The following is a 144,179-nucleotide window of genomic DNA, read 5'->3' as shown; positions in this document are numbered from 1 at the left end:
TGGCTGTCATAAGAAGACTTAGAGTGCTCCCCACTGTGCTACATAATGATGATTATGAAGATAATGCTTCTGCTACTGAAATGGAAAATGGTTGATGGGTTCTTTAAAGTCATTTAGATGGCTACCTCATATCTTCTGCGCATCTACTTCAATTTCTATAACCACAAGAAAAATCAGAATTTACCCTAATCGCTTTGTAAACCTATGGAACACAGCCATATAAGATCAGGACATTCAAAAATTGGAAAACAACCACTAGCAAGAGATAAATGAGTATGGCTTTTTTGAGGGCTGCTTTTGACTATGAAAACAGATGGAGTTGAAGTGTGTGCATGCCTGTGAAATCAGTGGTGAATTTTCACTCAGGGTTCAAATCTCATATAGAATCATCCCTAAACCCTCATCACAAAACATTTATCTTATTAATTCCAGCCCAACACGTGACAAGAAGCTACTGCAACTTCATCTCAACTGTTTTACAAATAGTTCTGATTACATAGTAGTTGCCATGTGTTGTAAATTAATTAGAAAACCACTATGCATTAAACTTGAGAATACTGAAGTTATGAATCAGTTTTCATGCCATAAGTAGTCACTTTTTCTTGCTTAAAGATTGTGCCTTTTGAAACATCAGTGCTTTGGTATCTGAAAAATGGATAAACTTCCATTTACATAAAGCAGATAACATTAGAGCAGAAGTTTATGTCTCTGAAGAAATTACATGTATAAGGGACTTCTGTTTTAGTAACCCATTCCAGGGTTTACAAACCTCCTATCAGTTAGGAACCAAGCCACATCATCACAGACTTCGAATTTCAATCCATGATGTAAGTATATAAAATGGCAAATAACCTTGCTGCACCCAAGCACCTGCTGATCTGTAAATGCTGGCTGCTGTGCTAGATGTTAGCTTAGCTACCTGACTGCATTAACTTGCAATCATAATTCTCCCTTCAGCTCAGCCTTTTTATATAATCATATTTGGGAATGACTTGAGAGCTCTAACAAGTGTAGCATTTCATGGAGGTGAACTAACCAGGAAATCTGTTTGCCATAGCAAATCAAGGTACCTTAAATGAGTTCTGCATTCTGATCTCAGAAATAAGGTAAAAAATGCCATTATATTCCAGAAATATACACAGTAGAATAAAAAAGAAAGCTTTTTAAGAAACTAATCAGTAGCAATTTGTCAAATACATTGAAGCATAAAGCCACTTTCAATCTAAATGTATTTACATTACAGACTGGTTCATGAACTCTATCTACAAATGCCCTCTGCAGAGAAGTGAGTTCAATTCAAATATGACTTTTGAAAACATTATCTCCTTAATATTTTTTAATAAAAATAATAAACATTTATTTGATGTTAGATGGATATTTAAATACAAAACAGGCATAAACTAAAATCAGCCAGTACAGCTATAATTTAATAATAAACTGCTTTTAAAATAAAAGTTTAAAATAAACTGCTGTTCAGAATAGACTCTTCTAGCCATAATTGCATAAGAACATTTTTATTCCCTGAAACATCTAATACAAAAAAGATCTGAGTCTAAAGATACAGAATACAATGTCCTTGTGTGAATTTTTAGCAGGACTTAGGAAATTAATTCTGCAACTTTATTATTGTTAATGGGAGTTATTCAGCCAAATCTTCACACACGAGTTTCAATTAATATGTACTCCTTGTGTGGTTTTTTTTTCTGCAGAATATCTGAAATTAATTTCCATAAACAAGTTTCCAGCAATTATTTAATACACTAGATTTGATTCTGATTCCAATAATGTCCCTTGATTCATTCCAATATAAGTCTGAGTGCACAGCAACATTAAAAGAAGTCAAGTCCCCAGCTGAATACTTCAAATTAAATACTCACTCTGGTGTAATTTGAATAACTTCAGCTCAAACATACACCAATATAAACAAAATCAGAATTGTACCTATAGTGGAATTTCTACAAACCAACTTATTCCTTAGTTTGTCCACTGTTACATTTCCAGATCTGTAATTTTTCATCTGTAATCTATAAACATTTCATCTCCTTGCTCTATTCGCAACTGCTTAATGTTGAAATTTAGTTTTGGTGGGGAATATTCTAGCCAGATCTTCTAACGTCTCTTTCAAATTTGAGACTCCATTACTACTTCACTGAGAATATACACTGATATGAAAGAAGTGAGTAAAATTGCTCTCTGTTTATCCTATCTTTAACCTCACTTGAAAGGAACGAGTAATCCAGTATATTTCTCTACTGATCCAGTTCTTCACTGCATTTTGAAAGAGTCTCTTGCATTTAAGGAACTCTTTTATAAACTAAAAGGAAAGAAGGTGGCCCATGAAATGTGGAAAAAGGGCCTGCCCACCTCAGAAGTGTATTGGAATGTTGTCAGATCCTGTAGGGATGCAATGAGGAAGGCTAAGGTCTTCTTGGAATTAAACCTTGCAAAGGAGATAAAGGATAAAAACAAAGGTTTTTTTGAAGTATGTCAACAGTAAAAGGAAGACTAGGGAGAATGGAGGTCTGCTACTAAATGAGAGGGGTGTTCTGGTAACAGGGGGTGCTGAGAAGGAAGAGATAAGCAATGCCTTCTCTGCTTCAGTCTTTAATGCTAAGACTAGCCCTCAGGAATCCCAGACTGGAGATAGAGAGTTAGGAGAAAGGAAGACTTCCCTTTGTGTCATGGTTTTATGATTTTTGGTCATCAGTATTCCACACCATAACATCATGTAATGCACTGGGGGTGGGGTTTGATATCTGCCGAATGTTCGTCCGTCGGAGAAGAACTACATTTCCCCAGGAGGCTTTGCGGTCAGCAAGGGGATATAACTCCATGCAAGGTCACCTGAGCCTTCTTCTTCGCCTGCTCTTCGCTGTCTGCGCTTCGCTATCTGCGCTTCGCCGCCTGCGTTTCGCCATCTGCACTTCGCCGTCTGTACTTCAGTCACTCAACTGGACTGCACTTCTCACCCCAGGATTGTGGTGAGGTCTATACAATTCAAACAGGCTCTCTCTCTCTCTCTCTCTCTTTGTAGTTTACTAATACTATATTTAGTAAAATCATTTGTTCCACCTCAGATCAGTGCTGTTGTTTTTTTTTCAAGTATTTTGGGGTCCCCTGCTTCCCCTTTCCCAGAGGCGCGGATCCGCAGATCCCTCCGCCCTGCTGGTCACGGAACTGGGCCGGACCAGCCCATAAGCCGTTGACACTTTGGTTGAGCAGGATATGGTCAGAGTGCATCAAGCCAAAATCACTGCACACAAATCCATAGCCCAGTTGGAATGCATACACAGCTGGCTGAGGTGATTGTTGAACCACTCTCTATCATCTTTGAAAGGTCTTGGCAAATGGGAGAGATGCCTGAAGACTCAAGGATAGCCAGTGTCACTTCAGTCTTCAAAAAGAGCAAGAAGGATCTGGGAAATTGCAGGCCAGTCAGCCTCACCTCTGACTCTGGAAAGGCAGAGAAACAACTTGTCCTGGATCTCATCTCCTTACAATTGGAAGAGAAGCTTATCAGGATTCACCAAGGGGACATCATTCTTGACCAACCTGATGGCTTTCTATGGTGTCATCACTGGCTTGGTAGATTGAGGTAAAGCAGTAAATGTTGTGTACCTTGACTTCAGCAAGGCATCTGACACCATTTCCCACAACATCCTTGTTATGAAACTTACAAATTGTGGGATAGATGATTGGATGGTGAGGTAGAGAGAGAACTGGGTGACTGGAAGAGCTCAGAGAGTTGTCATCAGTGGCAGAGAATCTGGTTGTAGGCCTGTAACTAGTGGTGTTCTCTGGGGGTGGATGGGATAAAGTGCACTGTCAGCAAGTTTGCTGATGATACAAAGCTGGGAGGATTGACTGACACACCTGAAGGCTGTGCTGTAATTCAACAAGACCTGGACAGGCTGGAGAGTTGGACAGGGAGGAGCATTGCAAGGTTTAACAGGAGGAAGTGCAGAGTCTTGCACCTGGGGAGGAATAACACTATGCATCTGAGTTTAGCAGCAGAGCTTAGCAGATAATGTGGTGGAGAGGAGCTCTGCAGAGAAAGACCTGGTGGACAGCAGGTTGTCCATCAGCCAGCAGTGTGCCTTTGTGGCCAAGAAGATCAATGGTGTCTTGGGTGCATTAAAAAGAACATGGCCAGCAGGTTGAGAGTGGTGATCCTCCCCACCTATTCTGTCCTGGTGAGTCCACGTTTAGACTACTGTGTCCAGTTCTGAGCTCCCCAGTTCAAAACAGACAGGGATCTTCTGGAAAGAGCCCAGCAGAGAGTCAGGAAGATGGTTAAGGGCCTGGAACACTTCTCATATGAGAAAAGACTGAGTAACCTGGGTCTGTTTAATCTGGAGAAGAGAAGACTGAGAAAAGATGCAATTAGCGTTTATAAATACATAAAGTGAGGTGAGAGGCAAGTGGATGATCAGTGACGTGTAGCAATAAGACAAGGAGTAACAGCCTAATACCTGTATATAGGAAGTTCCATATTGACATGCCAAAGAACATCTTTACAATAAACATCTTTACTTTGCGCTTAGTTTCAGACAAAGCCAATCAATGACTTGAATAGTTTTGTCCTAGTTTCTGCAATGCTGTCATAAAAGTCTCCTGTCTGCAGTACCATTTGCCACAATATCAATCCTGCTAAATTTGGTTTGTGCGCATTGGGTGATGGCAGGAGCAAGCCAGTTTGCACAGATGAGGGGGTGCTGACAATATGCTGGTCTGCTATTTCTGCTGGAAGCTTCTACTCCTCCTCACTGGTACTGAAAAGACATCCTCAGGCACGAAGGCACTAGCTCAAGCTTCGGTATTTATGTAATGAATCCCACATAGGCTGGCCAAAGGTGATTTTAAAAAATCTATTTAAAATACCTGAGAGGATTTTTTTGTTCTAACAATATCATTAACAAGACAGCATTTGTTGTTGTGGCTGTTGTTCTAATATTAACAATTCGTACTACAGAAGGCAAGTTTATAATGCGAGTCTGGGGAAAAAAGCTCAAACAAGCTCAGAACTGTGTGAAGCTAGAAGTGGTTGTACTGCTGAGAAAACCTTGAAAGGAATATTGTTAAGCCTGTGTGGTCCTGCATTTGCTCTAGTAAATCCTGTCTACCTCAAGCATCTCTGTGGAACCACCTTCGTATCTCTGCAGCCACAGCCCTGCTTGTTTGAAACCCTAAATCAGCCATGTATTATGAGAGCTCGCTCCATTTCCGTACCTCTAAACCTAGCTTATACATCCTCTTATCTAGTCTCATTTGCTATCGAAAGCTTAATAATGTCCTATCTTAAGCTAAGAACTAGGAGACATGAGAAAGGACAGCAGAGTACAAAGTGCAGTAATTATGACTTTATGCAACTGTCCTGAAAAATAAAAATGCAGTAATATGTAGCAGAGAGCAGATAAAATTGAGTCGTCAGTCTTTGCAGTTCTGGAAGGAGGCAAGATGCTGATGCTACCTGAAACTACATAGAGTGGTTTGCATTTCAGCCACAGTGAGAGTATAACAACCTGTGTCTGGATCTGCTCTTGTAAGTAAAATTAAGTGCTTGCAAAAAATATTTTGAACTCCATTTTTTTTTCTGATTTGAAATATCATCAGCATTTTTTTCTGTGTTGAATCTAACTTCAATAAGGAATTTTTTTATTTTTTTTATTTATTTTTTTTTTTTTTTATGATAAAGGTATTGAGACACTGGCACAGGTTGCCCAGACAAGTGGTGGATGCTCCAACCCTGGAGACATCCGAGGTCAGGGAGACAGTCTCTGAGCGACATGATTGAACTGTAGGTGTCCCTGCTCATTGCAGAGGGATTGGGCTGTGTGATCATTAAAGGTCCCTTCCAACTCAAACAACTCTATGACTCCATGATTCTATGAATAAAAAGTATTCTATATAATGATAGGTAAATAATAATTTTTTTAAAAAAAGAAACATTCCAATGCCAAAAGTCTGTATGCCAAACAAATCTTTGAGTAATCTTTTAGAAGAAATCTATCTCTGCTAATTCACAAATTGACAACTTAATATGCCTTCAAGTCTAGATTATTTATAAAAATATTTAAGAGAATTGGCCCTAAAATAGAGGCCTAAAGAGCCCCATGAATGACTGACCATCAATCTGATGTAGCCCCACTTACTAAAACCCTTTGAGTCTGTCCCATCAGCAGACTGTTCACCTGCTGTATTATGCTTTTTTTCTATCCATATGCTGGACATTTTGTTCAAAAGGATATTGTAAGAAACACTATTAAAAGCTTTGCTGAAATCCATGTTACATCAATTGGCTTTCCTTGATCAACTAGTTGTTAACCTTGCCATAAACAGAAATCAATTGTTAAATAGCACTTTCCCTTCCTGTGCTGGCGATGGCCAGTGTCTGTGTTGTTTCTCAGTTGTTTTTCCGTAACTCATAGCATTATCTTCTCTGTAATATTTCTGGACACCAAAGTGATTCTGACAGTCTTGTAACTACCAGTTACTACCAGTCTTTATTTTTGCCCTTCTTGAAAATTGGGATAACATTTGCCATCTTCCAGTTGACTGGAACCTCTCCAGATTTCTAAGACCACTGAAAAATTACTCATTGAGGTCTTGAAAGGATACTTGCGGGTTCTATGAATACCCTGGGATGAATCTCACCAAGCCTTACAGAGCTTACATGCATCCAGCTAGAACAGCAAATCCTGCACAAGCTTGGGGTTCAATAAAAGGTTATCATTCCTTCAGTCATGCTCCCCAAACTCAGGGCTACAGGGGTCCCAGAGTCGATCAATGACCTTGACAACAGAGACAAAGAAGTTTGCAGTACTAAGCTATAACTTCAAACTTGCCCAATGAACAGTAATTCATGCAGAAATATGACAGAGAATTTAAGATAATTTTGCTGACACCAACTTCTCCTAAAAATATCTTATATTGGAATAGCAACATATACAGAAAATGCTCTTTATTACAAAACGACTGTAAGTTATTAGTCTATAAAAAGTTTCATTTTTCCTACAATAGAAAATGAAAGTAGGAACAGATTTGTTCAGGCATCTGCTAGCAATGGAAAACACATTTTGTCTTTGGCCAAATGTCTGAAATAATGTTTATATTCTGGAATTGTTTATCTATGTTATATTCCCCTCATTTTTTGTTTTGTAGATTTCACACTGTAGTCAAAACAGTGTTATTAACACGACTAACTTTTTGTGTTCCTTAATAAGGAAACCTATGGTTTCAAATTAAAAAGCATCACCAGAATTAACATTTGCATAGTCATTGTAGAGGAGTGATTAGACTAATCAAAATTCTTTGATTAAAGAATGTTTCCCAAGTGTCTGTTCCTGAAAATTACTATGCAACCACTACAGCTTAAGATGCCATAATTGAAGGCATTCAAACAGATGTTTTTTTATACATTTACAGTTTATTTATTTATTTTTTCATTTTACATCCGTTTAGATGTAGCTGATAGCAGTATATGATTTTGGATATAGTAATATAGAAAATACTGTGGAACATGCAGTAAGATCACAGGTGCTAACAACTAAAAACTTTAGTTCAATTTTCTTAGCACAATTTCATTTCATTCTTCCGTTTCAAACTGAAAAGCGTGACACCACAGGTTTATTGCACACTAGTGAATACAAAAGCTGAAAAAATATCCTAAGTAGAAAAAAACAACAGATATGAACAAGCACAGCAGCAATTATTCTAAAAAGTACTCACTCTTTAATAACACATCCTTCCTATGGTGTTGTGTGAATGTATCCAATTTTTTGATAGATTTGTCCTTGACTTTGTGAGATAAGGTTATGTACTGCTTTACAAGTTACCTTCATAAAAATGTTTTGATTCAAGCAAAGTATCTGCAGCCTTTTCTATTTAAGAACTCAACTACACTGACTAAAATCTTAACTAAGCTAATTTACAAAGAATTGTTACTGATCTCTTTTTCTTTTATTTAAACATACAAAAACAGACAAACAAAAAAACATTTGGAAAAGGAAGTCCACAGCATAAAGAGGTATGAAGGAGGGAGAGAGCTCACCTGGTGCACTTGTGCTAGTGCTGAGAGACCAAGGGTCAGTTCCTCTGTTCCTTTCCCTGGGTTTCAGCCTTCATCTCCGAGCCAGCAGGAGCCCACCATCTGTGGGCTGTGCTGGAATGAGGACCATCTCTAACTTAACAGCTGAACTTGTTACATTTTTTTCTGAAGCCAGTTGTCTGGTCAGGAAAATAAAGAACCTGATCCTACACCTGTAAGAGGAGAGTGTAAATTTCAGTGCCCACTCTAAAGACTTCGAATATATTTTAAATAAAATACATCAACAGACTTCAGAGCAAAGATCACAGCCATTCCCTGGTTTATTCTTATTTACAGTCCCAAGCAAACATACAGGCTGGGCAGAGAATGGCTTGAGAGCAGATCTGAGAAGAAGGATTTGAGGGTGGGTAAAAGATTCAGAATGAGGCAGCAATGTGCATTTGCAGCCCAGAAGGCCAACTATATCCTGGAATGCATCAAAAGAAGCGTGACCAGCAGCTCAAGGGAGAAGGTTCTGCTGTTCTACTCTGCTCTTGCAAGACCCCACCGGGAGTACTGCTTCCAGTTCTGGATACCTCAACACAAGAAGGACATGGAGCTGTTGGTGTGGGTCCAGAGGAAGGCCATGAAGATGATGAGAGGGCTCGAGCACCAACCCTATGAGGACAGGCTGGGAGAGATGGGGCTGTTCAGCCTGGAAAAGATAAGTCTCCAAAAGGACTTTATAGCAGCAGCAGCCTTCCCATACCTGAAGGGGGCCTACAGGACAGCTGAGGAGGGACTTTTTATAAGGACATGTCATGGCAGGATGAGAGGAAATGATTTTAAACTGGAAGAGGGTAGATTTAGACAAGATATTAGGAAGAAATTCTTTACTGTGAAGGTGGTGAGACACTGGAACAAGTTGCCCAGTAAGGTTGCAGATTCCCCCTCCCTGGAAGGATTCAGGCCAGTCTGGATGGGTCTGTGAGCAATCTGATCTAGTGGAAGGTGTCCCTGCCTATAGCAGGGGGGTTGGAACTAGGTGGTCTTAAATGTCCTTTCCACCCCAAACCATTCTATGATTCTATGAGTCTTCGACTCTATGATTCTTTCTTGGTATTGGGAAATGTGGATAAAAGAAGACAATTAACACCTCTAGTATTGAAACCACTTGGAAATGGTCTGAAGGATAAATACTCTTTTTTGTTCTCTGGTACATTTTGAACAATGCTACATTGGGCATACTAAGCACATAGATACTATGTTGGTTTTTCCAAACATGGGGTAGCAAATTCATTTCTAGTTGCAATTTGTGGATAAATGGTTTAAAGAAGGCAGACACCATGCTACTCAGCCATTGAGAAGGCATAAGAGCATTGAGAAATGGAAAGATCAGAGTAAAATATTGCCTCGCCTGTTTTTCTGGTAAAAGCTATGTCAGATTTTGAACCATGCATACTTAAATGTGGAGACATGCACTACACACATACTAGCAACTTGCCCGACATCAGACTACCTACTCAAAGCTGACCAACTTCCAAGATCAGTGTATCCAAGATCACTGCATGTTTTTACCAGAGTAAGGTTTAATAGCGGCTATAATACAGAACTTAATTGCTTCCTACTTAATTGAAACCTGTAATATGCTGATATATATATGCCAGATAATAGCATTCCCTTTACAGTATTAAGAAAATGTGTACATCACACAATCTCACCTTTTTCTTTCACTCACAATGTTTGAATTATTTATGTAAACAGCAATTTGAAGGATGATTAAATAAAACCATCTGGAAGAAGCTCTGCATAAATCTTAGTATATTTTTGCAGTCACGGTTGTATCCCAGTTAAATATATATAAACCATAAACAAAGTTTATGTAAGAAGACACACAAAGAAATAAAAGCATTTTCCTTCTTAATTAACTTAGATAAAAATAACATAACACCTTTATGCTCTGTCTTTTAGAATGGTGTATGAGTTCACTTCTACATGGGCCAAATGTAATCAGCATTAATAGCATCTGCTTACTTCCATTCATAGCATGGTAGCAACAGCAATGCTGTTCTGGCAGGAATGGGAAATCACTGAAATTGCTGCATCTGTGATAAAAACTGTTGAGTTGGTGATTTGGTACTTTGTCAGGAACAAGTGCTTATCTGGCTGATCTAGTTCCTGGGAATGAGTGCTGCATTACGTGTTTGGAGGAAAGGGAAGTAAAAAAATCAAAATGGGATCCATCTGCAGGGTTTTATTTTTGTATTCAAGAACAACAGAAATGCCTGGCTTTAAAAACATCACAAGTAAAGTGGCTAGGAGCAAGAAAGCGATATCTAATGTTCTTTAGAAAAAAAAAAATAAATTCAATCTAACACCTACCAGGTTTTTTTTCACCCCACTATAAATCTGTATTCACTGGCACAGCTAGCAAAAAATAAAAAGGGAGAAAAGTGACCTGTGCATAAAAATCTCTTTTACTCTAGGTTAATACAATGTTTACAGTTCTCATATGTGCTTTTGTCATTGTTCCAAGGAAATGTTATACCTAAAAGAAAATCCTTTGAGACATATGCAGACAATTTTTTACTTAGTGTTACTAGCTTGTTTTGTGTTTAAAATACTAATGTTTGTCATTGACTGAGACTGAAAAATTAAAATCTTTTAGCATGAAATTTAATTTCATGCATTACTTAATAAACATTAAAAATGATAAGTAATATCTTTACTCAAAAGAACAATACCACCACAGAGGTTACAAGACATTAGCAGGACTTGAAAAATTGAGATACTCATATCGCTTTTATTACATATCCTGGAATTAGTTAGCTTCCTGACTTTTACACTGCTTGGTATGAATCCTGATGATAGAAGTAAAACCAATAAAACAGAGGATGTAAGATTTCTTATGTCCTGTGTTTTACAGCCTCTTGGTAAGGAGATTTAATTCTTGTACTTCCCCCAGTATAAGACAAGCACCTGCTTTGTTAGCTATCAATTATTGATAATAAAACAGAAAAGTTTAATATGTTTAATTCTTAACTTACAAGACTGATTGTACTTTCTTACATTAGTTCCATGCTACAAACAGATCACCTCAGCTATCCTGGGATATTCCTAATCCCAAACCTGCAATTATTTTTGAGAAATTGCCACTCCGAAAGTGTTGCGTGTAAGACTTCCATTGACTTCAGTGGAGCCACCGCTTCACAAACTGAAGCGTTAATTTCACAAAAAATTAACAGTATCAAATTCCACAAGAGGTGAACTGAAGTCAGAAACAACTTCAAAATCTAAGAACAGGAAACAGATCATGATTCACAGATTTCTCACATATTTCAGAAACAAACAACAACACAAAATCCTTCAAATAAAATATACCAAGAGACTGCACAATAATAATAAAAAAAATAGAAAGAAAATTTGTTACTCAGTATAGTCAACTTAATTTGTTTGAATTCATAAAATTGACATGAAATTAGCGCTCCATGTAGTTAAAGTGGTTGACATTCCCTGTTTGTGGCAGCTGATGTTTTTATTTTTTTGTTTTTGCATTTTGTTTTGAAAATGAAGTGTGGATTTAGGGATTTAGTCAATAACATTTAGATAGGATTAAATGCATTTTTAGAAATACCTGAAAAATTGGTATCTTCTATTTTTCCAAGACTGCTTTACACCTTGTTTTCTCTATTACTCCTTATACTGCCTTACTCCATATACTCCATTACATATCCTTTCTATGCACCTTTCAGCTAATTAAGCAGCACCTATTTTTCTCTCCTGGGCAATTGCTAATTCAGGTTCTCATGGAGAACTAAAATGTTTTAGAATTGGATGTTCTGTAGGCTAGATGTGCAAACTGAATTGTACACATCAAAATGAAAGCTTCAGACATGTCTGCAGCAAGTAATTTGTGGGTACAGAAAAAAAAAAAAAAAAACACACACAAAAAAAAAAATAGCATTTCCAACAGCCCCCTACTTTCTTTCCTCTGGTTCTATGATTCATCTTTCTCTTCCTCTTCAACATATGTTGATGTCTCATGGTGCTACATGAAGGACATGTCCCACTTATCATCAGTACAAAAAAGGGATTTAGCAGTTATTTGAGCTTAACTGAGAAGCTAAGTAGTGCCTTTAAAATTAAATAGTTCCCTGTGTTAGTATATGACCACCCTGATGTATCTATACATGTACGTGCACAAATATTTTCTCACTGATGCACTGAAATCCCCTGAGGGCAACAGACATGTCAGCTTAGCATTCACTTGCGAGATGGTCTTTTTAAACCTGCCCTCTGCATCACTGTGTTGCAATTATTACAGCAATGGTGGTCTAACAATTTGTCTTTTCCAGTGCCACAAAGTCTATATGACAAATAAAATCACTGTGCAACTTCAGCATAAGATTATAAGTGAAGTGAGAAATGCAGACAGGGTTGGCATTCTTCAGTTTTAACTACACATAGAGTTATTGTTTCCTACAAGTGTATTCAGTTTAGAAAAATGGGGGAAGACAAAAGGCAGCAGATATTTACCTTCTCCTCCAGATAATCTGAATGGTTTTAATGGTTTTAATAGCTTTATGTCAGGATCAGGGAATCCAGTCTCTGGGCTCTGCAATAAGGTCAGCTTTGCCATTGCTCAGGTGCATTTTTCAGATAAGATCACAATCCTAACAACATAAGGTAACAGCAGTAAGACATGGGGAAGGATGAGCAAAGATGACTGTCCTGATACACATTTTGTGTAAAGCAGGATGCTATCATTCTTAAGGAACTTTAAGCCCATTTCTCTAAAACAGCATCTGACCAAACTACAGTACTTCCCATTCCCACGGCATTGTTCTTATGCAGTCTTTTTGGCTGCTACTTTGTTTGTACATCTGCCTTTCAGACTTTCACACAATCTAGGACGTATAAGCTGTTCAATATAATAAGTCAGTAACTACTAATGGCTTCCTGAGAAGGTTTTGGCATAAATTTAGTGAAAGGCATAATTTAGCAAGCAGACTTAGCAAGCAGCAGATAAAACAATTAGAATAAAGATCTTTTGGGAAAGAAGTGGCTGACAGCACACCCGCCGTGAAGGATGACTTTGTAATTTAGCAAACAGACTTTGTAAGTGGCAGATACAACAATTAACAGAAAAATCTTTTGTGAGTGAAATAACTCATCAAATATACACAGGGAAGGTGCATTTGCATGAAAATGATGTGTGGGTTTCCACTGAAAAGCAATTTACTTTTTTTCTGCCTTTTTTCCCCCTCTCTATATCAGAAGGATTTGTGCTGGAAGAGTGATGAAAAACAGAGTACTTCATAAAGGCTTAAAGGGACTGTGGATCTATTTGGAGGATCAACCTAAAAAATTCTTGCATTAGAACTCAGATCATTCCGTGTATCAAGTACCCTACCTTTTTCTTCTTCTTCTTTTTTTTTTTTTTAATCAAGCTTTCTTTTTTTATTATTGCTATGCTTTATTGCTTTATTTTAACAAGACGTATGCAGCCAAATGTTAACTGAAATATTTCACTGTATTATTCACTAATTATTTGGAGCAATATGACGTGCTGCAATTTTTGTTTCTCTGTGTGAAGGAAGGGGAAGTCACCAGATCTACTACACAGACTTTGATCTCAGGTAATCATTTATTTGCATGGTAGTACAAGTATATATAGAGCAGTAACATGTTGACCAAAAAAAAAGAAAAATTTAGTCCTGGAAAAACTTATGATCTTGGTTAACCATTTGAAAATGTATTTGCCCCTTCAAGCATAACAAAATTTGTGAAAGATAGAAAACAGCTAATGTCACAACTCACTAAGCAGGGAGTGTCTCCTTGCAGTTATCCCCTGCAATCACTAAAAAGCCTCTGGGGAAGAAAAGTAAATTTGGTTTTCTGAAGAAGACAGCAATGTCTGTATTTATCTTTTGTAGTAGTGAGGCCACAGAGCTGGCCCAGGTGAAGACTCACTGCTCAGCTGCAACCTAATTTACCACACTGCATCAAGGATTTTCAGATAGTCTCAGCTATTTCAACAAACTCTTGTCGTAGGTTTCACCTGGTTTGAGAAAAAGGGGGATCTGGAGACAGACTCTGCAAATGGCCGCCTATGTGCGCCATTACAAATAGGAAGTGGTAACACAGGAGTGTTTATCTTTATGTACAATTCCTTGATATGCATCACTATAGCTGTGATCTCTTTCACTGCAGCAACTAGCAAACAAGGAGCTATAGTAAAATAGTAGAAATTACATCCCTATCTCCCCTCCTACCTTTAGTGATTCACAGTTCTTTTTGTTTATATAACTGTCAGCTTGCACTGCAGCACGTATTGCTAAAGGCAATTCATTCTGAATGGTACTAAAGATATGTCCAAGTTACCTGTCAAATATTTATATATAGTATGTACTTCTCCCCTAGAAACAACTCATCACTCTATTTCAATAGAAATTTTTATCTCATCGATTGGTTCAACAAAAGATCTTCTAATCAATGATGTTTCAGAATGTCACTCAGGATTCTGTTGGGCAGTTCTTCTCACAGGACTAGCAGTACACCCTTTGTCTTCAGGGAACACATTTAAAATATTTAAAAACAGACTTGCAACTTTGGATAGATCAGGCCTAACAGCTCAATTCTCACCAAAGACAATTCCTTATAGGGCATATACCCAGGAGTCAAAAACTCTGATTTGAGACAGATCTGCTGCAACTTTCATCATGAACACAATATTTATTCCCATTTTATTTCCACCCCCAATACATCACTGTTTCAAGAGTGTACGTACACCTAGCAGTGCTACTTCCATCTCTCACAAAGATGTGAGGCAACACATCCATGTAAATGCAAGATAAATTTTCTTCACAGTGCCATTAATTTTAACTAACAGAGGTAGCTAGCTACCTGGTGACGGTCTGCTTTATTAATTATTTGTTTTATTTTAACGAGGAACAACTGATTCATCTTTTCCACAGCTGCTCTAGCAAAAGAAATAAGAAATTTTGCCAAGAGATATAATCTTAGGATGCTCTCAAGGGAGGATGGTAATGCCTGAATTTTATCAAAATATAAGGAATGTGTAAATTTAATATAGCTGGATTTTTTGAGTTCTCATGTACAAAGAGAAACTTTAACTGGTAGAGAAGAGGCAGCAGTTTTTGTTCAAAAGGAGAACTAATGCAACAGCTTTTTTTAATCAGTAAATAGGAATTACAAATGCCTGTGTCATTTTAAGCTACAATTATTTTGATTACAACTAAAATGAACAGCTGGAGGATGTCTCACTGAAGATGAGCACTTGCGACTTTCTTTTGTGGCTGCCTACAGTTAATAAGGGATGCCACTATCACTGCAGGGATGATGGCATCAACTGAGTGGTTTACAGCCAGAAGGCAGCTTCCAGAGCACTATCTGGATAGGTGCTGAGCCAGTGCTCACTGCAGTCACAAACCACATGCCATGAGACCCAGGTAAGTGTTCTCCGTTGGTCACTTTGTACCACTTTAGTCAAGCAAGTGCATTTACCTCACTTACATAACATGGTTTGGCAGCCTATGTGTGTTTCTTCATCAAATCATGTGTGGAAATTTTACAGTCTGGCCTGGCTCCTCCTTGTAGGACAACTCTACTGCAAGACACCTCCAGCATCCATATCTCTATGATGTGATTCTATCTCCAAGTTCAAATAAGCTTTTCTCCTTTGTCAGTAGTGGAGAGATTCCCTCTCATAGTCTCTACTTCAATACCTAGGAATACTTGTGATAAGAAGTGCTGTGCTTTTCTAGTCATTAACTTCATTTTCCAAAAAACAGGCTTCTGTGACCAAGCTGTTCATTCAAACACCAATGCTCTTCACTTTACTCCTTGATTTTAATTTCAGAGCGCATCCCAAAATTTAAGACTAAGTACTAACAAATACGAACCATTCAGTAGAGATGAAAAACTTACTGCTTTTAAATAAATCAAATAATTATTATCAATTATAATACCTAACCTAGGACTCCCCCAGAAATCACAAAAATTGCTAATATTTCTTTTAAATTTAGGTCCAGAATATGAAGATTGGATTTTGATGAATTTTGGGATATGGAATTAACTTCTATGGGAAACCACTGTTAGCCTCCATTGTAAGATTTCCAATATTTTGTACTTCAGTGGGAAGTCCAGTCTAGACAATGAGTGTCTGAAATTTTCCTCACAAGGAAGGAAGGGTTGATAAGTAAAATATATCATTTTCTTACATATTTTAGCTGTTTCTATGCTGTCACAATGTAGACATAAATGACCATGTGCTAACTTTAAATAAGAATGACTTTAAAATGGAACCTACTCTAATGTCCCCCCTTCGTTCTTTCATTCAAAAGCATGTCAGCTGTTAACAAATAATATGCTCATTATGATTTTCACCATCTTGGGCTCTTTCCCAGTAAGTAGTAATATGTTTAGTGGTAATAATCCTTGACATGCTTGAATTGTGATAATGTACTTCAGCAAGAGCCTGGGTGATACCTCCCCTGAGGGGCCCCACTGACAAAAAGCATCAGCAGTCACTTTGCAGACTGCTTAATTGTAGCCATGCAAGTTCCCAAGCTGTTTTGGAAATGGAAGGCCATGTCCAATCAAGAATTGCTAACTAAAATTTAGAAAAAATATCACATTTATAAAAGTGTGAAAGGCTCTAACAGAAAGTGCATACTCTTATCTTCACAAATTAAAAAGAAAAATTACATTTGTCTTTGTTTCAGCTGGGATGGAATTATTTTCTTCAGAGTGTCTGATATGATGCTATTTGGATCCAGGAATAGAACAATGTTGATAACACACTCATGCTTAGTTGCTGAGTCAAGGCCATTTGCAACGAAGTGCCCCAGGAGCTGGGAGGAGACAGAATCAGAACAGCTGACTTAAAGTGACCAAGGGACCATATGACATCAAGGGGGAAGGAGCTTTGAAGCAAGTGGGAGTTCATCTTGCTCTTCCTTGCTGCTCAGGGCCCTAGTTGGGCATCAGTCTGGGGGTGGTGGAAAATTTCTTGTGCATCACTTCTTATATACATTTATATATATATTCATATATACTCATAACTATTATCCCTTTCCTTTTCTCTATTATAGTAAATAATTTTATCTCAACCAATGGGTTCTACTTTTTTTTTTTTCCTGATTCTCTTCCCCATCCCACTGGGAGTGGGAGGAGTGAGCAAACAACTGTATGGTACTCAGCCACCTGCTGGGTTAAACCACAACATTTCCTGCAATCACCAGTTCACATATAATATGAACTGAAATTGAATCGTAATGTAACTCAAGACAGTGCAGAAGGTATTGTAAAATAACAGCTGTATCAGTAATTGTTTTCTTTTTTCCTAAGGACTTGCTGAAGTAAACAGTAAAGTTTGCTACCATAATGTTCCAAATGGATGGGATCAGAAATGGGGAACGGGGGGGGGAGGGAGGGGGAAGGCAGGAGGAGCAGGCAGGTTTTGCAAAGGCAAATAGTTTTTCCAAGTGGTTCCAATGAAATCCATAGAAGAGATTCATACTCCTTCCTCCTCCTCCTGCCTCACAGAAACTTGGATAACTTTTGCTTTTCTGAATTTCCAGAATCTGATCAAATAAATGAATTTGGAAAACTGAATAACTTCATTTTTATAAATTTGAAAATTTTGATGTAATCTCTCTACAAGACATAATTCTAGATATTTTCCTATTTCCTCAATGCATGGACATTCAAAAGTATTTTGAAAAAAGTGTAAACAACTTTTCAACTAAACATAAGCTTTTATAAAGATGGAACTTAGATGCTTACAACTGCAGTGTATATATCTCAGTGAGTTTACGTCTAGAGAAAATTCATGCATTCTCAGCACTGATCTAAAATTTAGACCATTAAAATGGAACTCAAATATTATACTTTCATTTCCATCTTTGTTAAAAATGTGCATTAATAGAAAATAACACATTAATTTGTGCATCAGTCTTGATTCTCTCCCAATAAATAATAATATATTCAATTGTAACAATACAATGAGTTTTAAGAAATTTGCAATTCAGCATTATGAGAAATTTTATAGAGTTCATCCTAATAACTATCCAAAAGCAGTCTTGTTTTTTTGGTTGGTTTTTGTTATTGCTGTAGTTGATTTGCTAAGCTCAGTTATGATTTGAGAGAGATCTTTTTATTAGCCACATAACAGAGGAAAAAAAAGCTGTTCTTCCTTACTCCTTCATGTACACTCTAGAAAGTTTTACTACAAGTGCCAAGAGATCTGTAGGAGACTCATTCGTAAATAATGGTGCCTGATTAGGTTATCAAACAAAGAAAATAAAGCAAGGAACAAAAGATTAAAATTGTACTTAGTAGTTCTAGGACTTAGTCATATATAATAAACTGCTGGAAGTCTGAAATAACAGCAGTGGCTGAAATTACCTACAAAGTCAACTAATAACAAAACAAAACAGTGACACTTCCTTTTTTTCATTCCCCCAAAAAGTCATGTTTAATTTTTGTATGCTACAAAGGCCTGTGAAATGATGACTTAGAAACATTTTGAGACTTCATTTTGTAGTAATAGAGAGATTTTAGTGCAAAACAGATGACAAATATTCAAGAAAGCAATTTAAAACCTGGTAAGGCAAATTACTGAAAGCCAACAAACAATGGAACAAAGCCATTTCAGGAAGACTATAAAGAAGCCAAAGTAAAAATTACTATAAAAATAGAAGGCAAAAAATATTACACAAAGCAGCAGTGAAATCATTGCGCAGCAAAACTGGACACAAAAGTTTTCAAAGAAGGGGTCTCCAGCAGCTACAAGACACAAAATGAAAATATGAGTGTGTGTGCTGAAGGTAGAATCTAGTGTTCCCAGCTTAAGCACATTTATTTCAGTGAAGCCAATTAAAGTGAAGCAAAATTGTTCAAGTATTTCATGTTGTGTAATAGCCAATGGGAGGCAGCTTCAGGAGAACATGATCTTTGTCTAGACACTTGTAAAACATTTTTCTGCTAATTACAGAGGGAATTAAACGTGTTTAATTTAGCATATTATGTAGGAAAAATCTGTATCCCAAAGATTATAGGAGCTCATTTTGGGTTAAATCTCACTCAGATCAATGTTAAAAATAGGCTGCTCAGAAACCTCTGAAAGTGCTGAACAGATGCTGGAAGCAAATCTTTAATGCATGTGAACATACAGATCCTGACCAGATAGATTCTAAGACAAGCATGGGTATGGAATTGTAAAATTGCTTGATTTGGAAGGGATCCTTACAGGTCACCTAATCCAACCCCTGCAGTGAATAGAGGCATGTACAACTACATCCGGTGGCACAGAGCCCTATCTAGCTTGACCTTGGATGTCTCCAAGGATGGGACATCCACCACCTCTCTGAGCAACCTGCTCCAGTGCTAACTTTATCGTAAAAAAACTTGTTTATATCCAATCTTTTTCTCTTCTCTTTTAGTTGGAAAGCATTTCTCCTTTATCCTTTCACAACAGATCATGATGAAGAGTCTGTCCCTTTCTTTCTAGTAGCCCCACGTTAGATACTGAAAGGCCATTATCATGTCACCCAGGAGCCTTCTTTTTTCCAGGCTGAACAGCCCCAGTTCTCTCAGACTGTCTTTGTGGGGGAGGTGTTCCATTCCATGGATCATTTCTGTGGCTCTCTGGACATGGTCCAACAGGCCCACATTTCTTCTGTACTGAGGACTCCACATCTGTACACTACTCCAGATGAGGTCTCACCAGTGTAGAGTAGAGGGGCAGAATCATCTGCCTCTACCTGCTGGCCATGCTTCTTTTGATGCAGCCTAGGATATGGTTGGTTTTCTGGGCTGTGAGGGCACACTGCTGGTTTATGTCCAGCTTGCCATCCACCAGTGCTCCCAGGTTCCTCAGCAAGGCTGTGCTGATATCCTTTAATCCCCAAAGCATATATTGTTATGACCTAGGTGCAAGACCTTGCACTTGGATTTGTTGAACCTCATAAGGTTCACCTGGGCCCACTGCTTGAGCCTGTCTAGGTCTCTCTGGATGGTATCCCATCCCTTGGGTGCGTCAGCTGCACCAGACAGTCATTCGCACACCTAGAATAATAGAATGACTTAGGTTGGAGGGGACATTAAAGATCATCTAATTCCACCCTTCCTGCCAGGGGCAGGGTTGCCAACCACTAAATCAGTCTACCCAGAGCCCCATACAACCTGACTTTGAGAGCCTCCACTAATGGGGCACCCATAACTTCTCTGGGAAACCTGTTCCACTGCCTCATAACCACCTGAGTAAAAAAATTTTTTCCTAATATCTAGTCTAAATCTCCACTTTTAGTTTAAAGACTTTCCTTCTTTCCCTGTCACTATCAGAACATGTAAAGCGAGGATAGTCACCAGCAGGATCCAGCAGCGGTCCCGTTGCACGGTGTTTGAAGGTCCCGGGCAGACACAGCAGAAGATGGAGAGCAGCAGCGTGGCCGGCCTTCGGCAGCAGGCAGGTAGATGAGGAAGTCGAGGAGCCAATTCTTGAAGCAGCAACAGCGGTCAGGCAGCAGGCTCAGGAGAGTTCGACAGTATGCAGGAATCACCTCAATCTTCCGGAATCCCTCTTCTTCTTCATGAGGAATCTGTTGTCAGAAACCATGGTTTTCAGTTCCTCTTTTATCCTCCTTGTTCTCCTGCCTATGTGACAAGGATGGGCCTTGAACAAGAGTCATTGAGTACCCCCTGAGATGGCCATCATCCGGAGATAGGTCCACACAAAGGAGCACTTCACAGCTATTTAGCTGCAGCTCATCTCGCTCTCCTTGCCCCTGGCCTTGCCCATCTGCGTCCCCCAGACAAAAGATCTCACAACCTTTGCCCAGGACTTGCCTGGATTTGTTCATCTGTGTCCTTCAGACAAAGGATTTCACAGTCCTTGCTCGGGACTTGAACAAGTCCATGTGTGTCCCCAGCCAGCTTTGAGACACAGACGTTAACAGAATAATATCTTACAATGGGAGTCACACTGGCAAGCCTCCAATCTTCTGAGACCTTTCTGGTTGCATAGAAATGCTGGCAGATGATGGAAAGTGGTTTGGCTGTCACCTTTGCCAGCTCCTTCAGCACTGTCAGGTGGATCTCATCTGGCCCCATGGACTTGTGACAGTCCAGGTAGAGTAGTAGGTCTCTAACTGTTCGCACCTGAATCATGGCATGTTTATTCTGCTCCCCATCCAAGACTACCAGGTGAGAGGGTAGAGTATCCTAAGGATGACTGGTTTGACTTTTAAAGACAGATGTAAAGAGGCACTGACAATCTCAGCCTTTCATGAGGGCAAGAGCCACCTGGAACTGAAATTAATTGACAAGCTTGTAGTTTAGCGTTTCTGAAAGCCAGCTTTTATTCTGTGAGTTATTTATCCATGAATTCAATGTTAAAAAAAATAAATCAAGGTGCAGAGGTGCCAATATGTTTCAATCAATTTCAGTGCGAAAAATCAACTGTTGATGCCCAGTGATGCAACTGACAGGTTTCAACTATGTACATAGTGGGGGAGGTTAACTGAATAATTCACTGTGCTCGTAAACAGTAGAGTAATAGAAAGTGAAGTGTTTACATTATCACAATCACTGCATTTTTCCTTGCATGGTGAGCTGACAAGCTACTTACTTTTCATTTTTAGTGTCTGACAGTAGCCCACCAACAACAATACAAGAAAGTATGTAGGTCGCTCTGAAAGTAATGTCTCCTATTTATCTTCATGAATACTAAAACAGATACAAAGAACACAGCAACACTATTTGATAGAGCAAATTCTCAACTACAAAACTCCATTTTTCAAGATAGTCACAACGATTAGCTATGCATTTCACCAGCGATGACCCAGAGTCTGCATTCTGCACTGATGAAATAATAACCCTAAAGCATTATAGTTTTATTCTATAGCCCACAGCAAATAAACAAAGCATAAGTCCTTCTACATCACAGTCATATAAATACATTCATAAATTTTAAACGACTAAGCATCTCTGAAAACCTATATATATAAAATAATGTATTGGCATGTAAAAAGTATTTCAGGCATTGGTCACTTTTGAAATGGATAATTAGAATCCAGTTTTGCTTGGACACATGAAAGTATCACCTCATTTATTTTTAATCTCCTCACACAGAATATGAAACAAAAAATGACAACTACATACAAAACAGAAGATTCTTTTAAACAGATTAATTTATATGCAATGTGTCAGCTTAATGGAATTCATGAACTTGGAAGTAGATATAGCTGGCAAATTTATTCCTTCTCTTTAAAAATTGTAAACTCTTTGCAACTATAAATAATGTATTTGAAACAAATGAATCATTGTTTTCAAGATTAGCATTCATTGTGGTCTGCAGAAGAACAAAAGACATATGAACATTCAGAAACAACAGATATGATTCTTCTGCTTATACATGCATCCCCTAAATGTGAATAAGTTTAGCACAGTAATTTTCTAGGTTTTATTGCAGACAGCAGAGCAGCTGTGACTTCACTGCTTCAGTTTAGTTTTAATTGAATGTGCAGTTTGGAATATGTTAAAAATGATCCACATGACATTTTAAAATATCTTGTATATGAAACTGGTGAAAATCCATCAGACTTCAAAGTAAAAAGACGATATGCACAACATAAACAGATGACACTACTGATCACAGTTGCTCTCTCCTCTGCAACTCTCTCCAGAACTTCATGTATCGAAAAGCATGAAACTATTGTAAATGCAGGGAAAAAAAGTAGCACTTCACTTTTACTATGAAAAATAAGACTTGGAAATGTATCCATTCAAAACTTAGCAAATTCCATTCCTAAGAGCTTTCCTTGGAGGGAGGAGACAACTATGAAAAAAGTTTCATAACCAAACCAAAACCCCACATATTTTTTTAAAACTCACACTAGGCATTCTTTTAGGATAAAATACATTTTCTAAACACTAAACCTCCTCCAGTCTCCACATGGCCTATAACAAACAGTACTTCTTAATGCCAAGTCTTTTTTTTTTTTTTTTGTCTTTTTTTTTTTTTTTTTTTTTTTTTTTTTTTTTTTTTCATTTACAAGGCAGAAAATCACAGACCTTTTCAATTGACTAGAACTCTGTATTTCCTTTTCAGTAACATTCAATAGTATATTGGCTTATGTGTGTACATACCAGAAAGCAAATACATGTTTCCATTCCTTACGAAGTATGCCTACGTACAGATACTTTTATTCAGTTTCTTACAGCTCAGTTTTCTGTTTTGATGGTTATGTATTTCCTTTGTGATGTTCACTCCAATTTTTGAAGAACATTAAATAATAACCTGCTGATAATCTACTGTTGACACAAAATTATTAAAAATGACACTATGTTGTTCTGGTGCTTTTTACATTATTTATTCTATTCATATCACTTTTTTTTTTTTTTTTTTTTTTTTTTTTTTTCTGAAGCTACTATTTCCATTGTACACCAACCAAGAAGTTGTAACATTGCAGTCCTCAGAACCAACAGTCCTACATTATTTGAAAACAATAATCATAGCACATTAAAAATAGAAACTATCACTAACCATTTGAACATGTTAAGTCAAACAGAATTTTATTGCACTGGAAAACAAAATTTATTTTCTAAATGCATCTCACTTCCCAAGCCCTATCTGGTAAGTTGCAACTTCAATATATTAATGGGACTAAATGGAAATTCCTTACATTCACTATCAAGTTGGCTTTTAAACCAAAAGTCTGTAGCCGTAACTAGTAAGACTGCAGCCTTAAGATTCTGTAGGCTGGATCAATGGGCCAAGACCAGTTTTATGAGTTTCAAGAAGACCAAGTGCTGGATCCTACACTTCAGTCGCAACATCCCCATGCAACTCTACAGGCTTGGCTCAGAGTTGCTAGAAGGCTGTGCAGAGGAAAAGGGTTTGCTGGTATTAGTCAACAGCCGGACGAACATGAGCCAAAAGTGTCCCCAGGTGGCAACGAAGGCAAGTTTCATGTTGGCTTGTAACAGAAATAATGCGATCAGCAGGAGCAGGGAGGTAATCATCCCCTTGCACTTGTCACCGCTAAGGCTGCACCTCAAGTATTTTGTTTTGGGCCCCTCACTACAAGAAAGACATATTCAGAAAGAGTGGTGAGACAGTGGCATAGGCTGCCCAGAGAGGCAGTGGAGTCACCCTCCTTGAAGGTGTTCAAGAGCCATGTGGCACTGAGGGATGTGGTCAGTGGGCATGTGGGGATGGGCTGATGATTGGACTAGGTGATCTTAGAGGTCTTTTCTATAACCCTAATGATTCTATGAAAATATGTGAAAGGGTATATCCCAGGAGATATATGTGTTTTGGACTTCACACAAATGTTTTGATAAAGTATTGTATGGGAACTGCTGAGTCATAGCCTGAACCTCTGATTGATCACCTGAGGTGAGCCATGAGTCAGCCAGAGGAGCACAGGTGAAGGCAATTCACCTGTGCTGCCAAAAGGGATGGAGCCTGGCTCCACCTCTCCTAGACCTATTTAAGAGCTGGCTATCAGCAAGAAAGGATCTCTTCTGGAGATTGTTTCTATTAGTGTTTTGCTGGGTGAGCCCAGCATAAGGGTAAGCCTTCCATTTATTCTCTTTTGTTATCGTAATCTACTTTGCCTAACTCTCTTGTTTATTTTGTGATTATAACAGCCTAATATTCTTTGATTATACAAGTATTCATACTGTAGCTGCTTCTTTTAAGTGAATCTGTTTAGATGCTAAGAGATAAATAGAAATCCATTAGATGTTCTGCACTAAACTGAATGCAGCTTTAAATAATATATGCTCTTCTTAGATCAGCCTGCAGAAGTTGGGGGGGGGGACAACTTTACGTATTTTTATTTCTTTTGTCAGAGAACCTCTTCCAGATACTCAGGACTTCTTCAGGAAACTGCCAATTAGAACAGCTGCTGTTTTAATGTGCATTTAACCTGATAAGCAAAACTAAGTATCAACTAAAAAAAAAAAAAAAAGTTGCTTTAATTCTCCCTATTTTTTAAATAATTATAGTTTAACTTTTCTATATGTTAAAAAGAAAAGCACCAAAACTACAGTTTTACTTCAGAGTCTTAAAAAAAATAAAATAAAATAAAATCACTATTTCTCCTAAGAGGCAATCTAATATATCCGGCCTCTGTCATGTAATTGCAATATGCCATACAGCTGATTCTTGCATTAACTAGGAGCAGTGGAACTGCACCAGCAGCTGATGCAACTAAAAGTGTGCATGTTTCAAAAACTTCTTCCTTCAGCATCTTACATTCAATGTACTTGTGCAAAATCATCAGAACACAAAACCAAACAAACATGTGAAACCAGTCTCAGAAAACCTCTATTATGCCCAAATCAGTCTAATAAACTGTCCAAGTACTTATCCATTTTTCATATTTTGCCATGCATAAATCTGTCTCCAGAATTCTACCAAGAATTCTCCGTTTGTTTGTTTGTTTGTTTGAAATACAATTCTGTAAGAGTTACTCAGGGTAAATGGTGAAGCCCATCTTTGAACCCATACGTATGTGGCTGAGAGGCAACAGAAAACAGTTATCAGAGCATCTGCCATGTAGCCTGTTTCTGTACATGCATGACAAGTGATATTAGAGATATTTGCCTCTGTATGCTTTGCATTCCTTATTTCCATTGCCATGTTCCAAAAAGACAATCTGATTCTGAACATTTGTTGTTTATTAAAGTAAAAATGAAAGACAAGACATAAACACAATATAGCATCTCCTATGTTATCCTACAAAATAAGGCTAACTCTTTATTTTAGCTTTATTTTAGAGATCTTAAGGTACAAATATTTCACAGATGGTGTAACTTTCAGAAGTGTTTCTCTCAGCTGTGAAACGAGATGTTTCTGGAAGAAATAATTCTTCTCTGCCTAAAAACTGTTCCAGCAAGGCCTGGAAAAAAATCTGCCTCTGGTTTGGTGAGAGACACACGGAGCCTTTAAGAGCAAGACAGAGAAAGCTTCAGTGCTTTTAAGAATGAGATTGAGCTGCTCTCACCCTACATAACATTTAGCTCAGGGAAGTTACAGATGGAAACAGTGAGTACGTTCTGAAATGATTCCACAAAGATAATGTTTACCTAGACTAGCAAGCTTTGCTATGCTGTGTGCTGGTCCAGTTGCTCAGCCTCAATCAAGAGCAGTGCAATTGTTGTTCTGTGCATCTGTAGCTTCTTATGGCACCAAGTCTCAGAAACCCCAGCAAACCACTCCCCACTCTGGAAGCCACCAGCAAACATACATATGTGATGATCCAGCCTCAGTCTCACTGCTGGCAACGAGGTTTAGATGACAACACACTGCAGCTATATAAGCCTCATCTACAGTGTGGTCTCCAACAGCATCACTGGTAACAGAAGTAATCACACAAGAAAACTGGCCAAGAAAGGAGACTGTAAATCAGCATTAATCTTCAGCATGATGAAGCAGATAATACAGCAGAGAAAGTATTCATTATACAAACAAAAAAATTCTGTAAGAAAAAGGCATTATGCTACTGTATGGGAACTGCTGAGTCATGGCCTGAACCTCTGATTGATCACCTGAGGCGAGGCATGAGTCAGCCAGAGGAGCACAGGTGAAGGCAATAGACCTATTTAAGAGCTGGCTACCAGTGGTGAAGGATCTCTTCTGGAGATTGCCTCTTCTGGTGTTTTGTAGGTGAGCCCAGCATAAGGGTAAGCTTTCCACTTATTCTCTTTTGTTATCATTGTCTGCTTTGCATAACTCTCTTGATTATATTGTGATTGTAACATCTTGATATCTATTGACTATACAGTTACCATGAAGACACATATGTGTTCATGTGTAACACTAATGACAGTACATCAGCTCTTCTATCCCAGACACAAGAAGAAAGAACATGGGAGAGTAACAAAGTACTCATAATTTCCACCCTTCAGTATGGCTTTCGTGTAGAAGTAGTTACAGCACAAGCACACATCTGAGAGGATAAAGCATCACATGTTTTTCTTCTGTATATTTTGATTAATGCTAATTGAACACCTTCAAAAGGCTACAATACAATTTACATTGCTCCAAGCTGTATATATTGTTTTTCAGAAGCAGGGCAATAACAACATGTGTCAATGCTTTCACCAAAACTTGTTATTAAAAACATGTCAAGAAATGTTTGCAAGAAAGAAAGAGTATCAGGAGACAGAAAAGGCACACACCAGAGGCATCAATATGTGGTTGTTAATATGCAGTTCAGATTCCTCTTCTCATTTTAAAGTGCCCTCACCCTTGAGTGATCACAAAGAATAGGAATAACTTGGCAGATTTAACAGTATCAGTAACAAAAGTAATAACAGGCAGATCTTGCTGCCTCTGTTTGAATGACAGTTCACTTACCTGCCTTCTCCTTTTTCCTTTCTTCAGAAACCACACAATGTATTACATGTTTTGTGCTGCGTGTTTTGCTTGAGTGTAAGTGCACATAGGCAAGAAACAATTTCTCTGATGATATTACACAGAGCAGGATAAATGCTAGGGTTTTCTGAGTGGCCTGAAACTTAATTTGTGCAGCTTGTGAACCGTGCAGTGGTACACGGCACAGGCAGCTCTGTGTAGCTCCCAAGTGCACTTCCATCTCAGTCCCCTGGCTGTGGTTATGTATTTGTGTGCACTGTCACAGGGCTAGCAGTTTTAGAAGATTAATAAAACAGCAACTGCTGATGATCTCAAGTCCTGTCTACCTTGATAACTTCAATTAAAAGAATGGGCAAGACTCCTATTTCAAGTCATTTCGTATGCTTTTGCTTTGATTCTGAATTCATTTGATTAAGTGCCAAAATAGAACAAAACTGAGAGAAAAAAGTGCAGTGTCGTATCCAGTACTTTTCTTCAGTCAATAACACTTTAATGTAACTTTAGAAAACAGATTCTCCACCTTTGGCAGAAGTGAATTCAACAATTTTAGCATGTAACAGATGTGTGCAGATGTGTGTTTAGAGAGATTCTATTTGAAGAATGGAATTCCTAAATCTTAAGTCTGTAATTTCAGTGAGAAATTAATGTAATTATTTGTATAAAGACAGTTACAAACTAACAATTTCTAAGCTTCTTGAAAATGTTGTTTAGAACATAACCTCAAATAACTACTCAAAAATATTTGGAAAGAATGTACCTGATCCTGCATATTACATCCACGTCCTTGCACACATCTAGATGACCTAGTGTATCATATAAATAACTTGTAACACACAACAACAAGATAATTTTTCTCTTGTTTAGGTGTGTATCTTACAGAGTATCCAGAAACTCAACTTCCATGATGTTGAATAATGTCATAATGTCAGCAGATAGCACTGTCACCTGCAGTGGTACCTTGTACAACTTTCAGATGCAATACCAAATATCAAGATTGTCACAAAATATTGGGAAAAAAAATCAAAACCATATACCTTCAGCAGGACAATAAAACAGTTATTGGTATTTGTCCTTGGGTTCTTCTGTTACCTTTTGTTCTCATCATTTTTACTGAACTGTCTTTCCTCAGGCAGGGAGTTGATGTAGATAGTTCTGGTTAAAATACTGTTTCCATTTGATCCAGCTCTCCTCCTCACTCTTCCTGCATAACTTAGTTTCCAACATACTTTACAATCGGTTCTGTAATAAATTTACAATGACATTTCATTACCCACAAAACAGATTTTCTGACTGAAGAACCTACAATTTGGACACTAGAAATGTTTATGAACTTTATTAGCAGTGGCTATAATCAGCAGCAAGTAAGAAGTTTGCTGAAATAAGACAGCAGTCAGCAGTATCCAGCCAGAGCCTAGAGTTGTAGCCAGTGAAGCAAATTTTACTTGTCTAAACAGCAAAAAAAATGGTCAACTTCCTGAACGTTTACTTAGAGCTTTCAATTCAATTCAGACTAGTTATTTGTGTTTAAAAATAGGAAAGTGGATTAGTTCCTGGACTCCATGGTGAGCAAAAGCAATACAGAATGATTTGACAACAAAGAGAAAGGTCTGTTGTTGTTTTTTGTTGTTGTTGTTGTCTGCCTTTTTCTCCTGCTGAGTCAGTAGGGATGGACCTCAAAAAAGATGAAGACAAATCAAGTAATAGACACTGGAATTCCTAAAAGTAATCAGAGTTATTTTGAAAAGCTTTCAACTACCAATCCATGGTTCCAGCTTACAATAAAATATCCTCTGCTTAAGATAAAGAAGAACAGATTGCTCTTAGAGTGCATAAGAAATACTTGACTTCCAAATAAGAGGGCTAAATTATATAGAATTATGATATTTTCATACACAATTTACTTATGATAGATACAAGCCTTAGGAAAAAGTTAGAAAAGCCAGGGTCAGTGTGGAGATTGTGAACAATTAACTAAGTATAATCAAAATGTGTTTATTTATTATTTATTTCATACAGAGATTATACACTGACAAAAGACAAGTCAGGTGATAAAAACTTGTACACTAACATAATACTGATTCTGATTTAAAAGCTTGCATGAACATTAAGTTCCACTCAAATATTTAAAAGGGTTCTACGTACTCTTAAAAGTCATTAAAATCAGGACAACTGTTAATGTTTAATATATTTCACTGTTTTATCAGACTTTGTTTATAATGAAAGAGAGAGAAAAGCCAATCCAGAAAATCTTGCAGAAGGTCCCAAGGTGTGGTGAATTCTTTTGGAAAGCAAATAATAAAGTAGTTCTTGTTTTATTTTCTGCTTCTAACTGCTAATTGAAAGATTCCTGGTTTCATGATATAATTAAGGAAATCAAATGCAATCTACGTATACAAATATCCATTAGTTACAGGTGACAAAAAATGGAGGAAAATTTAAGCTGACATTAGTTCCTGTTAAGTTCTCCTAAGAAACTTGAAAAGTTGCAGATGATCAGCAGTGCTGATAGGAAAGACCAATAGTCGGTTAGCAGCTGAAAGAACAATTTCAAGGTAATTTTGACAGTGAAGTCACACAAATACTGTGCAGTTGTTATAGTCTAGAAAAAAATGGAAATTTCTGTTTCACAGGAAACACTGATATTTCATATTGGTTCCAGCAGTTATTGGATTAATAAAACGTATATACATCAATATATATGTAATTACTTCTTTTTGTTATACACATTTTGAATATAACAATAAAATTCAAGATTATATTGATTCAAAAATGGTGATATATTAACGTTTTCATTTTAGACCACAAATTTTTCAGAGTACAAAGTTATATGGGAACTGCTGAGTCATGGCCTGAACCTCTGATTGATCACCTGAGGCAAGCAATGAATCAGCCAGAGGAGCACAGGTGAAGGCAATTCACCTGTGCTTTCAGAAGGGGTGGAGCCTTGCTCCTGGACCTATTTAAGAGCTGGCTACCAGTGGGGAAGGATCTCTTTCTGGAGGTCCCTCTTTTGGAGTTTTACAGTGAGCCCAGGACATGGGTAAGTGCTCTATCTATTCTCTTTTAGTATAATAACCTGCTCAGCCAAATTCTCTGGTATATTTCATAATTACAATATCTGTATATTCATTGATTATAGAAAAGTATTTTTTATTTTCCTATTTAAATTTGTATTGATTTAAGGAGTTTTCAATATATTTTAAATAAAGTATGCTAAACACCCTGGATAAACTACATTTGGTCATGTAATTCCTTTGACAGCCAACATCAAAATCTCACTTACAGTACTTACTTTCTGTACTAGCAGTATTCTTCAAAAGAACCCTTGCAGATCCTCTGAGATAGTTTCCAATTTAAACTTATCTAAAGCCAGCACTGTCCTTAGATGATGTCATTTTCCCTTCCTCATTTAAAGAGAGAGAATGCATCAGTCTTGCTTTAGTTACAATCAGTAAGGCAAGCCAATGCTTTGCCTTGGAAAATAGACTCTTACTATTCTTTCTTTGCCCTTACTCCAGCCTAAAGTTATCATTCTTGCACATGTTTTCTTGAAAAACCACATTCAGTGTTTCCAACAAGCTCTCAAGAGGGTTTCCCTACAGCAGAATCCTAACGCATCCCACTATCATATTTTGTATTTCCCTAAGGAGAATTTTACTTTTGCAGACATTGCAATTTCTAGCAAAAGATCCCTAAAGAAAATTCATGTTCAGCTCTAGTACCCTAATGGACACACAACTCCTCTAAGGCACGGACTAGGAAACAGAAAAGGTTTTGCTATGTATATTTTTTTTCTCTTAAAAGAGAAACCCCCTTTCATTTCTTGTTATGCCTAACCACCCTCTGCCAAGAGAGAAATTGGTTTTTCTTTAAAAGCCTCAACTCTGCATTATAATGACGTCAACCTATACAACAATCCCTGTTGGAGCAGAGTTGCTTTAGCTATGTGTGGGCTCCGTCTGCAATAGCACTCATCCCAGAGCCATACTAAGTAGCACCTAATTCTAAAGAGTCCATTAAAATTGATTTCTGTTCCTGGAATAAATTATTTTGTATGTCAGTATCACTCGTCCCATGCAATATTAACAGTTCAGGTAATATCACCTGAAAGCTGACATTAAGGTACATTTAGGGTACCGTTTAGAATCCCAACTAGTGGAGTCCTGAGCACTCATACATCCTCTCCCAATCTTTCCTTTCAGGAGAAGAGCAGAAGAGGAATCAAAGAAAGGAAACCCTGAATACCACAGAACAGGTTCATACTCTTTATAGAAAACTGTCTTTGCAACAAGTACTATTATAAGATCAAAGTGCAGAAAAGGTGGCTACAAATAAGTAGAAACAAATCCGTTCCCATTCTTTTATTCCCAAGAACAGATAGTAAAAATAAATGGGAGTGATAGAAGACTGAAATTTGAATCGGGTGGGCAGTGCGAAATTGATGCTTTTGTGTTTTTCTTTTTCATATGTAGTAGACCTTCTTCCTACATCTCCAGAAAGTGATTTCAGAAACTTCAGAACGAATCTTTCATACTCAGTACAACTATTTTTTAAGGACTAGCTTCGAGTAATTGCCAGAAGAGCAGAGGCAGAGACCTTTATCTAATTGATCAGATGTTTGAACTCGCATATGGAAGTGGAAAAGCAGGGCTAACCTCTCCTCTGCTTGAGAAAAGCTGATTTCACTTCTTCCAGATCACGTGAAGCACTATCACACAACATAAGAAAAAAGATGAGGAAATGGTTAGATGTCTCAATTGCACATCAGCACTGCTAATTAAAATGTTTGTGTAGTAATTAAAATATTCACACCAGAAGGAGAAGCTTCCCATAGGAACTCACCATCCTTACAAGCAGGCTAGAAAGTCATCCTAAGTTTCCAGGTTACCTAAGAGATTCATAAAATATTGATTGCTCCATTATAACTGAAGGTATATCTGCATGTTCTCTCCAGAGAGAGTATATCCAGTTTACAGGCATTATTTTCCTGGTCAGTAGGCTTTGTACTAAAACATTTTGGTTTTTAACACACTGCCCTGGTCTCAAAACCAAACTGTGGATGTAGATGACTTCAAATTCAGCAAATTTCAAACCTCTGGTAAAGCTCTCTTCAGTCCAGTTACTAGACAGAGAAGTTATATAGACTATTTTTTTTCCCACTTTTTCTTCTTCCTCTTCCTGGTCTGTTCGCTCTCACCTGTAATCTCCACCAAGTATTAAATACGTTAAAAGGAAAGAAAGGAAAGGAACAAGGAAACCAGAAGATTACTGGAAAAGAAAGGCTATGAACAGAGAGGAGGAGCTACAAAGTAGTCAGAATGGAAAGAAAAGTTGACAAAAGCAGTGCTTGATGAGCCACTTAGTGAAACCCGGGAAGCTGAGTAACAGAAATACAGACCATAGCAGAGCAGGTGGGCAGACAATGTTAGTGAACAACAGCATCATCAACAAAAGCAATATTCTAAAGTAATTCTAGTTTTTTACTACAAAGCATAAGAAATTTTATGTACTGGAGATCTTGCAGTGCAGCTATCAGAAAAAGACAGATTGGACTGAAGAAATCAGCAGTGACATGCACAATTTGAGGCCATATTAATATTTTATACTGCTATACATCCATGAAGTTTTACACTGTCAGGCACATGACCTGAGCACTATCAGAACTGGAAGATTCTTACATTACCCACTGTTCATCCACTGCTGCTTTGATGGAAGCATAGCTGCTGCTAGTTGGGAGAGATGGCATCACAGCCACCTTACAGGAGTGATGATTTTCTGATATTCTCTTTATCTTACAAAACTAATATATTGACTACTCCTGAGAAAAGGAGCAAGAAATTGACCTTTGCAACAGTAGGTGACTTAACTGACAGACACCAGTGGTGTCGTCTTAGATGATTTCAAAGAATCGCATTGTCAGGATCCCAAAGCTGGTTCCCATAGCAACCACAGATGATGCATGACTGTATTATGTTTCATTTCCCAAACATCATTTCAGCTCCTCCCTGAGATTTAGTTCTTGTTTGTTTGTGAAGTCAGTTCTCTGAAAAGCATGTTCCATTGAAAGACTCCAAAAATTAATCCTCCACCTATTTCTTGGTAAAACATGGTTTTTTGCTCACAGAGATTTACAGTTTCAATCAAACAAATGAGATTGGGCTACTCTCCAGATTTCATTGCCAGGCCCAGTGAAGTTGTTCCCCAGAGCAATAAAAGAATTTGTCAAAAGCAACCCAGTACAGCCTATTAGGAGGAAGTGGCAACCCAAGAAGGAACAACAGATAGATTAATATTCTTTTGTGTAAAGTGGAGAATCTGTATTTCAATCTAGGTTAGAGAACCAAGCAGAAAAACTGCTGGAGGTTACACTTTAGGCCGTGAAATAGGGGGCATAATTAGCAATTAAGAGAGTACTGTCTTAAGAGGACAACATGAATATTAATTAATATCAGCCCTCTAGGATACAAATAACAATATGACTCTGGAGAAGGATGATTTCATAGAAGTTAATCAGTTTTGGTGCTATAATTATTGCTCTTACTTGCAAATGTGCAATAGAGGGCTTCATTAAAATAGTGAATAAAGTGTGCTCTTCCATTTATGACACATGTGCAAATGTTGAAAGGTAAATGTGGAGGACTGGGAAAACAGTGACCCACTTCAAAGACAGTGAAAGCTGGTGCATATGAATATAAATACATACAGACATTGACATTGCACTTTAGATGATGCAAAAAGAATGAAATATCTTGACAAATAAAAGCGTTGTGTAGTCTTATAGTTCTTTTTTTTTTTTTTTTTTTTTTTTCTTTTTACCCCACAACAAGCCCCTAAATTAGCTGTTCCAGGCAGTAAATTTTTACTATGTTTTGCTCTAATGTACTTTCTTGTAAATTTAGTTCATACTGAATTTTCATTTTGCCTTAGAAGTATGCTCACAACGGCATATAACTCTGTAAAAGCAAGGAGTCTAAACTCTCCTGGGGAAAAATAAATACACCTCTACAGGAACACTGAATGAAACCAAAATCAAATAACATCTCTATGTTACAATACAGGTATGAAAAGAAAACAGGAGAACACCTAGGAAGGGAGGAAGCTGTGGTAGCTGTGGCAGAATGAAAAATCTCTTGCACTCATGATGAGCATACAGTCAGGAGGAGGCCACAGTTACTAACTGCATGCAAGAGGAACCGTGCAGCAAGTACATAGAAGTTGAACTTGTATTAATGCTCTGACATCACACTCTTTAAACAAGGTATATTCACATTGTCTAGGAAGGATAGACTATATTATACTCACAGTGGGGCTGAAGTCCTTGTAATGAAGACTGTGAAGCTCAGAGGAATATTCAAACTTGAAAACTAGGAAAAGACAACAGGCCTGGAATAGCCTAGTACAATCAGATGTGACCTACTAAGTTAAGTACACATGGCTAACATTCAGAACATCACTGAAAAGGCCAACGGGAAAACAAAATCCATAACCACAATAAAGATGAATCACAAATTGGAAAACATGAATGTTGACTGGCATGTGAAACAGTAAGAAACAGGGCAAAAGCAGAACAAGTAAGTACTTTGAGGTCAATAACTAAAGTCTAAAATGCATGACAGGAAAAAGAATGATTGGCATCAACCTGCCTCTCTGTGGCATTTTAGCTGGACATTAAGCCAGTCAACTATCATGTTGTCTGGAAACCAAATATGAATGACAAATTCTTATAAATAATTGAGATAAAATTGGACACAGAGAAGGTGTGAGAAATGTACAGTAAACAAAGGATTTTATCAATGTTAACATCACACAACCTTTGTAGGGAAAGAGGAGCACAATGGAATCCCTATGAGTGAAAATCCTACATCATATATGATAAAACCAGACTACTAGAATTGTAAGTTGGACTGAAACAAGCTTCGGTCTAGAGATCAGGAAATGCTGAATGAGATACAAGATGATGAAAATTACATCAGTTTATAAAAGTGAAAAATTTCATGACTATAACAAAGTCTTGTCAGAATAAATTTTAGACATACAAATGGGTACAAATGATGAACCAAAAGTAGCTTTAGAACAAACAAGACAAGACTCCACTCTGGATTTGGCTGTGGGAGCACAAAATGGCAGATGAGCTTCATGATAGATAAGTAGTAAGTAATACAAAGACTAAAATGTTCAAAGCCACGCCTGTATGATACTGAATGCTGAAGTCTCAGATATTGCTCTACATCCTACAGTAATTACTGACAGGTATCTAGAGTCCTTCAGACAACAGAAGTGTAATAACAGTTAAAAAAGGTCAAGAAAGTGCTGGACATTATCAGAAAGGATATGGAAAAGGGAATGCAGCAAGCTTCCTCAGTGAACATTTATCTCTAGTGATGCATGCAGTTCTAGTCTCTCAAAAACATAATTTAATTAGAATTTCAGAGGATAACAGAAATTATCAGAGATGGGGAACAGTTTACAATTAAAAAAACCAAACAAACAACAAAACAAAACAAAACAAAACAAAACAAAACAAACAGAAAACTCATAGATCTTTAAGCTTAAAGATGAAGAGTAAATGGCAGAAGGTGACAAGATTTATGTACAAAAAACCATGATAGGAGTGGATAGCACTGAAGAAAATTAAGCTTCACGTTAAACCTGCAGTTCTGAAGCCAGGGAGCAAGTGATAGCATGATAGCATGAAAAAAAAACACAGGCCAAAACCCATTTAAGTTCAGGTGTTTCCCTGACGCTGTTAAATATAAACCTGTGGTTTAGATACTTCATTAGTAAGTGGTTTTATCCTCATCTTTGTGTTTAATAAGTACTGAAGGTCTTTTCTTCCATGAATTTCCCTAACTGCTTTTAAACCAATTTCTACTTTGGCATCCACTGCATCCTTTGGCAAGGATTTCCACAGCTTAATTAGTCATGGTTTGAAGCAGCACTTCCTTTTGCTCCTTTTAAAGCCTCTTGTCATTTCATTTGATATTTTTCACTTCTTATTTTTGTAATACATCATGGATAATCATTCCCCAACATCTTTCATGATTTTGAATGTCATTAATTAAATATGCTTCCTCATATGTTTATCTGAGATTAGCTGTACTAAGTATCTGTATTTACTTTTACCTGTTCTATAACTCTGTTAAATTTCATATCCTTTCTTACATTTTCCAGATTATTATACATTTGAGATGAGAGGATCACAACTTATTGTAATATTAAAGATTTAAGAGCATCACAAACAAAGCAAACTGGCCTACAGCAGTACTTCTTGTTTTTCCCTTTTCTTTCATCCATTCCTGAAAATTCCTACATGCACTTTTGCGACCTCTGAAAGCATAGGTGTTTTAATGGCACTAAGACCTCTTTCTTGAGAGTTTAGAGAAGGTTAATACATATTTTTTCAACTATGCAGTAACTAGGATTTTCCTTGTCTTTCTTTATCTATTCTGAATTTCATCTGGCACTTTTTGTTCAGCCACTAAGATATCAGGATAGTGAAATAACTCAGAAGTTAGGGATTGTTCTCATTATGTGACATCATTTTGTATTATCAGAGAACTTTGTCACCTAAATATTCTTCATTGTTTCAAATAATTTATAAGTAGACTGAAGAGGACTTTTCGCTTCCCTTCATTTATCTGTAGAATGGGAGTAATTTTGAACAGCATTTTTACCTCTTCTTGTATACTGTTTTCCAGCCTTTATAACTGTTGTTTTACTGCTGCATCACTTGTTTAGATGATGATGATTTTAATTTTAAAGAACTTAGGAAGCTTCTTATAAAATGAAATCCTTCTTTCCTATATAACTTTTGAGGGGGGAACTACACCCAGAATGCATTTCCTCACTAATCACTTAAACTTTGAGTCCAGAACCTCTCTCCTGCTTCTCCTCAGGTTGCTGATACAAAGGGTCATGGCACTCAAGAGGAAATCAGCATGCAGTTATTGGTAACACCAGAGGGTATACATATAAACACCTAACAATCAGATCTACCCACTGTGGTTGCCTGATTATCAGTTAAACTTTCTGCCGTAGGGCACGCTCACTAAGAAAACACAAATCTGTTGACTGGTACAAACATTCTTTACATGATCTGCTTCAGCTCAATGCTTTCCGCTTCAAATAATCTCTCCCTCTTACTTGCAGCTTAGAGGTAAAGCTGTACTGTGATGTTATCTGACTTGTTGAAAACATGTTTGCTTTCTTGCGCTCCTTTGCTCTAAGCACACTGGCGGAAGCATCAGAATTTTGTGAAGATCACATGTACCACATGCCATTAAACCTTCATGGCAGATAATTAGACCTACTATGCTCCATGCTGAAAACCCTGAAATTTCTTTCCTTTAAGCACAAAATCAGATATCTTTTTTTTAAGTCCTATGTGGATTTCCTTCTACATTTTGATTTGGAAAGTCCTGGTGGGGAGAAAGGGTATTTTTGGTTACTTATTCTTTCAAACCAACAAGTTTCCTCTTTTCCCTGTCTACTGCCACACCCCAAATGGTTAGTAATGTTGCCTCCACAGGCTCCTGGCTCTTCAACACTCGCAAACCTTGACATTTTCAGCTTTATAGCTTTACTAGTACAGGGGACTAAATAGGTCTTGTTTTCTAACCAGCATGCTTCATAATCACTCAGCTAATATTAGTGGTTCACTTATGAGAGAAATTTAAGTTCTATATTTTGAATTGTAGAAAAACAGGGGTATATCAAAGTAAACATTACTAATTCCTGAACCACATTTAATAAGGATGATCATTTACTACTACAGTTTCAAAACTCTTTGCTTCTCAAAAAGAGCAGTGTAGATCAACATTTTATTAGAATTCTTAGGGAACTAGAATCTTAATGGATTCTTCCCGGGATATGTTATTAGCACACCCAAAAGCTGAATCATTGTTTCCTGAAATAGCTCAGGTTGGTGTTTGATACGCTAACTCACATCCTTAATCAAAAACAGACTGCACAATTTGCCCATAGATGCTCCGTAGGCCTCCTCCTCATCACTCCTAAAATACTGTTAAAGGGGCAATCTGTTCTTTCCTGAAGTGTCTACCTAAGCAGTGACCACTGTAATGTATACTGGAATTCTGTTTCAACACATGTACAGCTGTGTATTCAAAATATTATTATATGAAATACCAAGTGAATATTTTTCTTGCTATGGTTACACAAAATAGAGGAGCACTGTTAATAGATAAGCTTAGAAAGATCTGATATATTTGAAATATAACAAAGTCATATAAGTGATAAAGCAGAATTTTGCGAGAAGGCATTATATAAAATCATGACAATAAACCAGCTACTGCTGATTTATTCATTTTTTTCATTTAGAGAAAAAAAGAGCTTATTAAGCAAAGAGAGGCTAGTCTAACTTGCTAACACAGAAAATTGTAATAACTAAGCAGAGCCTCTAAATAGTAATTCCTTTACTTGTTCCACAGTAATTTTGGTTTTATTTTGAAGGAAGGATTTATCCTGCATGGAAATGAAACAAAAAAATTAATTCTAAGTATTCACTTTCCATTTTAGCCCCTGCTGAGAATGTCCTTGATTTTGTTAGATTTGCGATTTTACTGGCATGTGTATTAAAACACAAAATCAACAGCAAATTAAACACAATCTGTTTTCATTCATGGTCAGGTATTTAAAGTTATATGTATTGTTTAGAACATACTTTGCAGTGATTTATTCTTAGCACGGAACAGTAGGCTTTATCAGAAACAAATCCATACATTTTATAAAAAAAAGAGAAAAAGTTCTGACTGCATATTGAAATATCACATGCTATTTGCTTAACTTCATTTCAGACTGAAGAAACTTTTAGCAAACCAAATGTTGCTAAATACCCTATCAACAAGACCATGTGCTGGGTCCTGCACTTTGGTCATGGAATGCTGTAAAGAGGAAAAGGATTTGGCAGTGTTGGTTAGCACTTGACTGAACATGATCTAACAGCCTGCCCAGATAGACAAGAAGGCCAATGGCATCCTGGTTTGTATTAGGAATAGTGCCACCAGCAGGAGCAGGGAAGTGATCATCTCTCTGTACTCAGCCCTGGTGAGGCCACATCTAAAGTACTGAGTTCAGTCTTAGGCCCTTCACTACAAGAAAGACATTGAGGCCAAGGAGCACACCCAGAAAAGGGCTATGTAGTTTATGAGGGGTCTAGAGCGCAAGTCTTATGGGGAGCAGCTGAGGGAACTGGGATTGTTTAGGCTGGAGGAGTCTCAGGAGAGGCCTTAATCGCTCCCTACAACTACCTGAAACGATCTTGTGGCAAAGAAGGGGCTGATCTCTTCTTCTGGCTTCTTCTGGATTCTGGACCAGAGGGCATGACCTCAATTTGTTCTGTGGAAAGTTCAGGTTGGATTTTAGGAAAAAATTCTCCAGAAGATTGGTCAGGCACTGGTACAGTCTGCCCATGGAAGTGGTGAAATCACCATTCCTGAAAGTGTTCAATAAACCTGTAGATGTGGTATTTCTGGACATGGTTTAGTGGACAATATTGGTAGTAGCAAGACAGCTGGACTAGATGATCTCCAAGGCCTTATACAACCTTATTGACTCTGTGATTCTGTGATCTCAATTTCATCCCAAATACCAGCTATATTATGAATCATTGCAGCATCGTATTCCTCAAAGTGATACCAAAAAAAAAACCCTAGAAATAAGCAAATGGGTATCTGCTGTTGTATAGTGTTGCTGCTACTGCTATTCTGCTTCATTAGCAAAGAAATCAGAGCACACAAAAAAAACTCATTAATTCTTATTTTCCAATCCTTTCCAAAACAAATCACCTTATTTCATGCATTGTATAACTTCAGTCCTACAGTGGCTTACACAGTTAATGCCAAGAGCGTATCGATACAGAGAAACCATATCACTACAGCAGAAGCTACCAAATGAATATAAAGTAACAGAAGATTTGTATTTTTCCATTTCAAGTGGCTTTGTCAATTTACATTTTCATTCTCCTCTATCATGTTTGTTCCCCTATTGACTTTTTAAATCAACATTTTGCTTCCTTTGAACTTGTTCCAGACTACATAAGGTAACACACTTTATCAGTACTATGCATAACACATAGGGTTCAATTTGAATGCCTGCTTTGGCATTGTTTCAGTTTCTCAGTGACAGCGTACACTCTACCAGACTATATACCTGTGATACATATACTTCAGATTAAAGGGAAGAAATTTTAAAAAGTAACTACATATAATAAATCAAAATCAAACAAAAAGAAGTTAAGAAAATGTCTGCAGAACAGACTCCATTTTTCAAGTTGCTCTATCATTCTATCAAAAATAGAAAGTAGTTTGATGTAAACGTAGTAGTCTCAGAAAGTCTGTACAGAACTGAGAAAATATTATATACTTACTTATATACTTTATATACAAGCAAAGAGCAAAGAGAATCAATCAGAAGCTAGATGCTGATGAAGAGTAGCATTTAAGTATCACTCTCTCCGTCTGGATTTTAGGACTTCAGCTATTATTTTTCTAATAGATCTTGTGCATAGCTGCTACAGACAAATGAACATAGCTTCAAAATTAATAATTCTTGTCCTCTTCCTTACTATACAGTAGAATATCTAACACTAAATTAACTTCAAATCCTGAAATTAAGACTAGGATAAAATTGAATTATCAATTCGTAAGGTAAGTGGTAGCTTATTCTTTGAATTTCCCCAGTATTTACCCTAAAAATAAAATTAAGGGTAAGAGGGAAGATCTACATCAATTTCTTTTTAATTTTATCAAACAGACCAAAGCAAAGGTAACTTTAGCTTTTCTGGTGCCACACAGAAACATTATTAAAGAATAACCAATACTGGGGAAAAATGAATGAAAGAAGCAATATTTACACAGCTGCTTGTCTCTGACAAGCTCAGTTATCCTTTTCCTTTCTTTCCTGCTAGAGACTTGCATGCTAGCCAACTCAATTTTATGAAGAAGGATAAAAAAATATTGTGTTTAGAGCAAACAAGATTAAAGGTAACAATTGTATTCTACAATGAAGAGGATTATATTTTGTAGGAATGGTTTTCAGGTATGTTATATGGGCTTCTGGTTGAACAAAGATGTTTTTCCTTGTATTAAACGTCTAAACAGTATATCAGTTGTCAGTCACTGCACTGATGTCCATCAGAAAACCACCAAATCATGTAAAAAGTAATGTGGAAGCCTATTGCATGCATAATACTAAGAAGTTCTGCCCACTGCCCTGCTTCAGATTAACTGAATTGACAACATAAAAATATGGAGTAAGTGCATAGTCTCGTACACAGCATATTACATTTCAAAGTAGTTATACTAAAGTCATAAAAACTTTTCATAAGTAGATTGACATACATTAGCTCTGACATTGTTGTGCAAATTCATGGTAAGAAACAGTTATCTATCTAGCAAAATAATTTATTGTGCTAATTATACTCATTAGTTACCTTTCTAGAATAGCCCTTTTTCAGCTGATGAACCTCCACATCACTGTCTTTATCCTCCATCTTTCTTCTGTTTTCCGTCTCAAACGTCTCAAAACATATCAGAAGACTTTAAAGAATGGGCACAGGCTAGAAAAAGGGTCCAAAAAGACAACATACTGTCAAGCATTCATTTAATTTCAGAGATATCATGAGGCTCTTTCTTTCTGTGAGATTCCTAAAACATCCTTGGGTGGATTCCAGATATTATGATGGCTGAAAGTTAAATGGACCAAGAGTTGTGGAGATGGGAATTCAACAGTAACTCTGTCTCTACTAAGCTAAAAATCACAAAAAAAGAAAACAAAAGAAAATTAATAAAAGAGATGACTCATTCTCCTAGATTTTTTTATATCATCTTTACTTATAAGTCCCTTGCATATATTTTTTATTATTTTAAAAGGCAATTTATTTTATTATTTTTTAATTTATTATTTTTTCTTATTTTTCTTATTTTTATTAATTCATATTTTTAAAAGGCAAATTTCTAAAGTTCAATTTATTGTTGTTTGATTGCCTTTTAAAAATATATAGGGAGCAGATTTCTAACAAGATCACTATATTGTTCTACATCTCTTCTTAGAGAATGTGTTGCACTTTGAGCTTTCGGTGTCTATAGTATCCCAGTATCTATATATACCTAGGAGTAGGACATCTGTGGTTCTCTAAGTCCATGCTCCAGAAGTTTACTTAGAAATATCATAAACAATTTTCCCCTTCAGTGCACAGTATTTGAACACTTTCTCTGAGATAAATGAAACTGAAATACATTTAGTTAAACTCCAATCATTGCTTAGAAATACAGGCACTTATTTCTGAATGTTCTGAAGGACTTGATTACCTAAATAATGTGAAAGTACATGGCTAGTATATACAAAAAATGTAAAAACTTGTCTTCTATTCTCATAGTCTTCATTCTTCAAAAAGAAACCAGTTACTGACAAAACTTATCTTACAAAAAGGAATCAAAACTTCACTGTAGAACTATGTTGATTAAATCAGTATAGATTAAGAAGTTTTAAAATGAGTTTATATCTAGTAAAAAAACCAAAACAAAACAAAACCTCAATATGAAAGACATTAGGCAAAGTTTCACAGTAAAAATAAAACATTAAAGCTGTGTTGAATGAAATCAGCCAACTGTCTATCCTAGATTCAGTACTTCCATTAATGAGTTAGATAATGGAAGGACCTTCTTTGAATTTGAAGGCAATATGAATATAGAAGGGGAAAGGTGTATAAAGTGTTTTCAGTGCTGCCAGGAAGGATATGATTTAAAAAACATTCTTTACTAATTGAGGCAATACCCTGAATTATGTAGGATGTAATTTGCTAAGAGGAAGAGAAAATTTTTAATAGGCAAGAATAATCTGCTGCGCAAATACAAGCACTTAGCCACCAAATAGCAGATCTACAAAAGCAGATATGTGAGCTATAAAAGGAGATTTATTTGAAAACTGGGGAGAGATTCTAAGTGTCCTTAATACATGACAAAAGCTTCCTTAAATAAAGCGTGTTTTCTCTGTCTACACTCAAGATAGGACAAGAAGAACTAAAAGCAAACTGTATTAAGGAGCATTCATGTTAGATTATATGAATTCTAGAAGTAAAAGTCAACCATGAAGTTCCTGAATCTGTTTTACTGACAATTTTTAAGAACAAAATATATTAAAAAAAAGGGGGTGTATGGATTTGATCCTGACTTGGAGGATGGAATTGGACTCAGTGACTTCTTGAGTTAACTTACAGTCTTCTATGATTATCAACTCATCTGTCACTGGCCCTGTACATTTCAGTTGGAGAGAAATCTGTCTTTCACTTCACTGTCAGTTCAAACACAGTATTTTCCTAGCTATTATCTTGCGGTGGATTGAAAAAGCTTGCAATGCCCTATTTGTATTATTTGTTGTTTTGCACATATTTAATGATTACTACCACTAATAATATACTACATCTTATGATTACAGTCTCATAGAGCAGAGTGCCAAGATCTTTAACATTTTTGAGCATAGGATCAGGAAAAAGCTGTCACTCTTTCTTCTGTCATTTTTACTTTTGTAAAATAAGAGAGAAAACTGTCTTGCCTTACTGAATGTATGTCATCAATTGCAAAATCAGACTAACCACAGTTTTCGTATCTTGCAGACCAGCATGTCAGAAACAGAGCTGCTGTCATCTGTTAAATTAGCTCCTAGCATGCTGGGCTGCTACGCTCTCAAATTATTAATTTTTTATAAACAGAAGTTGTTTCAAAGAAAACAATCCATACCAACTTAGAATAGCTCCTATTCTCTTTGTGCTCTGTCTTAAGATTTTGCATTAGTATCTTTCATGCTCCATTGCTTGGAACACTGTAAAAGCAGGGATATGATTAGATTACCTAGGAGCTCTGTATATGCCGCTTCGCTAGGTCTCCTCAAAGGAAAATTGAATTGGTATGACAAGACTTTTTCTTATCTTGCTGACCATATCAACTGTTGATATAGATCTGCTAGTGAAACATTTTTAATGTTCAATTATGGACACGCCATTCAAACCCGTAGTTCCAGATAAGTAAATTTTGCACTTCAGGCTAGAATGTATATTCCACGTTAAGTATGAATGTAACTAATCCTCTCAAAATGTCAACTCATAATTTGAGCAGAGATAATATTGTCTTAGCAGATAAAAGTAACAGTGTGTGCTAGTTTACAGAAACAATGTTAAAATAGAAAAGAACTCTAAGGTATTTCTGGACAACACATTAAAAAACAGCTTTTTGGAAAAAGATGTGGGGCCCCCAGGAGACAACACTGAACAGAAGCCAGCACCTTTGCAATAAGGAGTGCATTTTTCTAAATATGAGTAAATACAAATAAATAATATTGACTATAAAATGACAAATCTTATCACAAAAAAAAAAAAAAAAAAAAAAAAAAAGTTATACGTTGCTTTACAAGGTCTGACCTCAAAAATAATCCTATAAAACAGTAAGAAAAGAAGTATATATAAATAAAATTCACACTGCTGTTTCAGATAACTACTTGCACATTTCAAACAGATTGTATTTAAGGAGTACACTGAACTCACAAATATAGACTCTGAAAATGAAAATACACTACGTAAACCACAGTCATACAAAGGTGTTGACGAATTTATAGAATCTGAACTCTGAGTTTTTACGTGACAACCAATTTCAGTTTTCTATATCAACCAAAACACGTGCTTGTTAGTGTTACACTATGAAATTACCTTTCTTTTATTCCGTAGATAACCCTGTAGTATTTCCACAGATAGCCCTGTAATATTTCTCTTTCTTTTGAATAATATCACTTTCTGTATTGTGATTCTTGCCTAGCACACCTGATTTTTAACTATTTATTAATCTAATGTATATGGTTGAGAAAGCATATTCCAATCATGTAATTTTGCAAAATTTTTAAATCACTTCAGTTAAATTCTGAGATGATGCAGTTAGCAATGAAGTTAACATATCCAGACATGCACGCAGATTTCAGACTCTTAAATGCAATTCCCTGATAACATATTTAACTTCAAAGCTCAGCTTATCCCACTGAAGTTTATAGCACTTCCTAAACTGGAAGCTCCATGTCCACAGGAACAAAAATGGAAATGTGCAAAAAGAACAAAAACATAAAAAGTGTTTAGATACCTGTTGGTGTGGATAGATACCTTCAGAAGGATTTTAGAGTGACCTTAAACCCTTCTGGAAGCTGAACACAATGATAGGATTTGCAAGAATGCACATGTAATAAGATGATTACTCTCTTACCTAAAAATTCAAATTACCAAGACCCTGCTCAACTGCCATATACTCTGGAAAAATCACAGATATTCTATCAATAAAATGATCATAGTACATAAATACCTCTTACTAGACAAGTGCAGAATGATCCAGTTAGTCATATCATCAAAATATGGAGTTCTTATCCTTCTCCTGCCTGACAGGACACGATAACATATTCTGAGCTGCATCCTGTGTATCTGTTGATGTTTTAAACTGCAAAATTTGAGAAAAAGAGAGCAAGAAAAACACTATCACTTAAAAGGCAGATAATAGTAAGGAAGAGACAGACTATCTGAAATATTTCTTAGTTGTTGCAGCCTCCTTTTGGGAGAACAAACTTTCAATTGCTGATAATAGTCAACAAGAGGAAAGGGAAAAGGAATTGGTTAGAAAAACAATGTAGAATTGCTCCAACTAGTTCTGTTCTCAACAGTTTCATATGAACATTTTATTGCAAATACTGTACAGAGTGACATTTAATAGCAAAGAAATTAAAAATAAAAATTAAAAATAACAACAACTAGATATTATGTGCAGAACAGATCAGTAAGTATAATTGTTCTCTCAGAATAACTGTTCAAGTACAGAGTTACATTGACAGCTGGTATTTCATAGAAAACTGTAAATCTATTCACATGGGAAACACATTGTAAAATGAGACTGTCCCCTGCAAAACTACCCTGAAATGGAGCAAATAAACTGTATAGTATTTAGCATCTACTTGATCCAAATTGTCTGTTATGCTGTTGCTTGGATTGTTTGATGGCTGAGTTTTAGATCTGTACTTGTTTTAAAAAAGAAGACAGCACTATTAGCTCTAAGGAAGAATAGAACATTTTAGCTAAGTATTTTCTTTGTTATCCTCAAAATGACTACTTGAATAATTTTTTGCTCAGCTGGTAAGGCTCTGATAACTAAATACAGCACCATTTTACCTATGTGATTCTGTAACTACCAAACTGAAATACATGTGGATTTTAATATCTTCTGAAAGAGGTCTTGTTTTGAAATGACTCTTAATATAATTTGATCAATTGTCATTCCCTCAAAATTCATGGAAAACAGTGAAACTGTAGCACAGAATACGTGCACAGCGTATGTACAATTATTTCATGCTGAAAACTCCTCAGAAATACAAGGCAGAAACAGCAGGTAGGCAAGGTTGTAATAAGAAAAGTAGCCCACCTCTTCCTCCTGTTTCCCTTCAAATATAGAAAAAGCAGTATACTTTGATGTATATTTGTTCAAGTGAGATTGAGAGCTGAGACTAGCCAATGCTCAGAAAGAGCAAAAGTGTAAGCAAATATTTATCCAGAATCTTACTAGAAATGCCCTGAGTTTCCATGTTACACAAGTTCAACCATCATTTTAAATCTCTCTATTAATTCACAGGCAAGAGAAGATGAGAACACTTCACGGCTACACATTCACCCCCAGGCAAAGGTTGGAAAGTTGTTCCACGTCATCCAAAGCAACAACTCCAGCTGATAAATAACAAATAGCCTAGAGTCAAGAATGGTCAATGTGACATGAGGACACAAGTTCACTGGACAAAAAAAGTTGAGAGCTCCTCTGAATGCAAGAAGTAACCATCTTTGTCAAGAGTCTAGGTGCTTTGCACACACTCATCTACTGTGCATACCTGCCACATAGATCCAACCGCTCTGTTGCTCCAGGCTCTGTCTTCAGGGTCTGAACATAACCTAGGAATTCGTTTTGCAAACGTCCCTTTTTCTAAAAGCTGAAACTTTACAGCTCAGGAGATCACTACACTACACACTCCTCATGCTTTTTGACTTGCTTTAACTCCACAGATTAATTCTCAGTAGAGATGCTTAGCTGCACCATGCATATGCATGCAGCACTTTTTAATAGCAGTTCTCAGACATGAGATGGCTGACACGTCTAGACACAATAATAAACCCTAATTTTTTTCATTTCCTTAGCAATGGATTTATGTAATGCCCATTGGTGCAGAAAAACCTTTCACAACCTTCAGATCTCCTGAATCATGAAATTACCTTCACCAAGAGAGGTGAACATCGCTACATTTTAAGTCTACAGTAGTGTTGTAAAGAACAGAAGAGTCTCCAGAACTCTTTCATGTCCTTCTGGCCTGTTTGAATGTCCGCCTTTTCAAAGTCTAACACCAGTTGTTGCTATTGTTGCATACTTTGGCAATTTACCACCTTCCCAGCTCTAACCTTTTTCAGTGAGGTTCCAGCAAGTTGATTTCTTTCTTTCTTTCTTTCTTTCTTCTTTTTTCTTCCAACAGCAGGAGGTTTCTGCGCTGGAAAACATGATAGTTTCACTCACAGAGTCCAACACAACAGAACTTTTTACAACACAGCAGTTCCTACTAGCAGCCAAAATTGAAACAAAAATACTTCTGCACTTACTCACTGTTTAGCAAATTACTTAAAAACATTTGTTTCACTGAGCAAAGAGGTGCTGTATTAAATTAGAACTTGCTGGGTACAGGAGAAGCATGGAGAGAATTAACTCACCGAACCTGCACTGACAGTCTGCTTGCTCCTGAGAGTATTAAATGTAAACTGCTTCTTTCTCAAGAAACCTCATTTAAGTTACCACAAGTACAGCAGCTGGGAAAATAAATCTTTGCTTTAATGGTTGTAATTTTCTGTTAGTTTTCATTTTCAGCAGATAGCTTGAGAGAAGAAATTCCCCCATGTGCATCACTTGAAATGCACACGACAGCAAACAAAAGAGATATCTCCTGCTTCTGCTTCTTCCTTACCTCAAGTATGCTCAGTAGCAATCACCCAGAAAGAGGAAAAAATCAACAAGACATATGGGAAAATGTATATATATATATACATGTGACTAGATGTGGACCCTGCTACATGACTCAGCTACTATAATATCTGGAGTGATTAGTGATTACAACAGATTTGTAACTCTCCCTGTCACAGGATGGAGGCAATGTGGGTGAGCAGAACATTGGAGCACTAGCTTCTTGGAAACAAACAAGTTTTAATATTTGTGTGCATCCTTACAGCAGTCTGAAAGAACAAATAAATAGCTGAACTGGGAACTGCCAAAGCACGTAGGAGATCTAAGGGACTACCTTCCATTCAGGAGGCAGTGGAATCCACAAACTTAATCAGATTCTATAAATGAATGTATACTAGTATGAATATCAGACCAGTCAGGGAAGAGCTGTGAAGCCAAATGTTTCACACATTTAAATATGAACTGGTTATTATCACTAAGAGAAGGATGAATTAATAGCCCGTACAAAATCCTTCAGATGAAAAAAAAAGAATTTAGTAGTATTTTGTAACTCCAGTGATATCTCTTATTTATATAAATTCTTTTTTTAAAAAAGAATCTTACTAAAGTCTTGGATTCAATTGCACCCCAATTACACATTCCTTCTTATTCCCTTCTTTTTGGCTCTGTGTCCCTTTGTTTTAACAAATAGGGGGATAAGAAGTTCAGCATCATTCTTTTATGCTTCACCTTAAGCATTCGGTACCTCAAACAATACACACATTTGAGCTATGCTGAGGTATTAAAGATTAGGATCATCAAGACTGCAGAAACAGAAAATAGGTATGCATACTACTGTATGGTGAACAAAATTAAAACTGAGTAAGAAGTATTAATCAGTGGTCAAGACAAACTGAAATTAAATATTCCTTCCTAACAAAGTGGAAGTTATAAATCTGCATTAGCACGAGACAGGGCAGTTATGTTTAACTATATCTCAAGTATTTAGCCAACTTAATGTCACGGAATGTCTTAAAGGGTTAAGTGGAAAACTTTCATGCTTAAATAATTATGAGATTGCATATTACAGTGTTTCTTTGGCATGAAAGTGTTTCTGTGATCCTGCTGTATTCTGCAGTAACAGAGGTCACTGAAAAATTAAAGATACTAGAAGAGCTATAAGGGTAAAGGAAGTAGCTAGCTGGGCTGGCTGACAGGCAGTGGACTGTGAAGCATCAGCATGGCTGGGCTGAGGCTCAGTCATCTGAGAGAAATAGGTACAAATGCTGCTTTGCAGCCAGTAAATGCAAAGTGTGAAGGGGATACTAACAGCACAGGAAAAAGAAACCAAGTAGTTATAACACTGCTTCACCAAATCAGAGAAGGCAACTGAAAGATTCAAGTCCTAAGAAAAGCACATATGACATCCCATCTAACCTATCTTCCCTCTTTCTTTGTTTTATCTCTCTTGCTTTGCTAAGCCATTTTGAGTCAGCATTTGCAAGCAAGCAGAAATAACTCTGGGAGTAATAAAAGCAGTTTACTGTCACTTTCTCAAGGCTCTAGTCAAGGCCTGAAGAGATGTTAATTAAAGACCAGTGAACTGAGACCCTTATTGCCACAAATGTTGGTTAGTGGGCTACACTGACATTAATCATGTTTTAAGTACTCTTCTCTGTTTCCTAAAATAGGCAAACTTTTTAAAGTTTTATTTCACTGTGGAAGTTTTCCAAGGTCTTAATCATTGTCTCTCTTAATTTTCTGCAGTTCTAAATAACCTTTGTCAGACAGTCATCATTCTTCACAGAAGAAATGCAAGACAAATAATACTGCATGCAATGGAAGCAGATGTCTGCAATAAAACTGCCTTTTTCACTGAGCATCAAAATATGTCTTTTTTTTTATAGTCAATAGTTTTGATTAGACAACATGCCACTTATTCCTTACAGCTTTGCTCATATTAACAAATGTCAAAATAAATGCAAATATCATATTCACTGAAAAACCAACAAACAAAAAGAGACAATAGAAACATTGGCCCTGAATGGCATACTCCATGAATCATACAAAGAATAGACGTGGATGAGATTTTATACTACATTGAAAACTACTGCAGTAGAAAGGGCTGAACAGTTTCTGTATTAGTTTCAGAATATTTTATAAAAGTCATTAGCAAAATAGTCATCATTTCTCTACTTGCTACAAGTGGGATTTTCCGCAACATATTATTCTACAGTTTACTACGACAGTAGTACTACAGACAGTAGTACTGTCTGTAGTAAGAAAAATCAACCTATGCTATTAAGCAGCAAGAATGAACCTGTCAGCAAGTCAGCTAGAAGTGTAATAAAAGGTCACCTGTTGATGAAGGCTCAGACCATCTTCTCTTAACAGCATATTTTGTACATTGATTCCCAGAGGAGAGCCTAAAATCAAACTGATTTATTCCATAAATGGTTCCGAAAAAAACTGAATTTTAAGGTAACCTCAAAGCATTGTGTACTAAATGACATCTGTCAATACAGACCTCATTGCCTATTATTTTAGTGTTTCAATTTGAATACTCCCTTGCACCTGTAGAGATTAATCAAGATGTCTCTTTTTTAGCTCATCGGGAGTACAGTAATGTGTTGTTCCATCCATTTCTGTTGCTCCTATGTACTGGACAAAAAAGAGCTCTCGTGAAGCTGTGAAGACTGTCTTCAAAAACACAAGCTGCAGCCCTGAGGAAGCAGATTAGCTGACATTGATACAAGGTTCAAAAACCTGTTCAGCTGTAATTCTTGGTCTTGCACATTAGAGGTTAAGCAGTATTCCTCTTACACTCTTTCTGATTTTTATGTTTCATCTTTTAGGGCATACAAGCATGACTAAAAAGCTAAGGAACTGATTAAATTTTCTAATTTAATCTCACCATGCCATCAGTAGTTTCCTGACTTTATGTTTTCTTTTGCTTCAGCAACTTTTCTCTATTATTCAACAGCAGTTGTATACTTAATTTCTTCAATATTATTGAATTAAAAAAGAAACAAAAATAATACATAAAGTTTCCTTTTTACATACATATGCATGCACTTTTACACATAAAAATACATTGCATAATAAAAATAAATAAATCTTTAGAGCACTGAAACAAAACTATGCCAGTATTTCGAAGTACTATTCCTTTGGTGTGTTTCTCATGCAGATTGTCATATTTATCAAAAGGTTGTAGAAAATCAGGAGTTCTCCAAAAATCTAATCTCCTGTGTGAAAAATATAACTTTTTGCCCGAGATAGAAGACTTCTAGGAAAAAATAGATAAGCAGGACAAGTTAAAAAAAAAAAAAGAGCTGTTTTGAAAATGATTGCTTCAGTGCATTTTACATTAAAATTTCAGGAATTGTCTCTACGTACATAAAACCAAAATAAAAACCCAAGTAGAAGTGAGGTATCACAGAGATGAGATTTGTTTTATAGATTCCCTATTTTTATACCAGATTTTATAATGTATTATTAAGAAATTAAACTTTAGAAAATAATTGGTAATGGAAAAGAATTAGGAAGTAATTAATCAGCACTTCCATTGTTTAGCCATAACATGTTTGACCCAATTCTAGGAGTATTAAGGCCAGATTTTCTTTACCTTTCCAAAGATGGTCATCAAAGCTGTTGTACAGGTGGATGTATTTCTTCCTTTCTAGCTGATATTCCTCTGTGCAACTGAAAAAAGTTCCAGGAATAACACTGTTATATTTTTATTTCATACATTTCAGTAAAATACTTTAAGCAACATTCAGTTTTTGTTGTTTCTCATGCCAACAGACTTATCTAAACCATCGCTCTTTCCTCTCCACATCTGACTCAGCCTGTCTAGGTCAACAGAGGATGCTAACACTAATCAAACATTTTAATCAATTTTAAAAAATTGATTAACATTAATCAATTAAAGAGAAGAGGCAGAAACCCATAACACAAGGATTACTTTACATTTTTATTCCTTTTTTTCCCCTTTTAAAAAGAAATGCTGTTTCCAATGCCAACATTAAGTTCCAGTTTCACAAAATCATAGAATGGCCTGGGTTGAAAAGTACCACATCTAGTGGTACTCTAGTCATCCAGTTCCAATCCCCTGCTACATGCTGTGTTGTCAACCACTAGACCAGGCTTCCCAGAGCCACATCCAGCCTGGCCTTGAATGCCTCCAGGGATGGGGCATCCACAACCTCCTTGCGCAACCTGTTCCAGTGCATCACCACCCTCTGAATGACTTCATGATTTGTTCCATGAAAATAAGCTTTTGTGCTGGACATCCACATGCACTTGCTTGGTTTCATTCTCATTTATCCAGTTAGAGCCTTAAGCCACTCACAACTTTGCTTTCAGTAATGTCTGCAGAGAAGTTTTCTCCTGTGCTGGAAGACGTGATTTGTGACAAGACAGGCCCTGACTACTGGCTCGGAACTGCTCACCATTTCAGGCATGAACTGGGCTGTCAGGTAAGTGCTACCAGCCCCAGAACATCACCTGCAAATCAACCTGATCAAAGAAGCAAATTCATTTCTGTTGGGTGCTCCTGCTGGTGCTCGGACTGGAAAGCAAATCAAGCATTTTAAATGGGATGAGACGAATGTTGGATGAGAAAATTATAGAAAGGATAGGATGAAAGCACAACTTCAGCATGCTGCCCTCACCTGCTGATTTCCTATCTGTCTTCATTTCCTCTTACTGCAAAAGAACTTATGCTTACGTGTTTCTCAATTTTGCCACTTCCAGAGCAAAATTTTCCATGAAACTCAACTTTTCTTCTGTTTGTGTATTAAAAAATACTCCTACTTCTGTTTATTTATTCTTTGTTTGAAGTAATACTCCATTGCAGAAAAGCTTCCTGCAGGCAAAATGTTAATTTTTCTTGCTAATTATATGTGGTACAAAATAAACACACTTTCAGCTGTCTTGATATGTTGATTCCATGGTAGCATCATTTACTGGGATGCTTTGAGTAAAAATAATAAATTTTCCAGACTAACAACGAGATGCCCCTTCCTCCTTCCTTATGTTTTACAATAATATAAATTTCTATTTAGAAGTGTGGGTGCTCTCTTGTTGTCAGGACACTGTGGGACTGCAGCATGAGGCAAAGTCGGTGCTGCCCCATGAGGTGAAACACAGATGGTTCCATCTGGCTCCCATTGGCCCCAGCACAGGGAAAGGCCCAGCAGCGACTCTGGAGCATCTGGGGACCAGAGGACTAAAAGTAAAGCTGCAAGACTTCCTCAGTCTATTGGATATGGCATCTTCAATTAGCCTATATAAATATATGAAAATTTAAAGATGAAGGTCCTCGGCTAATTGCAGCACCATGAATTTACATGAATTTACATGCTGATAGTGACTAAGTTTCATGTAACTCTAGAAGCTGAATGAATTATGGCCTTCAGATTGTCTCTGTGAATATATCTGGTTTCCATGCTTTCACGTGTAAGAATAAAGAGCAACAAAATTAGATATTATTTGGTTGGGAGACAATTTCTGCTTTCAAGCTCCAAGTCTGAACTTAGAGTGGAAGCATACCTTTCCAACACCCACATGCACACAATGCTATAGCTAACATTTGTGGAAAGCAATCTGCACTGCAAATCACAGAACATGGGGGGGTGAACTGCAGTTAGGAAGACTGCAGAGATGAGAATTGTTTTTTGGCTGGAGAACAGCCAGCTTAATGCCCTACACTACGTATTTTGCCAAGCATGTTACACATTCAGGGAAATGTGTAGGAGTGCTCACCCTTCTTGTTCTCTGCTGTAGCCAAAACTCTGAGGGCTGCTTCGAAAGTAATGCCTCCTATTTTATGTTGGCTCACAACATCAGAGAAATATGTTAGTGTTATGGCAGTAGAGGTTGGACCTTCTCACCAATACCCCTTTACATTTTGTTGCTGTATGAAGATGGAAACAGAGGTGAAGTGTAACAAAATGTTGTCTGATATGGAAGAGCATACATAGAAAAGGTGTGGAACTGCATTCCTCCATGCAGAAATAAATGATACCCACTGACATTCATTCAGAATTTGCTCTATTGTATATTGTAATTGTGCTCTTTGTATCTCTTGTAATTTCCATGGAAATAAATAGGAGGCATTACCTTCAGAAAACAACTATTTGCTACTGATGTCCGTGACACCACCTCGAGAAAGGCAGGATGTAGGCAGTGAGAATGCACTTTGAGAATTTGCACATATTTTTACTAGTAGACTGCAAGCTGCTTGAATGCTGTAGTGCAAGAAAAATACATGGAGCCAATGTGCCTCATTGTATAAATGTCTTGCCAGAATAATTGAAGGATTGAGAATCAATACAATCTGAATTGATTGTAGAATTGAATGAAAATGTATTTATATTCTTGACGCCGATTTTCACCTGCATGTACAGATAAGAAGTATGTTTTACTAATGAAGCTTTCAGTGAAATTGCAAAGCTTTCTTTGTATGTTTTTTCTGAAGTTAAATGCCTTTAATGGAAACTTGAAATGCTTCTAGGGTCAAAGGCAAGGAGCAAGGAACAGATTTTTAACCCATGCAATGGAAAATACACCATTTTTCCAACCACGTGATTATTTTTCTTTCATCCTGTTAAACTCATTGAATTCTAACACTGATGGTGGTATCTTCATTTATACAATAATATTTATAAGTCCTTTTATGATGATCAATTTAACCACTTCTGCTCTAACAGTATTTAGCAATATTTGATTCTACCTCCTCCCATATTTATGAAACGATGATTTTCTTTGAATTCCTGAAAAAATGATTTGTATTTCTGAAAAACTTCATTTTTCTTAAATTATACCTGTGACATGCCTATGTAAGTAAAAGACAAGAGGTGAGAACATGTAATACCAAAAAATGTAGAAAAGAAGAAGAAAAAAAAAAACAGTTTTAAGTTGTCTAATCATTAGTTTATCACACAGATTAATGCATATGAAAACCACTGTTATTATTATTCTTGGACTCTTTACATCTATAACCTAAGCAGACTTGCCACCATGTAGTTAAGCTCTATTCCTAACAGCATCTATTTAGTTCAATGTGTTTCAAAAAAAAAAAAAAAAATTAAAAAAAAAATTAACCATACTTGCCTTATGACTTCAAGAGAATTGTCTTCTTATCTGATCTCATGACTGGAATATACTCCTTCTTACTTCTTGAAGCAAATAGATTATTTTTTTCGGGTAATGACCACTATACAGTGAGATTCCATACACTGTAGCAGTATTTTCCAATCATGTGTAATCAATTTTCTAGGCTAGTTCTTGGAAAACTTCCAACATTCAAAAATCTGACGAATTTCATCATGCAAGAGGAAAGATGGATTTGGAGCGAGAAAAACTTGGAAGCCAAATGTCTTATCTATTCTGAGACTTGCTTGTGTAGGAAGATAAAGAGTTAAGTTGGAGGAAAGGCAAAGTAAAAGCCCACATGCTGCTTCCATCACATGTTTCTAGATTACCCTCCCTTCTTAGAAACACAGAAACTGTTCCCTGGGAGCACATTTCCTTCAATTTCTTCTCTTTTGTTTGTTATTGGCAGAAAACATTTTTTATCTTGATGTTTCTAAAGAATATCTAAGAGATACTCCTAAGTTGGTAAGCACTAAGTGTCCCACTATTTGTTCCTTTAACCTTTTGTGAAAAGAAAATACAGAGAACATTTTAACACTTAATTTACATGGTCACCTTAACCTCAGTCCTGGAAGGAAGAAGGGGTCATATATGATATAGGAAAAGATTTGTCTTTATAAACATTTATCCACAAGTGAGAAAGGAGAGCTATTTCCTGGATATTGTGCATTTTTAAAAAAGGAAAAAAAGAAAAAAGAAAAAAAAAGACATAAAGATAAGCAGAATTGTATTCACAACTACTATTTATCAAATTATGCCAAGAACATTAAAAAAAAATGGAACCAGGAATACTCTCCTCCCTCCCCTCCTGCCTCCCATCACCCACATACATTTACATCATTAAATGAAATCTGTTCATTTTCCAGTCTGAAACATCAGAATTTGGCAGTAGCAAACCACCATAACCATCCACATCAGTCTGGAGGGCAATGACAGAAAACAGAAAGCCCTTTTGCTGCACAGCATAAACAGTTCCTCATACTCATCCACAGTTCCTCATACTCTGCACAGCACAACAAACAAGTAAGTTTAATTTCACAGAATTGCTACTGAGGGCATTCTGGAAGTAGCTTATAGTCCCCGAACATGCGCACGACGATATTTACAGCCACAGTTAAGGTTACACAAGCAGTTCCATTCTTATAAGTTATCTTCTGATGCTTTATCATATGACAAAAAGGTAAGCACAGTTTTAGATGTGAAAGTCCTGAGCAAATGAGAAATCTCCCCTACCATTCACAAGCACCATAGTCAAAAAGAAGGGTTTGAAAAACCACACTCATCTCTGTTCCCTATCCCTTTCTGATCAGTGGCAGATGGCAATGAATTAGGTTCAGGAAGGAAAACAACACAGAGCATCTAACCATTCTTCCTGGGCAGAAACATTCCCACTCCACTCTATCATAATTAAGCTGCTCCTGCTTTCTGAACTAGATGGGGTATCCCTCTATCACAACTGTTAACTGAGTAATGTAGAGTTTACCAAAGCTGTGAATGAGGATTCCAGAAATAATAATAAGAAAAAAAAAAAAGTTATAACTTTAAGTTTTCCACCTAAAAAACTTAAGCTACAGATTGTTTAGTAACCCACTGGCTTTCATTGAAGACATGAGAGCTCTTGTCTCTAATAGCCCAGTCAACACTGTAAATAATCAGGTTTCAGCAAACACCAAGTATCATTCCATGAGACCGTAAGTCCCCCATCTAGTAGACCTTATAACTAGGATTCAAAGAAGGAAACACTTTAGGTATCAGCAGTTTTCAGATTCATTTATGCCCATGATAACTTTTTGTTGAAGGCAATTTAGCTAATTCTCCTGAGAAGATGAAAAGATTTTCTTCACTATCTCTTCCTCACTTATTAAGCTGTTAGTTTCCATGTAGATTATGAGCACCTGATTTTTTATCTATGAAGAATAAGAATATAAATATACACACATATATATAATTATACATATATATGTACTTATTAATTGGACATCCCACAAGAAGACCTAGCTACTGTAGTGGGAGTCCTTGACACTTTGTGCTTAATCAAGCATTTACTAAATTGCGTATAACATATTAGTTTCTTATTCTGCACTGTTTTTCTTTGGTACTGCACTGCAGTTGATGGGTAATACTTATGTATGTGCTGGAGATGAGATCCAGTTATCTCTGAAGAATCCTAATAATTAATCAGATTAAAAACAGTGTGACCAATTTCATCTTCATGGTTGCACATCTGAACTTCACTAATTCCTGATAAAACTCAGTGTATTCCACTTAGTTACAGAGCAACTCTGTAGTAACACATATACATAGCTTTAAACTTTTTTAAAAATAAAAAATCCAACTAAGAAATAGGACCCATTTTGCTGACAGAATCAGAAGATTAGCCATAAAACTGAGGTATTAACAGGAGGATCAATCCTGATATGTGTTTTTGACGTAAAATATTGCTTGGTGCTGCTTCATGAGAAATAATAAATTCACTGAGGTGCTACATTAATCAGGCCATCCATGACAGCCTTAGTATATATCTTCTTAAATGAAACTCACTGCTTTTACAGGCACATAATACCATTCCTCTGTCAGCTTTTAAAGACAGTCTGAAAGCTCTACAGGAGATGTAGGTGTCGCAGGCAAACTTCTCATTGAATATTCATTGTGCCGCCTGCAGTACTTTGAAACTAGCATCCACTTTAAGTGAAGAGAGAGAGTTTGCAGTATGCTGCCCTCCTCAAAAGGACTTAAGAAAATAATGATCTGAATAGCAGAAGGTTTAATCCGTATTGACTTTAAATGCAGCTTTAAATGTAGAGGCGAAAAAAAAAAAGACTGGTCATCTCGTCTTTTCATTTTTAGCAGAAACTAAAACTGTGTATGATCAATTTACATATTTATTATTTACATATTTATTGTAAGTGAAGGAGCATGGTGTGGGGGTCAGGAGAAAATAAGAAAACAAACTTGCCATGCATGAAGACCAGACAAGTAAGGCAATTCTCAGTTATAGACTTGGATTTACTGGTCATACGCTCTTCCTCTGAAGGACCAATTTTCTTATCTGATACATCAGTCCCACCTCCTACCATAAAATATCAAAATTAAGATGAAAATATAAATATTTTAATTTCATCATTAAGTGATAATATCAACAACTGTCACTCAGTAGTCACTCAAATGATTGATGTTAAAAATTATTGATGCATTCATTTAATTCCAAATGCATTCCTTTAACGTGGGAATACATTCAGAAAGCATCTTCAAATTATTGAAAATATCATTCAACACTTCAAGAATGGTTACAAGCAAAGCTGAAGAAAGGAAAGAAAGAAGAGCAGGGAAAGAAGATAAATATCAGACCAAAAGATACATAATGTTGTACTGAAGGTACTCTATTAGAGGGGACTGCAATATGAGTACTACAGGGGAAGGAAATGGTACTGCAATAGACAGGTAAAGGGTAACAGCTTTATAAGCTAGCTATAAGCACTTTTTCACAACTTAAAATCCGATTCCTTACAGTAATGAAGACTGAATTCCCATCCCTCCTCTGCTTTTATATTTGAGAAGTTTGAGAAGTCAGCCTTATCACTGTCAATGAAATAATTACTGCACAAACTCTTAGCCATCATCCAAAGCACATATGTAGAAAGCCAATCTATAGAAAAAGTCTGGATCATCAGCTGCTGCGGATAAATGCAGATCAGATGCTTATGAATGCTGAAGAAAATAAAACTCACTGACACTTTTGCCTACTTTTTCAGCTTATTTATTCACATCTGTGCTGAATAATGTATTAATTTTAATTTTTTTTTTTGAACAATCATTATATGCAAGAAGATATTTCTCTAAGGAAAAAGCTCATCTTTAAGTAAAAATAAACTAGGAAACTATCTTTAATATCTGGATACTAAGAATTAAAAGAAAATAAGTTTTCAAGGTAAACGCTGAATATTTTACACTCATTTTCCACATACTTCTACCTCAAAGACATCTGTGGAAAACCCTGTGCTCATTTGCTTCTCCTACCAGAGATCTAGGCTTCTTGCCAGATATTCTTCAGAAAATATTCTGTGAAGATGTGCAGAAGAGTTAGGTAAGCACAACCTGTGAGAGGCTTAAAAGCAGTGTGCTCCTATCACCACTGCTGTATTTATCATTAGTTCAGCAATTGATTATGTTGTAAGGCAGCTTTCACAGTATGATATCAGCACCAGAGAAGTGCCCTCATACATTATGGTGCTTCATTGCAGGGAGGGAGTAGAGAATGCTACTTTCTCATTCCCTGTACTATGAAACAGGTGCTAAATCCCAGCTCCCGCCTCAGAAGATCAGCAAAGTCTCTTCACAGCCCTGTAGATGATGCTAGGGAAAAGTGTGGGGCTTAAAAAGAAATATGTTAGGTATAAGAAATTTCTATTATAAAAGGAAAACTAACAAAAAAAAAAAAAACAAAAAAAAAAACAAATTTTATGTCTGTTACAAGGCAACCTGACAGTCCTTGTTGACTGTGAACTTTCCTGCAGAGCAGTATCACAGCAGGGGAGACAAAGTGCAGCTGGGGAAACAAAGAACAAAGGCAAGTGATACCTGAAGTTCAATTTTCATCAAAACATGAATTTTCTGATAAAAAGTCAGACTGTATTTTGGAATAAAACTTACTTTCAACTAAAAACTTTTCCTGCTTAAGACATTTTTAATTAAGAATTAAAATTGCTTTATAACACGCTCACTAATTCAAAACTAATTCAAAACTAATTCAAAACTAATTCAAAAAGCCAATTCCTTGAACATCATTTCTTGGTGATTTCTCTTAATTGTCTCAATATGCAAGATAACCTCAAGCCACACAGTCATAGATCCGGCTGCCTTTCTTTCCCAGGGTTACTCAGACCCTAGCTAATAGCCTGCTGAAAGAGGAGCTAGCATAAGAAAGCCCTCAGCACCAATTGATTGAGAAGCACTTCTCCTCCGAAGAAAGGTTGAGGGAACTGGGATTATTTAGTTTGGAGAAGGGAAGACCTCTCTGTGGCCTTCCAATACTTAAAGGAGCATATAAACAGGAGGGGGAATGGGTGTTTACAAGGGTGGATAGTGATAGGACAAGGGGGAATGGCTTTAAACTGAAATAGGGGAGGTTTAGATTAGATTTGGAGGAATTTTTTCACTCACAGGGTGTGACACACTGGAACAGGTTGCCCAAGGAGGCTGTGGATGCCCCATCCCTGGAAGCACTCAAGGCCAGGCTGGATGTGGCTCTGAGCAGCCTGGTTTAGTGATTAGCAACTCTGCACATAGCAGGGGGTTGAAACTAGATGATCGTTGTGATCCTTTTCAACCCAGGCCATTCTGTGATTCTGTGATTGCTGGGAGTCCATAGACATTAATTCAGAACTTGACTCATCCTTCCTAGGAAACTGGGATTGAACCTGGAGATATCAGTGCTCAGAGAAAGCATATGCTTCTTAGTGGATAATACTCTGAATCTCTCAACTCCTTTGAGAGCAAACCTGATCTTACGTCCTTTTTTCCCACTCTATTCTAATCATAGTGGTTGTCAGTGCCCTCAAATAACCTCTTCATAACCTCTACGAAAAAGCAAGTGTCAGGTGGAGGGCAACAGATATATGCAATTTTTCTGCATTAGAGTCCAGCACAACGACAGAGAACAGAGAAACTGGGATGACAGAAGACGTCAAGACAACAGGTTACAACATGATTCACACTGGATCACGCCTGAGTCTGGGAACTAAATTCAAAATACCAACACTTTGGAGAACTCTCCCTCAATTTAGCATCTTCTATACATTTCCATCAACCTGCAAATAGATCTCCAGAGTGAGATTCCTTTTTCGTTCTGGCAGTTCTCATTTTCTCCTCAGATCTTTGAGAATTAACTTCACTTCGCATCACTAGGTCCTTCTTTGTTTCAGCACAGCTGAACAAAGTCTTAATAAAGATTGCTAAAAATATCTTGCAGATTTTTTAAGGACCAACTTAATGTGCTTCCTCTGGTAATTTGTTTTAGCAGCTACATGATGGTTATACACTGCTCCCAGCTCCCAGCTGAAGATGGAAAGAGTGGATGCAAATGTGATTTTAGTTTACATTTAGGATTTCCAAATCCTGAGGTTAGTTTATCATCTCTGGTTCCCTCAGTGAAGCACAGCACTCCCAAGAGAGACTGCTTTACATTATACCTGAAACTACAGCCCCAAGTTTATAATGAGCACTCTGGAATTCTGCAACACATCTTCACTGACTATGTATTAACTGAAATCTACCCATTACAAAGGTGAGCCTAACAAAAATTACCTTTTGTTGGAATTTCTGGAGATTTTCCATCAAGCCAAAAAAGAAAGATTTCATTTTTTGTTGACCTATTTCTAAGCAAAATTGATAAATATTGAAATGAAGCAATTAAAAATATCTTAAACTCCTGTAAAACAATGTACTGCTTTTAGTCTAAATTTATTTAATTCCTTCAGTTATGTTTCAAAATATGAGGAACAGCATAATGAAATATATGTATTTTTTAAAATTGTTTCTAAAGTTTTAAATATATCAAGGTAAAGAATATTTTTAATGTACAAAAATTTCTCTGTTAACTTCAACATGGCAATATTTTCCTACTAAAAGTGTACCAGAATAGCAACAAACACACTATAATTGTTTGGCCAAGAAAAAATAAAACACTCTTAGTGCCATCACAAATACTGAAAAGCAGCAAATCATTTTCTCCCATATTCTATATCCCCAAGATAACAGTGTATTTAGATTCAAAGGGGGAAAAAAAAAAAAAAAAAAAAAAAGAAAAGAAAAAAAAAACCAAATGCGTTGAAGCCACTCAAAAAATAGTTCAAAAACCCCAATTCTGACTTGTGTTGGACCTACGTCTCCAGGACTTCACTAATTTCAGCCTCCAGATACTACAGTCAAAAGTATTTGTGCTAAATTTGAGAATATATACTCCCATTCATCACAGAATGATTATACAGCAGTGATGTCATCACGTTATTCTATAGGTATGCTGGTCTACAAGGAAGACAACAGTAATTGCACACATCTAGGCACAAGATTATCTATTACAGAACTATAGTTCACTACTCCACTGAACTTCTGACTTCGTCAAAACACATTAAAATCAGTATTTTCTCCAGTTTTTATAGGAACACAATGCAGTGTATTAATGACTGGTATCCTTTACGCATGGTGTTAATCATTTACAGTTTTTTATCCTCTTATCTCTTCTTCTTGTCCCATAGTTCAACAACCAAGCTTCTTTGTTATATACTAACAGCCCAGTTCTGAAAATTCTGAGTGTAGTGTTTCTTAATATGTATCCATTTAGTAGATTTTGTCTTTGTAAAGCAAAACACTGTATTGCTTTAACATCACTTTTTACCACCATAATTTCATTTGCTTTCTTCTAGGTTCAATCATTGTTAATGCTATGCATTCAGTTTCTGAACTGTACTTTCAGTGTTACATCCCAAATTCAGATTTTTCTGATCAGCACTTCTTCATTTCAAGACACTTTTACCACAGCAGTCCAACAGCCTCTCAGAAACAGTTTATTTCAACTCATTTAAGCTCACCTTAATGAGCCTAATTTGCTCATTTTCTCTGCATCCCAGGGCTCAAATGCAGTCATTTAAGTTGTTATACAGGTATGACCCCTTTCCAATTAAACACATGTACCTTGCTGTTCTCTAAACCACTGTAGCATCACAGATGAGACTGCCTGATCTCTTCCTTGTCACACCTGGACATCTGAAACACCCCTTTAAATATCTGAATCAGGTTTTATTCTAACACTTCTGCTTTTCTCTTTCAGACTTACCAGAAAGACTTACTTTCAGAAAGTACCAAAATTGTCATTGCTTCATTCTTTGTAAATCTTTAGAAAATTCTGAAGAAATTGAGAGGTATTATTTCAACTAATTTAAAATTCTGATTCACTGGGAATTAAAAAAAAAAAAAAAAACAAACAACACATTAAAAGATGATTTGCGCTAAATCATGGCCTTTGCTTTCCAGACTTTTCTAGAAATTACTTTGGAAGCTGTAATAAAAACAGATTGGCTTTCCATTAACTATGCGGACTTGTTATTGATGACCTCAAAAATAAATTATATTAGCATAAATAAACAATCCCCTTCTTCTCATCACATATTCTGTAGTTTTCTACTTCATTTCATTAGTGTTTATGCAAAGAGAACAGTGAAGAACAAACTCCTCCTTCAATATTTATACATTTCTGATCTGTCTTCCCCCAGGCATACCTAATGCTACAGCATATTAATTTAAAGACTGCAATTTTTTCCTAACACAGAACTCAGAAGTTATGAACATCTTCAGACATTGTAAGGAATTTTTTACATGAAACAGACACAGTAGATTAAGCAGTGTAAGTGTAAATATGAGAAAGTAAGATTCTCTACAAAGGAATGTTCCATGTATCTTTCTTGCTCTCTAATGGCTGAATCTCCAATGTTTCATTATCATTCTTAAAACTTTTCTTTTCTTTCTTAAAAGTTCTAAATGTTTGATTCCTTTGGCATGTCCAAACTCTTAACTGGACTGAATCTAAATTCATCTTCAAAGTTTGTGGATAAAGACAAAATAACTTCTTTGAAGATGAACACAAAGGGAATAGAGAAGAATGTGTGCTTGAACAGATTTTACCCTCCCTGTTCCTCAAAACATGTTTTTATACATCAGCCCACCACACCAAGTCCAGTGATTATCTTTGTCAACACTAGATAGATACTATCTACAACATAGATACTCAGGTATCTGCGCAAAAAACAAAAACAAAACAAAACAAAACAGTAAGGCACACTGGAAACAGTTCTCCATAGAACTGGAATTTTGCATGGAAGCAATCTGTACTTTTTCTTCTATGCAAGCTAAATTCTTCCAAGTCACATATATGGATACCAACAACCCATTTTACTAAAAATGCTATCCTTTACTCCTCTGATTTCTTCTCTTGTTTTCACATGACAAATCAGATGGATAATTAACCAAGAAAAGGGGAAAGCTTCCTAGTTCACATTGCTGGTCACGTAGCTCTTGCTTATATCGCTTCATTCAGCATGAAGAAATCTGGGGCAGGATTCACTTCCCTAAGTTTCAGATTTTTAACGGTACAGACATCTCCACTTAAGCTAGTCACCTATGTTCAATTTAGAGAAAGGAAAAATATAACCTCTGGGCACAATTTATCTAACTCTACATAAATGGCTGAAACAGGTCACATGAATCGCATTCTATTTTTCCCAACTGACTGTAAAAATAGTTTATGATAATTTGTATGACAAAGTCTTTTTATCAAAAACATACAAAACAAGGACAAATACATTTTATCACCACTTTAACAAAAACCATGGAAATGTATCTGATAACAGCCCATCATTATGCAATCAAAATGAAAGCAATAATACTGCACCAAAAACCACCTGAAAATACAAAAATGGTACTACAATCAGTTTGAGCTCTGCCAGTCTTTACTTACAGAGGATAACATTCAGGTTTTGTTTTATTTACTACAAGTTAGGGAAGGCAAGAACAAGTTGCAGGTTTTCTTCCAGTAAACTGCCCAACTCTAAGACATCAGAATATAGCAAAGCATGTTATATAAAAGGCTATATAATAACAAATCTTCTGTAATTTTCTGAGTGATTCAGGATATATTTGGCTTTCCAATCCCTCAATATTTGTAAATATTAAAGTATACTTTCATGATAGTTCTTTGATTGTACCATGCATTTAAGAAGTCTTTTTTTGTTCCAACAACACTAAATTATTTATAGCACCATTAGCAATCTGCCATTCATTGCTCCTTTGTTTTTAAATAGATGAAGAAATCAAGCAACTTATTACTGCACCGTGATAAAAGTTGCTTATGATATAACGATGACATCAGAACTAGCTACCTTGTCAGCTTTGAGATTTACACAGTTATGCATCTCTTCTCAGATTTTACATATACCTCTTCATATCCTATCAGTACAGCTGTGTTTGTCTAATCCCAGTCATGAGTCAATAAAACAACACATTCAAATTTTTTGTTCTGGTTTACTAAATTATCATATTCCAAGTGAAATACCTTGGACACAAAATGACAAGTTGCATACAAGAAATAGAAATTTGTAGTAACAGAATCAAGACAGAATCACAGGTTGATCTTCTAGTCCAAGCCCCTTGCTAAAGGGGCAAATCCAGCTTACCTCATACCTAAAGACAGACATAAACAAAGGCTTAGGACGTTTTCTGAATAAGACTGGACCAGTTTTAATAAGTCAAGTTAAACATTAACAAGATAACAAAGGAGCTGTAAACACTATGATGCAATAGATTTTCAATATTACCATTACATTCAGAGACAATAAAACAGTTATTTGAGGACTTAATTCTGGAAAAGGATTATTTATGCCCATCTTTCCATTGCCTTTGATGAGTCTATTCAGTTGAGCTAAACATAATATAGGGGTACTGTTTTACATTCAGTATTCTTGATCTCATGCTCCAATAACATTGCTGATTTATTTTGTCCATTGACTAATCCTTCCGACTTTCCATAATCGATAAATCCTAAGTTGTTTTTTGGAAGAGATGGAAGTGAAGCTATGCTGCTGAAGGGAGTAGGGAAAAAAGCTGGTCATTATACCTGTATTTGACTTTGTTTAGCAGTTTACCACAGGTAATTTCTTCCCAAATGAAGAATTATCATTTTAAACAGCTGTAGTTGCAGAAATAAATAAATTTATCAGACATAAAGTCTTTGTTAGCTTGTTTAAAAGAGATTAATGAGCCTGTTTCTGTTTTTCCCTAGTCACATTCTTGCATTTGAGGATGCTTCTTTGCAGTGTTCTAATGAGGTGGTAATAAAAGAGACTCTCTCATACTCTTAAACTCTGATGACTTTACATATACTTTTTTTTTTGTAATTATATACCCTAATAATTTAGTAATAACAATAAAGTTCATGATGCACTACATACCAACACTTCAGATTTCAGAATGGAAAGTAATTACTAAGCTATCAACAACACTTGGTTTCTGTACAAATACATTTTATCTTTAAACTCTAATGCTAACATTTGAGAATTTATTTCCTGAAAGTAATTTACCAGAAATTAAGTCTCCTTGACTGTCTCTCCAGTTTCTGAATTATGTATACTTATAGTTTCATATGTTCTACTCTGGAAAGAATTTCCAGTGTTTCCAGGACATGTTGGGATTCGTTTGAAACCTTTCAAGCATGTAACCAAGATAATTAAATTCTTGAATTTGCTTCTTTCACGCCCCTCTGAAGTCAGACCCCTGACCACAAGAGAGATCCTCATCCCTTAAGTAGTGTTTAAAAATCATATTTATTTTTAATAAATGGTAAGATCTGAAACATCCTAACTGAAGTTCTTTCAGCAGGAAAGAGCTATCCCATGATACACTAAATAGAAGTTTCAGGGGCATAGAAGACGACCTTGAAAAGGACATAGTTTTTCAACTTCGTTTGCACTTAAAGGTTCAATTCAAGGATCAGAGCCTGAAGACAAAGAGTATATGGAAAAAAGAAAAATCTGTTCTTCTGTGTATATTTGTAACTTCCTTGCATTTCTCACTTTTAACTCTAATATCAAGTTCTGTCCCATAGCTCCCCTCATCTTCCTAAAAATAAAAAATAAACAATCCAAAAAACAAAAAACAGTAGTAAAGGAACATCAGAATGAAATAAAAAACAAATATTTTTTTTCTCTGATACTCTGTTTTCTAGATTATTTTTAGGACAGAGCATACAAATGTATGCATGTTAAATTAATAAAATATGCTTTGGATATTTTTGCAATCCCTTTAATCACAAGAACTTCCCACTGACTTGTGCCCCCACAAAGATCTGTTTCCTTGATTGATGTTAGCTCTTAGCAGAGAAAGGCATATGACTACCTTCAGGAGAATGTCTCTGAGCTCACCTAGACCAAGAACTGAAGAGCTCCTGCACCTGCAGAGAGTACAGGGTGACTCAGAAGTCTGGGGAGTGAACATGTAGAAAAGCCCAAGTAATCATGAAATGGGAATATTTTCAGAGAATTTTGAATAATTCGTTCACAACTGTGCTAGCTATGTAAAGTTGATGGTTTCAGAGTAAGCTTATGAACTGTATGCAAATGGGCAGGACAATTTTCTTATAAATCCCTTTATTTAAATCATACTACATGCACAAAATTTCAGAAGTTATACCTTATTACTATGATTTTTTGATAAAATCTAACAATTTTCAAAGTTTTTTGGAGTCCTAAATTTTAAGAAAGAGGCTACAGCTGTGTACCCCTACTAAAAGAGGATAATGAGAGGCAACAGAATTGTTATTTTGCATCTTCCTTATTTCTTTCCCTTTGAAAACAAAAATCAATTCTTCTGATGGAACAGAACCCACTGGCCATGCAATTCAAAAATAATATTTAGCAGAGAAGAACTAATATTTTTCCCCACTATGGTGGTAATTATGCTAGTCCCTTCCGTTATATGGAAAACTGTGCCACTTTCAGAATCCATGGGACTCAGTGACCAAAGGAAGCATAACACTTGCTGTACATAACAGCAAATTAAACAGGAAGCATTCTTCAGATACATGTATGTAAACCATGTTGTTCTTTGGTTTTGTTCTTTTTTAATTTAGCCTGTTGCCTCGTATCCCTGCCTAAAATAATAAAGGTTCTCAATAAATTACTTAGTTTTTCAGCATTAATAAACCACAGTGAAGGTCAAATTCTGGAGAGCTGCTTTTAAAAAATTTATATTCACTTTTACCTCTCTATTTTTAATCTTTCCCTTTGGAATAAGAGATACAGCATTACTTGCTGAGAAGCTGTTTAGTGTTGCATTGCCTTAACACAAGGCCTTTCTCTGAATGTTAACAAAGTTTCATCAAACTTGACTGTATAAGAAGCAATTAAACTTCTAAAGAAAAAAAAAGAAAATTAAGTGTATTCTATTCTAATTCAATGTAGTGAGTGTACAGCTGAGGTCAAGAATGAGAGAACAATGCAAGGAGTTACAACAAGAAAAACTGAGGACTTGACTGTACTAATATGGAAATCCATGGAGCATAATATCCATTGCCATCAGTGCTAGTTTTGGCCATTCCCTCTCAGAATTAATTAAGTGCAGAATGGAATAAAAGAACAGAGAAGGGTAATAGAATGGACAGATATGTAACAGTCTTTGTCTTAGGACGTAATTTAATTGACCACAATTCAGTTGAATGAACAGTTGAAAAACTGAATGCAATTTGGGGGGCGGGAACTGTGAAGGCACAGAAAATATCTGGAACATCATGGCAGATGTAGGGAGAGCTAAACAGCAGCAACTATTTCTTATTTTTTGCAGCATAGAAGAGGAAACTCATACTACTGCCAGTTTGCAATTCAAAATCGTCAGAAGGAATTACATTCTACATTACAAAATGTAATTAGACAGTAAAATTCACAAGAGACACAATGTACAAATGAATTTATAAAGGGATGAGATAAATTCATGAAAGAGAGATCAATTCAAACTACTGAATGCAGTGGTTTGATGGAGCCTCTGGCTAATAAAATCATTCATCTGCTCATTGCTCAAAACTGAAGGGGAAGGGCTACTCTGACTTATTCTGTTTCTACAAGATTTTCTTAGCATCTGCTACAGAATATTGCTGGGAACAAGTCATCAGGCTAGACAGACAGTCTTCAAGTTCACTGTGGCAATTTTGATTTTAAAAGGAATAACAGTATTCACAAATATTTCATTTTCAAAATCACATTGCAACAATTTCGCAAATAATGGCTTCTAAATCCAAATAGTTACAAATGCATTATCTACAGTACCTTATTTAGCTGATAAATACCCAGGCCAAACTAATTTCAATACTTACAACATATGACAAAGACAACAATAGATACTGGACTCAAAGCAGACATCAAAAAACTAATGTAAAAGAATTAACTATTTTAATCTTCTGGGAAAGCGTTGAGTGTACTGGTTTTAAAATTAAATACAAAGTTCAAAATCATTTAATATCACATGGTAATATGTACCATATCTTAAAGAAGTGAAGCAAACAAATATACCATGAGTGAACTGAATTAGATGAGAAAGAGTGGTAATGACAGAGCTCACCTACATGTAGTTTTACCTTCATTTCCATAACATCCAACAGCAGTTTTTCCTTAAATATTGAAAACCCAATAACAGAATCTGAAAATTCTAAATTTAAATTAGAGTCTTTTTTTTTGCAAATATTGCTTATGTTCAAAATTAACTTCTTTCTTAGGTACAGTAAATTGACTGTTTAATGAATAACATGTAACGTGAGCTGCGTTTGAAGCTTTTGCTCAAAGCATAGCTTATTTTGCCTAAAGGCTACAGCTGAAGTTATGAAGTATCTTATTCATCTTACTAACTGAATGGATGGAGGTAGTTTCATTTGATATTCATCACCACAGTACAATATAACCTTTCCACTGCCAGAGAGGATTATCCTTGAATTATATGATTAGGAAGGGAAAAAGTACTGTACGATGCACCTTTGGAAGAGCATAAAGGACTCTAAGAAGCTAGAAAAACAGCTGACCCTGCCTGCTGAGATAAATGGATGCAAGATGGGATTGAGCCCAAGGGCTCCATTCTCAGCACAAAGATTTCCACTTTAGGATGAGGAGCAATATCTCAAGCAGCGAATATGGCTGTTTCCTTGGGAAGAACTGAGGGCTTGGCACTGCATGATTAACAGACCCCTGAAGAAAATTTATTTTCTTGACACTCTATGCCTTGGTGGAATTACTTATTACTTTGTGGTTTCTTGAATGAAAGACTGTTTTCTTAACTCAGAAGACTGATTTTCTTTATACAGGATGGTTCTTTTTAAGTAGATTTCCTTTATTGAAGTTCGCAGTTCTTTGACTTTCACAGTAATAGGAAACGTGAAGTGAGCTTACATCATCAAAAGTTCAACAGCAGCAACAACAACAACAAACTACTTAACTGTACATGGATTCTTTAAACCATTCCTTCTTCAGAAATATGTTGAAGTGAGCAATCCAACCATATGGAACACATGCTGTGTTGCCATAACTCCACAAATAGCCTGCCAAAAATAACACTCTGCATTAGGTATGCAGCCTAGGACAGCTAGTAATAAGCCCCAGTTCCTGTCCCCACACCACAATGGCAGTGGCTCTTCCTTGCTGACTGGTTTGACCTGGCTCCAGGCACATATCCATCACTCAGTAACAATCACAACATCAGCCCCAGTCAATCCCTCTTCACTCAGCATGGCCCAGATGATTCAAAAGGTTGGACACCCATGGTAGACATTCTTCTCTACCTTCTTAAAAAACCTGTTGATTCACTAAAGGTAAGAGTTTCCTCTAAGATAGTATGGTTTCAACAACATTCAGCAAAACTCAAAAAAATTTCAGTCATTTTTATTTTTTCTCTCTAGTAAAGCAGCTGTGACCTGCTGAAGACCCCATGTTGCTCAGAGCTCCTCATCATTTTGTCTTCCTTGCTGAGCAGCACTCACAAGCCCAGGAAAGGGCTTATTCTGAATTCCCTGAAGGTCTTCAATGGACAGATGTACTGAAACTTCCAGACTGCATAGCTACAGTGTAGTCTATTTTACATAAGCCAGAGTTTCACAGAGTTACAGACTATGTTACAAAACAGACTACGATGAAAGCAACTCATTATTTAAGTTGAAAGAGTCTAAAGATTAGTCAGAAAATTTTAATGGCAACAAATAAAATTTTACCTCTTGCTGTCCTTGACTTCCTCTGTTCCCTCAAAGAATTTCCAAAGGCATCAACTGATCTAATAAACGAAACACAGCTCTGACCTAATGTAGAGGAAGACAGTTTGAATTTGCCCTAACCTGTAAACCAGTCACTATTCACTACATCACAGATTAAGCTTTCCCTGCTGTTGTATTAAAAACCTGAATAATGCCTGAAAATCATGGAAATAGAAAAGGAAGCACGTCATTATTGCCTTCTTTTTTTTAATCTTATGCTGAAATTCACTTCATATGCCATCTAGGCCAATCAGTCATTTCCACAGAAGAATATAAAAATGTACGGTCTTTTGGAAAGTCACTCTTTTGAAAGACAGGCACCCTACCACACACAACAATTTATACATGAAGTCTAGTGAGTAAATTGCTACCTGCTACTCTTCTCCAGTGCTGTTCTGATGGCTACCCTTGAATCAACTACTCAGCACATAATTCACAGGTGTCTCTTCCACACATTTCTTGATTTCATACAATTCTCTTTCTAAACTCTTCAAAGTAGCACCTTGTTCAAGATTACACATAAACTCTAGACCACAGCTCAGAGTCAGGATGTCTGTCACAGATAACTTTGAAAATCTTAGCCACACGTTCTTCCTGCTTAATTCAGGTCTAAGGTAACTATGATCTTCTTGTACTAGGTCTACGACTCGCCTCACAGACTCAGAAAATTGCAGAGGTTGCAAGAGACCTCAAGACATCATCAAGTCCAACTTTCCTGATGAAGTAGATTCCCTACAATCAGTTGCACAGACATCTCAAGGAGTTTCTCCATACAAGGAGACTCCACAGCATCTCTGGGCAACCTGTTTCCATGCTCTGTCACACTTACCGTAAAGATGTTCTACATGTTTGCATGAAACTTCCTATGTTCAAGCTCTAGACTATTGCCCCTTGTCCTGTCACTGTGCAACCCAAACGAGAGCTCTCTTAATTATCATGGAATAGGAATAATCCTTTACTGTGCTCGACATACATCTTATATATTCTCCACTAGCAAGCAGTAATCTTCCACAAACAGCTCATCGGCTTCAGATTGTACCAAGCAACAGCACTAAGGACAATAGGTGACAAGATCAACTACGCTTATCAGGAGAAGAGGGTAAACAGAACATCCTGTTATTCAACTGCAGAGTTTGCTCTTTGTTTTAGTTTGCTGACTCCCAAAGTTTCATAGCTGCAAGAACTACCATGGAGTTAGCTGAGCCGCATGGCAGCTACATCTTCACCCACATCTCCCCTTTCTTTATTAATAAAAAAAAGTGTGGTTAATAGCATTTCGTATCATTTTCTGTATACACTGCAATAAGCACAGAACACAAATGAGAACACAAAGAAAAGCAATGAGACAAACTAACCCTACTTTTAGCAAATTCCATATCCATCCTGCAAGACCCCCAAAGAGACCCCCAAATATATTCCATCCATTGTCAACCTGCAGTTTTTCTACCCTGTTCTGCAAATCTAGAATGCTCGTGTACTGATTCTGAATGATCTGACAAATTCATACAACTCATACCATCAAAGTCTTGGCATCCATGATCTTGAGCTAAGAGTAAGAAATCTGTGGCAGTACGATTCTGTAGTGTAGCATGCCTTGTTGAGTCTACATCTAGTAGAAGTCTGCTTAAAGCCAGAGAAGTAGCATTCATTTTCTTGGCCAGCCAACATCCGAGCTTGTTAAGAGTGCTCAATGCTTTAGCTGAAGCAACACCTGAGGCTAAAAAGGATGCTATTATCCTTCCAGGATTCCACAACTCTACAATATCCTTGCAATCTGATTGAAAAGGACTAGTAGTTCACTTAAAGTGCTTTCGGTGGTGAGTAATCATGGAAACACTGGGTGGTAGTTAAGTTAGTCTTCCTAAACTGCACAGACCTCCTTTGATGTGAGAGGAGCAGGCCAAGCCCTGTTCCTACAAATGAGAAAAACACTTGCTGACAAGCTAAGCAGGTGGTTACTAAATTTTGAAATGTTAGCTGAAGTATAATTACACCAAGCAGAGCAATTTCTATAAACTTGAATTAACACAATTAATTAGTGACTGATTCTTCCCACTATAATTAAAGTACATATCATAGTCCATTTTAACAGATCCCAACAACTCCAGTTATTCTGCTGCTGATAGGGTACATATCCATCCCAACTGTCAACCACATTGCTCGTGTTGGATGTTACCCCAGAAGGGGCACTCGGGATGGGCCATTTGTCTAGGGGTTGTCCCCTTGACCAAACAGGTCAAGAACAGGTTCTCTGGTGACTCAGTCAACAAACAAAGTGCGTCTTGTCCTGTGTTGTTGACTAGGGTGACCCATATATTCTGTTTTGATTGAGCTGGAATCCAAACTGCTGATGAGAGCGCTGCGATCAAGTTACAGCAGACGGCTGGACCCATTGTGCTGGCACCCATCTTGGACCCGTTCCTGTTGAGACACAAGCATAACCTCAACCCCAAGTTATCAGTGAGCAAGGCCCTTCCCCTTGGTTAGTGCTCAGACTTTTTTTTACCATATCTTGTGTTCTTTCCTTGACTGGAGTTAAAGTATTACAATCAAAATGCTCCCCCCCCCCCCCCCCCCCAGCAATTTAGAAAATAAAGAACATAGCATGCCTTAGCTATTCTTTCCAGAGGAGTCATACACACACCCCCTTTTTTGTTTTTAAAGCATGGCCTTTGAAGCGCCACAGATCTGTTCAATAATGACTTGACCTGTGGGAGAGTGAAGTATGCCTGTCAGGTGTTGAATACCCCACTGCTGAAAAAAGGAGTGGGTAGTGTGGGCTATGTATCTTGGCCCACTGTCTGTTTCAATCATTCTAGAGACCCCAAGGGCTGCAAAGGCTAATAAAAATTGTTTACACACATCTTTTGCTTTTTCCCCTGTATGAGCAGCTACAAAAATACAGGTAGAAAAGGTATCAATGGAAACACGAATGTAGCAGAGCTTTCCAAATTCTGGTAAACGTGTAACATCTGTCTGCCAAATTTCTAAGGAGTTCAGTCCTCAGGGATTGATACCTATGTCTGGCCTCGTCCGTGGTTAGCTGAAAAGCATGCTGGCAATGCTTTTGCATTTTGGTGGTAAAGTCATGAGATAAGTACGGTTAGGCAAACTGATCAGGAACAACAACAGTTCGTGCTAGTTTGTCTGCCTGTGCAGAAAAACTCTTGCCTTGAAAAAATAGGGCCAGGCAGAGAAGAGTGAGAGCAAACATGCTGAATAAAGTAAGGTTTTGAGCAGTGGTCACTAACCCACAGTTACATCTTCACCCACACCCACACATCCTATCACTGTATACGACTAAAAAGAGTATGGTCTCATCCATTTACCTCCCATGTCCCTTTATAGAACCACAGAATAATAGAATCATAGAATCACCAAGATTGGAAAAGACCTACAAGCCTATCCAGTCCAACCATTTACCTATCACCAATATTTAACACCATGTCCCTCAGCACAACATCTAAATGTTTCTTGAACACCTCCAGGGTTGGTGACCCAACCACCTCCCTGACCACATGGAGAACAGTGGCACAGCAGCTGCTGCCTGATAGGGCCGTGCCTCAGCCAACCAAGGTCATTCCCTGCCTCGCCACAGAATGCACCTGCTGCAGAGCCAAGTACCTTGACAAAAAGCATAGATATTAATAAACGTTTGTCAGATTCCCCACCCCACCCCCAATCTTCTCTTCTACAGGCTAAACAGGCCCAAGTTACTCAGTCTTTCCTCATGTGAGAGATATTCCAGACCCTTAATCATCTTTCTGGCCCTCTGCTGGGCTCCTTCCATGAGATCCCTGTCTTTTTTTGAACCAAGGAGTTCTGACTGGACACAGTAGTCCAGGGCAAAGTACAGGGGGAAGATCATCACCCTCAAACTGCTGGCCACATTCTTTTTAATGTATCTCAGGAAACCATTGGCCCTCTTGGCCACAAAGGGCACACTGCTGGCTCATGGCCAACCTGCAGTTCCTCAGGCTCCCCAGGTCTTTCTCTACAGAGTTCCTTTCCAGCAGGTCAGCCCTTAACCTGTACTGATGCATGAGGTTATTCCTCCCCAGGTGCAGGGCTCAGCATTTAATCTTGTTAAACCTCATCAGGTTCCTCCCTGCCCAACTCTCCAGTCTGTCCAGGTCTTGCTGAATGGTAGCACAGCATTCAGGCATGTCAGCCATTCCTCCCAACTTTGTATGATGATCAGCAAGCTTGCTGACACTTCATCCCTTCCTCAAGGTCACTGTTGATGAAGATGCTGAACAGCACCAGACCCAGCACTGACTCACTGTGAGAATCCTTCTTTGCTTTTTTGGCTCAAAGCTTGCTTCCTGAGGTATTTCTTGTGATAAGATTCTGATTGATTGGTTGAGGAGCCAAGTGATGGGTGCTAACTGTGTGACTATCGATATCGCTTTGGGAACATTCGAAAGCCCCTTTCCCCAGAGCTGCTTGCTCTGTAGAAGAGCAGAAGAGAGTGCTCAGGAGTGTTCACTGGCGGAAGATCTGACCTGTGACTAAACCACTCCAGCTTAGTATGGGAGGCTGGGGGACGATGCCATTGTATCCTGCAAAGGCAAGATACAAGTTGGTGCCTCCCTGCTCCCTCTTATCCGCTGGCAAGGCCAGGAAAATAGGAACAAAGGAGTTTCCTGCTGAGGTCCCAGAGCCAGAGGATGCCACTCAAAGGAGAGCTGACTCAACCACTTTGGATTTGAGCTGTCACTCCAAAGACAGCTGACTTGACCACTTTGAAACTATTGAAAAGGGGCCATCATCGCCATGGTTGTTGTCGTCCTCGTCATCAACAGAACAATGCCCTATGACCCACTACTACTGAAGATCAAAGACTGAAGTACGAACCACACTGGATCCATGGTGGTGACTATCCCCCTCTTGCTTCCTATAAAGACTCCTTGCTTCTTCTTTTCTATCTTTTCTATCGCCCTCCTTCCCTTCCCCATTACCCTAATCATAATAGTGTCCGTCCTCCCCTTCCTCATTTCCCTAATTAAGATTTGTAATAAATTGGTTGGACCAACATTTGAACTATTGTTTCTTAATCTCATGCCAGGTATATAGATAATAAAAGAACCTCCTCTCCCTCCTATAAATTGGAGAGAGACACCCATGGGAAATACCATTAATTACAGGCCCACAACCAGATTCTCTGCCACTGATGACAACCCTCTGAGCTCTGCCAGACAACCAGTTTTCAATTCACATCACTGTCCACTTATTCATTCTGCATTTTCTGAGCTTCATAACAAGGATAACATGAGAAACAGTGTAAAATGCCTTGCTAAAGGTACAACAAGGTCACAAGGTACACTAGACCTACTGCTATACCTATATCTACCCAACCAGTGATGACATCACAGAAAGCTATCTGGTTGGTATAATGTCCCTTTGATGAATCCATGTTGATTACTCCTGATAACCTTCTCTTCCAATTGTATGGAGATGGGATCCAGGACAAGTTGTTTCTCTGTCTTTCCAGAGTCAGAGGTGAGGCTGACTGCCCGCAGTTTCCTAGATCCTTCTTGCTCTTTTTGAAGACTGAAGTGACACTGGCTATCCTTGAGTCTTCAGGCATCTCTCCCATTTGCCAAGACCTTTCAAAGACGATAGAGAGTGGTTCAACAATCACCTCAGCCAGCTCCTTCAGCACATGTGGATACATTCCAACTGGGCCACGGATTTGTGTGCGGTGATTTTGGCTTGATGCTCTCTGACCATATCCTGCTCAACCAAAGGGAAGTCTGCCTTTCTTCTGACTCTCTCCCTCTTAACTCCAGAATCTGGGATTCCTGGGGGCTAGTATTAGCATTGAAGACTGAAGCAGAGAAGGTATTGTTTATCTCTTCCTTCTCAGCATCCCCTGAGCAGAACACCCCCCTCATTTAGTTGCATTTTCCCTAGTCTTCCTTTTACTGTTGACATACTTCAAAAAAAACCTTTATTTTTATCCTTTATCTCCTTTGCAAGATTTAATTCCAAGAGGGCCTTTGCCTTTCTCATCACCGTACAGGCCTCCTTGAAGCTTTATGATCTTCATCAGTAATTGTAAGCATTTGAACAATGGCACAGTTATTATTTCTTAAAAAGACAAATATTGAGGTCAGTTTAAAAGTTGTAACAAAGGATAACCTATCCCCTAGGTTGGAGGAAGATGATAATACAATAAAAAATGAAATTTGTTTTCCTTTTAAAAAATATTCATACCCTGCAAAATGTTTTTGTGTATCTATGAATCCTGAAAACGGGTTTTTTTTTAGGTGTAAATACGTAACATAGAGGAAGTAAGACAAAACAAAAGACGTGGTAAGGTTAGTTTTTTTTCCAAATTAGACAACTTTCCAAAGGCATAGATAGGCAAACTAGGCTCCAAATTTTCCTTCGAATATCCTTACTTAAGCTGAATTCCTATCTCTCACACACAAATACACAAAAGCAAACAGGTTTACTTTGGGGATTGAATAGAATCATTAACTGCTTTTCCCCTGCTGGTGCCCTGTGAAAGATTCAGATAGTACTCCAAGTCCAAGCTGCATAAATATGGTATTTTGGGCATGTACTTCATACTAAAATCCATCTGGTTGTGTTCAGACAAGAAGTGAATTTTCAAGTAATGTTTTCATGCATTGTATTCACTAGTAAATTGTATTCACGATATTCAGGAAAGGGATAGCAGTGAGAAAGTAGAATTAGTTCTACTTACACATCCCAAAATATTTGTTCCTGTTTAGACAAAGATATTTCTCCTGCTGGAGTTACTGAGATTTAAGCCTGAATCCATACAAAATAAAGGATAAAATATATTCTTGTTGTAAATAGATAAAGTAACTACCAAATTCCTTCAAATCATCAGAAATATTTGGAGTTTTCGCTAACATTTACAAAACATTCAGTGATCTAAAAATATATTTAACCAGTCAGATTTAACTCCAGGCTGAGAAGGAATTTACATACTCTATACTAGCCCTAATTCTATCAGTCTGTAATATTAATGGTATACTTTCTTAACCAGAAAATTTAAGATATTACACTATCATCTTTACAGTGCTATCTTAACATACATAATCTCTATGCCAGACAAAATTAGACCCAGTAAGTAATTTGGCTTTAATAAATTTTTCTTCTATGATTTATCCATGTGTCATCTTGGTTATTTTCCTAAAATCAGAGAGTTTTTATTAACAGTAGAATTACTATTGAATGGTGCCCTTTTTGTGGCTGAAGATAGATCTAACCCCGAACATTTACTGGCAAGCCACTTCTATAGGCAAATGATGCCTGTACTAAGCATGTTAGCAAATTAACACTTCATTAACTTTATCTGTACAGATTAATGTATTGCAAAACTGCAGTCTGAACTATTTCAGAATATAGTTTCCCTGCAAGTGTTACTACAGGTACAGTATACTCCTTTAATAAATGACAGGTGAGGTGAACTATTTCTGCAGTACACCCATTACGTAGGACATGGGAGTTTCTTCCTCCTTTTCAGATGCACATCCTTTTTTTATTCCAGGTGACTTTGAAACAAGAAAGTGAAGTACAGTGTATTCCCTGAGAGTGAACATATAAGGAGGCTCTATAAGGAAGGAAAGAGTGGATGAGTTCTTTTCACTTTAATATCTACTTCATTGAGTTTCAAATTTTCAATGCTCTGAAAAAACTATATTTCCAGAATGTAAAAGATATGTTGAGATTTTGAACACCAAAAATTAGTTACTTTAAAATTATTTATATAAAAATTGCAGAATGAAAAAATGTGGAGGCTGAGTAGATTCCAAGAAAATTCTGAGCAGCTGTAATATAGTGAAAAGCATTTGACTTCTACTAGATGAGTTTTCTTGAGTACATATGATTTTCTCCTCATTCTCACTTGAAGATAATTCACTCCCTCTATCAAAAGTCCTTTTAAGATGAGAAAATAAACTGAGTTTGCAATGGAAAATCAGTATCAGAAAAATACATTTGTATATAGCACCCTTATTTCCAAGGATTGCTTCAGTAGATTTGAAACGTTTTATGGAAATTTACTGGATTCAAAAACAGGAAAATAACCCTGAGATATTCTCTGAACAATGATTCATCAAGCTTCAATATTCAGTTCGGTTGACAAGTACAAACTCACCAATTTGCCTGTGTACTCACATATTTGCAAATATGCATTTAAGAGAGATAGAGAAGATACTCAGAGTGTCTAAGATTAAACAGTATATCGCCGTAAACCAGAAAAACAAACAAACAAAAAAAAAAACAAAAAACCAGCACAGACAAACTGACAAGCCCCTTTCTTTCCTAAGTGAATTAGATGAACTTCACATACACTTTTCACTCATTCTGTTCTTTCCACAGGATCTGCTGCAGTCTAGATGTTTTATATTTATCTTCCCAATATCAAGAGGAAAAAATATATTCAAATTTCACATATACTGTAATGTAGTCACTATTTTAGGATTCTTGCGTACATACTCGTGTGTGAATATATTACATTCTGAATTCAGTGAGTTTTCTTATGAGTATCATTTTTCTAAACTTATTTTGAGTCAATGGATCAAGTGTCAAATGAGGTTATGCCCATAGAATCACATGGTCACTAATCTGAACAAAAAAACACATCAAAGAAGTCTATATCAGGTACACAAAGGACAGAAAAATACAGTATGCATCAGTGCTGGGTCTATAAGCTTCAAGTGGGTTACAGAAAAAACACTGGTAATGGTAAGGAATAAACGTGGTGACTGCTCTAGAAGGAGAATACATAGAATGAGTGGGCTTAAAGTGATTTATGCATGTGGCTAACTGAAACAGAAGTAGTCAGCTTCTGTTGCCTTTGCTGATATTGGACTGTTTGTTCAATTTTAAATGTTACTGGAAAAAAATAGTGTATGCAGCGTTTCTAGTTGAGCAAAATAAACTAAAATTATCCAGGTCTTTAGAAGTTTTTTTCAGCAGCTTTTGATACTCATCTTTTTTCAATACCAATATTTTTGACTCACTGTGTTTCAGAACGCCTCTATTCCATGCTCTAGAAAACTCTTATAGGAAAGGCCCTAGAAAGACAAAGAACATGAAGACAATTTTTATTTTTTTCTTTACTCAGTACTAGAAATGCTGTACTGGCATTAGCCCATAATACCTTTTAAAGATTGCTAAGCACCTGTATTCTATGAAAATAAATTTACTGTGTCATCTATGATACCATGGTATAAGGGAAGAAATAGTTCTGTTCACATTGATAATGTAGCTCAGTGAATTTGTTGCCTTGGTTGAAGTCTCTACCTATAACACATATCTGAGTCCCCTTTGATTCACAGCACCATCCTTGCCTAAGGTGGTTGCAGGAGAACATTCTGAGCAGTTGTGCGTACCAGCAGCCACTGCTGCGCTTGCTCTCCAACAGGCACACTTGAGCATAACTGCAGGCAAAATGCACATATTAAGAAATGAAAGGGAAAGACATTTATCCATCTGTTTTTATATTTAGAATCCAAGATGGTGCAAGTCAAGGAATGATCAACAGACAACAGCACCAGATTGTTTAAGTAATATTATTTGATATATTTTGGAGATCCAAAAGCTGCAGGCAAAAGAAGAAGCAGCAGCTGAAGCAAGAGAGAGAGTAAGCTATCATCTTGGAAATGCTTAAAAGCACATTAACATGATTGTCTTGAACAGAAAGAAAGTTGCTCTCTATTCCTTCCTAGAAAATTCCTAAAGCAGTTGACTAAGACACTACCGCAGCTAGAAAAACGAAGGAGACTGGAATGACATATGCCAGCAAAATCAGCAGAGGTTCAAGTCAGCCTGAAGGCAACTGGCTCCCTTCCAAAGATACGCTAAGAAAAAATTATGATCAAAGTCCTGAAAGGCAGAACACAACTCTTCACCTATTTAAAATAAAACTGTTACGGATAATCAATCCATCGTAGCAGACATTCAGTTTTTGTGCCCTCTTTCCATTCAGTTCACAACAAGTCCTGTGCTGTTTTACAGGAAAAAGAAGAGATCTGAGTCTGAGCTAAAACCAAAGCCAGTACAGACATCAGGAACAGTCTTTCACATGAGTAATTTCCAATCACGTGTTTTCATAGTTGACAGAATTATAACTAAGTCAATTAATCTGTTATTTCTTCAGTAGTTTAGCACGGGAAAAAGAAAACAGAATGATGGATTTCTATTTTTTTCAAAGATTCACAAGCAAATCAATCAGACCACAATTCAAAGCAAAATGAAGATCTGACTTCATATCTGTGAAGTCACATCAAGCGCCGCATTCAGACATTTCCACAACAAATGACACAACAAATAATACAGTCACTGAAGAACTAAAAGGAAAAATAAAGTTGTTTCATTTTCCAAATTCTATAATTTAGGAATTATAGAAATTCTAAATCATCTTTATATTAGGCAATAGTATAATTCCAAACTGGGTACCCTTTAACGGTGACAGACACCTTCCCATTGACACATTCTCCTAAAATCAGCTGAGTCAGTCATTTGAGAATTGACAATTGAAGCTAACAGAAAAATCCCATAAAATACTGCTACATATCTTCCATCCTCTCAGCCTGTGGCAATAACAAGAAACATCGAATCACTAAGACCTTATCTTGTGTTCTTTTTATAAAATGGTTGAAATGAAGAATTAGGTAAGAAAATGACACAGAGTTTTTTACCACCACTTGTCTCACCACTGCCGAAAACATTTATTTCTAGCACTGTCTTGTCCCCATCACAATTCAGTACTACAGTGAAGAATTAGACCTGGTGCAGATCCTGCTCTTTCCAGCACTTGGGACAGTTCCGCAATACATCTTCTAGCAGAGTAGTCCGTCAGGGCTGCAAGAATGGACAATGTGGATGATGCCAGCTTGCCCACCAGATCACTCACTGGAGCTATAAAGAGGCTAAGTACTACAAGACGTCCTGACGTTGGCTTTTTACAGGGAAAGAACAATTATTGCTACCACTACATTGAAACCTTTATTACAGCCGTCGTGATTATTATTAGTATGCATGTGGAAGAAAATGACAAAACAGGTTATTCTGGGTGAAAAGTGGAAACAGCCCTCACTTTATCACTGTTCAAGTAAATGAATTTTCACCAGTTCAGTTAATGAACTGAAGGAGGGAATAATAATTAGCTTTGATTTGCCAGCTGCACATATTATTCACCCCTCAAAAATTACCAAAATTACAAAAAAAAAAATTTCCTCCCTTCTGTTTAGAAACTTCAGTTTAGAGGATATATAACAAATTGAAAGTGACCAAGATGGCATTTCAGTACTAACTGGGGAGAAGGGTTGTACTACCTTTTATCCCGTAACTTAGGTTCAACTCTCCCCACTTTTGGAGAAAATATTAGGTCATATCTTTCACTTCCTCCTAACCATAAAACTACAAGGAATTTCATTGTAAGTTTTGATTAAGTCATTATCCGGTTCAGCTTAACCATTCAATGCAACAGTAAATGGGGAAGCGACTCCTACCCAGAACTTCTCTTCTCCTAGGAATGTGTATGTTCTGACAAATAAATCTCGCTTTACTTGGAAAAATTACTTTTAATGTACCAATTGCTGAAATGAAATAATACAGGTTTACTTATGCTGATTAATGGCAACAGACACTAGTAAAAATTCATAGGATGTAACTTCAATCCATTTTGAGAAACAGTAGATCAGCGTGCTTATAATGCAAGGCAGAATACAGTCAGCATAGCATATATTATGTAGGTCAACAGAATGTTATTGTGACATTCTCTCAAGTAAATACTTAGCTATTTACATCACAGAAAATCATCTCTATGGAGAGACAACTATTTCTATCCACTATAACTCCTGAAATCAATGTATTTTAAGAAGCAAAAGAAAAATCTGGGCCATTCATACTCAGGATAAGCAGTCACCAACAATAACTTGGAAAATGCGCTAGTATTCCTTTGTCAGAAGTTCAAAAATCAAATGGCATGTTCAACATAGAAATTGTAAATTCTCTGTCAATTGAAACTTTTTTATTTTTTAGCATAAACTTGTCAAAGTAAATCTTTTTTCACTCCTATCTACGTCTTTTATCTGACTTTGATAGCCAGAGTCCTCAGAGATTTGCACTTAGAAACCAAACTAAAAACAAAAGGCAGTAAGTTGTGCATTTCAACACACTTTTCAGCTCATAGCCATTACAATTATTGCCCAATGTAAAACAGAGCACATTTAGTGCAGTATCTAGCAGTATATGTTGAATTATTGTTTCATGAACAAGTCTTCATTCCTCCTTATGAGAGCCAGAACCTGACAAAAATGAAGATACATTTAAAAACTATAAGGTAATATATAATGTAAAATCTTTAAAGTATACATTGCTTAAACTGTATTTCTTAGATTGAATATCAACTATTGGTCAAGATGAAGACCTCTGGGTAAAATATTATCATCTTAACATCTCTCTTCATGTAGTTAACATTCACCTTATTAGTTATAGCACTAAGGTAATAAGGCAAAACATGTTCTTAGATCAATCTTCCCCAGTATAATTATGTTTTTATGTAATATAAAATCTCATATTGGATCTCAGTTTATGAATGCTTTAAGAAAAAAAGTAATTCTTATGCATGCAGTCATCCACTCAAGCACACACATAAATAGTTTATTTCTTGATCCTACCTATCACACTGATATGGTGATAAGGAACTTATTACCAAATACAAAGAAATAAAGTACAGTAGAGGATTAATTATTAATGCCTTTCAGCAATATTTGATACTTTCATCATCATATCAGCCTCCGTGTGTCCCTCCTCCTTCTCCTACTCCCTCTGCCCCAGCAATATTTTCTCCCCCAGGCTGATTTATAAAGAATAAAATAGTTACAGTAACTACTGTTTTCTTCCAGTACACTGTTAGGAATATCTCCTTCTATAACAATTATCTTGTAATAGGTGCAGAAGGGTGTTCCCTTAGCATATAACCAGTTTTCACTATCAAAATACATAAAGGAGTATGCAGAAATAGTGAAACAGCTTTCATTTCAAAACCTTCTTGAACATAAAAGCAGTGTAGTGCCTTAGCTTCTTACCTCTGTTAGATTTTTCAACACACAAAAAAGCTAGTCATGCTCTCATGTGCAGTATGACCTTCCCTACTCATTAGAAGATTTTTGGTGAGCTTATAACTCAGAAATGCTTTTCCTCATGCAATATTATTTTCATAGCAAATGTCAGATTCCAGCCAGACCTGTAAAATCTCCCTCATCTAAGAAACACACGGTTTTTTTAACCAGCACTTTTGATCTGACAACACATTTAGACACATGCCACCTGCAGATGATGTGTAAATTTGGGGCAAAACTTTTAAGATTAACCTTCTAACCTTCTGTTGTGGTTTATTTATCTTCCCTCCCTTTTTTTTTTTTTTCTGATAATAGTCATAATTACATAATCACCAAAAAATGTTACCAGATTTTTAAATAGGTAGAGTTTGAAGATGAAAAGTGTCAATTTATCTGGTGGTTGCCCATAAAAAGTTGATCCAGCTAACCCACCATTAAATACGAAATTCAGCAAAATAGAACAATAATTATACCCAAACATGTACTATTTCATTCAACTGATACTAGCAAAAATTACTTTCAAGCAGAATAAAAAATGTGTTTATGAGTAGAACAATATGTTGCGGGTTTTTTTTAAATGAAAATAGTTACCAATAAAAGGAAAATAATCCCTTGGTAATGCCACAAAATCAAATGCACAGAAGAATTCCTTGGTTTTTTTTCTTCTCCATTTTCACATACTCTGTCCTTCTCTCTACCAAAGGTGATATTGCTTCTAAAATATTATATTTTTTAAATTTTAATTTCATGCTCATTCTAAATGCTGTCTATAACTTCTGTGAATATATATCACTAATGCAATTAAAAGTATATTTTTAATTAGAATCATAGAATCCTTAGCATTGAAAAGGTCCCAAAAATGTCATCTAGACCAATTCCCCTGCAATGAACAGGAACACCTACAGCTAGATCAGGTTCCTCAAAGTTCTGTCCAGTTTGATCTTGAATGTCTCCAGACACCACCACTCTGGGCAACTTCTTCCAGTGCCTCATCACCCTTTGAGTACCACTTATTGCTTGATGTTCTACATACACATTCTGTCTCTTATTCAGATTATTCTTATTAATGAGAAAGTCTTATGAACTCACCTCAGTACCATTCTCAGTGTAAAACCTCATGAAAATATCACATTCTGCTTTCCAATTGTCAATAGCGAAAAAAGAAAAACCACCTTGTTCTTCATAAGTGTGGGACAGGTACAGTGTCCTTACATAGTGGGGATTCCCAGCTGAATGGTGAGAATGAGCTTTTTCAGACTTCTATGAAGATCTCCTTTCAAAGGAGATCCTGCATGGATCCAACAGTTTCCAAAGTTTTCGTAATAGAGGGATGCATCAAAGATAGAGAATACTGAAACTATTAGGATTTGGAGTCAAAGATGAAGGACTGACTGAAGTAGAAGCAAGTGTTTAACAAATATCAAAACTACACAAGTTAGATGTATCTTATAAGGACTTAACCCTCCAATTCTTGTGTGACTATGCCAGTTTAACTGTACACCATGTTTTCCAGTAAAAAACTCTGAAACTGCTACTCACAAAAAGGAGTATTTCTCATCCTCATAACTTTTTTTCTTTTTTTTAATAATTTTACTTAATTTACAGATGTGTATAAAAATTGTTATTTTCTCATTGCTCCCTTCTGTTCCTCTATAGAGACAAACATAAAAGTTGACATTGTATACCCTGAGTTTTGTCTTAAGTTTTCAGTTCCTCATTCTTCACTAAGGATGCTGGTATGAACAACTAGTGAAACACAAAATGCCAGTATTTTCAATATCTGCACTTGACTTTTTTCATCTGTCAGTCTTGATGGGTTTTGTTTGTTTTTTAAACTAACCGTATCTTACTTCATTAATTACAGTTGTCCAGAATTCTAACTATATTTTATATTCATCACCATTACACATTTAAGCATTGGATAACAAATATCTTTGTTGGTTCACAGACAAGAATTTGTTCTGAATTTTAAAGAGCTATTCATTTTATACTTTCAAATGAAAGCACGTTTACTTCTTCAGAAAGGTTATTCCTCTTCCCTGATGAAGCTATGTATTCTCCATTAGTGAGACCGCAGGACTTCATCTTGAACAGGATTTTGATTTGTTTCATCATTCAGTCTCACTATTCATATTTTATGATGTATGCTTTTGACTTCTTGACTGTATTTAATTCCTTCTCATTAACGGCACACACTTGTTTCTTATTCCTCTTTGTAAAGACCAATTATTGATTGACCTTCATATAACTGATGTATCTCTCTCCCATCTATTAGTCATGTGTTTTAAAGTACACAATTTAACTGAATTCCTTCCTTCTACTACAGTTCCTCTATTATCCATTTCTGACAATCACCACATTTTTTAATTCCCTATTCTATGTGCTTCATTTAATCAAAAAATGGACAATTACATTTTTTCCTTTTATGTTAGTCAATGCTATTAATTGCAGTAAAAGGAACTTAATCACCACAGTATTTTTAAAAATGAAAGAAGCGTATTACTACTCAATAAATATACTCTGCATTTTTTTTTAAATAAAAAATAATAATATGCTTGTGTTTGTCAGATTCAAGCATAGATATAATATCACACCAAGTATCCAAGTTTCTACACTTCATTTCAGCAAGGTTTCTACTCAAGACCTAGGAGATTTTCTTTTTCTTTTCTTGATTTTCTTTTCTTGATAAGAGTCAAATTATATTAAACTGATGAAATTTTTGCTTTATATGCACATTATCCAAACAACACTTTTGAATAACTCTTCTCTGTTACACAGATCCTTCTACACCAGGTCTTTTCTTTTTATAACAAAGTAGTCGCAAAGAAGGAATAAAAAGTATTTTTAAATATTTAAAAATATTTAAAAATATTTAAAATCATTTTAATTTAAATGTTTATTTATAAATTTTTTAAAATATTTTTAATATTTTTCCATATTAAAAGACTGTTCCTGGAAATGTCTAGTTAGCAGAATATCTAGTTAGCAGGAAATGTCTAGTTGCATCATCATTCTGAAAAGTAAGCCTGAACATTTAAGAATCAACAAGGGCCTATATATTTTACATTAATATCTAGGCACCATCTAATTCAAGATGGAATTCAATAAACATTTATCTTGTTCAAGACATCTTAAAGATACAAATAGAAAATAAATTTTCATTCTGAAGGGAATGAGATTCCTCACTGATGGGCATTTTTATTTTTTTATTTTTTAACACATGGCCATTTGGCCATGACTAAAGCAAAGACCAACAGCAGAACATATTGACAGTAGTTCATCTTCCTCCACTTTTCATCTGGAAGGCTGATGGGATGCAATAAAAACAGATTTTTAGCATATTACTGCAATTACAGTTGAACAAATGTCACCATATTGTCTCTTCCTGGACTATGTTAGCAATAACAACAAACCTGTAACTGATAAAAGTGAGTAATCTTTCCCAGAACAAGCAAGACCAAAAGTACTTTGCCAGCAGCAGCAGGCCTTTCACCATCTCCTCTACAGCATGGAAGTCCTGATTCAAGCAGGAGCTGACAGAAGCCTTCTCTTATATTGTCACTAAAATGTGCCTCTCAATCATTTTACAGGCTACAAGTTCCTTGACTAAGTACTATTATACTGTGACCGGCTGGTCAATTGAACTTTTTTAAACTACCTTGTTTGTATCTCTGTAGACGTTTTGACAGGTTAGACAGACAACATTTGTAGTTTATATTTTCATATATTTAATAAGCATGACATTATGCATTACATAGAATATTGAACTGCAATATTTGACAAATCAAATTCCTGAAAAGAGGGGAAAAAAAGTACCATGTCTATTAGTAATGTGTTCCAACTAATGTTTGCCCTCATTGCTGGCTGTTTTTACCATCTCTGTAGTGCGCACTTTACTGACTTAAGTTTCCAGCTGTTGGATCTTGTTATATCTTTGCTTGGGGGAGTAAAAGATCACTATTGTCAAGTAATCACATCATTCCCTGTGTGGTCAATGCCTCCTCTGTAAGCAGTAATTCAACATAATTTTTATAAGTAGATAGTAACCCTGTGAAAAAGGAAGGCAGGAATGCCCTTCATATACCCAAGTTGTGTTGTTCCTTTTTACAGTAATATTGAATTAATAACTATGTCATTACTTAGATTATTAGCTTATACATTGCAATCTATTCATATCCTACAGCTAAGCAGCATGTAAAAACACCAGGTAGTAAAAATCTGTATTTTTTCCAATTAAAATACACAAGCGTGAGCAAAAGCTCTAAGAACACTGAAGAACAGTGCAGCACTTTCAACGGCCCACTGATTAGCCAAATTATTCTAGGTAATTTGTTATCTCTTTAGGAATCCTCAGCTTACACTTTCCAGTGAGCTAATCTCAATTTTTGCATCAGTTTTCCTGAATTAAGACTACATGACTCTCCTATTCAGAAAGTCTCCTTTAGCAATCAGCATAGAGAAGGTAATCAGAGCCCATTTACACAGTATGGTAAGTTAAAACTTGTTAGTATCTGTTGCTCTATATTCAACTTTGCTGTTTATTATGAATCATACTCCAATTTAGCAGAAAGAATGACTAGTATATACATACATATAAAGCACTAGACATCTACAATTAAAATGGAGTTACAAGTTGCGATGATCATCCACTTTGAATGTGTTTAAGCTACTTAGCTTTCTTTCAAAAAAAAATAATAATACTAGAGGATGCCAAAGCCAGTGGGACTCAGGACCCAGGATTCCTCTCATTGTAGCTGGACTGATTCAAGACTGTGGTGATTCCAGATGGAGCCAGAAGCAAGGCTGCCACTATATTCTTAAACAGATATACACCATAAATATATATGTAAATATGCAAGGCCAGCCAAACAGATCATCGTGTACTGAGCAGTGCCTCTACCAGTATCCACAGACTGAGACCCTCTAACAGGAATAGTCTGATCTTCCTCATTCCTGCTTGATTACAATCAAGCATGCAACTGGAATGTATGATTTTGCCTGCCACTCCAGCAGCTTGTTTTAGAGACAGACATGAAGGAAGGTTAGAAATAGGACTTAAGAACATAGTAGAAACAGTGATAATCAAGCTCAGGCAGACAGGCGTACTAACCAGTACTAAGTCACATGGACTTAATCACTCTACATAGACTTTTAAGAGACTTTAAAAACCTTTGATTCTTCAGTAAGAAACCTTGCTTATTCAACAAATACTGAAGTTTAAACACATAAGTTAACAGAAGTAGTACAAGCACGGACCAAGATTCACTGGAAAAGCAGACACCAGAAGGTTTGATCAAGCAAATAATTTGTCCAATGCCTGACTGTGCTGAGACTAATTTGAACAGAACATTTACAGGAAAATGAAGCAAGAAAAGTTTTCCAGAATATTCACATTCTTGCTCCATCTGACAACTGGCAATGCCAGATATTTTTTAAAAAAATCATTATCTATTCTAAAAGGAAGGATACTTTCTGATGGGTTAATTAATTGGTGGCAACGAGGATCTTTTCATGTAATCACGGAAGCACTATTAGCAGTAATAAATTGAATCTTCCCTGAAGCAACATAAAAATCAATGACTTTACAATAAATTGTTAAAATAATAGCATTGCTTTAAGAAAATATCTCATTTGAAATGTATGAAGGTTGCAATGCTACAGCCTGTTGTGGTTTGGCCTGGTAGACAGTCAGCACCACATAGCCATTTTCTACTCCCAGTGGGATGGAGGAGAGAATCAGAAAAAGTTAAAACTAAAAAGACAGTTAATAGAACAGAAAAGAAACGAAAAGTAATAATAATAGAATGTACAAAATAAATGATGCCCAATGCAGTTGTTCACCACCTGCTGAACCCTCAGCCAGTCACTGAGCATCAGCAGCTCCTCTTGCTTTCCCAGTTTTATTGTTAAGCAAGATTCTGCACAATATGGAAGATCCCTTTGGCCATTTTGGGTTACCTGTCCCAGCTGTGCCTGCTCCCAGCTTATTGTGCAGCCTCCTTACTGGCAGGACAGTATAAGAAGTTGAAATGTCCTTGATTTGTTGTAAACAGTGCTCAGCAACAGCTGAAACATGACGCCATCAACACTTTATCTCCTAAATCCAATGGATGATAGAGATAGAAAAACGTACATAGATTCCTTGTGAAAACCAACTAGATTCATTAGGCAACCTGGATGAATGGCAAGGAAAAAGTCAAAGTTGGATTACTCTTCCACTCCACATGAAATGAGAAGCATCAAAATTGGTCTCTGCTTCAGTGTAAATTAGAGAGTCTTATACAAAAAAATTATTTTTGTTACCCTGTTCACTAACAATTTCTCTGATTGCTTTAGATGAGACTTGGAGTCTTATACAAAAAAATTGTTTTTGTTACCCAGTTCACTAAAAATTTCTCTGATTGCTTTAGATGAGACTTGAAATTTAACTTACTTTGTTCTTCCCTTCCTGAACTAAGAAATTCCTTTGAAAATGTAGCCACATCACCTAGAGATAACCCTTATCTTCTGTCCTTTCATCCAGTGGGGAGGAAAAGTGTAATTATCTCTGTTCTTCCAGCTATTTTTTCCAACTGGATAAGAATTCATTCTTAATTACGGTTAACTAAAGATTAAACATAAATGTATCTTTAAACACTTAGCCAGAGGTCATAGCAATTGTCAACAATTACACAAATACAGCTAATATTTATTTATCCTCAAGTGCTAATGCACCAGTTAGCACATAAACAGTTTTACACATAAATTAAATAGGAAGTTTATTCTTTGGTTTTATGTAACAAAAAAGTGGAAAATTATGCTGGGCTATCCTTCAGAAAAACATGCTTTTTTGTAGAGAATTATCTGTAAGCCAATCAAAAATTTTACCTTTTACTTTTAATCATTATTCAGATCATAAATGTGAAAAAGAATGAAGAAAAGCAGAAGTGGAAGCCCCAAAGCATCTAAAACTTTTATATATATACATATATATAGGTATATGCCTATAAAAAGAACTCACCAAATTGAAATTTATATATCTTTAGACACTGTAGTGAAAGAATAATTGAGGGTATCATAATTTTCATCCATGTGACATGTCATCCACAGTGACTGGATAAGGATACACTAAAAAGCTATTCTCTGTAACTGTCACGGTCAGTAAAAATACATTCCCCAAATTGTCTGTTAGTTTAGATTGGAGTCAGATATTCAGTTAACTGATGGTTTTTTTGGGAAGCTTATACAGCTGCTCCGAGTCTAATCTATCCTAGAAAGCCACATTTTTGCTTAGGAAGAAATGAATAGGCAAAATTGATCCCTTATTAGAACCAAAAAGACGTTTCCATAGTACAAAAATTTGTGATCTCCGTTGTCTTAACATCCTTAGCTTGATAAAATAAGACGATTAACAAATAATGTGGGATATCACCTTGAATAAAGTTTTCCCAAACCATTCTTAAAACATCTCTTTTTCTCAATTATGTAATTTATATCATTACAGTAGGAGATACCATAGCAAGTACGTACTCATTTCACTTCCCACACGTTGAAAACCCAAGTGATCCCAGAACTACTTTAGCAAAACTCCAGCTGCCTGAAAGCCCAATCTTATCCATATCATATTTAATAAATAAAATACATCCAAAGAGGTAATCCACAGAAATTCCAGTTCACAACTTTCATGTATCACGTCTATATCATCAAACTAGCATTTAGCAAATTAACAAATATATATGTTCTTTTTTTTTTCCTGAGAAAAATCCTACAGCTTTTTCAACTATCCCACCACCATTTCAGAATAGTCAATAAATTATTGTAATAGTCCTCTTAAAGATTTAATTCCTCTCAGATTTCATTTCTTTCTACTTGCTCAAATCCAAATGCTCATCATGGGTTTGCTAAACCTCAACATCTCATAAATGCTGAAGCAATAACATCTGCCAGATCTGTGTTTTTGTGAGCTGACTGAAATCCTGTTTCCACAATTAACTTGATCACTTGTCCTAACTGGAGGAGCTGGCCGAAAGCATGAGACAAGTTTTCTCAATCATCCTAATGTTATTTTCAGTGCTCACTACCTGTTACAGCACAAAATGGGCCATGAACGCTCTAATCATGTAGGAAAAAAATAAAATGGAATGTGACTTCTGGTCCACTCAATTACTAAGTTTCAGTGTATTGTCTTACTATCAATTTTTTCATATTACCTAGAATTCAGAAAAGTTTTATTTTATCAGTTAGAAGTCAAACTGTTGAGGAAAATATAAATTGATGCAAATGGCGTTTGTTTTTAATTAAACAAAGGAATTTACGCCTTTGAAGTTGGTTTCAGACAATCCCACCTACACATTGAACCCTCTCCCCTATAGTTCTGTACACTTATAACAGATAAAGCAAGTTGATAACTCTGAAGTTATTCCTCCTGAGCACAATCATTTATCCACGTTGCTCAAGTTGAAAGTCTGAGTCCTCAAGCTGACAATGAGGCTACACAAAGAAATCATTCTCTCCTCAGTAAGAGCCTCCTCTGCTAATAGAGAATACAATAGCTGTTGCCAGAGACACAATTATTTTGTAGATAAAGAAACAAATTCAGTGCCCTCGTGCAGACCTTACTTTCAATGATAGCACTGGCCGTGGGAATAAAGCAGCCTATAAACTACACCAGCACCTGCCCCAAGAACATCCTACAACAAACCAAATTTCCTCTTACAATTACATTCTCATGTTTCCTTCAAAGCAAGCTGTAGGCCACAAGAGAACACTGTCGGCCCATACCTTCACTAGTCAATACAGCCAGCACACGTGTGAGATCAGGACTCTGAGCTCCACAGTGACCCAATCCTATTTAAATGCAAAGGCCTATCAAAATACCACAGCTACTTGAAATTCCCCTCTCACTATGTTCTGAACATTTAACATTACCTCACAATGCTTTTACAATAATGATGACTAGTATTAATGTCCAAAAAGGTCAACTGGCCAGTAAAGCATCAGAAGACCCATTGATCACTCAACCTTGACTTGTTCCAGCCCCCTGCAGTAGGACAGCCTGATTTTCTAGCTCTTCTCTCAGCTCATCAACCTTCTCATGAGCCACCTCTCCTCTCATTCCTTCCCTATTTCAGCAGCAGGTTTCTCTTCTCAGTATATTCTGATCACTTGTTGACTCCAAGGCACTTCCTCTAATTCTCCCCTGGAAATGGTACCCTTTTCCTACTGACTACACAGGCAGAATAACTACCCAGTATCATCAGTTAGATGTAGTCATATATTGTCTGTGTCAGCTCATTTTAAATTTAGTTCTATTATCAAGAGACAAATTTAAATCTGACTAAATAAGACTGAAGTTTGGAACACTGTAGTAAAATATATTTTATATATATATATACATTTTTTTTTTCCTCTCCCTCTGTTCAACATACAGAAGAAAATTCTGCTGTCAAAGAGCCAAGACTGTTGAAGGCAGACACCCAAGTCTCTCTGCAGACTTTTTCCCTTATATTATAAAGTTGTATTTAAAAAAAGCCATCAACTTCATCTCCCCCACTTTTTTTTTTTTTTTTTTCTTTTTCACCAAGTACTTCTGAGCACATACTGAAAAAAAGTCAAAGCAATGAAGTGTATGAGTACAGGATTCTACTGTGGGCGATTCATGTAACACCAAACCTCACAAATCTGAAAAATTACATCATATGTACTGAGAACTTTCGGTAGATATCTCCAGTGAGAACATGAAAATCTAAATTAATTTTACAGTATATCTTTAAATGGATTTCATCGTGAGATGCATTAGATTTCTTGTTCTTTATGGTAAAATGTGTCAATTGAAACATTTTATATGAAAAGGGAATTATGTGCAAAGAAGAATGTGATGTGACATAAGTATTCCTAAGATAAATATGCCATCTTTGATATTTTTATTTCCGTGTTTTGTTTTAACTGTACAGTTATAATTCAAGGGCTGAATACCCAAGAGTGTGCAAATGATTCCATTTCAGCCTTTCAAATGACAGAGCTTCATGGGAACTACTCTCCTCTTCCTGCCAGCAATGGCCCAAGAGGGGAAAAAAGAAGTGGAGTACGGAGAGAAAAAAAAAAAAAAGAGAGATGGGTGTAAACAAAAGACTATCAAAATTCACATTAAGAGCTTTAAACTGTGGACTAGAGCTTTACACAAGAGTAGAATCAAGCGCATCCCATTCTGCTGAAAGCTGTTCACCTTGATTAACTGAAAATTAAAAGAGTGTGCCTTAATTGGGGAGGGTTTGTAGATTGATAGGCTTCAATTAAAAAAAAAAACAAATGTACCATTCTGGCCTCTACTTAAAAAAAAAAAAAAAAAAACAAAAAAAAAAACAATAACTAAAGGACTATGACACACCTACCAGAGGTCACTGTAGATATATTGCTTCTCATATGCCAACATCTGAGAATTATCTGCTACAAAATCCTGGGCAGCTGTCAAAAATAGAATTCTAAATTACTGTGCCAATTATACACAGCAGCAGGGTTGCTCTTGCCAGTCCTCCTGCGCGAACATAAGCCAGCCGCAGTTGACTTTAAAGGAAGTGTCCAGTGATAATAAAGTCAAGGCTCTGCTCAAGAAAACACCTTCTCTCAACACCAGTGTCACTTTTCTAAGATTTAAATTCATTTTCATTATTAGCTACATGTTCTGGTTTCAGCTGGGATAAAGTTTATTTTCTTTATAATATCCAGTATAATGCTATGTTTTGGCTTTGGGAGAAAAACATTGTTGCTAACACACCGATGTTTTAGCTGTTGCTGAACAGTGCTGTACAAAGTTGAGGGTGTTTCAGTTTCCTTAGCTTCATGTACCATCCTGCCAGTAAGGGGACTGCAGGGCACAAGAGCTGGGAGGGGGCAGAGCCAATTCAGGTGACCTGAACTGGCCAAAGGGATAGCCCATACCACATAGCATCATGTGAAATAACTGTAAAACTGAGTAGAATTGGCCAGGGGCAGGGAGGCACAGCCACTGTTTGGAAACTGGCTGGGATCGATTGGCAGGTGGTAAGCAATTGTTTTGTGCCTCATTTGTTTGGTGTATATGAATATATCTAATTTATATATATATACACATTTTACAGTAATTACATTATTTCTCCCTTCTTAGTAAATAGTTTTTATCTCAACCTATGAGTTCCACTTTCTTTCCAATTTTCTTCCCTATCTCACTGAGGCAGATGGGAAGCAAGCAAAGGGCTGTGTGCTATTTAGTTGCTTGCCAGGTTAAACCACAACACTACGCTGTATCACTCCAGAAATTGTCTTTCAGATGGATAGGAAACATGAGTCTTTGAACTAGCTGGAATTTAAAGACTTTCCCCAGATGTCAGTGGCACCCCAATTTGACCACGAATCACTAGACTCTCACACTTTTCTTCTCTTTCTTTAAGTATTGTAAAACTCTTAATAAGCAATGAAATATTTGCTGTAAATGGATTCTTACCCAAACCAATTTTGGAAAAAACACACTTCAAAAGATGTTTGACTATCCTGAAATTCAGCAGAAACTCCAGTGTTTTTTCCATGAAATTGACACAAGATGTGAATAAAAAAATTAAGATATTTATAAATTTTCCATATATAGTTAAATGAGTCACGCCAATTAATTTTAAAACAAAACCTGTGTATGAGCTAGCATTTAACAATGCAGTGCTACAGTAAACAAAGGAATTGAAAGTCTTCTCAACCACAAAAATGAAACAGTAAAATTCAATTTAAAAAACCCTCACTTTTTCCTCCTTTTTGTAACTGTTTGCCAGAAAATTCATCTCGTCTCAGCAGAAATCTTGGCACACATCCTGTATAAAATCACAGCATTCAGATTCCCATGCCTACCTCAAGCAGCTTTTCTTCATGCTACAATATTCAGCAGGTCACTGATTTGAGCTGATTTAAATTTTAAGTTTCCAAGAGTGATTGGTGAACTCTTTTCATTAGTATTTTCACAGAAGTCAACTCTTTCGATTTGTGAATTATCCATGAACACACCTGAGCTTTACAAATTGATTTGATGTTCAAATTTACACGAAGAAAGGTCCAAGAATACATTCCAATAGCTTACTGCTTAAATAGAAAATGCTACATATGAAATTGTATGCAAAAAGTATGAATACCAATCACTCAGCATAGATGGTGGTGATATGGCGTGAGAATCCTTTCATTTTACTGCCTAACTCTGAATTAATCCCACAACGTGACTTTCTAACAAAGGCAGCAGACCAGTGCCAAGCAGCGCAGTTTTATCAAGTTTGAGGCACTTCCTCGAGCAAGCAAAGAAACTGCTTGTGTGAAAAGATCCACAGCACCCAAAAGCCACAAATCTCAGCTACAATCCTAAGAGATCTGAAAAAAAAAAAGACAAACTGATTTAGTTTAGTGCAGTGTTTCATCTGGTTTTCTACTACACTGTGCCAAACTGAAATGAAAGTCTTAAAATTAGGCAGTAGTATCACTTAACTTTGGCAAGTTAAACTAGGGACAGGCACATGATCTCAACACTTAATACTCTGCTGATGAGGAGATGCTCCAATTACTCAGGGACAGGGTATTCTGCCTTTGTACATACTAAGAGTGGAGTCCTTCTGCATGCTCTATGCATGAATCCATGCATGTCAGTATAGGATAATACATTAAAAGATACTGAGGTCCATCATAAAATTATGCTCAAGTACAGGAAGAGTAGCAGAAATACTTTCACAGCAAAGCTGGTGCAGAAAGAAATAAACAAAATTAAACCAAACATCCTAAATAACATACACCATGTGAACAACAGACACTCCAGAATGAGGACATAAATTCTGAATGTACTTGCTTTATCAACTGCTCTCCCCCTCCTTCCTTTCACTTTTTATATTATCCTCTTTGCATAACACTCTTTGCCATCATCTTCCTTTTTTTCCACCATCATACCAGGATACCATGGTTACTGACCCTGAGAACCCCCACCCACCTGCCTTCCGTTTAAACTTAAAGCATCTGCTAAGAAGAGATCTGCCACTTGATACTCCTTTTAGGAACAAAGACCAATGGTGATGCCTACATGCTACCTCACTGAGTCTCTGTATCCTCTTCTTCGCACAGAATCGGGTTATTCTATCACCTTTCCATTTTTCAAACCCTGATGGCTAAATATGTTCTCAATTAAATAGAATAACTTAGCACATCTATGACATAAAGGGTTTTGAAAGCAAACCTGCCTGACCTTCCAGTGCTTCTCCCCACAACATTCCTAGAAATAACCTCTAGTAGCTTGTTAAAAAGATATGTAAACATATACATACATATATGTGCACATACATAAAAAGCTTCCTTCTTGGATGCTTAAAATGAAAAAAAAAACCAACAACCTCAACTCCACTTGACTTATTTTTCAGGCAGCTTGAACAAGTTTAACCATTCCCAAAAGTTCTGTTTCTTGTTTCAATGGGGAAAAAAAAAAAAAAAAAAAAAAAAAAAAAAAACACCATAATATTTAAAATATTTACAGAAAGCCATAGTGATTTTTATTAAATTTGGCTTTCAAGGCTGAAACTATGAAGGGATGCTCAACTTCTTTATTGTTTTGTCAAAATACAAAAGGGTATACACTAAGTTCCTTCCTAACACACCATTCAGAAATTGGACTGTAAGTAATTCTAAGAACAATTATGAGGTAGGGATTTCTTGCATGAATTTTTTTTTGAAGTCAGTAAAGACGTGAAAAAGCTCTATAAATATGGTACAGCATCAGTTCCTTCTCCTTCTGGAGATCGGAGGAAGTCAGAGAAAGTAGTATAACTGTACTACAAGAAAGTGACACTTGACTATCAGATCCGAGCACTAAAGCACTCTTCCTTGTATCATTAAAGAGATCACTTACTGTAATGTTTTCCTGGAAGGAGGAGGAGTGGCACTGAAGTCAAACATGATTGAGTTTGCTTTTGATTTTATTCAAGAAGCTAACCAGTTACATACATTCTTTGACTTCCCTTCTTTTTTTAAAACAAAAACACAAACATCTGACTTGCTTGACTGAAAAGCAATGTTCTATGCTAAACCTTTCTGCAAAATTCAAAGGCACTTAGAAGACAGAATTTTTGAAAAAATAATTTCCTGAGGAAAAAAAAAATCCAGGTATCTTTCAAGAATACTTAAAATAGAAATTATAGAATGGCTTGGGTTGAAAGGGACCTCAAAGATCATCAAGTCCCAACCCCCTGCCAGGCAGGATTGCCAGCTGCTAGCTAAATCAAGTATGAGATCGTGTTGCCCAAGGCCCCATCCACATGACCCTGAATACCTCCAGGAACGAGGCATCCAGCACCTCACCACTTTCTCAGTGAAAAAATTACATGCAGATGTGTTAGATGAAGCACTCTACCAAACTGTAATAAATTTAACATTAGATGATAATTGCGCATATTAAATAATGGCATACGGGGTAGAAGTTCCTACAGCACAGAAATCACCAAGAGAAACTGTGGAAAGTGGAAAACATTGAGAAATCAGATGAAGCAATGACAACACAGCAGATCAACTTCAGGATAACTTCACTCACATGAATTATCTTATTAGAGATGCATGTGTAAATGTTTGCAAGATCAGATTTTTCATTATTTGTTTTCCTTTTGTTCTCAGTTTGTTCAGATAAAGTGACAGATAAATAGGCTTAGGTGATTTGAATGCTATAATGGCGTATTTGCAAAGTGATGAGTGAAGAATAAATGCAGACAGTAGCATTGCTCTACCATTCTGTCCTATGAATATTCAAAAAGTGTACAGTTTTCATTCGCAAGTCGTCAGAAAAAAAGACTCCTCACACAAAAGACTCGAGGTATACGGTAGTAATTGCACTTTGACTCTACTTAAAATACTTATTGACATAAGAAGAGAAAACCTGTTAGAATTCTGTTTTATTACTTTTGGATGTTGTTGATTTTCCTAATTACTGTATTTAATAATGCAACAGCTACAAGATACACATTCTTTTATGTAGTGCAACTCTAATCATTTCTCTAAAAGCTTCATGTGTCCTTTAACTAGGATCAGATTCAAGAATTTCATTTGGATTGTCAGATGCCCAGCACTTACATGTGATCAAAATAATCAACATTCCTTTCAGGGAAATTTTGAGTTTAATAGTGAAGAGTAATTTGCTCTCTCCTGCAACTGAAACTTTTACTGGGATAAGACACTGATCTTGGAAGAAGGAATAACATCAACTTCAAACACTCAAATATCATCTCAGGATGACTAATGGAGAGGTTTCAACTGATTTAATAAAACAATTAAGTAATCATTTAACATACAGCTCCAAGTCTGCTCAACAAGTCTGCTCAATTGTCATCCTGTGCTATAGCATACTTGATAGAAGCAACATGATTATCATACTCAGTCTGTTCTGTACTTTCGGCTGACTTGCTCAAGCAGAGATACTTTTTTCCAACCTATCACTTCTCCTGCAGGTCAGTAAATTCTACAGGACAGTAAGCCACGTATCCTGAAAGATGGCAGGACGACAGTAACTAAACCAACACGCAGTAGCACAGCATGCTTGAATGTTGCAAATGCAATCTGATCCAGCTGAGAAGTCTTTGTTCAATGTAGGGGAGTTGGAGTAGAAGACCTTAAAATGTCCCTGTCCCTTCCAACTCAAATGAGTCAATGATTGTATGATATTACTAGTAGTATGTAGTTATGTCTAATGCTTCCTCTTTTTCTTACCTATATCCTCTGCCAGAAAGCTGGAGAGACACCGCTACACCTTTTCACTGCCCAGTGCAAAAAATAAAATAAGCTGGTGCAAAGTCTGGAGCACAAGTACAGAGAGGCTGAAAGAAATGGCATTGTTTAGTCTGGAGAAGTGGAGGCTCAGGGGAGACCTTACCATTCTCTACAACTACACAAAAGGAGACTGTAGCGAGATGGGATCGGTCTCCTCTCCCAGTAACAATAAAATGAGAGGTAATGGCCTCAACTTGTTGAGAGGAGAGATTTGGTTAGGAAAAAATGAATCTCAGAAAGAGTGGTGGGGCATTTGAACTGGCTGCCCAAGGATGTGGTGGAGTCACCATTCCTGGAGGTGTTCAATAAAAGGGTACCCTCATAAGGGGACACAGTGAGCCCGGGGATCATGGCTTGGCAGTTTGACTAGACGATCTCAGTGGCCTTTTCCAACCTTAATGATTCCGTGAATATTTAATTAGAGACAAAACCAACCTGAATGTATCCTACTCTAAGTCTGCCTTATTTCAGCAACAAAAGGGACTATATACAGGGACTTAACTGTGTTTAAATGGTTCGACCACAAAAGCATGATTCCAAAATAGTGGTATATCTTTTTGTTAATGTGCATGATGAAAACAGGGAAAAGTTTCCATATTCAGACTCAGTAAGTTCACTGTAAACAAACTTCACTTTGTTGAAGAGAAGCTCTATAGTGTCCAATTTACGTTTTTCAAACAATGACAAGATCAAAAAACAGTGTTTACCTAAAATACTGTTCTGCAGCTTAGAGCAATGTTTAGATGCAATTACAGAATCACAGAATTGTAGGGGTTGGAAGGAACCTCCAGAGATCATCAAGTCCAACCCCCCTGCCAAAGCAGGTTCCCTACAGCAGGTCGCACAGGTAGGCATCCAGGCAGGTCTGGAACATCTCCAGAGAAGGAGACTCCACCACCTCCCTGGGCAGCCTGTTCCAGTGCTCCGTCACCCTCACCGTAAACTTCTTGTGCACATTTGTGCAGAACTTCCTATGCTGCAGTTTCCGGCCGTTTCCCCTTGTCCTGTCTCCACTCACCACTGAAAAGAGTCCGGCCTCACCATTCTGCCCTCCACACTTTAGATATTTATAGACCTGGATCAGGTCCCCTCTCAGTCTTCTTTTCTCAAGGCTGAACAGACCCAGTTCACTCAGCCTTTCCTCATAGGAGGGAAATCTACCAGTAGTATTTAGGTATTTAGTGCCTTTTTCTTTTAAATGCATCTGAAACTACAGCTGAAAGGATGCATAATGGATTGTACTAGATACTTTATTTTTATTTTCCACAAGGACAAATTGTAATAGCTCAGCTACAGTGAAATACATAGTAGTGAGGGAATTTTTTTTTTTTTTAATTACTTTCTTGTACTTGGTAGTACATACTTACAGTTAACTTTGTTTAGATAAAAATTTTAATGCTGAAATCAGCACACACAAAGCTATTAACCATAGGAATAAATATTTTGAAGCTCAGGTTTTTAAAACTGCATTGATGTTGTTATTCTATTTAATAGCTTTTTCATTGTAATTTAAAAGGCAGTTTATCTTGCATTTGAAGTAATGAAACGTAACTGTATACAATAAAAAGCCCTTTTACAAACCACTGATTTAATTATACTTAGAGATTGCTGCAATGTAGCCTTATGATTCTATTTTTGCCTTATATTTTATTTATTTGTATGCTCATATATATACACACAGAGATATGTAACTTATTCAGGTTGCATTGCCATGCTGTATGAGTTAAACGTGTCCAAAAGCTGTATTTCAACTGGTCAAAAAAGTTTGTAGTACTCAATTCCCAAAAGTCTACAGAATTAAGTTAGATAGAAGTAACAGTTCGACACATTTAAGACCAGGAGTTATGAACTGAACTTTGCCAGTTGATCTTCCAAACTTCCTTTTCTAAACAAAAAGTTGACTGGAATGTCTGCTCCTTGTCAATACCTGGAAAGATCCATCTGGATACACAAATTTTCTACTACATTTTACTTCCAGCATATGAGACAGATGGGTACCTCCTAGTGAGATAGAGCTGAAGGGAAGACCATATATACAGCCTTCTGGTGTCCTAACGTACTGAAACAAGGATGGAGAAAACTGGGATAAACCTTCGCATCCACACATTCAGAAATACAATAATCTCTATGCTAGGAAAGAAATTCACTGTCTACTTAGTCTGAAGTACACATGTGCCTAACAGCACGTGAAAACACAGACAGCATCCTTTTGCTCTTGCTGATTTTCATCACTGCTTTCCATCCACCAAGTCTTATTAGCATCTTTTCTCACCTACCCACTGTTTTAAATCACTGCCAGTACCTGGCCCAGTTTCAGTGATTCATGTCTAAGAAGGAGAGGTATCCTTGTGAATTCCTCTATGCTAGCAAAAATAAAATGAATTTTATAGTATGTTTTCATGCAATACTTAACGAGCATGTGCTGACTACTCTGATTCCTGTGAATAAATCTATGAGACACCAGACATTCAAGGCTCGAGTCCTCCCTGGTATCAAGGAAGGAAGAAAGTTTTGAATCCAACATTTCTTTTCTGCACAATAAATTTTGTATCACAAAACATAGCAATCTCCAGAATGAGACAATCAACTGCACCAAATCCTAAATCATCAGAACCACGTAGAAGTGAATCAAAATACTGCCCTCTCATATCTACAGAATTAATTGCCTACAAAGTCAAGCTTTTTTCAGCTAGAGGAGAAATCCAATATGGCCACTCCCAGTGCTCTCCTCACCTCCTTTAGAACCCCCCTCTCACTGGTAGAGACTGCAGAGCTGTTTATTTCACTATCCCATTCCCTACAGCACTCACATCAGAGCACTTCATGGCATGCACTGGCCCACAACAATCTCTTCCCTCCTCCTCCATAAAAAAAAAAAAAAAAAAAGAAAAAAAAAGAAAAAAAAAACAGAACAAAAAAATGCATTTTACTACTTCACTTTATCTTTCAGCTTCACAGTAATGGCTGCAACTGTGTCAGCACTACTGAGAGGTAGAAACATTTTACAACAGTTTGGTTAAGGAACAGATTTTGTAGTACACGCATGAAAACACACCTTTCTGTTGCAGTAAGTTCCTTCATATTTTGGGACGGTTATCATGAAGAGACAGAGTGTGGGTATAGTCTACACATATTTTAAACCCCAAAACCTAGGGAAACACTAAAAATGGCTTCTGATTCTTCTCATCTGTTTCATAAGGTGCATCCCTCTAAAATAAATTCTTATATGCAAAATGAACAGTTCAGGGAAAGCACTGCTAAATTTAACTGCAAGTGAACTAACATGTACTACCTTAAAAACTGTTGAGTTCATTTCAGAAGTGTCAAAATTCAAGAGGTACTGTTGAATGCCACACTAGTCTCATATCCAGCAGAATTAGAATTCCATTTATATATTTATAATTTTTTTATACCTTTCTTGGCTGTCAAGAATGTATTTAATGTTAAAGAACTTATATCTGATAAATCTGGACAACATCCATGTTTAAATGATAAAACCATTGAGAATTACTGTGGGGGAAAAAAAAAAAAAGAAAATTAATTTTCAGTTGTTAAGATTATGTTTAAACATTAACACAATTCATTCCCCCTTGAGAAACAAAGTGCAGCAGAGCGACACTAGCTAACCAGATGTTCACAACAGTAGCCTTAGCTACACATAGATTAAATGTAAAGAGTCTGGCTGAAACCCTCTGTAGACAGATGAGAAGACAGGAAAGAGGAAGCACTAGAATTGACTGTGAATTACCTTTAGCTCACATTTTCTTGTCAGTACAGTAATTTATATTGCAAACTAAAGAATATTAGAATATTCAAAATCTGACAGCAGGCAACTTCCTCAAACTGAGAGAGGAAAAAGTCTTTAAACTGTTAAGAGTACTTTCAGACAACCTAAAGTGCAGTCAATAATTTTCTGCCACTGCATTTCAACTCCAAAAATATTCTGAATTAAGCTTTTCAAGTCTACCAAACCAATATCCCAGCACACTCCTCTGCAATATTTTAATAACAAAGATCTTTCTTACATAGAAGAGCAGCACAATTCAGCACATAATCTAAGTCATTACTGTAGGCTAAACCACTCAGTTTAATACTACAATCTGCATTAATGTCCTTGGAACGCGACTGTTCATTTGTGTTCTTTATCCACACCTTATTTTTATCTAAGGAAAAAGTTATCTGTGCTGTCACAAAATAAAGCTGAAGTGAGAAAAACAACAACAAATAACTGTTCAGAGAACAGGAGTGTTCAAGTTGCGATAAAACTATAATATAAATGCATGCACATACATCCACGGCCCTCTATTCTTGTCTGGCTGCTCCCTTCTGAATACCTTATCTACAAGAGTACAAATAGCCACGAGACTGTTCTGCATCCATCTCTATGTAGCACAAAACATTTACACGAAACATGGGACTATCGGTATATGCAATACCTCTAAGTACCTATGCAAACACACTGCACTATGTTATAGTATATAGTAATATAGAATTATATAGAATATATAGAATACAAATACAGTCATTGGAGAACTTGTATAATCAATTAGAACAACAGTTTAAGAATAGATGGAATTCCTGTACCAGAATCTCATGAGTCCTTTCAAACACATTTTACAGACAAGCACCATGTACTTTAAAAATTAGCTTGCGTTTCATATATTTTCATAATGATGTTACATGGTGTTCTGGAACCTAAAAAGCTGAATGTTATAGTGCTAGTATTCCAGAAAACTATTCTCTGCATATCACTGACTTAGAGCAGTGGCCTTGTTTTCTTAAAATGGCCACACAAGTTTTTATTTTCCTTGCCTTTTGACTTTTTAAACCACAACCTTCCAGAATGGTGCCCTTGCTCAGTGGACAGCACGCAACTCCAGGACCACATCCCAGTGCATCCCTGGGCATTCAGGGTTTTCTTACTCTTCTATTCACGCAAGTAACAGCAAAGTGGCAAGAAGTATCTTCAAACATATAATGTTTTCCTCAGATAAGCTTTGGTGACTCTAGATAACCTCAAGCCAATCGCATGCCCCCGGGTCAGCAACAACGCATTTGAATGCTTACAATTGTGCCAACATTTGCGCCCAGCAAATCTGTTTTGTAAATAAACTTTCTGTATGCCTGCCTCTAAAAAGAAATAATAATATAATTATATTATATATATATAAATTATATTATATATATATATATATAATAATAATGATAATAACAATAATAATAATCATCATCAAGATTTTAGACAGGTAAAGTCAATGACCATTGCCTTCTCACTTAAAGACCAGATGGCACCAGAAGACCACAAGAGCTCCCAGTTCTGAGTTGCAGAAATTCTGTGTATGGAGAGCCTTAAACTAGAAGGAGTATTCATTTTGATATATGGGCTGAACATTTGACAACTACAACAGATGTACTAAGATGTTATTACTCTGTATTTAGGCAGATAATAGTGAAGTGGGATTGCTAGCTGTGTTTTAAATAACTATTTTTCATTTTTAATTCTAAAAGGCTTAAAGCCCTTTGGTTATACAAACTGATGCAGCTATTTTAAATTGCTAATACTCAGGAGGCAAGAACATGGCTTCAAAACAGCATTGTTACCTGTCAAGCCATTAAAATATGTAGTAAGAATGCCTCATGTCTATAGCATAACAGAAAAAGGAGCTTGTATGCTTGAAAACATTTGGGAAGTTTCTCAGGTCTGAGCGGATGGACTATGAAAACAGCAAACAGGAACCACTTTAATTGCAAATGATTTCTATTCTGGATTTCAGTTTCATTTGGCAGTGTTGTACTCCAAACTTTATGGAACTCTCTGGAAGCACTATACCATTACTGCTAATTGCTTTATTTTTTCCCTGCAATACCTTAGAAGTTAGAGAATATGTAGATATTGGGTTATTAGGAATAATTCCCTGGATTCTCCAATGTTTACAGCACTCTTAAAAGGTGATTCAGATGTAATATCAATAGAAATCAATTTAAGGGCATATAATGTTGATGACTTGTACTGAAAAGAGCAAATGTACTAGGATATTTTTTATTTGGTGTGAGATTTAATAGAGTAGAAATTAGTTGATAATGAATACTTTATGCTTTCTAACTGTATTATGTCCAATAATCTCAATATTCAATTTATCATAAGCGTTTTTTAAAGTTGAAACATATCTCATCACTGTAAAATGTTAAGAGTGCAGAATCTTTTTTTTTAATTGCGTAATACACCTCTTTCATTCCTCTGAAGTTGTTAAATGAGAACTTGCCCTCATTGTTCCATAGGAATCAAGTTGCAAAGATTAGCAGATAAAACTTTGCAAAACAACTGATGCAAGAATAATACTTTGAATAAAGAAAAGCATTCTTGATAACCTGCAGTACACTGTGAATTATTTCAACAAAACACTAATGCAAAAGGTATATTTTGCTTAATATGGCAACCACCAATCTTCTTCGAGATTGTCAGAAATAGCTCAAGAGCCTTTTCAAATAGATATTCCAAAGAGAAGCTTCCAGAAAGCAGTTAACTGGAATCAATCTAGAGCCTGGAGAATTTTATCTCACAATGCACCACAACAGCACATGCATCAAGAAAATTGTTTTTACGCTCTCTTACTCCTGCAAAAGGTGGAAGAAGCTGGAAAAAGAAATAAAATTGAAAATAGGTCATTCAGACAACTACACTTAAAGTAGAGAAATGAGAAGGGCATTGCTTGGAACTTCAGCATTCAGAAGACCCACAGTTAGAACATCAGCACAGGAAAATCTATTCAGAAAATCTGTATATAAAAATCACATAGGTGTTCAACATTTGACTTTTAGAATCACATTATTACTGCTGTAAATTCAAGAAATGAATGAATACATGGGCTCTCAAATCTCATGAAAAGAGTGAAAAAAATGTTTCTTACTACTTGAAAACATTTGCTAATCTAGTACAGGGGAAAAGAAGGTACTTCCATTTTTGAAGATCAAATATTTAACAAATAAAGCCATCTAAACTCACATGACAGAGCTTCTTTAGTTCTATTCTAAGTGAGTAGTACCCCTCAGTCCATGGAACTAACTGTAAGACAAACTCTGAACCAAACTGGCAGTGCATCACTTGGATCTGAAACACTCCATCATTCTGATCCACGGCTGGCCATATTTTTTGTCATACTTCTAATGTCAGTGGAGAAATAGTAAAACAAATCCCTAAGGAAAAAGGTAATTTAGAAAGCTCTACGACACTACCAGTTTATATAATTCAAGTTCTATTTAAATAATACAATTTTAATACAAACGTCATGCTAATCTTGAGAACTAGCTTAATGAATCCATTAGATGATTAACAGTTATAGATCTTATCGTCAGCAACAACTACAGAAAACTATTTCATAAACCACCATCTTTAGTACTGAAATAAACGAAGATTCTGTGAATCTAACAAATTTATTCCAGAATTATTCTATGACACTTGAAAGGCTCAAGTATTTTCATGAAGACAGTTCTTCACTGTAAGATTTTCCTTAACAGTAATATTTATCTACTTACTTTTCACCTTCCGCTTGCGTTTCAAGTTACATAGGCTGCTCCAGAAGTACTGCCTCCTAACCACAACAGATATAAAGAACCCAATAACACTATTTGATAGAGCAAGTTCACCACTGCAAAGCACTACTTTTAACATAGCAGAATCACACAACAGCTGAAGCAAGAAGGCACCCCCAGAGATCATCCACTCCAAGCTTTCTGCTAAGAGCTACTATGGCCATGGCAGTTTACTCAGAGTTGTGTCCAGTCAGGCTCTGCGCCTCTTCAAGGCAGTAAGAGGGACTTCATAGCCTCTCTGGGAAGTACCTGAATGCACCTTCTGTTTTTCTCTTCAAAAATTATGTTCCAGGATCCAGAATGTTTTTTTCCAAGTAGAATACTTCTAAAGAAAGCGTATATCAAAATAAAACTCAAAATTTGAATATTTCAAGTGACAATTCAAGTACTGCCAAAACTTGATGGCAACACCTTCTAAATTCTCAATAGAAAGCAAAGTATTTGTAGCTGCGCATAACCCCACAGGCTAAGTTTTAGTCAGTCTCATTATTAAAAATGAATATTATAATTCACTTTCAGAAACGAAGAAATCGGACTATTTTCATTCATAAACAGAGCCTTCAATACGTTTCATATTTCACACTTTCACTCCCCACTTTTTCGGCTGAAGTATTTTTTCATCTTATCAAATTGCAAGTTGTTTCTTTTTAAAATTTCAAAAGACAAAAAATTTCACAGTTCTTAACTAAAGAATATATACTCCCTGCCTTTATTTTGGAAAGCTTACTGAAAAATACCTCACAGCACTGAGGAAATCCTTTTTCAGTTGCAATTTGCTGTTCAAAAATTACTTCTCATTCCTCCTGAAGTACATACACACCCTATCTCCTTATAGCCACTACAAGTCTTGGTCATTGCATGTTTCCTTCCAATGTCTTACCAAAAATACTGTTATTAAATACCACTGGAGTTGAATTAAACTTATATTTTAGGATGACTGTTGTTAAACAATACTTTGCTCTCAGTTTAGAACTCCGCAAGTTCTAAGGTACAATGTTTCTGGCGAAGATTTTCCTGTCTAATCTCAAGTAGTTCAAAAATTTATTCTTCCCTTCAGGATGAAAAATATAGTCAGTACTATTTGCCTTATATTTAAGTGGAGAACCACATTCATGTTTTCAGCTACAGAACTACTGTAACAAGAGCATGAGAGCCCATTTCAACATTTTAGATGGTTTTCCTTAGTTTAAAAAATAATAGTCAATAATAACAGATTAGATTATTGAAAATAGCTGCTTCAAAATCATGAAATTCAGCATCTTTTTAACTTCTATTTCATCTGAAGTCTACCATCAGTTATAGCTCCACTAGTAATTAAAAAATGGCATTTCTAGCAGCAGTGTTGATAATAATCCTGAAACACAGCATGTTCTGAAGCAATAAAATTGCCAGTGCTTTAGGAAGAGTCACATGTGCCTAACCTAAGGACTTTGAGTCTCCAATCAATAAGCAGTACAAAGCAGCAGCAGATATAATGCATAAAATGCCATGTTACTTTTTCTTCACATTCGCGTTATCTGTTAATACAAGGTATAAAACATGCAGTATTTTACCCATGAGGCAAACATAAAAGTGTTGAGGCTTGACAACGAGCTCTCTCACTGTGTCGTATGTTTGCATAAAAACTGTCTCTGCGATGCAAACATTGCTGTTAGATATTTAGGCTTTAATTGCAGTGCCATCATCTTCCTTTTTATTCTGAAGGATTTATTGTTGCCTCCATGGAAATGAGCTGATCTATGCAAGCAGCAGGCGGAATAGGATTCTGATGCAGGAGAAAAGAACAGACATTTTAGTTAAATAATTTCCCTACACTTTTGATAAAATATGTAAAGTGTTTTAACAACATAAAGCAGCATATGGCACTGAATAAGCAAAAGTTATTTATTCATGCAAAGTTTAGGCCGTATGTTATGATTATGAAGGTTATGATAGGTTTTCATGTTATCATTTATGATAACACTTCCTTCTCTCACTTTCTTCTCAATTTCCTAGGAGATAATAAAGTTAACTTTTACAGAAGACAGAGGTAATTGTTCCTTTTATTTCAATGCAGTCAACACCCAAAATAGATTGTTATGAAGTAATTTTCTTGATTTCAGAATATCATTTCACACTTGAGAAGAAAGTACAGGGAATAATTGGCTAGTCAGAATGACAAATAAGAAAGGCACAATTTTTTGGTCATACCTACTTCTGGTAAGAAGTGCCAAAGAAAGCACAGCAACTTTGCTACAGGAGAACAGGAACTGCTGTTTCTAAGGGAAGGGGCAGGCTTATCAGCTTTATCTTGCTTCTGCAGCTGAGAGATAATGAGCAAGTCTCCTGGCTCCTTCCAGTATCAGAGTCATTATTTCCAGCGCTTCAGAAACAGATCACCTCCATCCTTTGTAATCATTTCAGAAAAACTCTGATACTTCAATTAATTGCAAGTATCAAGTACTCTCTTCTCTCTCCTCTCTGGGACTCATCTTACACTTCTTTAAAGGAAGTAGTGTTAAGTAAAGGAAAAAAATAGCGATCTGACCTCATCCACTTTCTCCCTAATAAAAGAGTCACTTAACTGGGAATGTCATTCTATGACAGTCCTGTTGTTACCATCCCATAAAATCAGGTGACATCTGAAGTGGCATTTAAGCACGTTCGCATGGTAACAGCAAATATGAATGCGGGCACTTCGTACCTGAGAAGAGTTCTATGATCTCCATTAGCAGTGTAGCATTTCTTCATAAGATTCGCTTTATAGTGAATTCCTATAGCCCACACTCCTACAGCTGTTACTCTCTGTTAATACAAGATCTGCCATCTTGAAAAAAATTAGCAGATATCTTTTCCAGGAGTTCTAGGAAAAGAAAAAGAGTAGATATTTAATTTACGTCTGATAGGGAAGTTTTCTTGAGGTGAACAAGAAAAATGAAAGAGTGGCCAGAAGCCAAATCTGATCAGAAGAGTTGGCAACTTTGACACAAAGGAAAACTATGAGGGAACTGTGTGCTATTGCCTTGAGTATTTAAAGTACTGTAAAACAGTACGATCAAAAAAAATTAGAAGTTCTAAGGAAGAGATTAAAGAATTGTCCAACAAAGAAAATCTTAGCCTAGTCAAACACATACACAGTGACTGTATAACTGCATTAGAAACCAGTAGCACTAATCGGGAACTGAATAAACTCAGAATAAATTTTGTAATTCAAGAGGAGGGAAAAGGTGAGACCAAGCCCTGAACACTTGGCAGACGTTAAAGAGGGAGGGGTCCAGAGTATAAAGCCATGAAATGCCAATGAACATATTTACACCTTCATGAATGAAGGTGGAGTGCATCTATTTATCTAAAAAGATTGCATGTCATAGCAAGTGTATAGTGCAGACTACGTATCATGGTGTTCTGCCACTGGCAATAGTATCACACTATTGCCACTATATACTATTATATAGTATATACTACTGCCACTAAGGCAATAGTATCACAAGGAAAAGAACTAAATTTGCTCTCATACTTCATAAGATAGTGATACATTCAATATCACAGCACAGCACCAAAACCTAAATGCCTTTTGAAAGTGCTCCATGTGCAACGAGATACTGATTTTTTGAGTAGAAATCAAAATAGCATTCCTAAATTTCCACATATAATAATCTGAAAAGTGAAACTAATTTGATTATATGAAAGTATTCCTCATGGTAAATACTATCAGTTTACAAAAGGAAGTACTTCCCAGTCTTCTTAAGAAGATGAAAAGACTAAGCACAAATAAAATCAACTTTTTTATTAAAAAAACATCTTCATGTTTATCTATTTTGAAAAAGAAACATAATGCATTAGCCTCGATGAGATTTCACATAATAATAATCTAACATACTGGAATTGAAATGGGTTCACAAAATTTGAAGTTACACCTGAAAGAAATAACCAACCACAACATTTGATTTTTCAGTAATATAAAATTCAGTATGTAATACTTGGGAAGAGCATATGCACACATTTTAACATTATTTAAACATTTAAACCTAATACATTTAAAATATTCTAAGCTCTGCCATAGATTTCATTCTAGGCACACACAGAAGGTTTTTTCCTATGATTGCTAATTTTTTTTTCTTTAAGTCAAGGATTTCAGAAAAGTATTTTCAAATACCTGAAGATATTTTTGAATGTTTTCTTACATCAAATCTGAGAAACTAGAAAGGTGACCATTGCCTCTACTACTCTATTTTGAAAAACTGAACCAGCCTGTGGTTAGACTGCTCAAAGCTATTAATCAGTGTACATCTGGAATGACTACTTATTTCAATAAATTCTTCCTTTTCAGTGAATGAATTTGAAAAGAGAAATAATATTGCTGGTCAATCTCAGTAAACACACAAAGGCAGTACAGATCAAGTTTCACTGTTTAACAAAACTGTTCAGAGTCAAGAACAACACTGTAATGAAGACTGAGTTCACATATCATGGTTTTTCAAGGGATGTATCAGGTTCCCCCTAATATACTGCACTACAAAATACCTCTTTTTAGATTTAACTGTCTGTATCAAAACCAGTGTAACTGAGGGACAGTATTACCTATTTCATGCTTGGCAACTGGCACACATCTATTTTGTGAACAGATAAACACCAAATAACTTCTTTTTTGTTGTTGAGCAGCTGCACACTGCTCCAAATAGAAAGATCATCCGGATAGAAATTCGCATTGCCAAGATTTGTTTGCAAGGTGTTCTGGAAATATCCTTTCAGGCAGGAATTATTTGGACCCTTAGAGATTTCCAGTACAGGTCCAGGTACTGCTTCAATACCTAAAGAACTCTACAGTCAAGTCTGTGATAGAAATAGGATGAGTATGGCAATTTTCAGGAAGAAAAAAATTATTTGAGCTAGATTTTTATAGCACTTATTGCAGAAATTAAAATGAGTTTCTAACAAAGAATCAGTCTAAGGCATTCAATCTTGAACACACTGATCTTTCATAACAAAATAGAATTTGAGTTATGAGCACTTTTTAAAAAGGAACACGTAACATGAGGTGAGAGATATTTATAGTTTTGTGGCACTCATTACTCACCAATAATGAGAATAAAAGCTAAAATTAGAAGAAGGTCTCTCCATTATGCTCCACTGGGGAACAGGATGTAGTCAGAGTATCAACTACACACGAATCCTATTCAAGAACCACAGGTTAGTAAGGATCTTCATACTGCTGCATCTGACATGACATGAACATATACACAGACTGGTACCCTTAAGTCTTGCTACACTAAAAGGCTGATGGCAAAAAAGTATTTCTTTTTCTTTATAGGCTCCTAAAGAGCACAGCAGTTAAAGACACCTTTCCCACTTCATGAAAAACAGGTCTATAACAAGCATACACTGCATGATCCATCCACTGCTTTTGACAAACTAGTCACTAGAACACAAATTAATGACCATAGCAGAATCAACCAATTGCGATCAGAAAGCTTCTCTGGAAATAGCCTACTACAACTCTCTACTCATAGACACATAAAAAGACATGAAAAATGAAAACCTATGCTCAAAAGCTGTGTGGGGTTTTTGTTTGTTTGTTTGTTTTAAAGAGACAGCTTTGTGTAGGTAAAAATATGCTCAGAATTACCAGTGAGAACTAAGTCTGATGCACCACCAAAAGAATTATCAAAGTGAATACATAATTGGATTTCAAAATTCCAAAGAAGATTTTTGGAAATCTTTCACACAAACTACACTTCATGACTGAATGTAAAGAAGGTACTTTGACCTTTTACTGAGTTAAAAAATAAAATTACAGAAATATAAAAAGCTCTGGTTTCCAGAGTTTCCTTTAATGTATACTGTACTTGTATCCAATTCCTAGTTCTCAACAATTTGCAAGGAAAACATGCACCTTTTTTCTGCAACACATCTCAGTTACCTCCCTGGAATGGAATGAGAGGGAAAACATAATTAAATCAAAAATCACCCATCTATTGACAGCTTTACTGTTCATATTTCAGTCCCTATCACCGTTCCACAATCTTGGGAAATCAAAGTATGATAGATTGGACCTACTCAATTAGTTCACTTGACAGCTTCCAATAGCAAATTTTCTGTGCAAAAATGTTTTTAAAATGATTATAAATTTTTAAGATACTTTCAAATTGAAGTAGTGTAATGTTTTCTTAAATCAGATGATTTATCAACAGGCTTAAAAGCAATTAAGACAGCAATGAATTTTACCCAAAGGAATTCAACAATTACCCTAAATAATTTCCCTTAAACTTATTGTCTAAGAGAGGTATTTAAAAGAAATAGAAAGTATTATTCCACTGGCTTGGGTACACAAGGTCATGTATAGTTGTGATCATATACAATTGCTTGGGTGTAAAAGAATCATAAAGTGATTCAACAAAGAAGTGCTTTAAGGAAAAATGCACTGAACAGCTGGGATTCTTACTACCACAATACTCTTTCCTCATTACTGCAATTCTAATGAAAACACTTTGAAAGAAAAAAGCCACTTCTGTGCCTTTTTGCCACATTTCAGGGTAGAAACATACATCCTTGCTTCCTCCTCTCACTCACAAAAAAAAAAAAAAAAAAAAAAAAAAAAAAAAGAGAGAAACTAAAGCAAGAAAGTACTTAAGGTTTCAGCAGTAAACTAACTGCAAACACAACTGGTTATCTCCAAGTCAAAAATCAGCTCCCGGAAGTGAAACTATAATGATAAGATTAAGACAAAGGACTTATTTTCATTTTAACACAAATTCTCATCCAAACTTGATATTAATGACCTAAATTCTTCTGCCAATGGAAACAATGAGGACTTACACACCTAAAACATCTGTAGATGTTGTTAAAGCTGATTTTAATAGACAGTCACATATTTACAATGCATAGGCAAATAAAATGTTCAGAAATACTCTACCCAAGTATAATCATGCTTCACAAATGAAGGAGAATGCAGTTCTGTTTTAGAGCTTAGATTAAATGGGGCTTCATTTGTCTGACAGAAAGCAGAGTAAGTATTGCCTCACCTGCTTGATACCAGTGTTAGTACTTCTTGTTGCTGGTTTATATATAGGCACACACACACATACATACACGTCATTTCAAGAAGATTACAACAATTGGCTTCCTCTCATCAACTAGGTGGGCAATCTTATCTTAAAAGGAAATTAAGTTTGTTAAGCCAGACAGAATGTCTCTAAAACAATCTCCATTCTTACTTGTCAGTACTTTAAATTGTTGCATATGTGGGACTGAAAACAACAGTCCAAGCTTCTGTTTGAAATTCAAACGCGTAAATAAATGTTTTGGAAACACAAAGCTGTTTAGTTTATTTTAAAAGGCAGACAAAGAATACAGCTGTGTCACCTCCCACCTTTCTACAAAGTATTCTGAAGGAGGAAAAAATATAGTTCATATGCATTCATTATATGGCTATTTATACCTATCACAACAGTCATACACAGGTCAGGCTAAAGACTTAATCCGTACATTTTCTCTCACTAATCAGCAAGAACAAACTATTAACAAAAATAGACAGTAAGCACAGTAAAGGATAGCAGAATATAACTTTCAAGTAATGGAGTCTATTTCATACATGGCTGGATTGCTTTACATCTTCGGCTGAAGGATGTTGAGAGGCAAGTACCAGAGGTCCACTCATTGCTAGGCTTCTTCCTTGCTTTTGTGAACTGGTTATTTTTTTCTATAGCATCTCAGCTTTGATAGCTGTGAATTTAACATATTACAATTTCAATCAAACCTATGATTTAGGGCTTAAAATTAAGAAAAAAAAAATGAATATAAGTTGCAACTTTGAATCTCTTGCTACAATAGATCAGTTATAAATTATGAAGACTTAAGTCCTAATCTTTAGGATGGCAAATTATCTTTGGAGTTATTCAAAACCTGACCAAAGTCCTTGTCAACCTCCTCTTGTTGACCCTGCATGGAGGAGTATTCAAAAGTTCAAGTGCCCTTCCAACTTCAGTACTCTGATTCTGGGGATTTACTATTTCCTTTCAGAGCAAGGAAAAAGTTTCAGCAATCCCATAAAACCAGGGTCCAACCACCCTGCTTTACCCTCTCTGTTTTCAAGGTAAATGAGCTGAAACAGCTACTGCAGCCTTACTTTAGTGAATCAGAAGATGTCTCAGAAGTCATTGGTTCCAAATTTACCTCCCAGTGCTGTGACATCCCTCATGCTGTTTAAGAATGTCAAACCACAAAATACGTGTGTATTATTCTCTGTACTTCTAATATACCTGGCTAGATTTATAAAAATAAAATTTTTAAAAAGATTCCTGACTCAACCATAAAGAAACACAATGAACAGCCAGTCATAAAGTGATGCCAGTTTTCTAGCAAGGGGGAGACAAGGCCTAGAAGTAGAAATAACTGGTAACACTGGCAACATTAACTGAGTAGAGATGTAGGAACAACGCTCTTCCTTTACTCTCATGACAAATTAATTATTGTGGAGTAGGAGAAGAATTCCACTTTGCTACAAAAGCTACCCTTCCTGTTTATTCTGTTCCCCTTATTATCAAAGTAACACAAGCCAGAATTAACTTGATTGATACTATTTTTCTAGTATCTGCATTAAACAACATGTCAGCTCACCAAACAGACCACAAAGATCCTAGCATATTCTAGAATCATGACAGTGAAATCTGTTTGATTTTATAATAATAAAAAAAATCTAAGTGCCAAAAAGGTAAGATCTTATGTTTAATAAATACCTTAAATGAGACATAAATGTTCAGAAAGTGGGCAAGGCACCTCTATTTGTGATCTACATTTAGCAGAATTATCTCAGTCATATACCAATGACACACACCCTTATTGTGTTTGGAAAGCATTCTCACTAGAAGCAGACCAACAAAACTGGCTCTCCTACTTAGTAAATTTTAATATCACTTAATAATTTTAAATCAGGAGTGTGACAGTAATCTTTGGTGCTCAGCTCTGATGGTACAGTTTTTGACACAGAACCAAAAACCAGGACAGAGATTCATGTAGAGAGATTCCTGCACTGCAAACCACCTAAGGATTAGAAAGCAGCTTTGCTAATTACCCATGGTGATCTTCACATCCTTTAGTTCTGAACATGCCCCAGTTTAAGTCTATTACTTTTGAGGAAACAGACCTCTAAAGTTATGTAATAGGCATAGTATATTAAGAATTAAGTAGAGATTACTTTTCTGCTTACATTCTTAAGACAAAAAAACTCAGTAACAAGATCTACATTCTGGTAATTTCTTTTGTATTTACAGTAACTACAACATGACATACTGTAGTCAGTTCTCAATACATTAGTCTCCTTGCCTGTATGTCTTCACTGACATATCTTTATATTTTCTTCAACTGCTCTGCTTTGCAGAGGATCTTAAGAAATACAATTTTCTTCAGTAATTTTATGTGGAAGATACATAAGGAATTATTGTAAAAACTATGTTGTCATGATGAATGCACTGCATAGCAGAAATCATCATCTTGTCTAAAGCATTTGAGCAGTTAGCAATATATACTGTAGCAGTGCGGAACAGATGAAGTCCTAAAGATGAGTGTTATTAAAGACAAAGATACAGAAAAGATTGAGAATTCACACTGAAAAGCATTTTCTAATTATATCTTGAGAAGGAAATCCTACTTGTTCTGAAAGCAAGAGGAAATTCTGGTTGACTTCAACATTAGGATCAAACACTGTCAAATATACCACATACATTTTTAGTGGCAAAAATTAATGCTCCTTCTGTCCAGTTTTAGAAAAGCTGATCTAACTTGAACATAAGAGCAAAGAAAGGAATTTGCCAAATTCCTTTAACTACTTAGATAAATAGATAAAAATCTCATTACTGCTCTTTGACAAAGGTGTGGTAAACTCTTGTGATAACTGCTTTGGAAATGGTTTAATCAATAAAAAAATAGTTAAATTACTAGCCTTAAAATTGAGTTCAAAATGAGCAGGCTTTTAAGAGCTTCTCCAACTCCAAATGTAACAATTACCGTTACCAGGCTCTCCTGTTAGCACATAGTATTGTGTTATCTGTACCACAATATTACATACAAAAATAGAAATTACTTTGTTAAATTGGAAATAAACTGCTTCGACTCCTTTTAATGATTTTTATGTCTTAACAGCACTCAAGATTCAAATTTCCTACTAAGAATCCAGATGCTCATAACTCCATACATTCTTGAACAGAGCTTGTATACTAAGTTTTTCTTCATTAAAATGTTATAGTATAAAATTGCAATCTGAACACCTTGTGTTCATACATTAGTGTAATCATTATAGTGCTTTAGCAACGTAATAACAATTGACAGGAAGCAATCAGAAATGATGATGATAAAAGATAATCTGTTCCTTAATGCAGTCTACAAATAATATCATATATAGTAAAGAATGAGATGTCTGAGATATTAAAACTCAAACAATGAACAATTGCAGAGAGCTGACATACTGCTAGCATTTGACAGAAGCCAAGATAATTATAATATGAGGAGGTTGCTCTGAAAGTAATGCTTTTTTTATTTTGATGCAAACTACCACCAGACACAAAGAGCACAATAAAACTTTTTTGACAATTTCTCAGCTACAAAACGCTGTTTTTCAACCTAGTCATCATCATTAGCTATAGATTTGCTGCACTGAGCAACACGTTGCACTTGTCAAAAAAAAACAAAAAACAAAAAAAACACACACCAGCAGAAGTGACCCACTGCTTCACAGTCCTTCATCACCCACCACCTCACTGTGCTCACATCTACTATTGTCTCCAAGAATGTTCAGCAAGTGGAAAAGAATGACAATGGGTGCAATTACTGTTAACGCTAAGCACCTGGAAATTGTATCCTGGAAGGTTACAGTTCAAGATTATTAGCAGTTCTTCAGGTTAGAATAGACTTTAAGACTCTCTTTGAGCTCTTTATGCTCTTTGAGCATAAGCTCACATGACAAGTAAGATGATGAAAGTACTGGAGCCAACAAAAATATTAGCTTATTAGTTCATCACATCCAGCACTCTTCACAATATACTGGTAACTTGACAGCCAAGAAAAGTCAGACTCTAACTGAAAGTGCTAACTATTTAACTCCCTATATTTATCTTTTAAATGAAGACAACTACTTAGCTTTTCCACTACTTCCCCCTAACTTTCAAAAAAGATACTTATATTCAGCAGAAGGGTAGCCATATCCAGTATCAACACCCATTCAGTGAACATACCAAGGCTGATGGAATTCGCAGATTAAGAGCACTATTTCCTCTTTTCTTCATATTCCCTACCCAAGATGTGGTATTCACCTACCCCATCAACATGTGTGTCAGCTGCTCCTCATCTCAACAGAGCATGCTTACATGAGGGACTTTGGAAACTGTTTAAGCTAGAGGAGAAAAAAGAAAAAGGTTAAGATGGTTTAAAATACTGCAGGGTTCACCTCTGCACATAAATTGAAGTTCATGTGTTTAAATACCTCCCTGTTGTACAACAAAATTATCACCACGTCATGACTCTTTAACTTACTGCTGTTAGCCAACACATCTTTGAAACAGTCTTGAGAAAATGACGGGCTTCCAGTTTGATTCCAATGTAATGTGAACACCTATTTGAATTTCTGTCAAGAGAAAAAAGACTGTCTTGAAATACATGGATATCAATTTCCACAGAAGTGATGAAATATGAAAAAGGAAGGATAAATGGAGAATCAGAGAAGTTAACTTAATAAACAACATCTTAGTTACCCTCCTGTATTTGGAAAAGTCTGTCTTCAACTTCCTTCTGATTTCATAAGCATACAGGCTGTAAGTTTGTATGCTTATATGTATATACCTTCTTCCTTTCCAAGAGACCATTATAAGCCTACAAGAGGAGTCCATAAATATTAGGGCAGTACTTATATCTGTTTGTTTTAAAGTGTTTGTAAGATATTTTAAATGTTTATTCTCTGTTCAAGGCATCATTTTATCTATTACACATACAGATTTTCCTTCTGTTCTCCATTGCTCTCCAGTGCTTTAAATGCATTCTAGCAGCATTTCAAGTTTACAACAAACGTATGTGAATAACTTCAAACAATGCAATAACTGGGTTTTGTGTGTGTGTGTGTTTGGAGGGGGGGGAGTGGAAGGAAGGGGTCCTAGATCTGTCTCCATTTGTCTATGAAATGTTTGTAAGTAGTTAGAATGGTCAGGTTTCCAAAAACGTTAGAAATTGTAAGCAATTCTCCAATAATGTTTTCAATCGAACTACGTACTTTAAAGCAAATAGAATACGCACATGTTGTGGGGAATATTGCATTTTATACAGTTTTCACCCTTCCTATTCTCACACAGAATTAGCCTTTTAAGCATCATTCAGTTGAATTTAACTTCAGTCAATATAGCACAACAGGAATGTGATTTTATAGTGAAGAGGGTATGAGTATGCTTGTCAAATTTGTTCATTATATAAAACTCACAAAGTTATACAGCGTGTGCAAGCAAATGTGTATAAAAAATGTTTGTTTGTTTGTTTTATAATTAGTGAAAGTTTATCTTATTTTTACAAAAACCTCAGTTTCAGCAACTCTCCTTTTTCCTGAACATAAAGCTTCTTCCATTCAGTAAATCTTACAGGATCATTTGTGTGCTGCCATGAAGGCTTTTACCATGCAGCAATTACAATTGCTAACAAAGTTATAAAAATACAAGTTTAATATGATTTTGGCTCTTTAGGGACATTTATTACATTTTAAAATATCATGTGAATGACTTAAGTTCACCTCTATGCAATTATTCCTATTCACTCACACTGAAGTGACATTGATACAGAAGAAATTAATCCAAAATTAATAGGCTGAAAAGTCTAGATACATCTGAAAACACAGGGAGATATCAGACTGGTGTTCATCATATAGAAACGCTGTGGATGTTGTTATACATATTTTTCACATTACATTGTCAATATTTCACACCAGAGGATTGCATCAACTAGTTTTTCTTTATTTTAGAGCTCACAACTATCAGTTAAGAGGTTTGTCAAGGTTATGAAAAACCATGTGAGTGTTCACAATCTATTAAAAATCCTTTGAGGGTTTTATTCTAGAATTAATAATTAATATTCAATAATAAAATAATTAAAATTAATAATTAAAAATTAATAATAAATTCTAACACATCTACAGAGGTTTCACTGCTGCTTTTGATGTACATAGGAAACAACTGTCAGACAAAAGCCACCCTTTGAAAAAGTTATGCTATCAATACTACATACATGTAGAAGCCTGGATAGACTATACCTAGAATATCTATCTGACGTTCTGTCAGATAGATGTTCTGCAAAAGACCTATCCTGTGTAGGATATAAAATGAAGTCAGAACTTTAAAGGCCTCCTTGCAAGAAAGCACATTTATTCCGAGAATGTGACATTTATGTGCTTAAATTCTATAGCCCTCTTAGCAAATGATACTACCTAAAGAAGAAAAGAACAGTGCTATCATCAAAACTTATGAAGCTCATCAAGCCTTTGATTAGCATAGGTGAATTTAATTGCTCTTCAGAGCCTGACAGATAAACTGTAAAACTTGTATTTGAAATTAACAAGATCACCTCAAGAAACTAGTGGCTCCTTATTGACATCCGTGGAAACAAAATGGCGTTCATAGATCACCTGGGGATGCATCACTCTTGAGTAATGCATTCACCATCTGTTCTCATCCCAAAATACTTCTGAGAGTGTTTCAACTTCATAAATACTCTTAGATAAACAACCCTCACACTTCCTCAGACAAGTGAATAGGTAATTATTCATAGACCCATAGAAGTAGCAAAAAAAAGCCATCTGGACTGAAAGTATATCTCAGATTATTATATGAACACAAAGTGATGTTTTACAGTTCTTCAGATTGCTCTAAGAAAGAAACTTGGGACATCAAACACCTTAAAACCTAGGATTGAATAGTATTCAGACTCTGCTTCCAGTTTCCATGCATTACCGAGTGAATGCTTCTTGTCTGGCATTCCCCCTTACCACCTACAGCTTCCTGAATAAAGTTAACAACCATGTCTAGGGATAGAGGAATATCAAGGCAAAGAATGCAGAAGTTTAACAGTGAACTTACTGGAAAAAGTTTTTGTATAGAATCACAGAATGCTATCATGATTGTTTCCTTCATCTTTCAAGATGCCTTCTGGAGCTTTCATAGCACCTACCAGAAGATCAAAAATCCTCCTGACAACAGCTCTGACAACAGTGTCTCATCTGAGAAAATCTCAAGAAATCTGTTGATGGTCATTCGTGTCTGCTCCTAACCTAGAATCTTCCACATTAAGAACTAATGAAACAGTTGGCAAATAACATAACTGTCCTGCTGGTAATCCCCATCCCCTCTCAAACTCAGATTACCCAATTACAAGAGCTTCTGATGGCTTGGATTTGACATTCATTTGTCACTGAGTCAAATCAGAAGACCAAAACACATTCTCTGGACTACAGGTCAGGTACTGTTGTAAAAAGTAATTCTATTTTTCAGTATTTCTGAAAAGGAGTTATTAAGGTTTCAGACATATATATAAAAATATCACAAGTTCCTTCAAGGCCCACAGTATCAATACAGCCAACACAGCTACTATACAAGCATGCTATATTGCAAAGAAGATGGTCCTGGATCTTTTGAGTTTGCCAACACAATACAGAAAGAAGAGACAAAACTCCAAACATTTAAACCAATAAAAATCTGCATTATCACTGCTAAATTTCTCCTATGGTGAGTACAAACACCACTATTCATGGTTCCATTCAGATGAAAGGAATTACATACAGATTAAAGGAAATTTTGTACAGGAAAAAATGGCATTATGTTACACTGTCAATATATAATGGCATTACCATCACAACTGTCTACAGATCTACCCTAGATTCAATATTCTGTCAAAATACAATATGAATAGTAAACACCAAACCAGTTCTCTAGCACTCTGAGATTTTTAACATGAGAAATACTCTCACCCTAAGCTAGTTAGATCTGTGAACTGAGCACAGAATTAATTTTATGTCAGTAAATTACTGTTTTTCACAAGTATACAAGGCACAGAACCATATAATTGCCCTACACTTGAAATGCGCTTTTATTCAAGTAGTGGTAATAAAGTTAGTTGAAGGTACAGTACATGGTGAGAGGCGGAATCACATCATATCTGTTCAATGACTTGTTCTTTACAGGTGGTTGGTTGGAAAATTAGCAGCTATTATTTTCTGCAGCAATAAATTCTAATATTTGAAGGAAGGAGAAGATGGATTTTCAGTTCAATGCCACCTGCCATAGCACAGTGATGAGTAATTCACTCTTTATTTAACCTCTATACAATCTGTTTGAAACGCAGTAAGTTTTTGTTGAAATTGCATACAAACTGCTCTAAGAAATTTTATACCTCCCTAAATTGCAGTACTCCTCAAACAAGTACTAAAACCACAAGACAGTAATACTGTCACAGTGAATTGAAATACATGCCTAGTTACAAAGATCTTTTCATGGAAACTAGGCACCATTCAATGATTTTTATTTTGCAGAAATAAAGATTGATCTTTATTAACAACAATAATTTCTGTTGGTGCAGTGCAACAAACTGCACGTTCTGACTTGATGAGCTTCTCTCACTAAAATTCAACGGTAGGTAGATGAACACATCTGTGGCTGCAGTTGGTGTAAACTAATATTTTATCATTTCCTAAATTACCTTGCACAATATGTCCCTATTCTCAACAAAAGAGCCAGCAGTGTGCTAAGGAGAAATTCCTGCAGCTCAGCAGCATTCCCAAACTCTGAAAGTCAGACAAGCCACCTTCTGACTTGCTAAAATCTTTGCAGCAGTACAGAAAACTCTAAGACTGTTTCTTCTCAGATTCAACTGTGCAAACTTCTTCTACTGTACTCACAGCTTTGTTTAGAATATTGCTTTTTTATTACAAAGCTTTTCACATGAAGCAGCACACAAACTATAGGGATGAACTGTTTAGCTATTTGTGAGGTAACAATGGAAAAACTAACACATTTTTCAAAGATAAGCGAGATGCTGAAGAAGATCCTTCTTAAAAGGAAAACGTGAGATGGATTAGCTTGCATTTTGCTGTCTAGCTTCCCTTAACTTCTCTATTATTCATTTCCTTGGAACAGCTTTCCAACAGAAGCAAGGTCCTTCCTGCCTATAGCTCTCTTTCCCTTCTTCTTTGGAGGGAAACGAAAACAAAAAAACAAACAAACAAACAAACAAAAAAAAAAAAAAAAAAACACAAATACACAATGCTATGCTTGCACTTGCAGCATAGCTCCTTTCTTTGCTTCCTAATCTTATACAGCAAAATAAGAGACAAAGAGGAAACTGTGGTTGTGGTTGTGTTCTTGTTTAACATCTTGAAGCAAGATAAACATGCACCTCAGGGAGGTGACTAAGTCATCTTAATGTAGTCACATTTGAAAAGCATTTGTGGAATCATAGGGATCTCAAGAATCATCAAGCTCCAACCGTTCTGCTGCAGGACTTGAAGATTCACAAGCAAAAAACTGTATCTTGGTAAAAGAAGAAGCACAAATGGAGTCATAACTGAAATCTGGGGGAAAAAAAAAAACAATTTTTGTTTGCTTGCTTTGTATATGCTTGCTCAACTTTTGCTTCATCCAAGACCAGTAGAGGGTGCTGAAGAATACACAGCATTTTGTAAGAGCAATAAAATGTATCACTGCTTTATAATGTAAATACTAGCTTTTCTTTAGTCTGCAAATAAAGTCTTATAAATTCAACTCATTTGATAAAAACAAGCAACTCGCATTCCTGAGCCCATTAGCACATTCTATTTTGTTTGCTTCCCTCTTGATTTGCACCTATTCTTATAAAGCATTTCAGACATTTACATGATCTGCAAGTGCAGTAGCCACCTCCTGGAACATCATAAGCATGTGAAGTATAGAATGATACATATTCTGGATAGAAACACAAAGATAAAGACCTTTTGTATTTCTGTAAGGGCAGACCAGGTGACTAGTCTTCCTCCCGTACACCATTCTCAATGAAGGCATTGTTCAATCATCCTCTGCGTAGTTAGGAGAGAGGAAAAAAAGCAAAGATCTGTAGTATTTCAAATACAATTTACACTCTGATTAGTCCACAGAAATTAAAGAAATGAGAATACGAAATAGTGTGTTGCTTAAACAAGCTCAAAAGGAACTAAGAGGATATATCACATTTTGAAACTACTAAAATAAGCCAATTTTCAGTACAGAGAAATAGTAAAAATTGGGGTTTTTTGCTTGAAATCACAAATATTTTCTAAGAAAAAGTGCAAGGAATTATCATAATCACCAGCTGAAGACATTAAAAATACTGTAGTATGTTGAGTGCATAAAGAGCTTGTTCATTTTAAATATTAGTCTCTTAAATTAAATTTAGTCACTATTAATCAAAGAAGAACTAAGTTCTCTATAGTTCCTACTAGTGTAGTCCTATAAATTAGATAAATAGGATGCTTCCTGAATTTTCCTCAGCCTGCAAAAATACAAGAAAGACTGAGGCAAATCTATTCTTTTACTTGTATCCACAATACACTTGACTAGGACGAATGTTAAGACATGCTGTGTGTATTTCACATACACACTTAATAGTATCATTCTGATTAGCTGAGCACAGAGATCAGGCTCAGAATTGTGCTGATCAGCTCTTCAATACAAACAATATGATTCCTTGCTGAAATGAACATTGGCTTGCCTTAGAAACAACATTTGTATGCAACAAATGACATCTAGGAAAAACACGTACCTATTATACCTCTACAAAAAACACCCAGTTTTGCTGCTCAGTGACATTTTCCACTATGAATTTTTGTTATCACTGAGTGGTATGCAGTATTCAGAAGTTCATTTCATTCCCATTTCAAAGGGCTCTTTTCAAATACAGTCATGGAATTCTCTTTGACTTGGCAGCTCAATAACTTGTGAATTTTGACATTTGTACAGGCAGCATTTGAAGGGAAGGAAATAATACCCTTCTCCTTACAGAAAGGGCGAAAAAACCCTTTTATAACAAGATCAACGAAGGAAAATATTAAAAGAGAAAGTGATTAAAATCTTGTGGGAATTCAAACAAAAATGTGTGGTTAGAGTATAACTAGTTTCCTTCTCAAATGTTCAGAAAAATATCTTTTAAAGCAAATACATTCACTGACTTCACCTTAATTCTAATAGTGATTTATGGAATCAAACTCTATAACCCAGAGCTAGGTTATAAAGCAAGTATGTTTTTATTCAGCATTTCGTGTCAAGCTGAGTGCAAGGGGGATAGCTCCTCCGAACTTACACACAGTAGGACAAAATGTTGGTATAGATATAGGCTGAACTAATACATAATCAGTGTTTTTCCCAGAATTCGTATACATATTCATTATATTTCTGAGAACCCATCAGCATACGGTCCCTCCCTCTTACACGTGGGCAGTGGGGTCTTCTGGTGGTCATGGGATGAAGGCTTACTGTCTCCAACCAAAGTAACCCGATCCGAACTGTTCCTTGTGTGATGTTCTCTTCAAGTTTACAATAGAGTTTCAAGATGCTCTTTTCTTATCTGGCCTCACATCCTACTTACCTGCATTCCTATGCAATGGTTAACCCTTATTTGCTGCACATCCTGCTTGCTACATTCTCTTGTCTTGCCTTCCTTTACAGCCGGCCCACATTTACCCTTCATCCCCTAACTCAATAGCATAATGCTCAAAAATCACCAGGCCTTCCAAATATTTACATCTATAAGTACCAACAGATGAATGAGAAGTAATAATCTTCTTCACTTTCTTCGGAACAGTGTTGTAGATGGAGAAAGACTCAGAACTTAACACTGCGTTATACTTACTTTTAAGACACATACTCCTGTAATCAGCATGTGATATTATGCCATAAAAGACAAAAAAATCATATCTAGTGCAGACTACCAATTGTATAAATGGTATAGAAGGTGGATATAGTTTATAAACAGACAGCTGTAGCACTAATGCTGAATAGGCACAAAAATTAAAAAATTGTAGGTACCTGAAGATGAAAATGTTTTAAAAAATCAATTATAATCTAATAATTATACTCTCTAAAGTGAAAATATTTGTACTACACGCATTGCTTCTAATGGCAGGATTTCAATAGCTCTTTAAAGTATATTTAGCATGTATCAAAGCCTAACTCATTTTATTGTTAATTTTTTTAAATGAAATTCTGATCGTGTTGAACTGTCATTATCACCAGTGGTCTTCTTACTTTTTCAATTTTATTTTTCATGGATTTACCTTTTTGAGAATATTATTATAACTAAAAATTGTGAAAAGGTGAATAACTCAGCACATGGACACACTAGCCTGCTACGCCTACTAACCCGTTCCATGTTTGCTTTTTCCTCAGTATCAGCAAATCAACAGCCTTCTAATTTTTCATACTCTGTCCATTTATACACAGCAGCGTTCTCAATATCTGTACCTCTTGCAGAAGAAGAGAGGAAGAAAACGTAGAAAGTGGTGAGGGATTGTACTGTTTTCCTAACCTTTCACATTCTTTTTAGAAACTTCAAAGTAGGATAATCTCATTTGTCATCAAGCTGATACTGCACACTTTTTTTTCCTGGAAGATGTCATGGTTAGAATGAAAAGGGGATGTGGTACAATAAATATTCTATATTGGTAGTCACACAAGATGACAAAAAAAAAACCTCTTGTCAGTCTAAAACTGATGGCACTTGACTAACAGATGCTTTCAATTAGCAAGTTACCATTACATTCATGCTTCCTGCTTTATCTTTAAAGCAGCTAAACTCAAGATCCTGACAGCTAAACTCAAGATCCTGACAAAATTTTCAAGTATTCTAAAAAAAAACACAAACAAAAAACCAAACAAACAAAAAAAAACCACAAAACCAAAAAACTGCATATTTTTAACCATGCAGCTGTATCTATGGCATCTGCTTTAGGTACAGTAACATCACCCACTTCGAATCTCTACAATCCAGAAAAGGGAATCTTAAAAATAAAACCTTGGTAAATTCTGAGTGATGTAATGTTTTAAAATGTATTTTGAGAACAATTTAATTACCCTGTAGTTTTTGTGCTTTTATTTACAGTATGGTAAGAACCCTCATAGCCACAGTGGTAGAAGGCTGAGTTTACCACCCAGTGCAAAAACTGAGAAAAGTCAAGACTCATTTTACCATTTTTTGACAGGTTAGGTGTATATGAAAAGCACTATGGGGGATGCCATCTTCAGTCTGGGTATGGACATGCAAACCCTTATGTTCAAGCTAATTACTCCACACTTTGCTAGAAGCTCTGCACGCTGTCAGTGAAAGATGAGCTTTCTGAGTGTGCAAGACTCTGTAGTGGAGACAGGAACAAGCTACTTGGGCAGAACACGGAAGTGTCATCTGAACATGCCAGGACAGCAGCAAGAAGCCAAACTGAAGCTCAGTTTGAAGATAGTAAGGAAGATGTTCTTAGCACTCATTTCACACATCAGCAAGCCCATCAGCAGAAAAACAAACACCATGTTGGTTTCCTGCTGAATAACAAAGGTAACCTAACTGATAAATAATATATGAAAGGCTGAGATACCCAATGTCTCTCTCACTAGAAGGTAAGTTCTTGGGTCTCCCAGCTCCCCGGCTTTGACAGTGAAAATTAGGGGAGAAAAGTATGATCCATTGCAGAAAAGAATCAAGTTACGAAGTACTCACCCTCAGTACTTACAAAGTATTAAGTACTCATCCAAAATACTTACAAAGTAAACTCATCCAAGACAAGTGTTTGGATGCAGAGAACACCTCTGAAGGTGCAGACATGTCTTTGACACATTGAAGACAACACAGTCTCTGACAAACAGAGACAAGGCAACAAGAGTTCTACAGGCTAAAGAAAAGCGTCCAGGGAGACATTACTACAGCCTTTCAATACACAAAGTGGCTTTACTTGAAAGATGGGAAGAGACTATTCATCAGCGAGAACAATGATAGGGCAAGACACAGTGGCTCTAAATTACAAGAGGGTAGATTTAGATTAAAATTTAGGAGATTCTTTACTCAGAAAGCAGCAACATGCTGGCACAGGCTGCCCAGAGAAGCTATGGTGCCCCATCCCTGGAGATGCCCAAGGCCAGGTTGGATGGGGCCCTGGGCAGCCTGAGCTGGTAGGGGTCAGCCCTACCCATGGCAGGGGGTTGGGGCTGGATGATCTTTTAAGTCCCACCCAAATCATTCCATGAAACTAAAGCAAGTGAAATTCCCAATAGAAGGAGAAAAATATTTGGCACTGAGAACCCAAAGAAGCTGCAGAACCCCTTCAATAAATGTTTTTGACTTTGATAATTTGACAAAGACAAATTTGACAAAAATTCCTAAAAAAATTTACTCAAACTTTGAAAGTAAGCTAGTGTGGAACAGAGTACCAGATTAGATAAAGCTCTGTGGGCATCTTCCACACTAAATGATTCTGTGATTAGACTGCAATCAGTAGGATGTACACAAATAAAATACAGCAATTTTCTTAGGAAGCCCCACAATCAGTAGTTTAAGCAAAAGGATCTGGTGCCATTTGTGATATTATCAAACAAGAGAATATGAAAATACATGATAAGAGCAGGTTAATCAAAGCATGTTAGCTAGAATCCAGAGTATTTTAGGTGCTTGATTTAAGTTCAGGCAAAAGGGAAAAACTCCGCTATATGACCACTGTGAAGAAATTAATTCAAGACTCTAATTTGAGCAGGAGGCTGCAGAGGTAGGGTACAGGTGTGGAGTTACAGACTGAGCTCTACTCTGAGTACAACCCCAGACTTGTCAGGTAAGTTAGCTAAACCACATCTCATTTGCTTGATTTCGTTTTCCATATAAGTTACATTAATGTTTTGAACTAACTTTATTAGCACTGGAAATATGATCTAGCTCTCTAAGAAAGGATCTCAAAACTATCTCCAGCATCTCATCATCTGAATATGCATGTCCTTCAGAGACCTTCATCTATCATATTAAACGACTGTTATAGAGGATAGCTCTACAGCATGCAAGCTTCAGTTTGCTTGGCACATCTTTAGCTGAAGTGTCATTTAAATTAGTATGCACAACACAGAAAGAGCCACAAGTCATTTAAATAAAATCATATTTTAAATAATTCTAAAGTTAATAGAAGCTGATACCTTTTCTTATTCCCTACTCAAACAGAATACACACTGACTTTATAAGAAACAGAGTTTCAAAATTTTATGGTTCATCCCTGAACACAGAGCCTTTCCAAACATCTAGTATTTTTACTCTGGGCAATCAGTTGAGGTCTGTCACTGGATTTTGAAGCACTGCAATCATTCACAAGGTTTTCCTCAGGCATTTGAAAAGATTTGTGTTCTGGCTATTCCCCAGAAGAACTAGGTTTATGTCTACTTCCACTATAAAATAGTTCAACATGTTTCAACTTTTCTGACAAGTCTCATATTTAGTCTACTCTGATATGTAATTCTACATCAGCTCTTCCAGCACCCCTAAAAAGAAAACACCTGGCTTTTTCTTTCAAGAGAAGATGCTGATATTCAGGTGGTAGGAATTTTTTGACTAGTCTTGCCTAGAGAGAAAAAGCACTACAACCTCAATTAAACATTGATTCCTCTGTTCCCAGGAGTATGGTGCTCTCAAGAAACACCACCGCTTTTTCCTTAATGATGGAAAAAATTGTTAATGATGCCAATTAGATTATGCAAATGTCATTTCTACATTCTTCTTCCATTGTAGGTCAATGATATTACAACTGGAATATAGTGATGTAGAACAGTTGAAGAAAACAATTCTTCACAAAATGGAAATATTGCATAAAACTTAAGCATAAAGAATTATGAAGTGATCTGACTGAGAAATGAGTTGACATAGCACTGAAGACTGTGGTTATTCAGTGGAAGTCTTCCCAGGTAGTCCTGTGAAATAGGCGTACCATTCTACTTGTTGCCTCTAGTCCTTCAAGTTACTAGAGACAACAAAGCAAATTAGGAAGAGTGGCAGTTGTCAATTAATATTGATTTATTTTCAATTGTTTTAATTTTCATGCTTAGTTTATTTCATAATTCCCTTAATATGCTTAGAAATGACATTTCTTCTCAATCTTCCTTAAATGAAAGCAGGATCTTTTCTGCATGTCCTGCAAGCATTTCTTTCCATTAGAAAGAATTTGGCTCTTATGGCATATTCCTATACTTTCCTCAGCAACAAAAGTGCTTGTTTAAATACAAGTCAGAATTTAGACTTCCTGCTTATAACACAGGTAAGCCATGTCAACATGTTTAGCAGGATAGCTATGCTAACTTCCTTGCTTTCCTACCTTTTCCTTACCTTGTATGTATGAGATGCTAGCATTTGCAAACATACTCTGTTCACTAGCACTGTCTTCACGTGTTTGAATACTCCTAAATCATTCCCTTTAGTTTAGCACCATTTTAAATTGCTTGAAAGGAAAAAAAAAAAAAAAAAAAATCAATCATTAAAAGATAACTGCAGTGTAAGATTGGCATTACTTTGTACTGAGACTTAAGAAAAAATGCATGTCTTAATAGACTCAAAAAATACCGAATATACACATATGATAAAATAAGCATACAGTTAATTGACTATGTAAGTTTATAATTTGATTTAAACTATGTTACAAGAAGCAACAGCAGCAAGGTCTTGGACTAAGATAAGGGACAGTCTACTAGATGTGATAGAAAAAAAGGAAAAGACTTTGCTTCAGGGAGGCTTGTGCTTGCAGAGATCAAGATACTCTTCCCTCCACTGTGAGCTCTTACATGAGATCTGGGAAGGGGTGAATCCCGGCTCCACTCCTTATGGTCAGTCAGCTGCAGTGCTTGCACCTGAGCTCCCCTGGGTTGACCTTGCCGTCCCCACCAGGTGCTCAATCACTGTTTCAAGCTGTGACTTAGCATTGCAAACTTTAATACTCTTTTTTTAATAGTGTAATCATAGTCAGGGAAGTAAGGCTTAGATGACTTCTAACTGCAGACTTAATTCCATAACTGTTTTCTGAAGCATATGCGAGTGAAATATTAATGATAAACAGTCTCCAGCAATAATCATATTCGTATCATAATAATCGTATTTTATGCCATAATGGCATATTGGACAATATTGTCCAACTGGACAAAATAAAATAAATCAGCCTTGCCTGCCTATTACAAAAATCCCCCACAGAAAACAGATGTTTGCATTGTTCTACCCATACTAGTTTCTCCAAGAGTTCAAAAATCAAAGGGAATAACAAAGGAGCCAGAGAATCCAGTGATGCTTTGCCATAAAATATAACTATACAAAAAGACATTCAAAATCAAGGGTAATATAGACAAATACAACAAATAGTAGTACAGTGGAATGCTTTTGTAATTCTCACTCTTCTTGCAAATTAAGGAAGTTAGTATGATGTAGAAACTACAAACAGGATATTAAGGATTAGAAATCAGGCCTAAAGATTTCTCAGACTAATCAGGGGAAGAAAGTTTCTGTAAAAAAAAAAAAAAAAAAAAAAAAAAAAAGATTTCTTAAAACAAGGATTCTTCAGGATTATAACTTCAGTTTTTACGTTGCATGATGAACTGTCAGATCTGATCTTGGTCAAGTCTAGTTTATCTACTGGCAGTGGAACTCGGAAGAATATATACCGTCTGGCCAAGCTCTTGGTCATACTACAACCACTGTCAAAATAGCAGAAGCACATCTTCCCTGTCAGTAACGCAAAGCATAAATCACATTCATCACTAATTCACACTTGGCATAAAAACCAATCATGCCTTGGTCTTTGTGCTAAATGATCAGACAACCACTTTTAGTTGGGTTTCAACACAAACTAGACAATAGTGTTATTTTTGGTCAGGTTTTCCCAGTCCCTACATATGGATCTTGGCACTTGGGATAAGGCAACCTGAATACTGTGTGTAGGCTTGGGAATCAGAATGTGAGGAGGACATAAAACAATATCAGAGCATCCAAAGGAGGGCCACTGAGATGAAGGGTCTGGAGGGCAAGATGCATGAGGAGCAGCTGAAGTGCCCTGCTTTGCTCAGCCCAGAGCAGAGGAGGTAGATGGGAAGCCTTATGTCAGCCTACAGCTCCTTGTGAGGGAAGCAGAAAAGCAGCACTGATCTCTGCTCTCTGGCAGCAGCAGCATCAACTGAGGGAACTGCATGGAGCTGCATCAGGGAAGGGTCAGGTTGTGGGTTAGGAAAGGGTTATTCAACAGAAGGTGGTTGGGCACTGTAACAGGCTCCCCAGGGCAGTGGCCACAGCTCCAAGCCTGTGGGCATTCAGGAAGGCTTTGGAAAACATTTAACTTAAAAGCTGTCTCCCAGCTCTTCCCAGGTTTAGACTGCTTGCTCTCTGTTTCACAGTTCTCCCATGTGTCCCTGTATACCACCCTGTATCTAATACAGGAAGTTAGGCTGCTGTGTTGAATCCATGTGAGATGAAGGGAAACTAAAACACACTCAAAAGCTGTCAGATTAGCACCAATACAATACAGCACCAGTGACTGCACCAGTCAGTAGAGAAGTCTAGAGTCTCAGATGCTCTTTTCCTTGCAAATCAAGGCAATTATTGGAGTCTACCAGCTGTTTCAAGTCATGTGCGGGAACTTTCTTGAAAGGAGAAAAGCAGAACCCCTTTGAAACTGCATCACAGCACAATTCTTACTTCAGATAACTATCTTAAACTTTCCAGCAACTGATTTAAATGGCATAGTCTCACAAACATAACAAGGACGTATTTTGGAGGAACTTAAGACGATACTTCTGTTAAAGATATTATGTAATTTTTTCATGTAGAGATAATATTCCTTTTTTCTCTTTGCTTTGTACTAATTCTTCTAACAAAAAAAAAAAAAAAAATGCAGAAAACTAGAAATTCCTGCGCTGCAATACATAAAGTATGTTTGTCTTGAACATATTTTTTTCCTTGAAATCACATTAAGGGAAGAGAACTGGAGAGCAAGCAGAAAGACAAGAAACAATGGACTGCTACAGAAAGGAGAGAATGGGGAAAGAGACAAGAAGCACAGTGATATGGCAGCAGTATTTGTGACATCAGCAGAATTAGCCAAAAAGAGAGGTGTGTTAGTAGACCATAGAAGAGGCAATGCAGCAGTGCTGTGCCAAACCACATTCTGGGGAGCCAGATCCCATGAAGCTGAAGATGATGTTGCATGGAGGCTTGCAACAGAGAGAGTTGTAACATCCAGGCAGTGACCACCAAAAATCCATTATCTCTGGAAGATTGAATCTGTGCAGTTTTGCTAATAAATTTCTCCTATGAACAAACACTGTCAGTGAACATCTATGCAGAACTTCAGGGTGCAACGTGTCCATAGGGTGCTGAGTGCAGCAACGTCACACAACCAGGGAGCATTTCCAGAAAAACAGATCCACAGAATGACTGACGTTGGAAGGGACCTCTTGAGGTCACCTGGTCTTTGAAGAGTAGCAAGGAGAGCTGAACTCTTTTCATCTGATGCTAACCTAAATTTTACAATACTTAGAAGTGCCTGCATGAGTAGTCTGCTTATTGTTTACTGAGGTATTTAGGTTAGAAATTTAATTGCTCACAGCCAACATGGGTCCATGAAGGAAAGGTCCTGTTTAATTTATTTAATTTCCTTTTGGACAAGGTCACAGATCTAGCTGACCAAGGGAAGCCAATTAATGTTATCTTCTGGGATTTCAGTAAAGCTTTTGTTATTGTTTCTTACAACATCCTTCTGGACAAGATGTCAAACAGGGCTAGACAATAATGTGATAGGTGATAGCAAATGGGGTTATATCAAGCAGGCAGCTGGTCATGAATGTTATTGCCAGTGCTTCATTTTAGGAGCAGTTCTCTTCACTGTTTTTTATAAATGATCCTGAGGTAGGACAGAAGGTGCTTTTTGAAATTCTCCTGATGATACTAAATTGCTTGGAGTTGTTGATCCCATCAAGCGCAGAGAGGCCTGGAGAGAGATCTGGAGAAATTTGAGATCTGAGTAATCACCAATTGCATGAATTTTAACAAGAGCACTTGGGAATGGACAGTCCTTTCTGTACATACAGACTGGGGCATGAGACAACTGCACAGCAGCCCCACTGACATGGCTTTGGGGGGGGGCTCTTGGTCAACAGCAAGTCAAGAACATGAGTCAACAGTGTGGCAAGGCAGCCAGGAAGGCCAATCATATCCTGGGGTGCAACCAGCATGGAATACCTGTATAGTCAGCAGATAATTGTAAGAAATCTCACAGTTAAAACAATGCCCAAGATGATCTTCCATAATCCTGAATGCTCCAGCAGGTAACCCCCAGCTATGCTGTCACATGCAGTTCACTCCACTGCTACCCCACAGCTAGAACCTTCCTGCTTTAAGTGGCACAGGCCCTCAATCCCTGTCCTGTACAACAGGTAGTTTGCACAGTTTGGGTAGACAGATTGGGAGGGTTTTTAAGGGGCTTTACCTCTGAGGATGGAATTGAGATTCACCAGAGCAGATCTGATTAATCAAAGTCAAAACAACAAGGCTAAAGAGGCAAACCACAGCAGAAGATCTGTTTAGACTGTCAGACCATCCATTCAACGTCACTCAAACTTCAGTCCACAGTACAAATACATGAGAGACTACCAATAAAGTAGAGTAGGGTTAATTCATTCCAGCACATGTGCCATACTACCACATTTATGCTGTTATTGTTTCGTTAGCAAGCTTTTGGATGATTCTAGAAATATCCAAATGATGCATTTGCAAAAATTATTTGCCAGACAGCTTCAGTTAAAACAAAATATGTAATTTTAAATCAGAGCCAAAGAAGCTCAGCTACTTCTACAAATAGATGGCAGCTTAACGATCACATGCTACCCTCCTCTTCTGTCTGCATCAGTGTATCAAACTACAGCAAGACAAAGGATAAGACAAATGAATCATGCACATCCTCTCCTTCTTACTCCACTAAATGTGTAACAAGGTAAGTACCTCCAAAAAGAGATTTTTCTGCTTGTGTAACTTGGTATTCCAAAATGAAAACTTCACTTTCCTTGTAATTCCCTCCCAGTCATAATGGTGATGAAAATTTCAAATTCATATCAACATTGCATACTTGAGTATTCTCAGATGAGTTGATGTTCATCCATTCATAAAAGTATTTATAAGAACTATTTTTCAGGAAAAATAGTGTAGTGAGTTTGAAGCAACTGTGTTCCTACTACACAGCCCACAGCCATTCAGCTAAGCAGCAGCTTTAAAGAAGAAAGAGAAAATGGGAAATGAAGCAGATTACTATCAGGCAGTTGAAGGTAATTTGGATTTTTTTGTTTTACTCAGAAATACAAAATACAACATACTTATATTTTAGTTTGTCAGTTTCCTAATTACAGATTTCAAAGATTTTACACCAGCTAGTGGTACTTCTGTAGTTCAACTGCCAAAAAAAAAAAAAAAAAAAAAAAAAAATTTATTTATATTTAATTAGTACCTCATGTAGTATTTCAAAATTCTGGGAAGCAACAGGTGTCCACATTAAAAACATGGAGAAATCACCACCTCCGAGTCTCAAAGCCTCAAGAAACTCACATTCATGGTAAACTCTTTCAGTTTCCAATGTTTGTACTCCTGGAAAAAGAGAAGTAAAAATAACTCCAACAAACATTCCACTCTCTTAGCAGGACTGGCCACAGTACCCTGAGGCTTAAAAACAAAATGTAGCACAGTAAACAAGTACATAGAATTATCTGACAGTGTGAATACATACTGAATGTACTGCTTTGTTCCTTTTAATTATGGTGCCAAACATGGGACCATCTCACAAATGCTGTGGTTTGAATTCAGTGACAATGCCTCAGGTTCATCAAAGCTTTGGAAGAAAATTAAAGGAAAAAACCCTTCTGATTTCCAAGAAAGACAAAAATGGGTTGTTAAATGATAATAATTAGAAGAATTTTGTTTCTTTTCACTATAGAGCTATAACAAAAAAATCAGCCTACACACATCTAAATTACTCTGTGCCAGAAACTGAGCGAGGAAAAATACTGAGGACCATCTAACACAAAATCCTGTAGCTTAAGGCTTAAATGAGCATATAACTCTGAGTTCTCAGTGACATCCTGCAGTTTCTAAAACAAACAAATAAAAAACAATGAGAAATTTTCTTTCTACTCTTACATCTAAAATAAGGCAATTTAAACTAACAGGGCATAATGAACTCTCATTCTCCAGATTCAAAATTAAGACCAAACAACATTTAACCCCCTTGCAGGAAGAAAATGGATTTCAGATAGTGAATTTCAGTTTAACAAAGATGAAGTCCAACAAGAATCAATGGCTGAAAAATAAGCAATTTAAAATGAGCAGTTAACAACTTTGGGCAGTTGATGGGGCATATCAGCACAAAGTTGTGATACTGCTCTTATGGATACTTCCAAATTAAAATTGATGCACTTTTCTGAGATTACATCAGCATATTCCTCACAAGTTTCATAAGGAAAAGTAATTGTTTAATGCTGACATCCCATAATTCCTCCATAATTCAGATAGATAAAAGAATGGCATTACCTTCATTTGCACTAAAGAAATAGTCTTCGGTTACTTGATAAAACCCTGATCTATCAAACAAAGACAATATTTGGTATTCATGAAGCAGTTAGCACTCTTGCTACTTTAAGCTAGAGAAAGATGTTTACAATACTGAGTTAGGCATTAATAGTGTATTATGTTTACCACAGAGAAATTACAGGAAAATATTAAAACAGTATATTGTGTTTCTTCATCTAGAAGAATTACATGTGATTAAAAATCTCCATGCTACATATAAACTTCTACTCTAATAAATTTTAGCCTTGTTCTATTGCTTATTACAAAGACTAAGTAACTGTACATTTTGATTGCTATAATTTCCATATACTTAAGCACTAGCTAACCCTCCATGAGCAAAATTGCATCAACTAATCTTGAACAAACTTTTTTTAAATTACAAACGTACTGGCATGCAGTGTGGTTCCATAAACATAAGACAAAATACTCCTACACAATATACTGCAGAAGAAATCTTTTCCTCAAATAAAACACACTCTATAAAAGAGAATCAGTAATTAGTGGGCTTATCCTATATTTTCCTCCATCCTCAAAGACATCCTTGTTTTATTTCTTTTGGCTTCTATTAGTTCTGACTTGTTTTATTATTGCCATTTGCAAACGAGCCAAATGCCATCAAATCTCTAGCTGGTCAGTCAGATTTGCTGCATGGACAAGACAGGTAGTGAAACACCTTCCCAAAAATCTGCATTAAGCTGTCAAGACCCTGGATTCTGCCAGTTGGACATTTCGAGAAGGGGCATAAGGGAACGAGAATAAAATGAGTAAGTTTTAATATATATCAATTGTGTTAACTGCTGAAAGGGCTGAAAGAGCAAAGGATCCTATGGAAAGTGTTACCATCACCTTTTTAAAGATGCAGATTAATGCAGATTAATGCAGATGCACATGGAACGCAAAAGATGACCAATAATGTAAACGACATCTCAAATCAGATGCTGAATAACATACAATTGCAGGCAGAAGTAAATAAGACCAAAAAACAAACATACACAGGCAAAAAAACATAAGAATACTATTCTATAAAACTAGTGTAACTAATCCAATACATACAATATAGAAGTATGTGCACAATCAATTAATATATGTTATAATTAAGAAATATACAAGAAAGTTAGGCTAAACAGTTTATCATGCTAAAGAAGAATGGATAGAAAGCTTACCCTTGCCCTGGGTTCACTGAGAAGTCTCCAAGAGAGGCAATCTCCACAAGAGAACCTTCCCCAGTGGCAGTCAACTCTTAAATGGGGTCCAGGAGAGGTGGAGCCAGGCTTCCCCCCTTCCAGTAGCACAGGTGAATTGCCTTCACCTGTGCTCCCAGGGCTGACTCATTACTCACATCAGGTAGTTCAATCAGAGGTTCAGGCCGTGATTCAGCAGTTCCCATACAATATGCCACTAGCATTCAAGGCAAACTGATCAAAATATGAAGGTAAATGACTGGAATTGAAATATCTCAGTAACTCAATCAAAATAAATGAAATCCTAGCATGGAAATATCATGATGGACCACTACTGTAAAGAAGGGCAGGAAGTTAACATTTATGTGATATTAAAAGGAAACAAATTCATAAGAGCTGCAATAAAACCTGAAATACTTGTAAATAAAATGGTAAATCCATTTAGTTGAAATTTCAAAACAAAATTAAAAGTTCTCTCCACTCCTCAGTCAAAGCAGACAAGCAAAAATTATCATCCACTTGATCCATGTAGATATAGTTCACTTTGATAGTGGCCCTTCTGAATAGTCCTAAGGTATAGATCAGTATAAAAGAAAAAGTAACTGAACAGAGAACAACTGCAAGAGAGGAGATAAATTTGAAGAATCTAGATGAAAAAATCTCATGTTCTAGGTGATATATTCCTCATTCCAAAAATGCATGGTCATATTTATAGCAGAGAGCACATCTCAATTACTACCAAAATGACAAAAAAATTATTCAAAATGACCCAAAAAAGAAAACATGCATAAAAAAAAAAAAAAAAAAAGCATCAAAAGCAAAAAGCAACAACAGCAAAAGAAAAACCACACCAAAGAAAACATGCACCACAACTGCTACAAACTGGACTGTCCCAGTAACAGGGCCTAAAGACCAGAACCCTTCTGAACAGAATATGATCAATACTGAATTAGGGCTTCAATTGTCAAACTGTATCTGTTTACACTAATCTGTCTTTATCCTTGATGTAACACTTTGGTGAACTATTCCTGCCACAAGGCTATTATTAATAAAGCAGTGTTTCTGGGTTTCAAGTTACCAATAAAAATCACCTATGATTTATTTGGGAAGGATGTTAGTTTGTTTATAATGATTACTACACCTACACACAAGGGCATAGTTGTCATTCATCATAGAAAAAACATGCGAAAGAAAGTCCAAGAAGCAGTGTCTGTTTTTGCCTGCTTGGGCCTTTCTGCATCTTAATGTCAAATATAGGGAGGTGCTCAAGCTTTTAAATCTTGGTTAGTCTATTCACTAAACTGATCATACATTTCTCAACTGCATTTGGTCTCATTTGAATTTTAGTGAGGCCTCCGTACATCATACTGTCAGACTTCTAGAATAAAGGGCACAATAAAAATATAAAATGATTGATGAGTCCCTTATAAAAAACATACTGTCAGCACTATTTTATTTTATGTTCTAATTTGGGGCAATTGATGTTGTCAGAAAGCTGAAACAAAGTAAAGTAGTAACTGCTGTTGCAATTTTTAAATAATTTATCATTCAGATCTTGGAAGAACACCTTTCATTGTCTTAACAAAGAGAATTTGTTACCCAGACTGTAAGTGAAGTGAGAATCAATAGAGAGAAATAAGATTTAATGCACAAGTACTATGAAGTTAACAAGAACACATTATAACTTTTCTGTTATATTTACTACTCCTATACATTTAAGTAGGGATATAACTCTTTTAAGTAAGTAAAAAACCTCCATTTTCTTAGTCTACAAGCTTTTCCAATCATGAGTAAGCAGCATAGAAAACATTTGCAACACATATACTAGTGAAAGTGTCAATTATTTTCAAATACTTTCTCAAGCATAAGTCTACTTAAATTATTTCCTAAAATAAAATACACATATATATATATCAACATTTGTAAGAACATTAAGTATGCAAACATTTCTTAATTTCTGCCTTTTTCAATTTTATCCACACCTACAATACTGTCGCACTCAAAATGCAACAAAGAAAATAAAGGAAAATGTCAGAGTTGAAAAAGCGTTCTGGAAGATGGAATACAATTCTTAAATATTTGCATGCAGGAATTATGTATACAAACAACATTAAACAGCTATACCTGGAGGGTACAGTGAACTCCAATTACTTTCAACATCATCTACATTCAGGAGGCTATTACAGTCCACATAAAACTGCAGTTTTCTTAGGCTTGAAATCATCCTATTAATGTACCTTCATTTTTTATGTATTGTGTAAACAGAGAAAACATTATTAAGCAATCATTAAACAAACAGGGAAGATTATGTGTAGACTTTGTTTTCAAATGTAAAATTCTTATGTTTCAGCTTGACTTCACTGTTATATTTAATAAAAGATTTCGTCAAAAACTTCAAGAATTCAACAACACTATTAGCATGGACAAGTAATGAGGAAAAAAGACAGTTGTAAAATTAAATTATTCAGAGAATAAAAGGGCAAGAAATTGCAATTTATTTCTCTTCTTGATATCATTTTTGCAGAGGTAAAAAATGCTTTACCATCACCACTAAACATTTATGATGCTTTTATGTTTAAATTAAGATAAATTTTCAACTCCTCAGCAATCCAACTCCCAAGACATAAAAGAAAATAAAATAATTTTCTTAAATTTACCTGTGATTATTTGATAACCATGGGCAGTGGTAATAATAAAGAAAAAATGAAACTTCACAGAGTCTGTGAAATAAATTCTTTACTTTAAAGAGTAAATTCTTCAAGGGTTTATTTGAATGAACATCGATCAGACTGTTAATGTCAAAAACATCACTGAAAAAAAATTACAGATGGAAATACCCACTGAAAAAAATCATCTGAAGAGCTAACAGTAAAATTTAAATCTATGAATTTCATTCCAGCTAATTGTTCATGATCTTTTCCTCATAAATGTCAATTTAAGCAACACATTTAAAGAGGAATATTTCTTATGGACAATTTGTCATTCATAAGAATCATCATTTCACTGAATAGCAGCCAAGTACGAACACATACACATAGAACACATGCACATACTCTTTCATCTATTAAATACCATGAGAATTTGAAAATTTGAGTAACACGTTCAGCTCTCTCTTCTTTTCCTTCAAAAGAGAGACTATACAAATTTATTTACATCAAACTATATATTGCTTGCTATTGAACTACAGAAGGTGCATGCACAGAGCAAATTATTCAAGTACAATTCTTCTGAGGATCTAGAAATCTTAAACTGCTTTGGACAACTACATAAGACAAAGGAATACTAAAGAAACTCAAGAGAAGCAGAAGATCCCAAAGGATTAAGACACTCTCTAAAATTAGAAAACAGTCCTAATACAAATATATACTAATTATATGAAGGACACAACATTCAGAGTCACATTTGAACCCTTCCTTTGAAAAAGCTTGATATGAAAGAAAGAAACCACTCTCTTTCCTTCCTCCAGGAAGCTCTCATTTACAAATGGAAGTTGGGAAGAAATATGATAGCTGATGACCTTCTGTTTGCTATACTGTAACACATAACCACTAGTGCCTCTCCACAAGACGTCTAAGAACGTTTCCTTGGGTTCTGATTTTTCCTCTTTAGTCTGCAGGCTCAAGTAGATCAATTAAGATAACTGTGATGTTCATTATTTAAATTAAGACATTTAAAACTAATAGATAAATAAACAACCTAAAACTTAAGTAGTAAAACACATAGCTACATTGCAATTGCATCACTGTACATCCTATCACACACAATTACAAATTTACTATTACACTTAAAACATCTGAACCACTCAATTACTGATCTACAAATTATTTCAGTTTTCAGACAATTCCCTTTTGCTCCAGGCTTCCACACCAAGCCTTTTGAAAACAGAATGATTTGACTGACAGTCCTGTGCTTTGACTGAGAAAACTATTTCCAGGTGGGCTTGCAGGTCTAGGTAACCTGCATTCCTTAAACAACTTCATTCCTGTGGTCATCAGGGTACCCCTCTATTTTTCACTGCTTGATTTCCGTATCACATTCTCATTTTTCCCTCATTTCTAGACCTTCCTTTTTGCCATAATTTTACCACTATTTCTCCAGGCAGTCTCCTCCCACTTCTTCTACATCTGTACCTCAATTCAGCATTTCATATACCATTTCCTGGTCAATCTCAGCTTTATATGATGTTACTGATAGATATTAATCACAGGTATGATTACTTTTCCAGTAGCACAGCAAGGGACAAGCTAAGTAGAGGAGAAGTAGAGGGGAAAGCAGCAGTCTAGGGGGATCTTGGCACTCTAATAGCACAGGCATCACTACCCAGAGCCCATCACCATGTGAAAGGAGCAGGATGGGGAAAATGTAGGACTGCCTGAAGTTCTTATCAGCAGTCGAGTTCATGGTGATGAGACAGCTCTAAGATCAAGCTGGGAAGTCAGAATCAGACCAGGGATCAGGACAGCCTAGTGATTTCCAAGCAGGTCAATCACAACAAAGCAGATACACTGTCAAGCTGTGTGGAGTCCACAGGTCAAGATCAACAAGGTCCACAGGCAACACGGCCAGCTGTGACAGGGCTGCATGCAGACCCACCTACACTGTCAATGGATCAGGAGCTGATGGGCCAAAGCTGAACTGGAATGGGCTCCTGGGCCCATGGCAGTGCAAGTGGAGGTCTTAGGAGGATTGCACAGGGACAATCAGATCCTCTTAGTACCCTGAGAGGTAACACGGCACTGCTCACCTTTCACGGCTCACAGAGAACCCTGCTTTCTGTAGTAGCTGCTTGATTAGACATCACTGACCATGAAATGCTACTTAGGAAACATCCTTGCTCCATTTAATGGGTCTTAGCTGAGGCCTGCTTCTCTATCAGGGCCTCTTGTTCCCAAAGTCAAAACAGCCTTCAGAAAGCAGCTTGTTGGTTATCAGTCACTGCTTTTTGGTTGAAGTTTTTCCTTTAATATCTGTACAACTTATGAGCATCGTGAAAACAATATATGCACTGCTGAACATAAGTACAAGCTCTCCAAAATCTCATCCTAATTGGAAATTTACTTCTATAAAAAGATATAAATCACTAAACAAAGTACAAAGCCTAAAGAGAAAATACTACCTCTGTAACATAAAAAAAGGAAAGTTTTTAAAAATATTTTTCCAAATAACAGTTCTAGATTCTCTCAGCCTAGCAGACACATCAGACTTTAGAGCACTACAGGATTTTAGAAACAATTATTATTTCCAGATTTCTCCTCCCAGGCAGTGATTGGTCCTTTATTAACTAATAAGATTAAACTATACATCCAGTCAATGACTAATTATTTGGCCTTGGCCAACTAACAAGGAATCAGCTCAGTGGAAATAACTGGCATCAGCAACCCCCTGTTGCTATAAAATTAATCTGGAATTTAATTTTTAAGAAAAGGTCACGTTTTACAAAGTCATCCTCTTCTCATTAGATTCGTATATCTATTCGTACTATAATTACA

The sequence above is a fragment of the Centrocercus urophasianus genome, unplaced genomic scaffold (genome assembly GCF_019232065.1).
Source record: "Centrocercus urophasianus isolate 14NV4802_14NV808 unplaced genomic scaffold, USGS_Curo_1.0 seq_12, whole genome shotgun sequence".
In the NCBI taxonomy this organism is placed as follows: domain Eukaryota; kingdom Metazoa; phylum Chordata; class Aves; order Galliformes; family Phasianidae; genus Centrocercus; species Centrocercus urophasianus.
Note: the sequence above shows the minus strand (reverse complement) of the source record.